This window comes from Dendropsophus ebraccatus, chromosome 12, assembly GCF_027789765.1.
Source record: "Dendropsophus ebraccatus isolate aDenEbr1 chromosome 12, aDenEbr1.pat, whole genome shotgun sequence".
Classification (NCBI taxonomy): domain Eukaryota; kingdom Metazoa; phylum Chordata; class Amphibia; order Anura; family Hylidae; genus Dendropsophus; species Dendropsophus ebraccatus.
This window is the reverse complement of record NC_091465.1, coordinates 71,510,752-71,654,930: the sequence shown is the minus strand read 5'-3', so window position 1 is coordinate 71,654,930 and position 144,179 is coordinate 71,510,752. Positions and strand designations below refer to the sequence as shown.

General features: G+C 41.9%; 1 protein-coding gene across 1 annotated transcript; it reads right to left on the bottom strand.

Moving 5' to 3' along the window:
• Window positions 1–44,283: 44,283 nt before the first annotated feature.
• Window positions 44,284–129,722, bottom strand: SYT3 (synaptotagmin 3). The gene is made up of 8 exons (XM_069947649.1): window positions 129,633–129,722; window positions 126,682–126,848; window positions 92,153–92,525; window positions 79,026–79,575; window positions 54,312–54,432; window positions 45,119–45,290; window positions 44,552–44,681; window positions 44,284–44,367 (listed from the first exon to the last, which is right to left on the bottom strand). The coding sequence occupies exons 2-8, from the start codon at window positions 126,824–126,826 to the stop codon at window positions 44,284–44,286; spliced, it is 1,575 nt and encodes a 524-aa protein (XP_069803750.1). The 5' UTR covers window positions 126,827–126,848; window positions 129,633–129,722.
• Window positions 129,723–144,179: the final 14,457 nt, after the last annotated feature.

Sequence of the window (144,179 nt, the reverse complement as noted above, 5' to 3'; positions counted from 1 at the left end):
CCATTCCTAATTCCATTTTTACTTGTAACCTGTCCACCCGCTTGACCTCCTGACTATGCGTTTGATCACTGATTTTGCACTGCGTTGTCCGTTTGGTTCTGACTTGAGTTGTTGATTCTTCCTTGTTTTTTTTGTCTGTCTGTCTAGTTTTGTGTTTCACTTATATAGCGTAGGGCACGTCTTTGTGGTCATCCGCGGCTGTGGGTGACCGGGGCAGTTGGCACGGCAGCACTGATTGGCTGATGGGGAGCGAGGGGAGCCAGGATCCTCTAAGCATGTGCTGCTTAGTAAATCTGGTGGGGTAATTTTGAGTGCGCTGGACTTAATAAAAGTCCCCCAGTGTCTTTAAACTTTCTATAAGAGATTTGTTTTACACACTCTTTGTGAGGATCTGAGTGTAGCAGTAGAGTTGCTATCAAAATATTAATAACAATATCAGCAGTAGAATAAGTAATAACAGTAATAGTAGTGATACTAGCAGTGGTTTTACATTTTTATTAGTAGTAACACCTGTAATTGTAGTTTTATCAATAGTATTGGTCGTAATAACCGTAGCAGTATAAATGGAAAAAATTGTGAAAGCCACAGCAATAGTAGTAGCAGTCGTAGCAGTAGTAATAGCGGGGCTAGGTGCACACACAGTAATATAAATACGGCCATGAAAAAAAGAATTAGGACTGATTTTCTTATATAATAACATGCCACACCTAGCTTGCTGCTTTTCATGTGTTTTTGACTTTCTTCTTGTTTTGGTTTAAAATACTGACTGAAATACTCACCAAAATCCTATGTGTGAACCCAGCCTTATTTAAAATTTATCAGAAAACAAGGGAAGAGTGGGGCTGTCTCTGGAAGAAAGTGGCCATGTTTTTGTAGCGCTGGATAACCCCTTTAACCATCCATATTCTCAAGTTTTCTCCTACCTTGCTTCTTTGACTTCCTGCTCACTGTAACCCCCTCGGAACTTCACAATCACTTGCCACAGTAATGTCCCATCTCGACCAGTGATTGGCATGAGCGTCCTATCACTTTTGAGAGGGGACCCGAAGTATGAGCAGCAGCTGTGGTGACCGGGGAATCCCACAGACAAAGCTGGGAATGTGGACAGGTAAGTACACCTTTATTATTTTACACCCTTAAAGCAACTTGTAAAATACGAAAAAATGCTAAAACTTTGCCTCATAATAGGTTCTGTAAGCGAGCGCTGATCTAGCAGATCAGCGCTCACTTACCCAGGATACCGGGCCATGTAATAGTCATCCGATCATGTAATAGTAAGGGACAGTGCCTACAACTCTTGACCTTCCAATAAAGTTCTCAGGATTTCCCGTAAGAGGTTATTTCCTCTAAACTATCATAAACAGCTCAAGGAAATATACTTCGACAGAACGTATGTTCAAGAAAATGGTTGTGTTGTTTGCCGCTTGGCAGTAATTAAATGTCTCTTATCTCCCAGATAAGAGGCGAGTTTAATGCAATTTATTTTATAGTGTTATCTACTTTGCCAAGACCTTGTTATAGCAGAAAAAGCTTCATGAACACCCTTTTGATTGCTTTATTGATTTGCACGTGACCCTGTTTCCTAATCTACATCTCAGCTGAAAAGACTGCTGATCTATAGTCTGTGTATCATTTTCTTCACCAAGCTCATTGCCAATACAAGGAGCATTCAAGAGCATTTATGTAGATCAGGGCTCCTCAGACTTAGCATTTGGGACCTTAGCGGAGAAGTATAACACCAGTATTTTGCTCCCGCTGACATACTGCTCTCCTCGCACAACATGGTTATCTACTGCTGCGTTATTACTGCTTCTGCTGCCCCTGGCTTTGCCCATAGGGTGCATGCCCATTCCCTTCCTACCTCTTGAAGGGCCAGAGCAGGCACAAACATCCTACCCTATTAGTCACCAGCTAGTCCAATGCCCGTTTGCCTGAGGAATAAGGTTCTAGTTTGCTAGAGACCTGTAATGCTGCTCATTGCTGTTCCGTTTCTGTGTTTGGCTAGGTTCACACAACGTCTTTTTTTGTCCGTTTGTTGGCCGTCTTTGTGGACGTCCATCATTTTGCGTTCCAATAACATCCGATATTTTGAAATAACGGACGTTATTTCAAAATAACATTCTGTTCTAAACCTTGTTATATGCTTGTGCCTGACCTCAGCTTGCTCTTAACTTCTGAACCTGTGTTGCCGACAAAGATCAGCTACAAATGTACTGTGCCAGCCTGGAGATTGGTCTGTACTTAAGGCCAGCTTTCCTTCATATCAGGGTCAATCCTACAGGTAGTGACCAAAACAGGAACGGCCTAAAGCCAAACTTGTTAGGTAGAGTCGGTCAACACAAGTCGGTCAATGGTTATTACACCCAATCATGTTGTGTTACTTGTCAAGGTCAACTACCAGGTCAAAAGAGGGACAAATAGACCTAATGTGTATACAGGCTAATCTTTTAGGTGCTACATTGTGGTTTTGGCTAGAGAAGACTGAATTTGCTAAAAGTTTGGGTTTGCACAAACCTGAATGATCTGCATTTGAATGCCACTGTCTGGAGAAGGTGGATGCAGCCCCAGGAATGCCATAGGCTATATCCATGTTTTCCCGGCAGTCCTCGGGCTGCACCCACCTTCTCCAGACAGCTGGATTAAAATGACAATTGTCTGAGTTAGTGGGAACCCGACCTTTCGAAACGTTCGATCATCTTTACTTTAGTTATGACAATACTAGCCCCAATTTTGCCTCATGAGTAGAGATGAGCGGACCGTCTGACTTTTGGTCCGACGGCATCTGCGCTCTCTCATCATGCCTTTGATCCCGGCTGCATACTTGCGCTCCAGCAACTATGCGGCCAGGATATTCCAGGGAATTCAACAGGGATTCCCTGGAATATCCTGGCCGCATATTCCCGTGAGCGCAAGAATGTGGCCGGGATCAAAGGCATGATGAGAGAGCGCCGATGCCGTCGGACCAAAAGTCAGACGGTCCGCTCATCTCTACTCATGAGCCTTAAAGGAGAAGTCCGGCCAGACCCATTTTTTTTTTAGCAAGTGCAAGGGATGGGGAGTATACTGGAGACTGGAGCTGCAGGATGAGTCCACCAGCACTGGAGCGGGGGAGGTAGGAGCATGTTATTTCTTTTATCTTCCCCCTCCCCAGCACTTGCTAAAAAAAATGGGTCTGATTTTAACGCCTCAATGTCGGCCACAGTGTCAATCATAGCCCACTAGCCACATAGCCCTTTATCAGACCATTTTGCTGCAAAATATATTTGTGTTTGTGAACAGAAGAATGTCTCCCTGGTCTGAATAAAAATACACAGAATTTTTTTTGTACTGATTCTGAGTAACCACACGTATTAAATATTCTGCTGGTGATCACTGAAACAGTGAACAAGCTTACTACCACACATGCCTCTAACAACTTAGCCTTAGTTCACATGAGTGATGAGGCTTGCATCTATATTGGAAATGACAATACTGTGTCGGACCCATTGCATGGTGGACATCAGCGGCGTCCAGCAGACCACTATTAACTTATAATGGAGTCTGTCAGGTTCCGTAGAGATGTCTGTCGTTTTGATGGAAAAAATATTGCAATTGTTTTCCTTTTAAATTTGATAGAATCTAGCATGGAGTTTTAGAATGAAGCTTCCAATATAGATAAAAAGACGCTGTTATAGATATAAGGACCCGGCTCAGATGTCCCCCCCTATGATGGAGTTTGACAGTTTTATTAAATCAGAAAACTATATGGAACCATAAGTAAAAAAAACACTCGTCAGAATCAAAATCACTACAGCAAGATCTGTGCGAGAGGGGAGCTGGGGGATTTCAGTTCTGAAGCTGACATTGTTAGGGTAGGGCTCTGTAACTTAGATCCATTGAAGTAAATGGAGCTTAATTGCAAATCCCACCTGAACTGGAGACAAGAGAGGTGCTGTCTCAGGAAGAAAGTGGTCATGTTTTTGTAGTGCTGGATAACCCCTTCAATTATTTAAGTCACAATCCAGGCGAGGCCTCCCCCCCCCCCCCCCCCCCCGATGTACGTTTCAGTGATGGGGAAAAGCTATTGCTTAAGGGTAAGTCGGGGTGAGGGCCACGCCTGGATCATGACTTCAACATCTCTGCTCTAGGTATTTTTCCATGCACTATTTGCATACTATACTTACTATATATACCCTATTTATGCACTATGCTACCTTAGCACATTGGCACTTGTGTATGACTTGTTTACATGTCTTCTCCTTTGAATATAGTTGCATAACATTTGTCATCAGCCTTTCTATACTCCAGGCTTGTTGGCCCCCTCATTTTCAGATTTCATCCTGAATCCCATGGATTTATGTACCTTATGTTATTTTAACCCCTTAAAGACAGAGCCAATTTTGATTTTTGCACTTCCGTTTTTTCACCTAGAAACCCTAATGAGCCCTTATTTTTTTGCTCTACTAATTGTACTTTGCAATGAGGGGCCGAATTTTTTCGTAAAGTACACTGCAAAACCATGAAAAAAAAAAATGTGTGGTGAAATTGAAAAAAAAAAAATTACATTCTGTTTATTAGTTTTTTTTGTTTTGTTTTTACGCCGTTCGCCCTGAAGTAAAACTGACTTGTTATATATGTTCCTCAAGTCGTAACAATTACAACGATATGTAACATGTATAACTTTTATATTATCTGATGGCTTGTAAAAAATTCAAACCAAATTCAAATTCGCTCCATTCCCATGCTTATAGCGCTTTGATCCTTTGGTCTATGTGCCTGTGTTAGGAGTCACTTTTTGCGCCATCATGTGTTCTTTCTATGGATACCTTGTTTACGCATATGCAACTTTTTGATCGCTTTTTATTACAATTTTTATATTTGAAAATAATTTTTTTCAGCCCTACTGCACCATCACCATCTCAGCTCTGCTGCACCATCACCGTCTCAGCTCTGCTACTTCACCATCATCAGGCATAAGCATTGCATGATGGGAAATGTAGTTTCCTATCTTGGATATAGACCATCTTTTAGAAAAACTTGTAACTCAGGAACGGCAGCAGCTGGAAAGATGGGAGACGGCTCAAAATACTCAGGGGGACTTGGCGAGTAAGACCAGCTAGGTTTGGAGGCATTTCATTTTTTTAGATCTAGGGGGGAATACCCCTTTAACATGACAATTGTCATTTGAAACAAAAAATGTATTTATTCGAAACTAATTAGCAAAGGAAACAGAAAGCTGACACAGGTAGCTAAGCTGATAATTTATAACAAATGCAATTAATAAATCATCCAGTTCATTCATCTTTTTATTCATTTTATTAAAACACATTGTTAATTTGTGGCATCTTGAGTTGCAGAGTACCTTCCTGTTTTTTTTTTTTTTTTTACTGGCACATCTTTTTTGTTTTACATTGCACATTGGACTGTTGGCAGGAACACTTCTGAAATCCTTGCCCTCCAAATAAGGAGAATTTTTCAACACTTTCATGCAGACTTAGGTCGGTCTGGGGAGCTGTTTCGGTCAGGCAGACTTAGGTCGGTCTGGGAAGCTGTTTCGGTCAGGCAGACTTAGGTCGGTCTGGGGAGCTTTTTCGGCCAGGCAGACTTAGGTCGGTCTGGGAGCTGTTTCGGTCAGGCAGACTTAGGTCGGTCTAGGGAGCTGTTTCGGTCAGGCAGACTTAGGTCGGTCTGGGGAGCTGTTTCGGTCAGGCGGACTTAGGTCGGTCTAGGGAGCTGTTTCGGTCAGGCGGACTTAGGTCGGTCTAGGGAGCTGTTTCGGTCAGGCAGACTTAGGTCGGTCTAGGGAGCTGTTTCGGTCAGGCAGACTTAGGTCGGTCTGGGGAGTTGTTTCGGTGAGGCAGACTTAGGTCGGTCTAGGGAGCTGTTTCGGTCAGGCAGACTTAGGTCGGTCTGGGGAGCTTTTTCGGCCAGGCAGACTTAGGTCGGTCTGGGAGCTGTTTCGGTGAGGCAGACTTAGGTCGGTCTAGGGAGCTGTTTCGGTCAGGCAGACTTAGGTCGGTCTAGGGAGCTGTTTCGGTCAGGCAGACTTAGGTCGTTCTGGGGAGCTGTTTCGGTCAGGCAGACTTAGGTCGGTCTAGGGAGCTGTTTCGGTCAGGCAGACTTAGGTCGGTCTGGGGAACTGTTTTGGTCAGGCAGACTTAGGTCGGTCTGGGGAGCTGTTTCGGTCAGGCAGACTTAGGTCGGTCTAGGGAGCTGTTTCGGTCAGGCAGACTTAGGTCGGTCTAGAGAGCTGTTTCGGTCAGGCAGACTTAGGTCGGTCTAGGGAGCTGTTTCGGTCAGGCAGACTTAGGTCGGTCTAGGGAGCTGTTTCGGTCAGGCAGACTTAGGTCGGTCTAGGGAGCTGTTTCGGTCAGGCAGACTTAGGTCGGTCTAGGGAGCTGTTTCGGTCAGGCAGACTTAGGTCGGTCTGGGGAGTTGTTTTGGTGAGGCAGACTTAGGTCGGTCTAGGGAGCTGTTTTGGTCAGGCAGACTTAGGTCGGTCTGGGGAGCTGTTTCAGTCAGGCAGACTTAGGTCGGTCTGGGGAGTTGTTTTGGTGAGGTAGACTTAAGTTGGTCTGGGGAGTTGTTTCGGTGAGGCAGACTTAGGTCGGTCTGGGGAGTTGTTTCGGCCAGGCAGACTTAGGTCGGTCTGGGGAACTGTTTCGGCACCGGATTTTTTACAAATGTGACATGAATAGGCTCTGGTATATTCCATTCTACAAACAACGCAACATGCTTTACTGACGCCGCTTCCCCTTCCGATTTGTTAAAAATTATCAGCTTAGCTACCTGTGTCAGCTACTGGTTTCCTTTGTAAATTAGTTTCAAATAAATAAATTTTTCGTTTCAAATGACTATTGTGTTACTTAATAAATATATAGAGCCGGGGTGACTTCTGACTGGTGTCATTCCACCATTTCCCTGAAAGGGGTCAGTGATTTGATCAAATCGCTGACTTTCTTCAGGGAAATGATGGAAGGACTCGGCCATTCCATCATTTCCCGGGATTTGATCAAATCACTAGTGATTTGATCAAATCCCTGATTCTATCAATTCACTGCAACATACACATATACCTATCCTAAGATAAAAATGTGGTGTCCCATCATGGGTGTTGCTGTTGGTTACACGCTTCACAAAAGTATGTATTTATCTGTGTAAGTGGTAATGTAGTAGTACCAGAGTTTTACCACTAGGTTATTATGTTTAACTGTATTTAGATATTGCACAGCTGTGGAAACTAAAGGGTTATTGTATTCTTATGTGTCACCTGGATCTATACACCAATGAGAGTTTTTTCTTCCTTTCTCCTGTCACCTTTCTCTTTACATCTCTCACACACACTCCTCACCCACTCACAGCACACCTTATTTGCGCTATAGGAAGAAAGTCACATGGGTAGAGGAAGTGTGGGGTCTTCTTACTCTGAATTCTGTAGAGAAAGGACGCAATCTAGGACGCTCCCTAATGCAGTCAAGTTGGGCCCTGGCTCCTGCCAGGTTCCCCAGTATCCAGTTAGTTGTGGTCTAGACGTTGAGCAGAGCACATGCACATGTGAGACCTAGATACAGTTTCCCTCAAGCAACACCTCTAAACACTATGCAGTGTTAAGTCGCTACTAGAGAGGACAAGTCAGGGGTCAATTCAACCCACGACGGGAACCAGAAGGAACAAAGTGCAAGACAGTATCCATAAAGAGAAAAGGAACTGATCTGGATAGAGAAAAGTTGCTAGAAGCCTAAGCACTCTATCTCGCATGCGCGGGTGTAAGCAAGGAACCCTCAGCATACCGCTCATCCCAGGTAACAAGGTTTGCGGCTTTTGTCACCCTCTAGGATGGGTCGCTCAACCCTGATGGGCAATAGGTAGTGCAAAGACCAAAGAGTCAAAACACGGGCACAAGTATCCTCTCTTGTTTCAAGTATTCTACTTATTCTGCCTCTCAAAGTTCGGGCAGAGCACAGTACTACTTGGGTTGGGACTCTTTCGACATCCTCCTCTCTACTTCTCTGAACTTTCTACTTCTCAGCACGCAATTCAGCCAGCACGGCTATATCTCTCAGCATAGATCTGCCTCTTCAAGTTTAAGCATACCATATAGAGACACAGCTGTATAACCTGCTTTCTATATCAAGTAAACAGATTCTATTTATTCTAAGGGGACTCTGTGGTTCTTCACTAAACACCTACACAGCAAATACACCTTCCTTGGGTTATCTCCCCTTTCTGTGGGTGGCAGTTCCAATAGTCCAGGTGGGTCACTGCTCCACTCCGGACCACCGTGATAATTTCCCAAGGGACCCCCAAACAGCAGGTTACTGTCCACAGGGGAAAAAGGTATAGCCAGTCCACTAAAATAAAAGCAGGTGTGCATACATACCTGTGTGCCCTTCCGGCACTGGCGTCACAACAACATAACACCCGGTTGAGCTGTGCCACCACAGCCACCACAGGAGTGGTGTCACACCTAACCATCTGGCAAGTGATCAGTCGTACCGCCTCCTAGGGACGAGCCACCACAATAAGAAGGGAAATACTAAAAGGGCAGACCAGATGGACGAAGTGGTCTTTTTCTGCCCACAGTCCTCTATGTCTCTATGTTTTTATGTCTATATCAAAAAACATCCTACACTCTCTTCTGGGTTCCGGTGCCAGTGGTTAGGGATTCCTCAATCCTATCGAACAAATAGCCAGGAATCACAGCACTCGTAATAGTTTGCAATTGGACAAACTTTAGTCATACAATGTTTCATACAACATGATCCAGCCAGACCAGTAATGAGATTGCGTATAGTAGAACACATATAAAGCTACTAGTGACTTTTCTGTCGGATCCCTGACCTTTGTCAGGCCTCTGTAGCTGTGTAGAATCAGTGACTGATTGTTATACGTATTATATGTCTGTTCTACTATACGCTATCTCATTACTGGTCTGTAATTAAGCTTGTTGAATTGCATACCAGTGCCATGATTCCTAGATACTGTAGAACCATGGTAGGTAAGTATGTGACAGACTATCACATCACAGCCTCTATTATTCACATTTTTGGATAGTATTATGATCCATTTCTCCAAATTTCATTTTCCAGTGTGCATTCATCCCATAAATACCGCATAAAGAACACCCCCTCTCTTTCTTATGCAGATCCTCATCCAGGTCTTAGAAATTTGAGCGATACTAATGAAAAATAAAAACTCCCGTAAATCTGCCTTGATATTGAGCTTTGATTAACTTGGCGGCTGATTCTCTTAATAAATCTGATGACGCCCGTGTGTCTTATGGGATTCTGTGTAGCCAGAAGACACTTAAAGTAATTTAGCAGAAGGCTGGTTCTTGACTCCTGAGATTAAACTTTGCAATGTCTTCGGCAGAATACACACACAGTTTAATGTTCGGAAGACACAATGCATGAGAGAAGCGCTACCATCTAGAAGTGTTACGTACCCAAAATATATCCGATCCATGATCAGTTTTAAAAATCTTATAACCTAAGCTTAAAGGAGTTGTGTCACAATGAAAACTAGGTCTATACTGAAGCATTATGTAAAATGAAGTATATTTCTAATGTACAAGCATTTCTTAAAATGTATTCTTTAAAAGCTATAGGGTCACTAATCCCCTCTTTGTTTGATAACCTGTTGCCCTTGGTTATGGCCCACCAGCCATCCACTAGGATGGGTCACTTATGCTTAGTTCAGCTGCTGTAGATGCTCTAGAATACACTGACGTCGAGACACGTGATGGTGTCCCTGCGGTGTTTTGGTTGATCTCCCTGAGGTCAACCAGCGTCCTTTTACATGCACTTACTAGGCATTGCTCCAACTAGCCAGAAACCTATTCCACACTGATGAGGGGCAAATACCCCGAAACAGCTGTCTGTGGATGGATACCTTGCTTGGGTGGTTTCTTTGATTGGAGACATTCCTTGGCCTGGTTGTTCCTTCCCAGAGGAAGGTCTGGATAGTTCACTGACGTCGAGACACATGATGGTGTCTCTGCAGTGTTCTTTTGCATAGTTCTGTTGCTGTCACCTGATTTGTCCAATTAGTACTGGCAGTTGGTTTTCACTTTACATTAAGCAAGTGGGGTTGTGGGAAAGTGTCTGGACTGTTGCATGGCAACACCAGGGTCACAGTTCAGAGAGGAAATCAGAAAACGAATAGATCATTCAGCAAGAGTTGCATGGACATCATTACCGATGTCCTTGCAGCCCTTACTTAAACAGTATACATTACCTGTCCATGCACCAGGGCTCTTCCTGCACTCTGCTTCTTCCTGATTCGGATGATAACCGCTCCGTGTAATAGGTCCCTTAGATTCTTCTTTCTACCCCCCCCCCCTAATGTTATTGTACTCCAGTATTGAGTAGAAAATGCAGCTGTATCCCCCTCCTCCCCCTCCTTTCTATCATTTATTTACTGTTTTGTACTAGATGGTATCTTAGGTGCCTGAGAAGGTCTATGACTATCTACAGAGAATACAGTGATACAGTAAATAGAGACCATTAGAAGATAGGGAGGATGTTTTTTTCTCTCATAACAAATTATTATTATTATTATTATTATTATTATTATTATTATTATTATTATTATTATTATTATTATTATTATTATTATCAATTATTATTGTCAAGTCCTAAACTGCAGCATGATCATTTTGTCCCTTCTTCACGCATCCCTGCCCTGCATCCAGGTATAGGACTGAACATTTGCATCAGGTAAAGGAAAGCCGAGCTATGGCTGTGGTCATATATAACATAGAAGCATATAATACTGCATATTATGTCAAGATTTTGAAAAACAAGTGAAAATATAGATTCTCTCCCGCTGTTTGTAAACTCTTATTTTTGCTCCTGTAGAATTGCAAATTGCAGGTAACAATAATACTCCTATAAAATCACAAGTCTAAACAATAATCAGTGCGTTTTGTTGCCTGGACAATACACCATATACAGCTTTCTTTTTACACGGAGCCCTGGAAACACTGTGTGGGCTGCATTACAACATCTGATATGGAATAGTTGAGAACCATTATCTACATAACAGTTACATTTATTTTTCCATTTATTTCTTAAAGGGGTATTCCCATCTCCTACACTTTTGTTATATGATGCAAAAGGAAAGAAAGTAAATTTGCAAATGGTTTGCTTTATCAAAATTGCATTCTTTTGAAGCTTGGCCCCTTCATGTCCCTGTAGTTTACATAAGTTTCCGACCACTGCTCTCTGGTGGCTGGGCTGAGACACCAGTTGTGTGGTCGGGACTAGAGATGTTCGAACAGGACCGAAGTTCAGGTTCGTACGAACCCGAACCATTGGCATTTGACTCCCGCTGCCTTCCCGTTTTGTGGGGAAGGTGGAGAGAGCCTGAGTACCACCTGGAAAACAGTGATACAGCCTATTACCTAGCCTGTATCCCTGTTTTACAGGCGGTAATCGGCTTGTCTCCACCTTCTCCATGGAACGAAAAGGCAGCAGGAGTCAAATGCCAATGGTTCGGGTTCGTACGAACCTGAACTTCGGTCCTGTTCGAACATCTCTAATCGGGACCTTTGGGAGCTGTGAGTATACTTTTTTTCCTCTTCACTGTCTCCTTCTGAGCTTACACACACCTCGAGACCTTGGACTGTCTCCGGAGACAGGTGTAACCTTCGCGGCAGACACAGCGATGCCGAGCTGATTCAGCTCAGCACTGCTGCATACCATCCTCGACCAGCCTGAGCCCTTTAAGGCCTCCACATACAAGATTGACAGTATAGTCTGGTGGACTTTGAGGTGCCATAATACAGTTCCATACAATACAGATAAGGCCTTAGAGAGGTTATCATAATTAGAGATGAGCGAACCGGACGAGGTTCGGGTTCGTATGAACCTGAACTCTCGTCTCCTGATTCCCGCTGTCTGCCCGCTACGTGGAGAGGGTTGATACAGCCTGAGGACCGCCTAGAAAACTGGGACACAGCCTATGGCTATGTAAGAAGTTTGACCCAATCTTCGTTGCTGAATTGCTATACGTCTGCCAAATTGGAAGGCTTCTGGGTATGACCTGCCCTTTTAACGTCCTGCCAAAGTATCTCAATAGGGTTCAAGTCAGAAGTATGAGTGGACCCATAGTCTGGTTTGATGGACATGGCCTCATATAATGAGGTTCTCTGTACTAATGGCTATGCTTTCCAGGGACAATACCTCTATACATCCATACAGACCCTATGGATGTTCAGTCAAGGAAATGAATTGCTCTGTACAAAATAAAGCCATAATGCAGTGTTAGGCCGGGTTCACACGCTGTATGACACTGTGTGTGCTATGGATAATGGACCTGGCCGTGTCACAAAACGTCTGGTGTCAGTGAAGTTCATCCCGACCGATACTGCAGTACCAGCCAAATGAACTTCATTTCTGTTGAATTGGGATGCGGGCGCATTACCGTGTACCCACATTTAAATTATCCATAGCACACAATAGAAAGTGCGTCCGGAGCCGCACTTTCCATTGTGTGAACTGTCAGTGTTGTGTGCCCGCTATTCATTGAATAGTGGCCGCAAAAAACTGACGTGTCAGTTTTTCCTGCGGCCGCTTGGAATCCTGGAAGGAGTGTATACTATGTGTATACACTCCACCCGGGATTCCCTCTGACTTCAATGCAATGTATCTTTTTTATCAATCATGGCCGTTGTTTGCAACAACTGCCTTGATTAATAGAAAAGATACGTTGTGGGAACCTAGCCTGAGACTACGTGATTTTTTTGACCATGTTATGGCCGTCTTTAAGGGTGGCCTTCATTTTAATGCCAATAAACAGCCATCATTTCAAAATAATGGCCATAATGGTCAAAAAAGACATAGTAAAAACGGTCAAAAAAAAGACATAGTGGGACCATAACCTAAAGACCTAAAGTGCCCAAATACTTTATTATTTTTTATTGCTATTGTATCTAAAGTCTTCTTGATTCCTTGAGTATCCTTATGAAGTCTTCTGCTCTACTATTTACCATTACATGAGAAGAACAGGAAACACATTGATTCCACCACAAATCTTCCATTACAGGTTTTAATCAATCTCCACCATAGAGGGCTTGAAGTCATTCCAGTGACCACTGGAGATTAAGCGAGGTAATACTACTGTATATTGCAGTCCTGCCTGAAGTTTGATTAATGGTTGCCCACAGTTGTGTCCGATCCATTCTACACTCTATATACATCTTTCTCTTCCCTGTTGTGTCTCTGCATTCATTTGCCTCGCACTGAACTCATTTTTGTAGGCTCCCCTCCTAGACTGCAGAATGCAGAGAACCAGTTTTGCTTTTGTTTTCAATCTGCTGGAAACATTATTACTAGATAATGGTCTATTACCCTGGTGACCCGCTGCGTCCAGGAGTGGCAATGCAGCTCTCCTGTGTGTAATGGAGTAAGGACGGAAAGGTAATGAACGAAGCTGATGGAGAGCAAAATCGGGAAGGTCATCTCAATGTTACTGCTGGTCTATTGTGAAGGGAACACAACTTAGAAGCAGTTAGAAAGAAAACATTTAGTTTAAAGATGTGAAGAAAGTTTCCGCCCATTATCAGACTTCAGCTTCCTCACATACAACCATCCATGTCATCTATGGTTTGATTTTTTTTTTATCATTAGTAAATAACATATTACACACAGTTAGGTTTTAACTATAAATATTTAGTTTAAAAAATTGTAGATGTGAAAATTGTCGTAGATCACGTAGGAAACCCTACCATCACATACATATGACCTTATAGGTCATATGGAAGGTAATACACAGAGATGTACATCTCCACTCTTTGTTAATGATCTCAATACTTTGGCTATTAGAGGTGTCCTCTATAGGAACCCTACCATCACATACATATGACCTTATAGGTCATATAGATTGTAATACACAGAGATGCCGGTCTCCATTCTTTTTTAGTAGCTCCATACTTGGCTAGTAAAGGTGTCCTCTGTGGAAACCCTGCCTTCACATCTGTATGGCCTTATTGGTCATATAGATGGTACACATAGAGATGCCAGTCTCCACTGCTTGTTAGTACTACCATACTGTCCTCTGTGGGAACCCCACCGTTATGTCAGTTTGCTCCTATAGCTTATATAGAATGAGGTTGTTTCTTTACTTTCACGCCTCACGTAACCGGTTACTACATATACAGATGGCTTTTATGTTCCTTCTACGTTTTTATCCTACACATAAACCGAGCAGCAGCAACATTACGGCTTCCCCCAAGTCCTTATACACAATAAATAAAATTGCTAATGAAGCAAATAAAAGGTTTCAGGCCGAGGGAGAAGACTATCTATTTTTGTCTAGTGCCATTTTCAGCCATTTATAAAGCTGTTGTAAAAAATGTATATTCTCCTGTAAGGCACAGAGGCATTTGAGCCAAATTGAATTACTTACTGTACTGCTTATTATGGGTAACTGCATCACAGTCTTGGTCACAAAATTTTCCTCGGGGCTGTCCATGTACCAGGGGAACATTTTGCAAGTGAAACTATTCTGCAGTTACGAGAAGCCAAATACCGGTCTAATTCATCATAGAATGGTCTCATTTGTGTTTCCTCTGTTTTTTTAAAAAGAAAATTATATATGTTTTGGACTGCATGATTGCTAAGCGGAGCAAAATAGTGCAGTCCAAAGGTACCATGTCATACACAACAGTAGAGGGAGGTAGTCTTAGTGTTTGCATGAGAAAGGGAGGTTAGGGCCAAATCCTAGTGAACATAGAGAGTGCAGTCCAGTAGCAGTTGAGAGGTACCTATAAGTAGGTGTTCAAATGTCCATTTTTAGTGGATGTGGGGCAAAGAGATCATTTCAAGGTATTAGAGTTCAATCTACTGAACGACGTACTATAGAGTATGTGTATGTGGTGGTAGGTGGGTGGTTGGTTGTGGTCAAGTTTAATTAAGTAAAAGTGTAATCCACTTGATCGATCATTCGGCAGACAGTTATCTTCCCCGTCCTCCCGGCACAGGTGAATGTTTCTATGTTCTCTATGGGGAGGGGTATGCGGAGGTTGGGCAAAAACTCTATGTTAGTCCATTGTATGGCTATGTTCACACTAAGTTTAAAAAAAAAAAAAAGAAAAAAAAAAGAAAAGGCGTTCGTTACCGCATTTTAGTTGATGTCAGTGGAATGCATTAAATTCAATGGAATGATGGCCACCGAATGCACCCAGTGTATTAAATAACGGACGTTATTTGTGCAGATGTCAAATGAATGTTCATGACAATTATTTGCGGACGTTTTTTTTTTTTTTTTTTTTACACCATCCTTTCACCATCTTTACTATTAAATTGAATGGACCTTCAAAAAATAACCACACACAAAAGGGCCTGAGCCTGAATAATGTGCCAACAGTTATGATTGGAGTCCAAAATGTGAAATGACTGACGTCATTTGAAATTCCAAATGATGGACATGGAGGTAAGGCCAAGTAAACAGAGATATTTTAGTGTGATCCAGTGGCAGACATATCCAGAGAAGAAAGTGTGTGCTGGTGGGGAGGTTGCATGAATAAGTCCTAGTGAACAGATATAATACAGGGCAGGGGCAGAGGTAGCACTAAAAAGGTCCATTGTTATTAGGCATGGTGGGAAGGAGGTAAGCCAGAAAGAATATAGATATGTTGGACAAAGTAGTCTTATTGTGTCGGCCACCAACTAAACTCAAGTCAAGGTAAAGGCAGATGTATTCAAGTCGTAAAGTTAGTGCTAAGAAGATCTGTGATGGGGAACATGTGACCAGAGATGGTGCAACCCATAAATATCCGTAATGCTCAATAACAAATAGAAGAGAGCAGCAAGCTGAAGTTTATGTATACCTCTTATTTATATATTTTTACCTAAAGTGTTGTATATGAAGCTTAAAGTGCACTTTTAATATTTTTTCCCTTGCCAGAATATGCTTTTAAGAGAGAATATGGATGCACCAATTGCTTTTTAAGCACCTACTTTCCCAGGTATGATGCAATAAGTCATGGCAGAAGGGGCCGATAGACACTAAGAGAATTTTATCTGCAAACTGGATGAGTTTGCAGCTATATGGGATAGATAGATAGATAGATAGATAGATAGATAGATAGATAGGAGATAGATAGATAGATAGATAGATAGATAGATAGATAGATAGATAGATAGGAGATAGATAGATAGATAGATAGATAGATAGATAGATAGGAGATAGATAGATAGATAGATAGATAGATAGATAGATAGGAGATAGATGATAGAAAGATAGATAATAGATAGATAGGAGATAGATAGATAGATAGATAGATAGATAGATAGATAGATAGATAGGAGATAGATAGATAGATAGATAGATAGATAGATAGATAGATAGAATATATATAGATAGATAGATGATAGACAATAACACAGCCTTTTACGCAGAAGGTGACACTGTTATTGCACTTCATTAAAAAGTTTCTTGTTTAGAGCACAATGATATGTGGTCACGCTCTCAAGTACCAGTGTCAGCCTGTGAATATATAGCACTAGAGAGAGTACATGGAAGACATTATTATTACACAATGTCAGCCGGCTCTCCAGTATAACCACTAGACTATAAATACACAATCCTGATCATTAATGCTGGGCTGTAGGGTCATACAGGAGTCAGCTCTGCAGCAAAGTCCTCTCTCTGTAGATTGCTCGCAGATGCTACTGCTGATTCCCAGACATTTTTGCAATTTTTAAAGGTCAAAAGACGGGGGGGGGGGAACTTCAATACTATTCAACATAGCCAGGAGGTCATTGTCAGAAGTGGCGTGCTTTCATTTAGCTATGGAGGTAGATTCTAGGATATACTGCATACAGTGGATAATTGTGAGTGTTTAGACCCCCCCCCATCAACCATTAGAACAAGCAGGGAGAAGCACGTAGCTGAGCGCTCTACTTCCCGGCCCTTTGCAATCTCCATCCGGCTGCACTAGACAGGGTGCGCAATAAGATTATGGAGTATATTTCCTGCAACTAGATCACAGCAAGTGAAGCGCCCCGCTCTATCTTCTTCTCTCCACTCGTTCTAATGATTGGTGGATGTCTGATCACTCAGAACCAACCATTATAGATAAGTGAACTTCTGGAGACATTTATGAAGCTTACAGTTACCCCTTCTCCCTGGCATACACCTGCTGTATTCCCTGCTCGCCTGTTTGGGTGGGAGAGGGGGGCCCGGGGGGACGTTAAGGCGGGGAGGAGGTTTGGCCTCCTTGTGCACCTCATTTATCATGATTTACACTTGCTCGCAATTCATGATTCAAATTTTATGGCCACAGGGTCGGGCGCACAGGTGGCCGGATTCACTAAGAGGCACACAGAAAAGGGTAGGAGTACACCTGTCTTTATAAATCCCCCCCCCTCATGTTTACTTTCTGTCACTTCTCCAAAAACGAACACTCAGCATTAGACTTGTGGTATCTGTGAAAGTTATTTACCATCCTAGGGCTGCCAGGAAAACATGCATACAGCCTATGGCCTATGGCTGTTCCATGTTTCCCAGGACTCCCTAGGGCGGCATCCAAGTTTTCAAGACGCAGGGAGTTAAATGCCAAGTGTTCGGCTTTAGTTGCCGAACCCAGACTTAAAATTAAGGTTCACTAATCACTGCCAAACCATTCAAAACTTTTGCCATATGTTTGTGACATGTCATAGGTTTTGTTAATTGACATGGACACTTTAGTAAGCTGGGAAAGAATTGTATGATGATGCCCATTTTTTACGTTTTTTTTTTATGTGCAATGCATTTTTTTAATTGTGCATCTGTTATTCTTACATAAAAATGTAAAAAGATTTTTTGTGTGACCTTTAAACTTTAACTGAATACACTTCCTATGGTAGACTGGCTTATTGACAACTCTCCCCTTCCAGCAGCACCCAGGACATTTACACCCCCAGACCTCCTCCTCTATGCCTCTGGCTATGTCTCTGCTCCTATGTTGCACAAAACAAGCAAAACTCAAGCTTTAGCTTGTAAATAGGTAAGAAAAAAAATCAAAGCGTTAAGTAGTATGTATAGTTTACATTGAAAACCATACATAAAAATACAAATGTAAGGAAAATATAGGTCTATGGGATGGGTCATGTGAAGGAGCAATAGCCCCTCTGAGATCTAGAGATATAGTATAGGATCATCCTCCTCTATGTGGTGTCATATGTCCTTGATTCTGGCTTCTCCGGCTGTACATATGTGAAGCGAGGGAAGTTTATTATCACCATTTCCTTCATTGATGTCATAATATATGTTCCTGTCTAAGCTGAGAAGAACAATTGGCTCTTCCATATGAAAAATATGCAGAATTTGTAATTGAATGGAGCAGGGGCCGTCGATCAGAAAGCGTCGCTCCGAGGGGCCCCCTCCATCGTCTGAGAGGCAGCTTTCAATCTTGTGCTCCCCGGCACAAATCTCCGCAACACATTTTAAATATTAATATTTGTTTTTCTAAAGAGGAGAAAGGAAATTGCCGCTTAGTAGCCGGGACGGAAATAAACATCAGATGGAAATTTCAATTTAACTGGTATTAGTCATGGCCTATGTGTGCTGGTCCTCTTTAATACTGTGCTGTGTAATAATATAGCAAAGGAAAAAATTATTTGAGAATTTTTAGATCAAACCAATAAGACTTCCAAAGCTACTAAAAGACAAGAGCAAATGGGATGAATAAATGTACAAAGCTAGGCATCTGAATATGGAGCTTTTAGAATCTTTGTTTTGGGCCCCTCTTGTTTATGAACGCCACTGGCCGCTTACGTTTCTCAGAATTACACATGCGTTCGAGAATGTTGGGTGGCAAATGATGGTTCTACATGATGGCCTTAAAAAAATGAAGGGTAAAAATGTCTCTCGGAAGTAACATAGAGAGGTCGATAATTTCACTAGGCATTCGAGGGCCTATGCCTAGGGCGGCAATGCTGGGGGAGGCAGCACCAACAAACATTTAAGTTTAAGGCCCCATTCACATGTCAGTTCACGTGTCAGTTTTTACTGTCAGGAAATCCTGATCAGGAGGCCTCAAATGGCAACCGGAAAGCATCAGGATTTCCTGACAGTAATCCGTTTTTACCTTCAGGAAACCATCAGGAAATGCCTTCAGGATTTCCTCATCAGGGAAAAAAAAAGTGTTTTCAATATGGTCTATTATGCCAACATACTTCACAAGTACCCACATAGCCCTTAGTGTACTGTGCTATCATCTCCCCCTCGTGTATCGTGCCACCGCATTCCCCTTGTGCATGCCAACATCTCCCCCTCATGTACTGTGCCACTTTGTTCCCCTTGTGTACCGTGCCCCCTTACCCCCTTGTGTACCGTGCCGCCATGTCCCTCTCATGTGCCGTGCCACCGTGTCCCCCTCATGTGCCGTGCCACCGTGTCCCCCTCATGTGCCGTGCCACCGTGTCCCCCTCATGTGCCGTGTCACTGTGTCCCCCTCATGTGCCGTGCCACCGTGTCCCCCCCATGTGCTGTGCCACCATGTCCCTCTCATGTGCTGTGTCACCGTCTCCCCCCCATGTGCCGTGCCACCATGTCCCCCTCATGTGCCGTGCCACCATGTCCCCCTCATGTTCCATGCCGCCGTGTCCCCCTCATGTGCCGTGTTCCCCTTCATATGCATGCCACCGTGTTTCCCTCATGCCATATGTCATGGCATTAGAGTATTAAAGAGTTAAAGGGTTATGGAAAACACTGTGTCACACCAGAGATTGTTAAAGTTCCTTTATTGAGTTTTCACCTTTTTTCAATCCTCTATGCTTCACATATGTACCGAGTTAGTTGTGCACCAAGACTTCTAGATTAAAGCGTAACTGTCATGTTTTTTTTTATTGCAGAAATCAGTAGTATAAGCGATTTTAAGAAACTCTGTAATAGGTTTCATCAGCCAAAAAAGCCTCTTTCTGTACTCAAGAAGCAATCTCCCAGCCTCCCCCCCTGACTTCTTATCTGTGCATTATCAGGCAAACATGTCTTCATTACAGAGAAGCCAGTGAAGACGGGTTCTGCTCTCTCCATTGTAAGCCTATGAAGGGGGGAGGGGCAAAGGGAGACAAGGGGGCAGGAAGAGGTGACATGAAGCTCAGCTGTTTGTAGACTCTCTGGGCACCTAAACCGCAGGATTCTGGGGTCAGAAAGGTCAGTGCTTATCTATGAACTTACTGAGAGAAGATTGCAGGGTTTTGTGCTTTGCAGGACTGCTCCGTGCTCAGTCATTCCTAACAGCCCCTCCCCTCTCCATAGCCACGTAATGGAGACAGAAATCCTGCTTCATTTGATGTGAGGGGGGAGGCTGGGAGATAGCTTTTTCAGTCCAGAAGGAAACTCTTTTAGTACATAAAACCTATTACAGAGTTTCTTAAAATTGCTTGTACTGTTGATATTTAATGTTTTCAGAAAAATGGCCCTGAAATGACAGTTACGCTTTAAGTCTGGGGCTACTCAATGACTTTGGTTGCACAACAACAATTCTTATCCAAGTCGTGCAAACAAAATATTTTGTGCGACTTGCTGTCACTCAATTTTATTAAAGTTGGGACTTGACTGTTTATAATAAAGTCACAAAGAGGTTGCAAGCAAGTCACAGTGGCACGCAGCTTGTATTTAGGTCTATGGTAACAAAGTTGATTGAACTTGTCACCAAAATTCCATCAAGGACGATTTATGTCACTGTGGCAGTTCGACACCATTCACTAACATAAGGTGTGACCCTGTGTGATCTTTGCGTTGTCTGACCAAAGTCCCTAAAGGGCCTTTTATACGGGCTGATTATCGTGTGAAAAATTGTGAACTCAAATTTAAGTGATTAGCTTCTGGTGTAAAGAGGACAACGATCAAACGACAAACGAAAATTTGTTGGTATGTCGTTGATCGCATCTTTTGAGCTGATCATCGTTAAGCGTTCTCAAGTCTTTCAAGTCTTTCAAGAGGGAGGCGGGTCTAAGCCCTGTTAAGCTAGCCTCCCTTTGTCAGATGACTCAGGTTGCTCAGCTCTGATTGGCTGAGCAAGATGTAAGCCATCTTACAGTTTTACAGAGTCAGTTAGCCATCAATGGAGACAAAGTGCATCATGGGAAACCCCAAACCAGGAAGCAAAGAAAAAATGAAGACACTAACTGGAGCTTCAGGGACCTGCAAACGGCGGGAAATTCAAACAGAGGCAACCTCAGATGGGATGGTAAATGTAAAAACTATGTTTATGATTGATTGATTTTTTTTTATCAGCTCTGGAGTACCCCTTTAAGCGATTTATCTGTGCACGTAAAAGGACCCTAAAGGACTGTCATTCAGTCCTGAACTACATAACACTATAAATCCTTACCATGTGCCAAGAACAGCCAGTTCTGATCCCATCCGTCCCTGATTAAACTCTTCATTGCCTGTCCAGTACCTGCCACGTCCACCTCCAAATAATAGGAGTTTATATGATATAGATAGTTTTTACTATGAAGATAAGACTCTTTTTATAGGACACCATATGTCAGAACCGAAGTTTCAGCCCTGTTAAAGACATGTAATTATGAGCCAGGGATAAATGCTGGCACTGTATTATTATATCTTATATCTGTTAGTATACTAAGAAGAGAAGCAGATGGAGGGAGGAAAAATTATATATCAAGGGATAAGAGAATGCACCGAAAATATCATATGCATAGCATGGTTTAGGATCAGCACTGTGTAGGGAATTGATACATTGGTCCAAATACATTCAAATTAGTATTTTAATTTACAAATAAGTTAATATATTCATTCATTTTACACATATAGGGGGAGATTTACCAAACATGGTGTAAAGTGAAACTGGCTCAGTTGCCCCTAGAAACCAATCAGATTCCACCTTTCATTCCTCACAGACTCTTTGAAAAATGAAAGGTGGAATCTGATTGGTTGCTAGGGGCAACTGAGCCAGTTTCACTATACACCATGTTTGATAAATCTTCCCTATAGTGAATACATTAACGTTGGTCAAGATGGCTTTCATTTGCCAGTGTCGTGTTAGAGAACAAAACAAATGATTACAAATTGTCATTGTGCCAATATTTTTTTATATATAATACTTACTTTTTGGACAATCTGTTTCCAAACTGTTGGCACTGTTAGGGTATATGCACACTACGAAAGTTGCGCAGATTCCGCAAGGAATTAAAGAGGAAAGTTTTCTGCTTGAAATTCGTTGCCTATTCAGCTCTGGCAGAATTGGAGCAGAATCTGAGCAGAATACGAGCGGAATTAAAGCAGAATTCAAGCCCCATTGACTTCTATAGGATTTTTCTAGCTGATTCCGCCCAAAGAACTGACATGTCATTTCTTCTGGTGGAATGCAGATCCTCTACGGATTTTCTGGGCAGAAAATTTTGCTGTGTGCACTAATGCACCAAAAGCCAATAGAATCCTATGGCAGCCAAGACTGCTCATTTTTTACTGGCGGAATTTCGAGCAGATTGTGCGCGCATTTTGACGCTTAAACCCCTCGAAATTCCTCGAGAATTGCTCAGTGAGAATATACCCTTAGAAAGCCGGTAGCACAAGGAGACACATAATACCTTTCATATATCCAGCTGTGCTTTTGTATGCTAGAAACATGCATTCCCAAGCCCCTAAACTGCTGAGGGCTTTAACGCCTCCTTACTTTTCCTCTCATCCCCATAACTGCCTGGGGCTTGGCTTCCAGATGACTGACAATGAAGCAGGAATAGCGATGGGAGGGGGACCAAGGAGACATTAAAGCCTTCAAAACTTTACACAGGAGAATAAAATATTTTTTTTCTACATTATGGAAGCACAGACAGATATATGAAAGGGACCATGTGTCTCATTGACCTAACAGCTACTTAACAGTGTCAGCAGTTTGGGACGTGAATGACAGCTGATCGATTTACTTTCAGATGCTTTTTTAACTTGTTCTTCATTACTGCTCGGTGGTGTAACGTTGATCAGATGTCTCTCCCATCTGTGTTTCATAGACGCATTAGCTTGGTAATCCAACTGATAGTTTCAAACAGAACATTTATTAGGTTTGCTACAACCCGTTTTGCGATCTTTCTGATCACTTCATCAGGGAAGATGCCTGATGAAGCAATCAAAGAGTTTCACACTCTAAAAAAATCCCACATTGGTTCAAGTGAAGTCGGTGTTTTCCTTCCGTGATCCTGGGCCCCTTCCAGTATTGCATTTTCCTAATGTTGTGCCTGCCTAGCACAACATCCATTGCCTGTTGGGATTCGCCTATGAGAGATGTTAGATTGTGCAGTAGAATGGTATTGGAGTAGTATATACCTTTAATACTGTACTTTATATTAGGGTCTGTTCACACGGAGAAAAAAAGGTGGAATTCTACGCGGAGCACCTGCCCCGGATTCCACTCAGAATCCCGTCTGCCTCAGTGAGTCAATGCGATGCCTCGCGCAATATGTCAATTCTTTGAGCGGAAAGCAGCGAAGGGTGGAGGCGTGGAAGGCATCGCATTAACACACAGAGGGAGGTGAAATTCCAAGCAGAGTCTGGGTGCTCCTGTTTTACTCAGTGTGAACAGACCCGTAGGCTCTGTTCCCACTGCGTGAGACACCGGCCGTTCTGGTGTCACTGCAATACCGTCCGGATGATCTTCACTTCTAATGAATTGGGATGCGGGCGCATCCGTGAACGCCCGCATCCCAATTCGCCCCTGCACACAATGTGTATACACTCCATCAGGGATTCCATAAAGGGGAGCACTACGTAAGTTCCGTAGTAATTACGGCTGTTGTTGCAAATCAGCAATTATTATTACGAAACTTACGTAGTTTGAACATAGCCTTAAAGTGTAAAATATTCTTCCCTATTTTAGTAATACTATGATGGTAATGTACTACACCATGTGCTCAAGTTTTCTGGAATGCACAAGGCTCATTTTGCTCAAAAAGTTCTAGACATAGTATTTCCATCAGTCTTTTTTCAACCAAAACCAGGAGTGGAACTGACAGGACAAAATTAAAATGAAAAGATTTGCACAGTCTCTGTTTTTAAGTCACTGGTTTTGGTTGAAAAAGGACTGACCAAAAGACTGATGGAAATACTATGTGTGAACATACCCTAAAGCTGGTTGGACCTCCCATAGTCCAACAGATGTATTATAAATTTGGTATGAATTATAGCACAATTGTACGCCAGCTCCTTACTTTCATAGATTTTGGTGGCCGGGCAGTCAAAGAAGGGCCAAATTGTGCTCCACCTTCAGATATACAGTAACCTGAGATGGAGACTGGCTGGTGGGAACAGTCTGCAACGTGTGAACACGACCTTAGTAAAGTGCACTGATACGTAAATTTTTTTGTGGTTATTAGAGTTGAGCGAGTAGGGTAATATTCGACTTTCGAGAAGTTGAATCGAATAGGCAGCAAGATTTGACTATACGAACGAATATTCGATTCCATTATAGTCTATGGGAAAAAAATTGTCGCCACTTGGAAATCCAAATTCGACCACTTGGAGGTCACCAAGTCCCCCATGAAACCTCCCTAAACGATGCCAACACCTCTGGCATGACACTGGGACATTAGGGGGAGCATGCCTGGGTGCACCCAACACCCCAAAATCGCAGTATAATGCCACTCTCCGCAGTTGCGAAGGAAAAATATTTGCGAATGCTTTACGAATGTTTACAGCAATACTGACACATTTCGTTCATATTTCTTGCGCAGCGTTACATACATGATTCCAAGGTGCGTCTGTAGAGTGTCATGTTATTCGTGCGTATCACGCATTACACTGTACAAACGCCTTTATTGGGCTACTGGAACAATATGTATCACGTGCCTTTTTCTGGGCTACTGGAACAATATGTATAACGTGCCCTTAGTGGGCTACACCAGGGACACTATAAGTCACTTGTACACACAGGGTACTGGAATGAATACAGCTGCTGCTGCTGTTATCATCTATTTCTTGGATTCAGAGATGACTTTTTCGCTGTATCTTAGCCCTGAAAAGGACTTTTGGGTTCAGTAGTAATGCTGCCTAACCAAAACGCTACTAAAACCTATCTCTCCCTGCTCCAAGATCTTTCCCTGACTAGGTTGAAAGTTCATCTGCAGTCGAGAAGCGGGAGCCACGTACTTAAGATTCGAGGTCATGTGGTTCAGCCATCCAATGAGGGTAGACGCCGTTTTCGCGCTGCGTGCGTACTCCCAGGGTCCCTCACGGCCTCCCTGCATGGTCATTGGATTTAAAAAAGCGGCAACTGCGATAGGAGGGCTTTCGAATGTTTCCCGTGTATTCGCCACACTATTCTATTGAATTCAAATCTTTCGAATACCGCAACATTCGATCGAATACCATCTCGATCGAATCGTATGCGCTCATCTCTAGTGGTTATACTAGGATCCACCAGCAGCATTACCCTACTTGTTGACAGTTTCCATAAGAGGCATAAGAGATTTTTTATTTTTCTCTACACTGAACAAGGATATAGGTAACAGGAGAACAGGGAGCTTTGTATGTGCACAGTAGCCCTATCGAGTTTAATAGAAAACCGCTGTACATCATTTATGCTTGTCGCCCTTTCCCCCCTTCTTTCATCCCTTCCTAACATTTTGTTTCTTATATAAATAAAAGGAGTTGAAAATGGTGTTTCCTTTGAAACATTCACCCCAAGGCATCCCGGAGTGTTTGCTGGAGGTTCCTGTAATGCAATGGGTAACATAAAGTTATAATTTGCTGCCTGCAGTCAAATGTCATCTCGGCTGTCACAGCTCTCTTGTCACAAACATCCAGCTACGGCTCTGCCCGTGACAGTAAACTGCACGGACCGGCTCTCATTACAACAGTTCCTGGACTTTCTTTCAGGTCTATTTTTGTACCTTTTGGCAATGGAAGCCGATATAGATTTCTCAACATTAAAATAGCAACATTCAAATGTTGTGAAATGATAAAAATCACAGGATCGATAGACACGTTAATATGATATGATGGAAACAGGAAACAGAATATTTAATAAGAGTGTCGAGCCAACCTGTCAAACTGTTAGGGTTCGGCAACGTTCTCTGAACCCGAACACTTGGCACAGTATCTTGGTGTATTTAGGATTCATGTGGCCCCATAGCAAAAAAAAAAAAAAAAAAAAAACAACTCAGTGATGTGGCCAAAAAATAAAATCTCTTGTGGCCAGAGGTAGAATCACAAGACTGACTGGCAGAGCAGAGAGCCACTGGCTGCTTGCTCTGTCAGTCCACTGTATTTAACTATAAGGGCCCATTAGGAGCAGGTGCAGGAGCAGACTACTTTCTGCTTAAACCTTTATGTACTGCGGTGTGTAAGTGACCCAAAGTTCACTTACATGCTGCAACAACAACAAAAAAAAGCAATAGCTTTAGTAAGAAGAAAAATTACTGCACAATGTATGGAGAGGGGAGACAACTAGTCAAATGGGCAGGGAGTTGCCTGTGACTAGTCACCACTCTCTGTCTGTCAGCACGCAGTGTGGGGATGATTGACAGGAAGAAAGGCCCATTAGTGGCAGAGAGCTGCACAGTAGCTCCTTACTATACACAGTAGCTCTATACTATTAATCTGGGAACCATATCAGCACAATCATACTGATTGGTTCCCTTTATGGGTTCTCCATGGTGGTGCCCATTTTCCAAGGTACCATCATAAATCAAAGTAACATTTATAATTCAACAGAAGGCAAGAAAGCCATTACATTAGGAAAAACCTAAAATGTTCACCTATGGGATACGTCCCTGAGATTAAACAGTTTTATATGGGGAAAAAATTAATAAATAAATATGTCATCTATAATAAAAATTAAAAAAAAAAAGCTAAATGACCTAAATAATGTTACAAATCCACTATGATTCAATGCATTACTTACCATTAGAGATGTGTGAATCATTTAAAAATTTAAACTTAATGAATCTATACACACCTGTCCGTGCTTCACCAGTGTCCTCTTCTGTGTCTTCATCCGCCTCCAGCCTTCCCAGGCAATCACTGACTGACGGACAGCGCCACAGCAAGTGATTGGCTGAGTGGGTTGTCAGTCACTCTCCACTCTACTTAGCCAATCACTGACTGAGAAAAGACAGCACTGCGGGCAGTGATTGGCTGAGAGGGCTGTCACTCCCCACTCTACTTAGCCAATCACTGACTGAGAAGAGACAGCACTGCGGGCAGTGATTGGCTGAGAGGGCTGTCACTGCCAAAATTGCAAGGTTATTTCTGTTGTCCCAGGTGGCCGGTGTCTTTCTCACATCTGTCTGAATATTGGCCAGTATGTAACACATACAATGAAGACAACACACTGTATTTCACATCTTAATTTTATTACTTTTTTTGTGGTTTTCTATTGTTTGGTATGGCTTTACAGTCGATGACTGCTCAGAAATGAACATTTTCTCACACACTATAAACAGACAAATGTTTTTTTGTTTTTTTTTTCCAACAAAGTACACACGTGCATTTGGTTTAGATTTATTTTTCATGGTTCAATTTTGTATGAGTCAGCTTTATTTTGTTTTATAATTTTTTTTACCCTCTTATTAACAAAAAATAAATTGGGCAGCCCCCATAAGTAGCAGATCTGTTCCTCTTGCAATTTTTTTTAGAGCATGCTATGAAGTCCATGCAATCCTCTGTGAATCCAATTGATGTAGAGAAATTTGGAGGAAAAGTGCTAGCACCCAAAGAAAGGCCACCCAAGAGGAACGCATCATAGGGCGAAGCTCTTTTTTTTATACTCGTTGCTAATAGACAAAACTGAAAGTACATTGTTATGGGCTATACCTCATACAAAGAGAATCTCATCATGAAATTTAAAATTTCACATTTTATTTTTTTGTTCATATTCAGATGATATGAAATGTTTACATGACCTTTCACATCCCCCCACTTTCAGCATAAAGACTTTGCTTCCTTATCTTCATTTTTAAAATGAATCTCCATCTTTTATCAATATATCATTTATAGATCCTAAATTCTGTGTGAACCCATTTCTTAAAGGAGAAGTCTGACTATTTGAAAATATTGACAGCCGGTAGGGGCAGGGGGAACATAATAAACAACCACTACTTACCTCTCCCGGTGTCCCTAAAACGCTGGGTGACAGGTGCCGGGTCCCCACCAGAGGCACCCCCCCCCCAAGTTACGATGTCATCTAGCTGATTGATTGCCCCATCAGCCAGTCAGTGACTGTAGCTGTTTCCTGCTTCAGTTACTGACTGGCTGAGTGGGCGATCAGTCAGGTTGTGGCATTGTAGCCGAAGCAGATCCCGTAGCCTGGTGAGAGTCCCAGAGCGCCAAGCCAGTGAGGCACAGGGAGAGGTAAGTAATGATTGTTTATTATCCCTCCACTTGCCGGCTGTTGAATTTTTTTTAAATGGCTTTAATACAACTTTATAGCAGTCAGCACTACATTTTGTTTATACAGAACTCCAAATATTTTGCATAAATGTAGATTTTATCCACAGGATAGGTAATAAGTAGAAATGAGCAAATATCCTGAGATTCGTTGTGGGTCCGATTCGGCAAATCTGACAATCATATTAATTTCAGACAAGGATTCAGGTGTGCCTCCATTACTCTGTGATTGCCCATGCAATGTATGCACAGAAGCCCCTGCTCCTGTATAGTACACTAAGTGGTAGAACTGGAAGAAGAGTCGCACCCAGTAAATATAGACTAGAAGCTATAATGCATACAGCATTACTACTTCCCTACAGACTGCCCAGTGCACAAGAACATGGACAATATAAATCTAAAATAAATCACAAGAACGTTCCTCACCCAACAAACTGGAATCTTTTGGAAAATGCGGACCCAATCTGACTTGTACTGAATATTTTTGCTCACCTCCAAGGATAAGTATTGGAGGGGTCTTACTGTTGGGACCCCAATGGATCGTGAGAACAGGAGTTTCTTATGGAATGGAGCCATGGTCTAGCATCTGTACTGCTGTTGCATTCACTCTTTGTCAGAGTAATGGAGATAGATGAGTAGAATTCTTAGATATTTTTGGCATTCCCATGCTTGACCACCACATCATTAACACAGGGAGGACAAGGGACCCCTGTTCTTGTGAGCAAAGGGAAGTCCCAGTGGTCAGACCCTTCACCAATCAGATATATATTACATATCCTGTGGATTGATAAGTTTTAAAATTGGGATAATCCCTTTAAAATATAACATACTAGCTACCTGCACCCCCCAGAAGAGGTTAGGTGCTCACCACATTCTAGACAGTATGTGGTAAGCGTCCAGGCTGTCTAAAGGCAGCTAGTATTTTACCATTTGGTAAAGTAGATTTGGAGCACAGCTCTGGCCATTGTAAAGAAATAATATTGTTTGGCACATCATTTTGTACCTTGTATCTTGACTAAAAAAACGAAATTGTGTTAAAGGGTGGACACTCACTTTAAGTTTCTTTCAAGTATACAAATGGATTGGGGAATTGTTAGTTCTTACGTGAAGTGATGGGTAAAAGTCACTTAAAATCCAAACATCTGGAAGTGGCCAACAAGTCAGAATTAATGAAGACATCAAGATGATTGAAATCGACAAATGGATATTGCACACCCTCCGTTAAGCTATGGTAACATTAAGACATGATTGAGAAATATACCTTGTAGGACTGAAGATGTATCAAAACAAGAACAGAGTTAGGTACAGACTATACACCGGTCACCGTTACAAACATGGATGGATTTGCCATATCCAATTTTTCTCCTGTATGACCATGTGTACTCCCTCATCTTTCTTGAATACATGTAAATATAGGTTTTCGGGAATATATATCTCTTGTTACTGTAGTATTATAGTTGAAATAATATCTGTTTCTCCCAATAAAATCTTAAGAATACATTTATCTTCAAAGCCATTAGGCACAATGTTGATTAGTAGGCCACGACGTTTAGGAAAAGGCCTAGTGGCATTCAGCTGGCATTAATTTTAGTAAAAGAATAAGGTTTTTAATCAAATCTATAGGTCAGTATACCATATCTTCTATACAAACCATAACCGTGCACTGGAAAACAATCATTAGAACCCTTGGATCCACGTCAGGGCTGGAAGACAAACCCTTTGTACAGTCGTGATCAATACCGGAAACAGAAGACCACTGACCATATTCTGAAGTCTCGTTCACCATAATACCAATGGTAAACTTACATGGATGGAAAAAGCCATCAAATACCACTCAACTTGGCATTGGCGTCAGCCTCACACACACAGATTTTACATTATTACATAAATCAATAGAAAGACAGTCGACAAAAGTGCTTACATCTCATGGCAAGAGTCTTAGAAGTTCTCTTGGTGTCCATGGTCCAACAACTGTTTACCAAAACAACCGGTCTCACGATGGTAAATTAAATGAGTGTGGTACACAACGGTCTTCATGAAGCTTCTTTTTTTTGTTCCTTTTCAACAGAGGTTCTACGTGATTGGTGGTTTTCTCAAAGAATGAGGCAAGCGTTGTTGTCACCAAGCTGATAGCTGTAAAATGAGTCGAAAGACCATAGCGGCATTGCTTTGGAAGTCACCCAGGGAGCAAAATGACGCTGACAGGTGAGGCTTTTCCTTTACATGCAGATCACTCGGACTTAATGTTACTTAGCAGCTGCTTCATCGTAAAGATTCAGCGCCATACTGTTCGTCTCTTCTTTATCACCCATGCTCTGTTCAGTGCATTGCTGGAGTTTGAAATGAGGAGTGTCAAGTCAGGCAGCATTGATTATCCCCATCCATAGTGGAAAGGCCTGTATCAGTTCACCATGGTTGGGTGTAGATTCATCCAAAATGTACATGATTACTCTATGGCTTTAAGTAAATCTACATCTCTTTACAGCCTTGTCTTCCTTTCAGCCTTCTTAAGAATCCGGTGCCCTCCTCATTAAAAAGGTGAGATGAAGAGGAAACAGAGCAAGGCCTGCAGCTCAAATACCTGAAAGTAAAACAAAATCAGTTAGAATTATGCATATAGGAAGTCAAATTCAAGATGCATCAACTGACCACTGTACCTAAGGTCTCATTATTTTGTCCGCTCCGTGAAAAACAGTCTGCTGATTGCATCCATTTGGATGCGCTGGGTTGGGGTAGGGTTGGGGGTAGAGGGAGCGGTAACAGGAGCTGGGGAGACGAAAGCGGTGACAGGAGTGTGGGGAGAGGTGGGAGTGGTGACAGGAGTGGGAGATGGGAGCGGTGACAGGAGCGGGGGGAAAGACAGGAGTGAGTGACAGGAGCATGGAAAATGCAAACAGGTTACAGGAGATGGGGAGAGACAGTAGTGTGTAATAGAAGCAGGAGAGACGGGAGCGGTGACTGGAGCTGGGAAGACGGGAGCAGTGACAGAAGAGGGGGGAGATGGGAGCGGGTGACAGGAGTGGGGAAAAGACAGGAGCGGGGAAGAGGGGAGCGGGTGACAGGAGCGGAGGAAATGGGTGACAAGAGAGGGGAAGATGGGAGTGGGTAACAGGAGCTGGGAAGACGGAAGCGGTGACAGGAGCAGAGGAGATGGGAGCGGGTAACAGGAGTGGGAGAGAGACAGGAGCGGGGAAGATGGGAGCTGGTGAAAGGAGCGGAGGAAATGGGAATGGGTGACAAGAGAGGCGGAGATGGGAGTGGGTGACGGGAGCGGGTGACGGGAGAGGGGAGAGGCATCTGTACCTCCATTCCACACTATGAACTGTGCTATTTTTTCATGGCAAGGATGACGGCACGGATGGTATGAATGCACACAAAAGATTTAATGGGCCCTAAAATCTGTGATCACGGACAATATTACGGGACGTGTCAATAAGGCCTAGGCTTGTAGTGTAAACTAAGTTTACATTGTCTAAAAAAAATAGGCAGTTTTACCTCTACCAGTGTTTCCTAAAAAACATTTAGTTATGAAATACGGATTAAAGTGAAGCAAGAAAAGGGTTGGAGAACAGAATCATGAGACCTCAGATCAAAAGGGCCTAATGGACCTACAATAAAAGGAATGCTAAATGTAGAAAATGCTCTTAAAAAGAAATAAAAAGTCATACATTTCACCCTATCCTTACTTTTTAAACCTTCCATCAAAGCTCATACAAGAATGAAAACTGTGAAAATTAAGTTTCTATTATGTTTCTTCCTCCCACTTTCTGGAAGTAAACCCAACTGTACCCGACCCCTCAACCGATCAGACTAACCCACACCCTATTAGGAAAACTCAGCCTCTTTTAGCTGTCTGTGATTAGAGGTATCGTCGAGTGAACCTGTCAAACTGTTAGGGCTCGGCATTGTCCTCCAAATCTGAATGACATGGCTTCAGAAGTTGGATGCTGCCCTAGGGAGTGTTGGAAAACTTGGAATAAACCATAGTATGTATCCATGTTTTCCTGGCAGCCTTAGGGCTTCATCCAACTTCTGAAGCCCTTAGAAATCAAATGCCAGGTGCTAAGATTTGGAGAACAATAACGACCCCGAACAGATTGACAGGTCTACTCAATACTAATCAGGGGGAATCATTACCTGTATTCTATGCAAAGGTTAAAGGGATATACCCTTCTGGGGCACTTACAGCAGACACTTATATACACAGGATATGCCACTAGTGTCACCTAGATGTGGGTTTTACCTCTGGGACCCACACCTATTTTCAGATAGAAGGTTTCCCAGTCCTCTATGTCTATTCACTGAGGTGATCGGGAAGCTTTAATATATATATATATATATATATATATATATATATATATATATATGCCTTGGAAAATCCAAATCCACTCATAAACCAAAGCAAATTTCCCCATAAGAAATCAAAGAAATGCTGACAATTGGTTCCACACTCCAAAAATAATGATTTATTATCCTAAATAACATGTAGAACAGATGAAACAAACATTCAGAAACAGCAGAATATGTGATAGTATAAGTTACTGTACAGTAATGGAGAGGATAGGAAACACAAGGGCGGACAGAGACTGCAGGGAGCATGAAGGAATGAGCAGGACAGATGTGGCCACATACATGCAGCGCTCTCTGTCCGGGGAGAGAGGGGTTACAGCTATGGAGAGATTACCTCCACCGTCCTGTCCCCTGATGTAAGCCCCAGCCTGAAGTGGATCTGCTATGATTTGGGAGGTGAGGAGACTTCCTGGGTCAGAGTACAGTGCTGTAGACCCCGCTATGCAGACCATGTCCCTCCTCCACTCACGCTCCCACCGAGTACAAGCAAAGCCAATGCTCTTAAACAAAGTCTCAGTTTTGAAAAACTGTGAGCTCTTAAACCAAAACGCTCTTAAACCAAGTTACTCTTAAACCAAGGTACCACTGTATATAGCTATATTTATGGTAATTTTCCCATCTTACACAATTCTGTTGGATTTTAACTGGAGCACTTTAACATAAAGGTCAAACAAAAACCAAAATTTTTATGACAATGGTGAAGATTTACTATTTCCATTGCAGCAGTTTCTACTACACATTTTTATTTATTTATTTTTGCAAATAATCCATGGTCTTCCTTTAAATCCTATAGATTTATTATTGAAGCCTACACAAAAAAGTTAGTCCCCCCCCCCCCCAATCCTAAAGTGCTAATGAGTCTATGCTTCACTCTGTGTGCTGCCATTTGTTACTCCATATAGGACTGTACTTGATCCATGTAGCTCCGCTATAGAGCACTAGATAAACGTAGCTCTGTATACTCTGTATACATAGTGGAGTATGTTATGTTTTTTTCTTTCACATTTGTACTTGAGAGGCTGTGCGTAGCCATAACATGGTGGTTGGGCACAAGCTCTTTATCTCCCTATAATATTGGGGTCAGACACCCAAACAGCGACTGTAATTTTAAAGAGACATTTCAATCCCTGAAATAATCTTCTTCCTCCGCACTCCAGGTTTGTCTCCCTTATATTACATAATGTAAGTCTTCTATATGTAAGCTTTACAGGCATTTGCGCTATGGTTACCGTAGCAACCAGAGCGAGTTCATCATCAACGGGATAATGACAAAGTATTTGTAAATCGTCTTCTGCAGATAAATGTCTCTTGTGTTTCGGTACATTCATCTTCATAGATTGTGTTTAGAGACGGATGGATTATTCTTTATCACTAGGTTTGTCTAATGTTTCATAATACGGATTTAGCATTAATAAATCTCAATGAATAAGATTTGTGGTGAGAATCCTCCAAGGGTGCTCAGGTCTGTTCAGGTTCATTTCAAGTGATATTCTAGCAAAATTGAATATTCCAGAAAAAAAGGGGACACGGTCACTTAAAAAAAAAATTTGACATGTCATAGTGAGATGTCATAAGTTTCGATAAGTATACAGGCCTTAACCGATTGGTAGCGTGAACTGGAAAAAAAGCGTGCCAAGCATGCACATTGGGGTACTCGATCAAGCGCAGGGGAGGGTCATACTTACTACTCCAGTCTTCTATCTTCTATTTTCACTATCACCGGCGATTGTGGAGATAGTGAAGATAAATAGAAGAATGAACCGGTAACTATAGTTCCCCCACCAACACAGCATAGGGGGCCAGACTGTCACTTTGTAAGGTTTCAGGTTAACCCTGAAGGGAAGGGTGGGTACCTAGTGAAATGCTTGAGTCCCCCATTGTTTTCAATGAGATTTGTTACTTGAGTTGAGCACTTGAGCATTTTCTTGCTCACTCAGCACTAGTGTTTTCTCCAGTCTCTGTGCCCGAGATGATTATGCAATATAAATCTATGCAGCCCATCTTAGTTGTGTGCACTGACAGCGGGAAAAGATGCACCCAGGTGCATTGTTCACTCCCTGCTCATTCTAGATATCTGTCGGGGTCTGAACACTCAGAGGCAAACCAATCAAAACTAGGACATACCAGAATTTATTTATTTTTTAAGTGAGAGGTAAACTTTAGGCTAGTTATGAAGATTTGAGTAAAGTTGGACAGTCACATGGAATTTTTAAAGTCCATATTATCCAAAGGATCTTTTATATCAATCAAAAAGCTGCCATGGTAAATCTACTAGTACAGTCTGCCTCAGGCAGGTTGTAGAGAGTACAATACAATAGCATTGCACTTAAATGTCCCCTAGGCAGACTTAAAACGTCTACAAAATAAAACAATTGTAAAGTATAAAAGTTCCTCCCCTAATAAAAGTTCAAATCATCCCCCTTTTCACAAATTTTTAGATAAAAATGTGAACAAAATGGTATACGTATTTGGTATTGTCATGTGCAGAGTCACCCAATTTATAAAAATAAAATGTTACACATCTCGCATGGTGAAAAAACAAAACAAAAAAACGCCAGGATTGCAAACTTTTGGACATGTAAAATACCAGCTAAAAATTGAAGAAAACAAACAGTCCCATCTACCTTACTATGGAACTGATAAAAACTGCACACAAAAAAATATCAAACTGCTCTGTAGAGATAATATGGCATCTTTTTTTTTTTAACCCAAAAATAAACATATAATAAAAATTATATAAATTGGGTATCACTTCAATCATCCTGACCTGCAGAATAAAGATAGGAATTTTAGCTCACCATTAGAGATGAGCGAACTGGGTTCGAGTCCATCCGAACCCGAACGATCAGCATTTGATTAGCGGTGGCTGCTGAAGTTGGATAAAGCCCTAAGGTTATGTGGAAATCATGGATACAGTCATTGGCTGTATGCATGTTTTCCAGACAACCTTAGAGCTTTATCCAAGTTCAGCAGCCCCAGCTAATCAAATACCAAACGTTCGGGTTCGGATTGACTCGAACCCAAACCCGGTTCGCTCATCTCTACTCACTATTATTTAGTTTCTTCCTGTTTCACAGAATATAATGAACAATGTCTTTTACAAGTGCTAAAGGTCTCATAAAAAAACAAATCATTATAATGCATGCTCAAGTCCAATCCTTCGGCATTTGATTACCAGTGGCTAAAGAAGTTAGATGCAGCCCCAGGGAGTCTGGATAATAGGCATTATCCAGGTTTTTCCAGACTTCCTAGGCCTGCATCCAACTTCTTCAGCCACTGGTAATCAAATAACGAATGATCGACACAAGCATGCTTGAGTTGCGCTCTTCTCTATTAAATCAATGGACTGTCCATGTAATTTAGGGCTGGTCTCCAAGACTAAGGGACTTTCTTTTAGTACTTTTCTCTTTGGCTAATAAATAAGGGCCCTGAACAGAGAAACCTTGTCCTAATAGTGCATATGCATTTTCTTTCTCCAAAGTGGCATAATTCCTTTAAGTTACAGTTAGACTGCAGAGCTGAATTCACAGTTCTGCATGCCTCAGAGTTTCAATCTCCTAACATTAATTGCTTAATATCTGTCAAACAGAACATGCATCATTCTTATACTAGGCTTTGGGGAAGAATGGGGAACTTTCACCACCCACAAGTTATAGGAACTTAATTTTCTGGATAGAAATTCAACATTTTACAGGAAAGAGTGTATTTATGAAACAAACAAGAAATTCAATGATCTTCATTCGCTGCGCAGGATCAAAGGCGTATGTTTCTTTGATAACGTTTGTAATTGTTGTCAAGCAAATATTTCACTTTGTTTTAAAAGTTAACGGAAAAAAAATAATCCAGGAGCGAAACCTCAAATTACTACAGGAAGATCAAAACCCCAAGCAAATCCAGCCGAGCAATACGTGCAATAGCGAACGCTTAGAATTCAACACTAAAATTGAGTTCCTAGGTAGATCCTCTAGTAAGTGTCTGGCTGGTCACATACATCTGTGGGTTTGACACATATTGGGGGAGATTTATCAAACTGGTGTAAAGTGAAACTGGCTCAGTTGCCCCTAGCAACCAATCAGAGTCCACCTTTCATTTTTCCAAAGAGTCTGTGAGGAATGAAAGGTGGAATCTGATTGGTTGCTAGGGGCAACTGAGACAGTTTCACTTTACACCATGTTTGATAAATCTCCCCCATTGTACCTACAAATGGACTGTACATGAGCTGTATATTAGAGCTACACGTATGAAAACAATGGCAGATTCTAAGTATGTTATGCCTTCTGAATTATTACTAATAAAACAAGTGATAATAAATCAACAAAATGTTTTGCCATTCAACACCCTTCATTTTATGGTAAAATAAAGGGTGTCTTAATAAGTACTATTGTTCCAGCAAAAAACAATCCCTCATATGGATCTGTATTTGGAAAAATAAAAATATTATGGCTCTTAGAGGGTTAGGAGTTACAAACATGCCACAAATCACTGGCAGGGGAAAAAGTTAAAGGAGTTCTCCAATAAAAACTTACTTGTCCCCTATGCACATCTTAGGGACATGTAGGAGATCTTGAGGGGGGGGGTTCAACCTCTCTGCCCCTTGGCAATCTCTAAATCGGCCTCCGACTCCTTTGTTTTGAGTAGAGATGCAGGTCCGGTACATGACCCGTGGCTCTATTCATTCTCTATGGGGCCACCTGAAAGAGCTGTATTCGGCCCTCTCTGACAGCTCCATAGAGAATGAATGACATGTAAGTTTTAATTGAAGAACCCCTTTAAGGCCAAACATAGGTTGGTCTTCAAGGGAATCAAATCATCCCACCTTTAAAAGTTGTGGATTTGTTTTTTGACTATAGGAACACATATGCAACAAAATAATCCGACTAACCAAACGACTGCTTCTTCCGCTCCCTATAATCCCTATTACAGGAAAACTAATCTGATTCCACTCGCCGCCAGGTTTCTACCTTCTTTAATAGACAATTATCCCGGCTGTATTTTGTATTCTCAGTAGTAGCACTCATATATAACATTATATACAGATAGATGACAAGTGAAAAGTAAATACTGTATGAAGCTGGAGATTTACGCTCGGCGGCCGGGCTGGGATGGTTCTTGTCTTTATTCATACATGAGAACTAATCAAGGTATTTACAGCTGCAGAATTTGTAATTAGCGCTGCTCATTACAGTCCACAGACAGCGCCATTAATAAAGCATTGAGCAGAGTCCTGGAAGCATCACTGTGTTACAGGAGAAGAAAAAAACAACTCTATAAGCAGCGATACACATTGTAGAGGTGTCACCGAACACTTGATGAATGTACTCTGGGTGTAGTAGGATCTAAAACCATGACACCTGATTTCTCAATGCATCTATAGTTGTATTGCATGAGAGTAAAGGGTTAGTTACTGCAGATAAGCAATTTTCCAAAAATTTGGTGTTAATCCAATTTGCAATGGTGCCTCTACACCCCAATTCTGATAGTTATCCCCGTCCAACCCCCATCCTCCCTATACACAGACAAGTCTGGCATGGCCGAACTTTCTTATGTCCTCCATGGGGAGGGAAAGGTTAAATCGCTGCCAGAAAGCTTTATCTCTCCAAGAACAATGGGGTCTAGCGGTGATTTTCCATCACGTCCTGCCACTATCTCCATCAACATCATCTGTCGGCCAAACCCAACAAGAGTGGCAGGTGCGGCTGACTGAAGCATTGGATGTATGGGGACCTTTAGAATTGGCCATCGGATTAGATTTGGTCTGAAACAAACGTGGTAAATTTGCCCTGAAAACATAATAGAACGTGAAGGACAAAGCAGGAGATGTGCGACTCTGTAGTAGTAGGAGTATCAGTACAGAATAGAACGTGATGGACAAGGTAAGAGATGTGCAGCTGTGGAGAGACAGTAATAGTAGTAGTAGTACAGGATAGGGCCATGTTTACATGGCAACATGTCGTAAGACACTGGCCGTTCTGTGACCTGGCCGGGTCACAGAACGGCAGGTGCAGTACCGGCCAGATGACCTTCATTTCTGATGAATTGGGGTACGGGCGCATCCGTGTGCGCCCGCATCCCAATTCGCCGCTGCGCACAATTGAGCGTACGGCCGGAGCCGCGCACTCCATTGAGTGCACTGACAGGTTCTTTGCAACCGCTATTCAATGAATAGCGGCGGCAGAAAACTGAAATGTCAGTTTTTTGTGCGGCCGGATGGAATCCTGGCCGAAGAGTAGACTATGTTTATGCGCTACGGCCGGAATTCCATTCATTCGCATTAAAGGAAAAGCAACATATGTTTTGCATAAATCACAGCCGTTGTTGCAAATTGCACATAAGTTGTGTGAACATGGCCTAGATTATGATGGACAAGGTAGAAGATATGCGGCTGTGTAGGGGTGGTAGTACTAGTAGTAGTAGTAGTAGTAGTAGTAATGGTGGTAGTAGTTGTAATAGTAGCACAGTATGATTATATGGACAAGGCAGGAGATGTGCGGCTGTGTAGGGGTGGTAGTTCTAGTAGTAGTAGAAGTAATGGTGGTAGTAGTTGTAGAAGTAGTACAGTATAAACATATTGATGGACAAGGCAGGAGATGTGGAGCTGTGTAGGGGTAGTAGTAGTAGTAGTAGTAGTATAGTATGGGATATGATGGATGAGGCAGGAGATGTGCGGCTGTGTAGGGGTAGTAGTAGTAGTAGTAGTAGTAGTAGTAGTAGTAGTAGTAGTAGTAGTAATACAGTATGGGACATGATGGATGAGGCAGGAGATGTGCGGCTGTGTAGTAGTAGTAGTAGTAGTAGTAGTAGTAGTAATACAGTATGGGACATGATGGATGAGGCAGGAGATGTGCGGCTGTGTAGTGGTAGTAGTAGTAGGAGTAGGAGTAGTAATACAGTATAAGTATATTGATGGACAAGGCAGGAGATGTGCGGCTGTGTAGTAGTAGTAGTAGGAGTAGTAATACAGTATGGGACATGATGGATGAGGCAGGAGATGTGCGGCTGTGTAGGGTAGTAGTAGTAGTAGTAGTAGTAGTAGTACAGAATGGGACATGATGGATGAGGCAAGAAATGTGCGGCTGTGTAGTGGTAGTAGTAGTAGTAGTAGTAGTAGTAGTAGTAATACAGTATAAGTATATTGATGGACAAGGCAGGAGATGTGCGGCTGTGTAGGGTAGTAGTAGTAGTAGTAGTAGAAGTAGTACAGAATGGGACATGATGGATGAGGCAAGAAATGTGCGGCTGTGTAGTGGTAGTAGTAGTAGTAGTAATACAGTATAAGTATATTGATGGACAAGGCAGGAGATGTGCGGCTGTGTAGTAGTAGTAGTAATAATAGTAGTAGGAGTAGTAATACAGTATGGGACATGATGGATGAGGCAGGAGATATGCGGCTGTGTAGGGTAGTAGTAGTAGTAGTAGGAGTAGTAATACAGTATGGGACATGATGGATAAGGCAGGAAATGTGCGGCTGTGTAGGGGTAGTAGTAGTAGTAGTAGTAGTAGTAGTAGTAGTAGTAGGAGTAGGAGTAGTAGTACAGAATGGGACATGATGGATGAGGCAGGAGATATGCGGCTGTGTAGGGTAGTAGTAGTAGTAGTAGTAGTAGGAGTAGTAATACAGTATGGGACATGATGGATGAGGCAGGAAATGTGCGGCTGTGTAGTAGTATTGATAGTAGTAGTAGTAGTAGTAGTAGAATAAATATATTGATGGACAAGGCAGGACATGTGTGGCAGTGTAGGGGTAGTAGTAGGAGTAGTAGTACAGTATGGGATATGATGGGTGAGGCAGTAGATGTGTAGGGGTAGTAGTAGGAGTAGTCTGATCAATTAGACCCCGACCGATTAAAACTTTTGACATGTGATAGCACCCATGTTAAGTCCCACCCAAGAAATGTTTACAGGCCACCTGAAACTCCCTCAAATTCCCACCCCTCTACTGTCCAGCTAATGGGACTGACCAAACAAAATAAGGACTGTTGGCAAGTTTACACCCACCAATTTTTGAGCCTGTTATGCTAACATAAATCTGAGGGCACAACAGGAGTTAATTTTTTTTTACTGCTGCATATAGGATTGCCTTTTATTGCAGTTTTTATACAGCTAATAATACAGTAAATAGGAGCACAATAAATGTATACACTGAGCGCCACCTATTGGTGGCTGGAGACAACAAGAATTTTTTCATGTATCCCTCTAATGGTTTGAAAAACAACAGGGAATTTTGAGCTGTGTGGTGAAAAATAACCCTTTTAGGCTATTTCTCCACTTTATTTCTCCAGCTCCGGGGCTCTTTGACTTCTGTGCACAACTCCGCCCCCCCCCCCTCCCCCCGGCCGTGCCACCTATTTTCTTATCTATGAGTGATGGTGGGTATCTTTATGTAATGAATGGGAAGGGGGAGGATGGGAGCTTTGCTTCTTTATTTGAATCCAGTACCTCTCGCTCTAAGAGAAATCAATGTTTCCAATCCAATTCATTAAATTAGACCTTTAGCAATTTATTTTGATCTATTGAACTGTAAAGGTTGAATTAAGTCCTGCAGTGTAAAGTACAATGACTGCATCAAGATACATTATATGGTCCGGCTCCTGGCCAGATAATAGTATAAGGGACCTTGCTGGTGGCATTCAAAGCTGAGCTGTTTTAAAGGAACAGAGAATTCGAGAATTCACTATATGAATTAATGTAAACCAGACTGCTCGTTCATCGTTCCCCAGCTATAACAGTAAGAGCTGCGCTGTCCCTTTAATAGGAGTTTCACCAGTAAATACAAGTCCAGGTATTCTCCAAACCTGTCATACATACTGTTACCTATGGTGTCTAAATAAGACCACGGGCATGGCTTAAAGAGGCACTTAAAGGGGGTGGAATTATATTTTTTCCTTTTCAGATCAGAACTAGTATCAGAAAGTTATATAGACTTGCAATTTAATTCTATTAAAAAATCTTAAGTGTTCCAGTACTTGTCAGCTGCTGTATGTCCTGCAGGAAGTGGGATATTTTTTCCAGTGCTCTCTGCTGCCACCTCTGTCTGTGTCAGGAACGGTCCAGAGCAGTAGCAAGTTTCCACAGAAAACCTCTCCTGCTCTAGACTGGGAAGAATACACCACTTCCTGCAGGACATACAGCAGCTAACAAGTACTGGTAAACTTGAGATTTTTAAATAGAAGTAAATGACAAATCTATATAACTTTCTGACACCAGTTGATTTGGACAGAAGAAAAAATTACCAGAGTACCCCTTTATGGCCCACTATTGTTTTTCAAATATTGGCTAGTATGTCCTTGGGCCCATTCTGGCAGCAAACTTAGGGTGCAACAAAAATCTCCGCACTCCCTGGCATTTTCTTTGCCAATGAGAATATTAGTACTATATTGTGAAAATGTTTTTACGCTGAGTTTAATATTTCAGCATAAAGCTTTTCTTTCCGCTAATAAGACTTCAAGCTTTTACCTGCAGGCAGTATACAGTAATCTTTGCCGCTGGTAATATGGCTTCCCAAGACACAGCATATTATATCAGACCTTAATGAATTGACTGTACAATAGCGGACAATTTCCACAGCTTGAAACTCATTTACAACACATTCAATCACAGTAATAGATCAAGGCTGTGTAATCAAGGTGTGCAAAGACAAATGAATGTTTCAGCTCTCTAACCCTGGATAACAACTGCCCAGTCAATCCTTGTCCCAGTAAGGGTACCTAATATACTGTGTCAGGCTAGACAAATGTGAGGCGTAATTGCTCCCACCATCTAAATATTTGGTGTGAATTGACATTTACTCGTCATGTTCTCGCTATAATTAAGGGGGTATTCGGCTCATCCCTTAAAGGGGTATTCCACTCAGCTAAAATACATGTTGAATCACCCCCCTCCTGGAGATTAACAATTCATTTCATACATGTCATTACCTTTTCAATCTCCTTCCCCCAGTTCTTAACCTGCTGCTTTGTGCTGAAGACACATAAAACTGTGTGTGAGCTGTTCTCTCTATCTTCGCCTCTTCTCTTTTCCCTTCTGAGATGGCTCATGTAAACAGCCTTCCTGGCCGACTGTCTCTGCACTCCGTAATGCCAGGAGGGTTAATCATAGTGAGGTCATCATTAACTTGACATTAGATTAACCCTCCGGGCATCAAAGAGTGCAGAATCTGCCAGGGGCTGTTTACATGAGCCGTCTCAGAGGGGAGGGAGAGGAGATGGAGAGAACAGCTTACATACAATTTCCTATGTCTTCAGCAGAAAGCAGCAGCTCGGAACTGGGGGAAGGAAACTGTTGAATTCCTGAGTGGAATACCCCTTTAAGGAAACATTTTAAATTTAAAATTTTCATTGTTTTTAGATTTTAGCATTGTTTCCTGGTAAGTTTTTAATGCAGCCATTCTGAGGTACAGGGTATTCCACTTAGGAATTCAACTAACAATTTGTTCCATATTTGTTGGTATGGAGCAAACAAATTTTGGTCCAATTTGATCCAAAAATTCAGAATCTAAAATATTCAGGATTTGTTTTAGCCAAATATACTGCTCCTATATTTATGGCCCTATACTGTGTGATGATAGTACAGCACTATAAATGGCAGATGGAGGGAGAAGAGGTTACTAATGCCTTGGCTTTGTAAGGTGCTATGTGAGCATAAAGAAGCCTTCATCTACTTTTCATGCACAATGCATATTCCTAGGTGGCATGCATGCACACAGCCTAGAGTTAGTCTATTTCTATCTTCCCCTTTTTTGCGCATAGCACATGCTAAACCCCACACCCATTTCATGTGTTGCCCCTTGCTGTCTCTGATATTAGAGACAGATTTCCCCTAGCAACTGGCAGTGACCAGCTTATTGCAGAAAATGGAGACACATTGGTGGACATTTACTATTGAATCTAAAACATGGGATTTTTCTACAGAGTAAGCCTGCATTTGTTTGTGTGATTTTTTTAATATTGCAAAAATGAAATTTTTTTTTGTAAATCTTTGAATGGACCCATTTTAGAAAAAGTCCCTTTTATTTTCATATTAAAGGGGCACTGTGGAGAATTTCTTTTTCTAATCAACTGATGTTAGAAAGTTATATAGATTTGTAAATTACTTCTATTTGAAAATTTCAAACTTTTTACGTACTTGTCAATTGCTCTATGTCCTGCAGGAAGTTGTAAGGTTTGTTTTAATCCAAAACAATGTTCTGCTGCCATCTCTGCTCATGACGGGAACTGTCCAAAGTAGGAGTGGTTTTATGGGGATGGTGGCAGCAGAGAGCACCATGTCAGACAGGAAAGAATACACCAGTTCCTGCAGGACATATAGCAGCTGGAAGTACTGGAAGACTTTTTTAAAATTTTTAAATACATTTTTTAAATAAAAGTAATTTAGAAATCTGACACCAGTTGTTTTAAAAACATTTTTTCTCTGTTGTACCCCTTCCATTGCCTAAGATGTTTCTTTTAATGATAAAATGATAGCTAATTCAATCTTTATATGTTAAAAAAAAAATCCCATATAAATAAGTCACACCCCTTGAAAAAAAACAAAAAACATCTCTATGCACTTTTACTGGAAAGATAATATATACTTACAGCACTCCTGATCTGCTTCTCTCTTCCTAGATAGTAGAATCAACTAGTCAGAATGTGTATTGTCCACTATTATACTTGGCTTCTCCCGAGGTGGGGATTTTGTCACAAAACTGGTCAATGCTTTCTCCTAAAAAGCAAAAAATAAAATGAAATAACTAAAAATAAAAAGTCACAAATTTGAAATACATCCGTATTCATTTTTTTGTCCTTATTTTTATATTGTGGCAACATAGCCTTAGACAGCAGCAATAATGGCTAGCTTTCCAAATACATTGGGCATTGTAGTCATAATCCACTGCACATGTGTTTACCTCAACGAGTTGGTGCCAGTGTTCAATTGGTTTTCTGGGATTTGCCAGCATCTCATTCCAATGTTCTCTTCCTGGCATGTCCGCGTCACCGCCCACACGACACATTCCGATAACCTCATTGTGACCTATACTGTACAAATGCAATGAAAAAAGGAGATTACACTTCACTTACGTGACTACGGCAAATAGACAACTGTTTTTGGGAAAGTTACTTTTTTGGGAAAGTTATACAGGGAAAAGAACAATATAATCCTTGTTAAAATAATTCAATCTAAGCAGATTTTTTCATTGCAAACTAGTAAAAGGCTCCATGTGTAACACGAGGAGTCCTGACCTGACCGCAGGTCTGGTTACCAAGCGTCCAAGTCTCCATATAACCACAATATTTAATTATAAAAATTCTTGTTTCCTGCTGTCACCTCTTACTGTATACAGATCAATACATCTGAGTATAATACTGAATGCATATGGAGCGAGCGCCCCCTAGTGGGGGCCAATAAACTCTCTGGGAAACAAAGGATCAGACAAAAGTAGTCTACTTTTGACAAGAAATGGCCAAATCCTTACCAATCATAATCCATAACTGCAATGGTGAGGCTCACGTGGTCCATGTTTTCATTGGGAATGTCAAACACAAGCGCCTCATTATAGGTTGGGTTCAAAGTATTCTTCTTTATAGACGTTTTTCGCTTTTTCAGCCTCCGGCCCTCGCAGATGAGAGACGCTTTTACATATGGATCTTTAAGACAAAGAGCACAAACAAGAAAGCTCACAATAAATCACCACGTGAGTTGAAGGTCAATGATATTAAGAATCTCTTTTCTTAAATGTAAGAGGCCTGACAGATGGAGCCCCGAGGTATTGACCACTTCAGAATATATATCAGCAAATTGATTTGAAAGATTCAAAATGTATAAGTTAGTGACAGGGCCAAAACTAATGGCATATTGGCGTAAGTGAAGAAGAAGCGGAGAAGGAAAGGCATTGCTTAGACATATATCAACATTGCATTAAGATTCTTCAAATAAGTGGCCAATACAATCCTCTTAGGAGACCTTCATCTGAGGGATGGCTCTAACCCTTGACCCTCTGTCCATCTTTGGTTCTGTGATGTTCCTATTATGTGACTGATCAATGTATATGCAGGTATCCTACAACTTCTTATAGTGTTCCAAAGGCTTCTTACTCCTTATAAGAATCTACTCCATATAACATCCCATGATTTAAAGATGATTGTATATTTAAAGTTAATTTACCATGAGGTACATTCGCTTTAAGACTTGCCAATGGATAGAATGGCGCCGATGCCGTGGTTCTTTTTTTGAACCATGGTCCGGTTCCCATGTACGAAGCTCTTCTATTCACAGGTACTGGGCCAGGGGTGAAGCAGTGGAGGTGGACCAGTCCGCCCCTAGTGGAAGGAAAACCCTAGCCCCTCTATGATGCTGCTCCATTGATTCTAAAGGAGCCGTGTCACAGAAGAGCGGGGTGTTCCTCCCAGTGGAGGCAGGCTGGCCCGCCTCCAGAGCTTTACCCCTGGCCCAGTACCTGTGAATAGAAGAGCTTTGTACATGGGAACCGGACCATGGTTCAAAAAAAGGACCATGGCGCTGGCCTCCCGGAACTGGCGCCATTCCATCCATGGGCAAGTCTTAAAGTGTCACTATTGTTTTTTTTTTTTTGTTTTTTTTTGCAAAAATCAATAATACAGACGATTTTTAAGAAACTTTGTAATTGGGTTTATTAAGCAAATATGGCATTATTTGCATTCAAAAAGACTTTCACCAGACACCCCCCCCCCCCCTCTTCTCTTTCATCCACTGCTCACTATCAGGAAATCTTGACTCTTTTACATCAGTCGAGGAAGATAAGTCGGCAGCAGAGAGCAGAAAACAAAGGATTACACAGGGGGACCTGTGTGAAAGCCAGTATTCAGAGGTCAGAGAGGTCAGTGCTGACTTTAGAGGAGATAGCTCAGTGTTGTAGCTATAAATTAACTCTTTGTTGTCCTGTTTTGGTGCCTCATCTACCTCATTTCCTCCCCTCTCCATAAGAAAACTATGAAGACAGGGGGGAGAGATTCAAACTGCAAAAATGCATAAAAATGCATTTTTCGGCTAATAAACCCAATTACAAAGTTTCTTAAAATCGCCAGTACTATTGATTTCTGAAAAAAATTGAAACGACAGTGACACTTTAAAGCGAATGTACTGCTGGTACTATGTACTATGGGTTAAAGGGGTTTCATATTGATTTCCTGTTCTTAATCTGGCCAAACATTTTACGATCATTCACCCACCAGTGTTTTCTCTCCGATCTCCCCGTATGCTTACCCAAATTAGCATGTATACTAAACAGGGAGAGGAAAGGAAGCTGCTGCCAGATTCCACTGGCAGAAGCTTAAATCTTAGTAAGAAAAGGGACTGGGCACAATGAAATTAAATATGCCCGGCTGTCCCTCACATGTGCCATCTAGGGAGAGTCAAAAGGCTGTATTTTCAGTAGATGGATAGATAATCATACTGAAACTGGTGAATTCAGTCAGCTTTACAGGGGATTTTTTCAATTTTGGGGTCTGGATGAGCAGAAAGAAGAACTCGGTTAATCACTTCTCTTGTCTTTTCTTGGTACCGCAAATACCTGCGCCCAACGATTGGTTGAGTTTCGAGAACTGGACTAGGAAATGCTGATCAATGATAACCAGACCCAGGGGAATGGTAGGTAAGTATTGTTTATTTTTAATTCTGAAGTCAGCCCAAATCCTTAAAGGAAACCTGTTACCATGAAAAGGCTATCTTATCTATCAGCATTATACTATAGAGATTGATATATATCTTTGGTTTAACTTGTCATTTATTGATCGATCTACTGAACTCCTGTGCTGTAAAATGATGTTGATGGAGTAGATACCATTTTTATGGTGACAGGTCCCCTTTAAGAAATGTTATTGCAGTGCTGGAAAACCTAACTATGCCTATGCAGGAACTGAATGTTCTTAGCACATGTCGTGGAATGGAACTTACCGGCTTTGGACTTCCTGCTTTATTATAAGGCTAGGTTCATACTGCGTTTTTGCTGTTCATTTAAAATATCCATTTTAGGGAGGAAAAACAGGTGCAAAAAATGGATGCAGTTGTATGCCATCCTTCAGGATTCATTTTCTATTGATTTACATTGCTAAACGAAAGGGTACATTTAAAAAAAAAATTACCATACAAAAAAATATGCTTTTATTTATGTATGTTTAACCCCTTTGTGCTGCAGCTAGTTTGGGCCTTAATGACCAGGCTAATTTTTCAAAATCTGACCTGTCTCACTTTATGCTCTCATAGCTCAGTGATGCTTTAACGTATGCTAGCGATTCTGAGATTGTTTTTTCGTGACATATGGCACTTTATGTTAGTGGCAAAATTTGGTCACTACTTTGTGTGTTTTTTGTGAAAAACATCAAAATATCATGAAAAATTTAAAAATTTGCATTTTATGAACTTTGAAATTCTCTGCTTCTAAAAAAAGAAAGTCGTAGCACATAAATTAGTTACTAAGTCACATTACCAATATGTCTTCTTTATTCTGGCATAATTTGGTAAACATATTTTACTTTTTTAGGGTGTTATGGGGCTTAGAAATTTATCAGCAAATTATCACATTTTCGTGAAACTGATTTTTTTAGGGACCAGTTCTTTTTTTAAATGGATTTAGAAGTCTGGTATCCTGAAAACCCCCATAAGTGACCCCATTTTGGAAACTACACACCTTAAAGAATTAATCTAGGGGTATAATGAGCATTTTAACCCTACAGGGGCTGGAGGAAAGTATTCACAATTAGGCAGTAAAAAAATTGAAAATTTAAATTTTCCAATAATATATACGTTTAGATTAAAGTTTCTCATTTTCAAAAGGAATATGAGACAAAAAGCACCCCAAAATTTGTAATGCAGGTTCTCTTGAGTACAACGGTACCCCATATGTGGGCGTAAACCACTGTATGGGCACACAGCAGGGCTCAGAAGGAAGGGAGCGCCAATTAGCTTTTCCAATGCAGATTTTGCTGAAGAAGTTTCTGAGCGCCAGGTGCGTTTGCAGAGCCCCTGTAGTGTCAGCAGAGAGAAAACCCCCCATAAGTCACCCCATTTTGGAAAGTACACCCCTCAAAGAATTCATCTTGGTGTGTGGTGACCATTTTGACCCCACAGGTATTACAGGAAAGTATTCAAAAGAAGACAGTAAAAATGAAAAACTTGAATTCTTCCAATAATATGTTCGTTTAGTTTGAAATTTCTCAATTTCACGAGGAACAAGAGGAAAAAAGTACCCCAAAATTTGTAACGCAGGTTCTCCTGAGTACAATGGTACCCCATATGTGGGCATAAACCACTGCATGGGCACACAGGAGGGCTCAGAAGGGAAGGAGCGCCAATTAGCTTTTTCAATGCAGATTTTGCTGCAGAAGTTTCCGAGCGCCAGGTGCGTTTGCAGAGCCCCTGTAATGTCTGCAGAATAGAACCCCCCCAAAAGTCACTCCATTTTGGAAAGTGCACCCCTCAAAGTATTCATCTTGGTGTGTGGTGACCATTTTGACCCCACAGGTATTAGAGGAAAGTATTCAAAAGTAGACAGTAAAAATGAAAAACTCAAATTTTTCCAATATTATGTTCTTTTAGTTTGAAATTTCTCAATTTCACGAGGAACAAGAGGAAAAAAGTACCACAAAATTTGTAACGCAGGTTCTCCTGAGTACAATGGTACCTCATATGTGGGCATAAACCACTGCATGGGCACACAGGAGGGCTCAAAAGGGAAGGAGCGCCAATTAGCTTTTTCAATGCAGATTTTGCTGAAGAAGTTTCTGAGCGCCAGGTGCGTTTGCAGCGCCCCTGTAGTGCTAGCGGAGTAAAATCTCGCCATAAGTCACTCCATTTTGGAAAGTGCACCCCTCATAGAATTTATTTTGGGGTGTGGTGAGCATTTTGACCCCACAGGTATTTGAGGAAAGTATTCAAAAGTAGACAGTAAAAATGAAAAACTCGAATTTTTCCAATAATATGTTCCTTTAGTTTGAAATTTCTCAATTTCACGAGGAACAGGAGAGAAATGTCACCCCAATATATGTAACACAGGTTCTCCTGAGTAGAACGGTACCCCATATGTGGGCATAAACCACTGCATGGGCACACAGCCGGGCTCAGAAGGGAAGGAGCGCCAATTAGCATTTTCAGTGCAGATTTTTCTGTAGAAGTTTCTGAGCGCCAGGTGCGTTTGCTGAGCCCCTGTAGTGTCAGCAGAATAGATTCCCCCCAAAAGTCACCACATCTTGGAAAGAGCACCCCTCAAAGAATTCATCTTGGGGTGTGGTGACCATTTTTACCCCACAGGTATTAGAGGAAAGTATTCAAAATTGGCCAGTAAAAATGAAAAACTCGAATTTTTCCAATAATATGTTGGTTTAGTTTGAAATTTCTCAATTTGACGAGGAACAGGAGAGAAAACGTACCCCAAAATCTGTAACGCAGGTTCTCCTGAGTACAACGGTACCCCATATGTGGGCATAAACCACTGTATGGGCACACAGCAGGGCTCAGAAGGGAAGGAGCGCCGATTTACAGGAGCAAAACCGCAGCTAGTAATGGTTATTAGAATAGCGCAGTTACTAAAATAAGATAAAAAAAATGAGATTACAGGTAATGTGGGGTGGTTACGGGCAACCAGGGGTGGTTATGGGCAACCTGAGGTGGTTACAGGTAATCTGGGGTGGTTACGGACAACATGGGGTGGTCACGGGCAACCTGCTGTGATTACGGCAACCTGGGGTGGTTACAGGCAACGTGGGGTGGTTACAGGCAACGCGGGGTGGTTACGGGCAATGTGTGGTGGTTATGGGCAACGTGTGGTGGTCACGGGCAACCTGCTGTGGTTACGGCAACGTGGGGTGGTTACAGGCAACGTGGGGTGGTTACAGGCAACGTGGGCTGGTTACAGGCAACGTGGGCTGGTTACAGGCAACGTGGGCTGGTAACGGGCAACGTGGGCTGGTTACGGGCAACCTGCTGTGCTTACAGACAATCTGGGGTGGATACGGGCAACGTGGGGTGGTTACGGGCAACCTGCAATGCTTACAGACAATCTGGGGTGGTTACAGGCAACGTTGGCTGGTTACGGGCAACCTGCAGTGCTTACAGACAATCTGAGGTGGATACGGGCAACGTGGGGTGGTTACGCGCAACCTGCAGTGCTTACTGACAATCTGGGGTGGTTACGGGCAACGTGGGGTGGTTACGGGCAATGTGGGGTGGTTACGGATAAACTGAAGTTCTTATAGGTAATCTGGGGTGGGTACCTGTAATCTGACATGGGCACCGCAATCTGGAGGGGGTCATTGGCAATTTGGGGTGGTCAGAGGCAAGGTGCGGTGGTCAGAGGCGACGTGCGGTGGTCAGAGGCGACGTGCGGTGGTCAGAGGCATTGTGGCGTGGTCAGAGGCATTGTGGCGTGGTCAGAGGCATCGTGGCGTGGTCAGAGGCATTGTGGCGTGGTCAGAGGCAACGCGCAGTGGTTACGTGCAATCTGGGGGGGTTACATGTAATCTGGCATGATTACGGGGAACCTGGGGGGGTTATGTGCAACCTGGAAGGGTTACAGACAATCTGGGATTGTTACTGATAAACTGAAGTGCTTATAGGTAATCTGGGGTGGGTACATGTAATTTGGGGTGGTTACGGGCAATCTGGAGGGGGTCACTGGCAATTTGGGGTGGTTACGGGCAACGTGCGGTGGTTACGGGCAACGTGCGGTGGTTACGGGCAACGTGCGGTGGTTACGGACAACGTGCGGTGGTTACGGGCAACGTGCGGTGGTTACGGACAACGTGCGGTGGTTACGGGCAACGTGCGGTGGTTACGGACAACGTGCGGTGGTTACGGGCAACGTGCGGTGGTTACGGGTAATCTGGGGAGGGGTTAGGGGTAATTTGGGAGTAAACTGCAATTATTACTATAATAAAAAGTGTGTGTTTTATTTTTTTGTATGTTTGTCACTTTTTGTACTTTACATATTCATTTTCACTGTATTACTATGATTACTGTGATATTTTCTATCTCAGTAATCATAGTTCAGTGACAGAGACCAAATTGGTCTCTGTCACCTTAAATTTTCAGAGTTGGCTGGTTGTGAAGCGCATGCGCACTTCATAACCAGCCAGGACGTCGAGGAGGAAGGAGCTCCGTCGATCCGGTGAGTATATGGGGAAGGGGGGGGTGACTGGGGGACGGGGGTGACAGGGGGGGTGGGGGGCGACTTGGGGGGTGGGGGGACATCACTTTTTATCCCCTGTCACCAATCATTCATGGTGACAGGGGATAAAAAGTGCCGGGAGCACATGGCACAAGCGATCAGCGGTATATAGTATATACCGCTGATCGCTTGTACCGGGACCCCACAGGGGGGTCCCCGATGACTGCCCCATGCTCTCCGCTACCTCCGGTGGCGGAGAGCATGGGGCTTTCATTCATTTTAACCTTTTAATCGCTGTGAACCGACGTTAGTCGGTTCACAGCGATAGCGGCGGCCATCTTGGAAATGATGGCCGCCGGGGGAGGGGGGTTAGTTATCGGGGCACTAGGGGGGGCTGATCTGAGGTCTGGGGGATACTTATTTCATCTCCCCCCGCCGTAGATTCACGGCGGGGGGAGATGAAAGGTGGCGGCGGCACCGGTACTCTCATTTACCGACGGTCGCCGCTATAACGTTAATAGCGGCGATCGTCGGTAAGGGGGGGGGCCGGGACGGACCTCACACACTGCCCCAACCCCTCAGCTACCTCCGGTAGCCGGGGGGATGGGGTGGGGGCCGTCCCGGCCCCGCAGCCTTATTCTCTGCCATCGCCGTAAAAAGCTGATGGCAGCAGAATAAGGCCCATTAGTGACCGCCGTAGAAAGCCGTATCGGCGGTCACTAAGGGGTTAAGAGAAGTCCGGTGCTGCAATGTTTTTTTTTTAAAAAAACAAGGAGGTGGGAACATAATAACCACCACTACTCACCTGTCCCCATGCCTGTCCAGTCGCGGGGCTCTGGGAACCTCTTGTTACCCGACGTCATGACCCAGCTGATTGACAGCCCGCTCAGCAAGTCAGTGACTGGGGCAGAACGCTGCTCCAGTCACTGATTGGCTAAGTGGGCTGTCCATCAACTGGGGCATGACGTCGGGTGAGAAGAAGTTCCCAGAGCCCCACGGCTAGACAGGCACGGGGAAAAATCCCTTCCTGGGGGTCTGGAAGGCGGTGGGGCGGCACTTCACGGGTACGGATAGAGGTAAGTAGTGCTGCCGCTGTTAGCTGACAGTTTTTTTAAATTACTGGACTTCCCCTTTAAATTGAATATTCAAAAATGGATACCGTGAAACAGGAGACAAAATAGCAGTGTGAGTGTAGCCTAAGGGTACTATTACACGGAACGATAATCGTCTGAATCAGCCCGATTCAGCCGATTATCGCTCCGTGTAATAAAGACAATGATCAGCCGATGATCATTGTCATCGGTTAATCGTTGATATAGGTTAGAACCTATAATTGTCGGGCGCCGACCGTGCACCACTATGTGTAATAGCGGTGCGCGGCCGGCGACTGAGGATCTGCATTACCTATCCACGCTCCAGGGCTGCTGCTGCGGTCCGCTTCTCCCCGGGTCCCGCACGCTCTAGCTTCAGCTAACAGGCCATTCAGCCAATCAAAGGCCGGGACCACGGCGGCCTGAGATTGGCTGAGTGGCCTGTCAGCTGACAGGCCGCTCTGAAGCTAGAGTGCGCGGGATTCGGGGAGAAGCGGACCGCAGGAGCAGCCCTGGAGTGTAGATAGGTAAAGTATATAGTTTAAGCAAGGGCTACAAGGACGTCGGTAACGATGTCCTTGCAGCCCTTGTTACACGATTATCGCGCCGTGTAATAGGCCCAGTAAACGAGCGCCAATCTAGCAGATCGGCGCTTGTTTACAGTTGTTATCGGGTCCCTATCATCCTGTCTAATAGTACCCTAAGGCTGAACTTTGAATGTAGGGAGGAGATTAGATGGAACATAATATAAAGACATGTAAGGGATGTTGTAATTGCTGATGTATAGCCAATACTGCTATAGACAATCCTTGGTTGAATGCCACCACGATGTCTAGGAGCGCCATTCTCAGTTTTGGCCTAGTATATAAATTACAAAGGAAACTTTTTATCTTCCATGTTTGAGAACTCTTTTGAATCTAATCACAAGGCGGATATGCGCTACCAATCCTCAAACCTTTTCTTCCCTTACCCCTCCTGGTGTTTCCAATAAGACAAAAGCTGGAAGAACACGAAGAACACAGTTTCGCCAGTTTCAGATCATGATTAATATGAGCAAAATTCCAATCTTTAAATCTGTTGTTTTGACTTCAGACGCAGTAGCAATACCAAAGTGATGAAAATCAATTATTAATCACAGGCAGCTTCATTTCTACGAGAGGGTTCAGAAATGTTCTGTCTACTTCCTCTGTCGTCGCTCTAGTGCTGATTGTTTAGGTCATGAAATATTTAGTATAGGTTAGTAAAAATAATCTACAGCGTACCGCAAGTTTCATTCTGTTGCATAACTGTAATGTTAAAACCAACTTTACTTAAAGGGAACCCTTCATCAGCTTCTCAAACCACAAGCCATCAGGGTGGTCCCCACTAGCCCCGACCCACTAGCGGGGAGAAGCCACTATGTGTAGAACTTATGACTAAACATGAGCGCAGTAATTCACCTGAGAAGCCGGTCAGATCCATTGCCTTTAGATTGGTTGCTTTGATGATGGTGACAGTAAGGCGGCCTGCAGTTGGGAGGTAACACAGCGAAAAGTTGATTTCACCCAAGTCGGCTTTCTCCTTGAAAGGCAAAAAAGACAATGAAATGTTTCCTGGTTTTATAGCAAGAGGGAAAGTTCAGCAAAAACATTCTGTAATGAAATCAGTTAAAGGAAAACTAGAACACAAGGTATACACACTTCACTAGATGTTTGCACATCTCCATCAATGTCCTAAAGGAACAGGATGTACTAAAGGTGGCCATACACATTCAATAACTGATGGCTAAACGATCATTCAGCCATCAGTTATCTCTCCCGACCAGCTCCTGTCTTCCCCATACACAAGTGTTCGGCAAGGTCGAGCATTCCTGTGTTATCTATGTGAAGGGGAGGAGTAGACCACAGCAAGACAGCTCTAGTTCCCATACGTCTTAAACTTGGATTGGCCATACCCACCACTTGTGGTCGGTGATTTTCCATAATATCCAACGCCTATCACCACTATCATCTGTCATTGGATGGTCGAAAGAGCCTTATACACCTTAGATCCACGTCATTCTGAGGTGTATGGTGCTCTCCTGACTATGAACCGAAGATGATGTCAGTGGTGATAGGGGTCGGACGTAATGGAAAATCACCGCCTGTCCACAAGAGGTGTGGAAGGCCAATCAATATCAAAGGTGCATGGGTAACTTAAGGATGAGGCTATAGTATATATCACAATTACTATATGAATTTATCAAAACCACTAGGCATCAGGCCCAGTGGCCAAATGGATAAGACATTGGCCTCTAGTGCTGGGGATTGTGAGTTCAAGTCTTGCCTTGGTCACTCAAAATTAAAGCCGCTCGAAAGTCCTAATATGTTTCTCATGGATGATATTCTGAACATTTAGCTTCTGAGTCATATTCCAACAGATGTGGTTAGTACATCTACAGTAAGTGAATGAAAACCTGGTATCCTGAGATTATAATAATATAGGAGCGGACTAGATGGACCAGTGATTTTATTTCCGACAATCATCTATGTTTCTACTTTTTCTGTAATTTATTTGCACTTTATCAGTAATTGTCCACTTTCTCGGGCTAACTGTGAGTTGCTAAGCATTTGTACTATGTACCAATGAAATGTAGTTAAAGTAAAGAAAATGTACAAGGCAATCACTGTATGTGGTAATGGGGATGTGTAAGGTCACTCTAAATCCATCTTTCCAGGGTTCTTTACAATTGAGAGAAAAACTATTAAAACCATTAAAATGAAAGTTTCTTAAAAACTGGAGGCTTCTTTTATGGTTGAGTATTTTATTAAAGGTGTTATCCAGCCCTACAAAAACATGGCCAGAGACAGCACCGCTCTTGTCTCAAGCTCAGGTATAGTTTGCAATTAAGCTCCATTTACTTAGATGGAACTAAGTTGCAAAACCCCCACCCAAATTGGAGACTATGTGGGGCTGTCTCTGGAAAAAAGTGGCCATGTTTTTGTAGTGCTGGATAACCCCTTTAATACAGGGTTACTGACTGCTGACAAGGTATAAAAAAGATGCAATCTAATGGCCCCCATACACCTTAGAAGCAGAACAGATGACCTCACTTGGTGGGACCAGCCTTCAACTGCCAGTCCTTTTTTGTTTTTGGGGTAGCTAAGCAGTCACCGGCGGAAGCTTATGTCCCATCTTGCCATGCTCAACACATGAACGTTGACAGTGCCGTCCCATGGCCCCCGTTCCCTGACTGTGCACGCCTGCGGGGTTGGTAGCCACTGACTGGCACGGTGTGGACTAAGTGTAGGGACCCATGTGTATCAGATACCTGCACGATGGTACATGGGGCAGTATGGCTTGATCAATTCATACACAAAATTCTGATGTGTTTTTTATTTAGCCTAGCGGCACTAGTATCAGCCATAGGTGTGAGGTGCAGCGCTCTATTTCTTCCCTGAACCGCATTTTGTTTCTCTCTTTTCTCCGTGTTTTGCACTCCTCCTGGTGAGACCCACATGACCGCAATTAGCAGTAGACACCTGAGTGCACATGGTTTTAATCCCTCCTGTCTTTTCCCATTCTGTCTGCAGCAGCTATGGTGAGCGCAATACCTCATCCAGACTTGTGCTGTTTGGGGGCGACCTTCTCCGCCGGCGGTGCAGGCCGGGTTCTGGTGGGGTGTTTTTGGGTCTGGTCCTGTGGCATGGGGGTCGCAGGGCCGTCCCATGGCCCCCGCTCCCTGACTGTGCGCGCCTGCGGGGTTGGTAGCCACTGACTGGCACGGTGTGGACTTAGTGTAGGGACCTATGTGTATCAGATACCTGCACGATGGTATATGGGGCAGTATGGCTTGATCAATTCATACACAAAATTCTGATGTGTTTTTTTATTTAGCCTAGGGGCACTAGTATCAGCCATAGGTGTGAGGTGCAGCGCTCTTTTTCTTCCCTGAACCGCATGAACGTTGACAACATTCCACAGTATGGACACTTTAAGTTTTATAAATTAGAGAACCTTTAGTCAACCCAAAGGATAGTATTCCCAGTTACACGTAAACATGTTTTCTTGGAGAAGTTTGTTTTAGTAAGGAATAAGCCATTGACAGATATTTGTTGGCTGGAAGAATTATTCAACATTTGAAATCCAACATGTCTGATCCTTATCTCCCCTAATGGCAGACTTCAGGAAACTGCTGGGCTGCCCCCATAGACTGATCCTTTAAGAGCATCCACTGACAGATGATATCAGTGGTGATAGGGGTTGGATATGATGAAAAATCAACACACACCCGCAAATGGTGGGTATGGCCAATCTACTGTAAGTCTAAGGCATATGGGAACTAGAGACTGTCTTGCTGCAGATTAGTCCTTCCCTCCACATAGACAACACAGGAATGATGATGACAATGACACTTGTGTATGGGGAAACCACAAGCTGGTCGGGAGAGATAACTGATGGCCGAATGATCATTCAGCGGTCACTTATTGAAGGTGTATGGCCACATTTAGTATGTCAGTTCCTCTAGGACATTGATAGAGATAACTTAATTTCAATGTGCATGACCATGTCTTCTGTATAATGACAGGCCCAACATCAACCTGTGAGATCTGGAAAAATACACAAAGATTGTGGAGAGTCCAATTTCCATTGGAGAACTCTCTCCACTATATATCTCAATGTCATTAACCATATTACCAGTGGCCACAACAAGCCTAACAAGTCCAACTGTTACTGGTCCAACTATTAGAATACTGGAAGTTTTGCTGAGTGGACCTTCTCCAAGGCCAACCATTAACTCCAAGGCACCAGTCATTGCTCTGGGTGCTTGCATTGTTAGTTTTTGCCAGTTTAGTAAACCAGCTAGTCATTCCTTGGCACGAAAGATTCCCTGTTTGTAGGAGAACATACATTAAACGGTTTTGTTTTCCCTGTCTGTTTCCCGTATCTGTAGCCAGTGTTCCTGTCTGCGTTCAACCATGTCCCAATTCCAACCTGATAAATATGTATGGCTTGTCACAGCCAGCGATCTGTGGCGCTACAAATCCATTTGTGATGTGAAACAAAAACCGCAGAACAGACTAGTCTCACTAGACACGAGCTCACAACCAGACGTCAGCACATGAAAAGCTGCACAATCCCACAAAATACATCCAGAAATACTGATGTGCACACAGTCCCCCAGGATACTCAGGAGGAATCTTGCCAGCCAATTGTCTTATAATGAAATCGCCTATCAATTCTACTTTATAGATGTATTATGGGGCGGGGAGGAGGCAGGGAGCAGAAATCCCAGTTTACAGATATATTTTACGCTATGAATGCCAAGAAGATGCAACCTATTAACTGTAGCAAAAAAGAGCAGAGAGATGGGGATATGGTAAAAAAGACGTCCAAAACCTCAGCCACCACTGGCAGGTTGTGACGACGGTATATGGCACCTTCCTGACTCTCCTCAGACAGATGGTGTTGGTGGAGACAAGAGTCGGGTGTGCTGGATTTTTGCCACCCAACGCTTTTGTTTTGGTAGGGATAAGAGGGCACTAGAGCATTCAGGCTGCGGCTTGTTCATCCCCTTCTCATAGGGACACATGGTCATGCTGAACGCTCATGTGGACGGAGAGAGGAATAACTGAGGGTTGAATTATGGTCTGACAATTACAGAGAATAAAGGGCCACCTTCTGTGAAGAGATAAGAGAAGGAAGAGTATACAAAGTCCGAGCTAGTTATCAAGATCTACCCAGAAACATGTATAAACAAAGAACTAAAGAGCAAGAGACCCCTCTTAAATACCAGCCATGCCCTGGCCTAAAGGAGTCAAACTCCAACTTCACTCACTTCTTGTAGTGTGAGAGGATAACATCTAGTCCAGTGTCTCTCAGCATCTGAAAGCTTTGTGGACCTTGGGCCATGTTTGGACACTTTTACACTACTGGTGGTGGAATCTCATCATTTCAGGTACCCCAAACATCTTATAGACTAACCCAGAACACCTTCAGACTATCACAGATTAACTTTGAGCCACACATATCAACTTTGCTGCAAACTCTGTGCCTCAGCTGATTCTCTATCGTTTGCAAAGTTGCCTGGTGACATGCACTACTGTGGACTGGTTCTTTTAGCTCCTGGTGACCCAGCAAAAACTGCACTACTGAAATCCCAAGGATTCTACAAAAACATTGGCCATGGTAGCGTTTCCATTATTATTAAGTAGCCCTTATTATTATGCAGCTCTTTAACCTTTTTTTTTGTGGAGACCCCAGGGTGGCGCAAAGACCTCATCATTGACTCCAAAGCAACGGCTGTCCCTCACCCTTACACCTGTGTCTGTCTTTCACGATGCCCTGGTGCCACAAAAGGACAGACAGGTGTTGTATTTGTTTTCCTCTTTCCTTGACCCTTGGTCCATCCTCCCACTTTGTTGCTAACATTATAGTTCCTCTTGAGATGGAGTCCTGTACAGGGTCTTGACAGTCAGCAACCAAGAGGATGACACCAACCAGCATCGGGCCTTCTCACATGGCTGCACTCTACAGTTTGTACCCTCTTGACAATTGCTATATATTGCAATACAAGCGAGTATACACTCTCAATAAATGTAAATAAATGAAATGCTGTATTTTGGCAATGTTAAAGTCTCACTGTCGTTATCACTTTCAAAATCTAAATCAACAGTAGATGTGATATAAAGCAAGTTTGAAATTCACAATTATTATTTTTTTAGTTATCATGGAAAACACTGCACTTCCTGTTTTTGAACTTTTTTTTCTCAAAGAACAGGAAACAGTCAGAAAACAGGAAGAGAAGTATATCCCAGACCATCTGAGCGCTCACATAGAAGGCAGTCACGTGACTTATGGACACACTGAGCGGTGACTCTCTGTACTGTCCGGAATTCCTGTGTTTAGTCTATTTTTTTTTTTAACCAGCACAAGTCAGAAAATCTGCCTTCAGGAGACTGGACCTGGATTTCTGGTAAGTACAGCTTTGTTTTACAGCATGATAACAAAAAAAAAATAAAATAATGAATGTATACTGCAAACTTTGCTGTTGATTTAGATTTTGAAAATTATAATGACAGTGACACTTTAATTTTTATCCATTTTCAAACCCTTCTACAATATGTGGCAAGCCTGGACCCATCTGCGTGCAAGACAAGCTGTAGCAGACTGCATCATTTTCTACTTCACAGCTACATTGAGAAGGATGTAAAATTTAAGAAAAAATATATATATATTGAACCCCTTAAAGTGGCCATACATGTTTTCATTTTGAGGCTCATCTAGACCATGAAACATTATTATTATTATTATTATTATTATTATTATTATTATTTTTACAAAGCAATGTCTGTGTACTTACATTTTGTTTGAAACCATGTAGGTTATTGGCTGCATGTGGCCCAAAATCCATCCGCCAATCACCACACAAGGTTGCAGGCAAACTCAAGCGATGATTGGCTGCCACATTTTGGCTGCATGTGGCTACCAGCCCAGGTAGTTTCACCATTATAATTTTTCTCCCTTATGATTCACCTAAATAACTGCATAATAAAACCTCATCAAAACCCCATAGGTATGAGCGTTAGGGATGAGCGAACTTTTGAAAAGTTCGGTTCGTTTCAATCCGGCGAACTTTTGTGAAATTCAGATTCGTACAAATCAAACCTAAAACAAACCTTGCTACAACGGTTGAATAATTGCAGCTACAATAGTGGAAGTCTGATAGGGTATAGTCTCGTTTACTTAGAGTTCCTATTACAATGAAAAAAGTGGAAAAAATCAAAGTGCTAAATAGTGAAAAAAATTAGCCAAGGTGTAAATGACTGGACCCAGCCCAATATGGTTGAGAACAGTCTGTTTGAGGAGAAGTTGGAGGCGGCAGTACCTGATTGCACCCAGGCCAGTATGGTTGAGAACAGACAATTGACAGAGGAGTAGTAGGAGGAGGAGGATGTTCAGCCTTGGAGTGGTGGCCTGGGAATCCTCGCTGATGATGTTGTTCAGCGCACTTTCCAGAACACAGACGAGTGGGATGATGTCGTTGATCCCATAGTCATGCCTGCTCACAAACAGAGTCGCGTCCTCAAAAGGGATCAACAATTGGCAGGAAATGTTCAAAGAAACCTGTGCACTATGAGGTTTATCACATGTGCCATACAAGGTGTATGACTCAGCCCTCTCTGCAGCACTGCAGAGACAATGTTCCTCCCACCGTTAGTTGATGTGGGGTCAGCCATTCATATCTACTCACTGATGGTCTGGAGGAGCTCATGCCCACTGTGGCTCTGGTTACCCAGGCTCACAAAATGGAGGACATCCAGAGAGTGCCGGGCCTGACATCGTTGGTAAGACACCGGGGCAGGTTGGTAAGACACCGGGGCAGGTTGGATGGTTTCAAGCTGGTTGAGGCAGAACTTGTGCAGAACTGGACCCCTAAAGCACCGGGGAGGTGACAGTGGCAAGAATGCGCTAACTTTCTGATGATCTTCTGGGGGAATGTTGACCAATGGGCAGTAACAGACATGTACTGCCCTTGCCCATAATTAAAGGACCAGACATCAGCACTGGGGTGCACGGTCTTGGACACCAAGAATCCCAATGAGTCGCCAACATTTTTCTTCACAACTGTGCAGTGATGGGACAGCTGATGGGACTTTTTTTTTTTGCTGGGACAATGATGGGACTTTTTTGGACTTTTTTTTTAAAAAATGTTGTTGCGGCTAAATGGGGTTCTCCTATTTTTTTAACCTTTATTGTAAAGATAGGAACTGAGATTTTCACTTAATAAAGTAGATCAGCTTGAACACTGAAGTTGCTTTCATGTGTCTGTCACATTACATTTTTGATTAGGCAGCACCCAGGTATATCTGAGGAGACTAATTTAAGGTCTCACCCTAACAGGGGTGACGTCACACATCTTGACATTCACAGAAAACCAGGATACAAGAGATTATAGGAGTAATAATCCCTTGTATCCTGGTCTATTCTGTGATTTTATTTGTTATTGTTACTCCCGTAGGTGTCATATAATAATAATGGGGATATTAATATCCATTGATTCATCACTCACTGATGCAGCTTTGCTTGTCTGCACGTATTATTACAAATGAGCTTTTCTATCGTTTTCCTTCTCGTCCACATTTGCACTTTCCACATACTCTTGAGTTGATGTGACATATCACAATAGTCATCCAGATCTTCCTAGTTCACGTACAGAATGCTTTTTTTACCAGTAGAAAAAGTGAGCTGAGGACAGGTAACTGTAGCCTCAGGATCCGCCAGCGCTGCCATCCCTAATAATCACCCGTCATCTGCTACGTCCTATGGCTGATAACTCAATATAAGGGAACATTACGTCTTATGGCACTGCTTTTTTTTGGTTCTGCACTCCTAGCAACAGACAGGAAGATGTTTCAAGAGAAGCAGTACAATAGTCTAACATAATAGGCACCTGGGCTCCGTGATATATTATATATGACTTGGTATAAATATTTCAGCATGCACTAACCTTAGGTAGAAGGAAAGATTGAAGGTAAAGCGTCTAAGGCTAAATGAATGGGCGGCCGGTGATCTGCACACGTTTTACTGTGAGGATCTTGAAGACGGATACTATTGTATAGAGTGACATTAGGATCTTGTTATATTGCCCAGTATTTATATACCAATGCCGCTGTGGGGAGAACAGACTCACTTCAGCCGCTGCTGATTTGTATGCAAGCGCATTTCAAGACAAAGCGCATTGGAGACCAAATAATAGAGGTCAAGCAGATGTTACCTTATGTAAGAGCTCAGGACTCCAGTGACGCATTGCAATAGTGAGGCTATCAGGAGAGCATCTGTGTGTTTAAAATTATTACTGTTTCTAACCAAACACAGCAATCACTGAGCTCAGGGAGATCAGTAAAAAAAAATCCAATGAAGTATTCACTCAAGAGTCTCCATTAATACAGTGTCCCCTATAAATTTAAATATGCAAAAAAGGGGTCTGTGGAGCCTCAGTTGCGAGTCTCAAACCACGGGAATAGCCAGATATCCCTCCAGGGAAGGAAAGCCCTGTTGCCAAGGGGTGCCTCCCAGTGGGGAGATCACCAAACCACTATGATACGTAACCCCTTAAGTCCCACTTGGTTATGAATATTGGAACAGTAATAGGGAAGTACCTTTTTTGCATATTTACATTTATAGGGGGCAATGTATCAATGGAGACTCTTGAGCGAATACTCCATTGGATTTTTTTCACTGATCTCCCTGAGCTCAGTGATTGTTGTGTTTTGTTGGTCTACTTTTCATTGCCCCCTTTAGCCAGAATCCTGCTCCACGCGGACTTCACAATGCTCGCAACTTTGATTTTGCCGCAAAAGGGGCCACCCTGGTATTTCCATATTTATGTTCCAATACTCACAACCGAGTGGGACTTAAGGGGCTACATATCAGGGTGGTTTGGTGATCTCCCCACTGGGAGGTACCCATTGGCAACAGGTTTTCCTTCCCTGGAGGAATATCTGGTTATTCCTGTGTTTTGAGACTCACAACTGAGGCTGCACGGACCTCTTTTTTTGCATAATACTGTTTCTACACAGCAGTCCTTGGAGGTCCTATAGCTCTGCCCCTTTGTTGGGGGCTCCTCATACCAGGTTTTAATACTGATGTATACTGCAACATGTTCCCACTAAGCACACTGACTTTAATGGACCAAATCTACTTTTATAGTGGATAAGTACGGTTATTAAATTCTATAAACATGGCTCTGACTAAAGCAAAAGAATAAAAAATGATTATAAAAATAAAATAAATTATACTCTCCCTATCAGTTCCTTGCTTCTCCTGGTTAAGTACTTTCTGGGTCTCTATACTGTCAGTTCCCTCTTGTAACAGACATGTTACCGCTGCAGCCAATCATTGGCTGTATTGGGTCACTATTGTAGCTAGTGATTGGCTGCAGAAATCCTTTTTCCCATAAGGACCAGGAAGTATAGAAAGGACATGGAAGGCATCAGAATGGGTGCAATGTGTTATTGGTAAGGAGAGTATCAGTATTGGTCGCTACTACTTTGGGTCTTTTTAAAGTGAGGTATTGTAGCTGTCACTTTGACTAAGATACTATGGCTGGCAGTGATATGAGGCCTTGCACTTGCAGTCATGGCTTGCACTTTTATGGCTTGCGCTGTCGTGTTCAAGGTCATTAGTTATTTTAAGTATCGTACATCTGCCACCACTAGGGAGGCTAAATGCACATGGGTTGATGCTACTTACATTGTATCTAGTAGGGAACTCCCCCTGAACCTAGTACTGGGCTCCCCCAGTAACAGCAGGCAACACAGCGAGGGTCCTTTTATATCACAGACCATAGCAGTCACTGATTTCTGTCCTTTTTATGTTTTCCTTCTCTTCTTCACTTATCTCAGACATGGCCATGTGGGAAATCATCAATATATATATATATATATATATATATATATATATATATGCATCAAATACAGGCAAAGTGCTAAAATATTAAACACTTCCCTAACAAACCAGAGCAGCAATGTGCGGCAGTACAATAAGCAGCCGTACCAGGAGGCGCCATCTCCTCTTTATAATTGTAAGATATGTGTATTTTTCTTGTCTTTTGTCTTTGGAATGATGATTCGAAGTGGCAGGCCTCCCCAAGCGGGATAACGCAGCCGCGTACCAATGCCGACGCTCCCTAAGTGGCTTCCAGGATAAAAAGTTTTCTTCCTCCGCCAAAAACTGGCAGCATACTAATAAGCCGCACTGTAACTGAGCATTTTGCGACTATTTTCCTCCAGTACAAGTATTCCCATCGAGTAGGAGGGTGAAAGAGAACAGAAATGGTATAAGTATTTATTTACGCTATAAATTCTTCCACTAACTATTCAAAGAAGAGTAGAGGATATAGTAAACTCAGGTCCTCATTCCATCTATGCAGTATATTCTACGCTTGTATGTACCTGCCTATATACTAAAATTTTAAGGGATTGTCTAGTTTAGAAAACGCATTTTAAAATATTGTTGCAAAAGGTAAATGGGAGCCCAAACCTATTCATGACCCTCACCAATTGCCCTATTAATCTGTGTAATAGTGTCTCCCTTTTCACCTGAGGTGCAGCAGCAGGGAGATCAACACTCACGTGTTCCCTGCAGTGTCACCACAGATGAAAATTGACAAAATTAATTGACATGGGGGGGGGGGGGCAGCAAGTTCCACAACAATACAAAATTTATATCCAACAGAATCAGTTTTGTATTGAATTTTACTACTTTTGTATGGCAGGAAAAAAAGGGGGTGGGGCATCTTGTTTGTTGGCAAATCAGCTGTAGTTGTGATTTGGTTTTTTATGACTTTTTGACTGCATTTAAAAAAATAAAAATTGACCAATGCACAAAAAACATTCATTCTGGATTCCTCCCCCCCCAGTGTTAACCATATGGGATAAATAATGCATTTATATAACACATTATGGTGATGCCAGGTTAGTGTAATTTTTTATAAAATTTTTCACACGTTAAAGATTTTTTAAAATTATTTTAGCTACATTGTATAACATTTTTTTATTACCTTAAAAAAAATCACATAAGGCCTGTGATCTTGTGATGGTTGATATAATACACTGCAGTAGTTTCCTATTGTAACATAAGCTTTTATAGCATCCCATGGCACATTTTATTTGTGTAACTGGGCCATAATACGATTACAAAGAGACCCCTCTCTCTGTGTATACATGCTTACATGCTGACAATGGCATCCAAGCGATTAAATAGGTAGAATCTGGCCTATGTACGATATAGGGGCACAGGGGACCTAACTAGAGATGAGCAAACCTGGAGCATGCTCGAGTCGATCTGAACCCGAACGTTTGGCATTTGATTAGCGGTGGCTGCTGAAGTTGGATAAAGCCCTAAGGCTATGTGGAAATCATGAATATAGCCATTGGCTGTATCCATGTTTTCCAGACAACCTTAGAGCTTTATCCAAGTTCAGCAGCCCCAGCTAATCAAATACCGAACGTTCGGGTTCGGATCGACTAGAACCCGAACCCGGTTTGCTCATCTCTAGACCTAACTACTATTTGTGCTGAAGCAAGATGCCTAAAATGTGAGAGAATTTATGGCCAAGAGAAGGGCACTTAAATGACCTATCCTAAGGTCAGCCCTGCATATATAATGCAGATGGTACAAAAAAACAAGAAGGGCAACAGCAACCTATAGGTGCAAGTGCTTACCATACATACTCCCCAGATATACACACAATAAAAACCTGCTCTATAGATATTAGAAAAAAATTAGGATCTTAGTAGAGATGAGCGAACCAGGAGCATGCTCGAGTCCATCCGAACCCGAACTTTCGGCATTTGATTAGAGGTGGCTGCTGAAGTTGGATAAAGCCCTAAGGCTATGTGGAAAACATGGATATAGTCATTGGCTGTATCCATGTTTTCCAGACAACCTTAGAGCTTTATCCAAGTTAAGCAGCCCCCGCTAATCAAATGCCGAAAGTTCAGGTTCGGATGGACTCGAGCATGCTCGAGGTTCGCTCATCTCTACTAAGATCCTAATTTTTTCTAATATCTATAGAGCAGGTTTTTATTGTGTGTATATCTGGGGAGTATGTATGGTAAGCACTTGCACCTATAGGTTGCTGTTTGCCCTTCTTGTCGCTCATCTCTAGATCTTAGGAAACTATTTGGTAAAATAGAGGATACCATGTTACCACGTTAAAGCGTCCTCAAAGACATGGTCCTACTTTAGCATTCCCACACTAGCAATGGCCTCTCCTGGGCTAACAATAAGCCTACAACTGGGAAAATAGGAGCCAAATAATTTCTTTTTATATCACCCTTGGGACATGGGTGGAGTGCAAGCCAACAGGAGGCAGCCACACCGCCCACATACAACACCCTTATGCCTCTGTTCACACTGTGTGGGTTGCACGCTACATGTGGCTGAATAGAGATGGTGCTGTCACAACTTCCACATCTATGTGTCCCCCCCCCTAGAAAAGCTCTATAATACAGCCTCCCCATCAAGACAAGAGTTTTATGTCAGCAAATAATTTAGCAGCTTTCCAATTTTGGAAGATTAAGAAGATTTGATTGACGCGCTTGAAAATCCTCCACACATCCCGTCTTGTGATTCACTGGGTGATTTCTAGACATAATGAGATGAAAATATTCCGAGTGCAAACAAATTAATTTGCACATCAATTACGGCAGGTAATTTATGTGCAATTTAAAATCTTTACGTTGGAGACTGCTCACAAAATGTAGTCACCTAACCATAAAGATGTAGGTGATGGGGGGGGGGGGGTGTAGACATATCGTAAAGCAGCATGTCCTATGTGTCTGTAGAAAACAAATATTTTGTTTCGAGGATGCTCATTTACATATCATGTGCATATCATTATACTAGATATGCTGTGTCGGTAAAGCCTGAAGTGACATGAAGAAGAAGAGTATATGTCACCTTGAAGTAACAGGCTTGGAGGAGCTCATCTCCCTTCATGTGACAAATAACAAAGAGTTTGTGATGCAAAACACCTTTAAACACTAAAATCTAAGAGAGAGAGCGAAAGCTTATGGTGTCTTATAAATCATATTTTATGCCTCAATGGCCTCAAATCAAGGCAATGAATGAGAGCCTTCCAATATTGGGAAAAAGAACAAAAAACAAACAAACAAACAAAAAAAAACAACAATAGTTCATTATGTAAAATAGCATTCAGTATATGTAAAGAGAATGTATCATTAGAAAAAAATGTATTTAAAGTGGAACATGGAGTGTTTGGTTATATTAATACTTTAGAATGGTGACAATGTGATTTTTGGGCTCTTACTGCTGAAAGTCCTCTCCATGGTGCACAGCTATTTCTATTTCTGGGAATGGGATCTGAATTATTTTCCAGCAGTACTCACACATGGACGTCCTTTCTTTTACTTCTCTGGCCAATCACAGGACAGTACCTACTTACAATCCCTACAATACTAGCACTGACGCAGGGGATGGCCTTCAGTACAGCATTATAGATGGTATGTGAGGGGAGATGGAGGTTTTTGATGCATTGGGTTTATAAGGTCCCATGTGAGCAAAAGGGAAAAAGAGTTTATCACAGCAAACAAGGGCTTACTTGACAAAGCAGCCCTGGTCTAAGCAATGAATTGCTAATTATGATAATGATGACTAAATAGTTGCAGAAAGGATCATGACATGGTGTATGGTGTGAATTGATTTAGATAATGAAGCTGACCAAAGGAAGTGGCGAGAGGGGATTACATTAAGTACTATAGACATGGTAAGAATAAAAGTATTTACTTGTCCATAACTTAATGGGTGGTAAGAGATAGGAGAAAAGCCTTGATTTACCTTTCAAGTACAGTGTGGATCCTTTGTAGGAGGCAGACAGACTCAAGATGCATGCACACATATTCCCAACTCTGCTATCTATCTATCTATCTATCTATCTCCTGTCTATTATCTATCTATCTATCTATCTATCTATCTATCTATCTATCTATCTATCTATCTATCTATCTATCTATTCTGTAGGGCCCGGTTACTACCAGTTCTTTAATACATTATTAAGGTAAGGCAGACAGGATCCTCACAGAGTGTGGGAAATCAATAATACATCTGTTGAAATTGTTCTTTTGGTGTTGTCAATGGGATTTATTAATGAACTATTCCTGAAACAGATGGACAGAGGTCAGAGGTCAGTAAAAGCCAGTGTGTGGCCAAGTTATTGACAGCAGATCGGCCCTTTGTACGTGACATAACATACATTACTGGGAAAACTGTCTGACCTAATTCATCGTGCCCTGACCTGATGGCTAGATCTATGGACCCGTAATTAGTATGTTCTGATTGTAAAATATTTTACTGCTGTAATAGACCCCATTGTGGTAAAACATTTGAAAGGTTTGTCCAATTTGAACAATCCTTTTAGGTTAGATTGGTCTCCTGATGATACATTGATCACAAGATGTCCTGCTGATGGGATCCCTACTGTAGACTGTCAAAATGGAAGTGTTTAGTCGCCCTGCAGTGACACCACAGGGGAAATGAAGGATTACAGGGTGCCCACTCAAAGCACTAAGCCGTCAGTGTAATACAGCCACCTCGGGTCCTCCAAAGTAAAAGATGCTCTTTGTAGATACTCTAGTTAATACATGAGGGTCCTGAATGTTCCCCCTTCAAATGCCTTCATAGGGTGTTTAAAAAATTGGCTTTTAAACAAGTCATCCCTCATTACCATGTAATACTGGATGTCTGGCATCAGGCATATATCAACTCACTTAAAATTTTCATATCTGTATACAGCTAAGATCAGATCCAATAGTCACATGTGTACCTGTAAGTCTACAATGTATTGTGTATGTCAAAGGGGTATACTGGAGACTCAAATAAATAAATAAATAAATAAATAAATAAAATGTTTTGCTAATACATTGTTTTAATAACTTTGTAACATCATTAATCAATATAAAAGTATATATTTTTTCTTTACATAGCCACTTCCCTTGACTGGTTGCAGTAGGAGGAGACACAGGCTCCTCTGCTGCCACCAATGTTCGTGTTGGGAACTGCAGGGTTGTCTAAGCCCTGCAGTTTCTGATCCCCTGCTCTGCCAGATAGGGAACTGCAAGGCTTAGAAAGCCCTGCAGTTGCCGACACAAAGGTTTATCTATTCTTTCTGCTGCCACTTAATGAAAGTGGCTATGTAAAGAAAAAAAAAAACATTTATTTTAATGACTAATTTAACATTATTAATGACTAATATAACATTATTAAAGCAATGTAATCGCAAATAAATAAATAATGGAATTTCTGGAGTAGCCCTTTAATTCTGATGCATTTAACTCTGCCCGCCTCTGAATGGTAAGTAAAGATGTTATTAGTCACCAGTCTCTGTATAGATCCCACAGTTTACAATCTATGATTCTACTTAACCAAGGTAATGATTTTTCTTTCACTGTTTAGATTTGCACGGGCCCTGAACATTGACTTAGTCTGTAAGTTGACACTGAAACTGCTACATATTGCTGAAAATAACACAATTCTAAACTTGTTGTGATTCGTCATGCTGTAAACTACTGTGTAAATCCTGAAGTGTCGTCATTTAGAAGTCCAGCGCCACCAGCCAGTCATAGTGAGAATGCTGCCTATGGAGGAGAGGTGCAAGTGACTGCAAGCAATGGGAAAAATTTGATGACCACTCTGCTCTAAAAGCAGTGGTCTGGCTGGTAATATATATATATATATATATATATATATATATATATATATATATATATATATATATATATATATATATTATATATACATATATATATATATATATATATATATATATATAGTGGTGCCTTGGATTACAAGCATAATTCGTTCCAGGACCGTGCTTGCAATCCAAATTCACTCTTAAACCAAAGCAAAACTTCCCATAAGAAATCACTGAAATGCAGACGATTGGTTCCTCAACCCAAAAGTAATGATTTTTTTAAAAATTCTGAATAACATGTAAAACAAATGAAACAAAGATTTAGAAAATGCTGGAGTATAGTGTGGAGTATAGTGTCTAGTACGAGCCCTTAACTTAATGAGAATAAGGCCCCATTCACACATCCGTGTCAGTTTTTACTGTCAGGAAATCCTGATCAGGAGGCCTTAAATGTCATCAGGAAAGTATCAGGATTTCCTGACAGTACAGTACAGTTATACAACTTTGTAATGTATGTTATGTCTGTGAATGGCCCCCTTCCCCGTGTCCCCCCACCCCCACCCGTGTACCCGGAAGAGTGGTGCGCTATACATACCTGTCACGTGCCGACACCCGTCTCCGATCTTCAGCGGATGACGTCTTCTTCGAGCGGACGGCGAACAGCTCCGACTGTCCTGAATGCCGGCCGCCCTCTGCAGCGTCATCCGATGCTCAGCCGCGATTGGCTGAGCATAACTGTGCTCAGCCAATCGCGGCTGAGCACAGTTGTGACGCGGCGGAGGGGGGAACAAGCGGCAGTGACTCGGCCGTCCGTCCGAAGATGACTTTTGGCACAAGATGGCGAACGGCCCTCGACACGGATCAGGTAATGTATAATGCACCAACACTTCCGGGTACACGGGTGGGGGTGGTGGGACACGGGGAACGGGGCGATTCACAGACATAACATACATTACAAGGCTCGGTTCACACGTTGTAAGAGTGCGGCTGTATGTGCGGCTGTAATTGTGCGGCGGTATTTTTGATGGTTCGTGTGTATGCTGGGAAGTATAGGATATGCGGCTGCACAGTGCACACTATCTCTGAATCTACGGCCCTATCGTAAACGGACCCGTAAAAAATGAACAAGACCATTGTTTGCGGCTGAACATGCGGCCGAGGATTGACAGGCGGTCCGTACGGAGTACTTCAAAAATAGCCGGCAATGATGCCGAATGCCGATGCCTCTAATAGTTAATATATTAAATTAATCAAAGACATTTTATTTGTAATCAAGACACTTTCGTTGATCAATAATTTATTTCTAACGAATCCATCATTTTGCAATTAAATATACTGTTAAAAAAAATAGATATATAAATAAATGTATATTTATCTATATATTTATTTTTTGACAGTATATTGAATTGCACAATGATGGATTCGTTAGAATTAAATTATTGACCAACGAAACTGAATTTATTTCCAAGAAAATGTGTTTTATTCATTAAATATTAATTAGTACAGGAAGCTCTATAAGCCGTGAATTCATATGCCGGCAATAGAGCATTCTGTACTAATCATCACTTTACTTTAATGAAAACATCAAATGTTTCTTCTAATTATGTTATGACAATAATATTATTAGAAGAAACATTTAGAATTATATGTGCGCTCAGCTAAATGGCTGTTCGGCTGAGCGCACATATAATAAGCCGGTCCGCAGCACAGTGACTTCATTGTGCTGCGGACCAGCGAAGAGGACACATCGGGGTGAGTATAGAGCTCTCCCCACCCCCTCCCTGGCACTGCACCCCTCCCAGCAAGGAAGGGGGGGTCAGTTAACCCCTTCCTTGCTGGGATGGGTGCAGTCTGACATCAGTCTGGCCCCCCGGGGGTTAAGGGGGATGCAATACATCCTCCCTTAACCCCTTGGGGGTCAGACTGTAAGCAGCGATCTGTAAAGATGCTGCATACTGTAAGGAGCACAACACCGCTCACAATGATGGGTGTTGTGCTCCTGTTTGTGTTTTTTTTGTGTGTTTCTCCCTTTTTGTTTTTCAGATATCGGTATCCTGGGGATTACGTCGGATTCCATGGACTACGTCGATGACCAGCGGTTGTTCTTTGAATTTTTTAAATAAAATGGTCAATGAGGGGTGTGGGGGTGTTTTTATTTGAATAAAAAATTTTTTAAACTTGTGTCTTGTCTTTATTTCTTTACTTTTTAGACTTAGTAGTGGAAGCCGTCTAATAGACGGAATCCATTACTAAGTTGGGGCCTAGTGTTAGCCGGTATAAAATGGCTAACACTAACCCCCTATTATTACCCCAGTACCCAATGCCACCAGGGGTACTGGGAAGAGCCGGGTGCCAGTGGTCCCGGAGCGTCAAAATTGGCGCTCCTGGACCGGGCGGCAGCAGGCTGGTAAGATTTAGGCTGGGGAGGGCCTAAACCAATGGCTCTTCCCACCCTGGTGTTACCAGGCTGCTGTCGTTTGGTTTTTAACCCGGCTGGTTATAAAAATAGGGGGGACCCTATGCGTTTTTTTTTAATTATTTATTTATTTAAAAAAAAAAAACGCATAGGGTCCCCCCTATTTTTATAACCAGCCGGGTTAAAAACCAAACGACAGCAGCCTGGTAACACCAGGGTGGGAAGAGCCATTGGTTTAGGCCCTCCCCAGCCTAAATATTACCAGCCTGCTGCCGCCCGGTCCAGGAGCGCCAATTTTGACGCTCCGGGACCACTGGCACCCGGCTCTTCCCAGTACCCCTGGTGGCATTGGGTACTGGGGTAATAATAGGGGGTTAGTGTTAGCCATTTTATACCGGCTAACACTAGGCCCCAACTTAGTAATGGATTCCGTCTATTAGACGGCTTCCACTACTAAGTCTAAAAAGTAAAGAAATAAAGACAAGACACAAGTTTAAAAAAATTTTTATTCAAATAAAAACACCCCCACACCCCTCATTGACCATTTTATTTAAAAAATTCAAAGAACAACCGCTGGTCATCGACGTAGTCCATGGAATCCGACGTAATCCCCAGGATACCGATATCTGAAAAACAAAAAGGGAGAAACACACAAAAAAAACACAAACAGGAGCACAACACCCATCATTGTGAGCGGTGTTGTGCTCCTTACAGTATGCAGCATCTTTACAGATCGCTGCTTACAGTCTGGCCCCCAAGGGGTTAAGGGAGGATGTATTGCATCCCCCTTAACCCCTTGGGGGCCAGACTGATGTCAGACTGCACCCATCCCAGCAAGGAAGGGGTTAACTGACCCCCCTTCCTTGCTGGGAGGGGTGCAGTGCTGGGGAGGGGGTGGGGAGAGCTCTATACTCACCCCGATGTGTCCTCTTCGCTGGTCCGCAGCACAATGAAGTCACTGTACTGCGGACCGGCTCATTATATGTGCGCTGAGCCGATCAGCCAATCAGCTGAGCGCACATATAATTCTAAATGTTTCTTCTAATAATGTTATTGTCACAACATAATTAGAAGAAACATTTGATGTTTTGAGTAAAGTAAAGTGATGATTAGTACAGAATGCTCTATTGCCGGGAATATGAATTACCGGCTTATAGAGCTTCCTGTACTAATTAATATTTAATTAAGAAAACACATTTTCGTTTAAATAAATACAGTTTCTTTGTTCAATAATTTAATTCTAACGAATCCATCATTGTGCAATTCAATATACTGTCAAAAAATAAATATATATATAAATATACATTTATTTATATATATATATTTATTTTAACAGTATATTTAATTGCAAAATGATGGAATCGTTTACATTTAATTATTGAACAATAAAAGGGACTTTATTAGACAGAAAATGTGTTTTATTAATTCAATATATTAACCATGAGAGACATCGGCTATACTGCAGAGGATCGCAAACCCCGGTAATAGCAATTCATGTAAACTGTTTCCCTGCTTTCCCAGATGCATCCAGAGGTGTTTGCATCACTTTCTTAACATTTTATTTGTTATTTTTAGTTGAACCAGATTTCCAAGTAAATGACCGTATGTTTTGAGCCGCATGTCTATTTTTTCCCACGGCAGTAGTTTCACCCGCACATTTACAGCCGCATAAAAAATACAGCCGCACAGTTACAGCGTGTGAATCCAGCCCAAAGTTGTATAACTTTGTAATGTGTGTTATTCTGTGAATAATTTCTGAGCGTCGCACTACCCCTTTAATGTTTTTTTTTTTTACTTTTTATTTTATTTATTTAACCTCTTATTGACTGCCCATACACCTTTTCACGGTGGTTACTAATGGGCCTTATTCCGTCACATGCGTCTTTTTATGGCATGGCCGGAATAAGAATATGTCCCACTGTTCGCTGGCACCATGGGGGATCAGCTGTAAGTATGAAAGCTGATCTCCTGCTGTAACTGTCAAATTATGACCAGGTATTGGTAGTGTATACTTGATAGATAGATAGATAGATAGATAGATAGATAGATAGATAGATAGATAGATAGGAGATAGATAGATAGATAGATAGATAGATAGATAGATAGATAGATAGAAGATAGATAGATGATAGATAGATAGATAGATAGATAGATAGATAGATAGATGATAGATAGATAGATAGATAGATAGATAGATGATAGATAGATAGATAGATAGATAGATAGATAGATAGATAGATAGGAGATAGATAGATAGATAGATAGATAGATAGATAGATAGATAGGAGATGGATAGATAGATAGATAGATAGATAGATAGATAGATAGATAGATTGATAGATAGATGATAGATAGATAGATAGATAGATAGATGATAGATAGATAGATAGATAGATAGGAGATAGATAGATAGATAGATAGATAGATAGATAGATAGATACATAGGAGATAGATAGATAGATAGATAGATAGATAGATAGATAGATAGATAGATAGATACATAGGATATAGATAGATAGATAGATAGATAGATAGATAGATAGATAGATAGGAGATAGATAGATAGATAGATAGATAGATAGATAGATAGATAGATAATAGATAGATAGATAGATAGATAGATAGATAGATAGATAGATAGACTATTGTCTTCTGACATGTTGAGTTCCTAGGAGTTATAAACAGCCACATCCTATAGCTAGAGTCCATGATGTACCTACCTCCGTCAGTAGGGTTTGCTAATAAAAAACTATTAGAAAACAGAATAAATTCAAAGCAAAACTGTTGCATGGAGTGTTATGAAATCTTCTCTGGAAGAACATCATTAAATCCCCGGTAAGAGAATTATTCCCGCTGAGTTGCCCGTAGATAATTGATACATTATTTCAGAATAGAGAAATTCAATAGAATCTTGATGGATCCAACATCCCCTAACCCCCTGGGCTTTTCATCACAAATAAGTTGTAAGGGAAGAGGAACAACTACGGGGGAGGGGCCCCTGTGTTCCACATAGGACGTGAGGGAAATTAAGAGTGATGGAGGGTCTTGACTACAGTCCTGAATGATAGGAAAGCTTGAGGTGGCCATTCATGTCACCTGCGGCAGCCAGATATCCGAGACTAAGAGGTCGCCCACTGGTCCATACATAGGCGCCAGTATTACGATCGTACAATATGTCGGGGAGCCAAGAAAAATTGTGCTCTTGCATGTGCTCTAATACTCTGTCAATACATAGCAATAGTCAAACCCTGATCCAGGGCTCGTGTGCATGCTAATTCTTCCAGGTAGTCGGCTCCAAAGTCTTGTGCACTCATCTGGGCAGATAAACTCGCATGGTCAAACCCGAACGCTCAGCATTCAGTTCCCACTATCTGAATAAATTGGATGTTGTCCTAGGGCTTTCAGGAAAACATAGATACAGCCTGTGGCTTATGGCTATATCTGTCTTCCAGGACTCCCTAGGGTGACATCAGACTTCTCCAGTTGAATACCCAGCATTTTCTGAAGTTCGTTCATCACTAATTATCAGTAACACAATAATATGTATGCACTACATGTGCACATCCATTAATCCACAATAACATTGTACAAAGTCATGTACAGTATACTTCAACACTTGTTGCTAACCTAACCTATTCCATTGACTTACCATCAGGTCCATCAATGCATCTGTAATGGAGCCTCCAACGCTAATATGAACAGAACCCAACAAGTCTATAGGAATGTATGATTTTAACATACTTTTGGTCTTGGGGAAATAGGCCACCTTCAGAGCAGTCTGGCAGTGGCTAATAGACCCATATATAACATACTAAACGCTTCTCTGTATGGAGGGATCTGGAGAGATAGCTGTTTGGTGAAGAAACATTGGTCCAATGGCTATTGAAGGCATATAGGCATGTAGGCGAGAGGAGAGAACATACTTCCTTTATGCATTTCTATAAGCCTGGATATAAAAATATAAAAAAAATAGTACTACACAGAAATTTATAAAAATCATACCTCTTACAGGTGTGTAGTATTATTTTATACATGCTTATAGTAGAACATGAAGGATCTATATGAAGAACAAATAAAAAGAACAAAATATGGATAATTTAGGAGAATTAGATACCAGAGAACTATGTATTTAGTGAGCTGCGAGTGAGGGACTACTTTGTTTACAGTTCAGTGGAGGGATACAGGAGAAGAGATCTATGATAACTAGAGAGTTAGTAGGGGCCATGCAATCCTAAGAAGTATAGCTGTTTCCTGGTCACATGGTCACACTGGTCCACGCCCACAGAAAGTAAAGAGTCCAGAGCTACAGAGATATGAAATAATAGGCTAAAAATTATGAAAATTGCAGAGCAGCTATTTTCACATGGATAGTGTTAGAATAGCTGTGTATATTATTCCAGCCCCCCCTTATTTCGAGGGATAACCCCTTTAAGGAAGTACTGACCTCTACTGGAAATGCTTCTAGAGGATAAAGGAAAAGTCCTTTATTTTATTGATGGATCATGGCACAATTTTTTTTTTTTTTTGCCATAAAATGCAAAAGTAAAAACCTCTATATGCTTTCTTAGGAAACCGGATAAACATTTTTAATGCCAACACTACCTTGATGCTGAGCCTTTCTCTGTAGCGGGGCACTGCCTAGCTTTGAGCAATATCTTCTCCAGCAGGGTATATGTTGTACACATCTGCAGTTACACATAGCGGTAGCCTGATCACGGGATGCATGTACACAGCCGCCAGTATGACAGATCGCTGTGGCTTCCAATAAAGGTTATTTTGATTAGAGAATTGATTAGACTGCGGACGCTCAAGAGGATGGAGTTAATAAAGGTAGATAAGATTATTGGTTACCCCGACACTCAAGATCTTTGTGCTTTGCTTTTGAAAGAGCTCAAGGATCATCTATAGATGGAACAATTATTTTTTGAAAGGACATATTTGATGCAGAGGTATTATATTCTAACTACCTGGCACCCTATAGGAGCCTTATAAAGTCTGAGGGGCCACATCTAGCCTGAGGGGCCTCATATAGCCTGAGAGGCCTCATATATCTTCAGCCTCATATAACCTGAGGGGCCACATATTGCCTGAGGGGCGTCATAGAGATCGCCGCCCGGGCAGCCCATAGGGGATAGTGGCGGTCTGCTGCCACAAATGACTGCAACGATCAGCCAACATGAACGATATCGGCTGATTGTTGCCTTCTATTCCACGGGACGATATCGGGCGAATACGGCAGATATCGGCCAAATACAGCCGATAATCGTTCTGTGGAATAGGGCCTTAGAGGGCCTCATATATCCAGAGTAGCTTTTCACTAGTTTGTGTCTGGTAGTTTTTGATAGTAAATGCCATATCAGTGCCATGTTCCATATTTTTACCATAAAATCCTGCAATGCTATTGAAATGTAATATGGTATTCTTATTCTATATTCCATGTCTACATAATATAAGATGCACACTGCACATGCAGGACCTAATGCTTCAATCATTCTCTATAGGGACAACATCTTGAGGTGGAAATACCCCATAGATATTAAGGTTTTACCTCTTGGGATCATATTTTAAGTAATGTCTGGGGTTAGAAAAGGGATCAACATTTTATCCAGAAGCATTGAATATGCCTGGTATTGCCTCATTCACTTCAATGTGGGATGAGCTGTAGTACCAGACACAGCAACGGATAAGGTGTTGTATCAAGTAGAAGGGCAGGGACTATTTTTCTGAATCCTGCACAATAAGGCATTGTAATACCACAGTGATACATTCTTCCTCGCTCCTCCTCCCTGCCTGATATTCAGGGCTCGGCTTTCAGCGCAGAACCTTGTCTCCAGATTGTGCCTGGATGCAAATCCCCCTGGATGGCACCTCAACAGATAAGCCCGCCTCCTGGACACTTGCCCTTAAGTGAAAAACAAGGTTTTTATAAGTCGTCAGACGCCCTTCACTTATGACACCATTCATTTCCTATATTCTATCCAATACTGTCTACATCTAACTTAAAGGAACTGTCTACTTTAAACAACCCCTTTTTGTTAAACGGATCAAGTAGATTCTTAGTGATCACCTTCAATCCCAAGGGGAACTGAGCAAACGAACAGCAAAATTCCCATGCAGCATCCAGATCACCTGCTGCTTTCGCCATGACTCTACCCGGTTCAAGCTTAGCCGTACTTCCTGCCTTCTTTGACATGCAGGTAAAGCCTAGTGAGCCAATCTCTTGTGGAGGTGGGTCACCTCTATCACTAGTGATTGGATGAGCGAGTGTCAAAAAAGACCTTTAGCATGGATGCAATGAAGAATTGGGAAGGGTGAGTATAACCTTTTTTATGCTTTTACATTTTGTGGGACTGGAGAATCCCTTTATCAAAAAAGTATGTAAAAATAAAATAATAACAGAGGATATATAGAAATACTATAATACTATAGTTGTAGCAGAGCAGACCTAATTTTATGTAATTTTTTTTTTATACACAATTCCCTTCCCTGTTGTCATGGTTGCTCACGACCTATAAATAATACGACAGTCGATTCTCACATGACACCTATTAAAAAACTTACGGAACTGGCTTCCAAGATGTCTCTCCAGATGGGGGTTTCTTCTGTAGGATTTGAGAATTCCAGCAAGTTATCCAACACCACCTGTCCAATGAGGTCGTGTCGGGAGAATCTGTCAAAGTCATAGATGCTGAAGTGTAACTTTCGGTTCTGGAGCTCATTGAAGGGCACATTGAAATGGAATGTCTCATTAAAGATCGGGTTAAGAGTCTTGCGGTGAACTTTAGTCTGGAACTTTTTCTTTCGGTCAGGCAGTAGATACATCTTCACATACGGATCTGAAAACCCATTGGCATCCTTTGCTGGTAGGTCTAGAGCCTTCAATATCTTTACAACCAGTTGCTCTGTGTTGTAGGCGTAGCGTAGGATGAAGCTAATACGTCCACAGCTGGTGGCCTCCTGCTTCTTCATCTCTGCATCGGCTGACCGCTGCTTATATAACTCTGGTTTAATCTGACCAATACTGGTGGCCTGCTCCGGTTTTTCATCCACGTGACCTGAAAAGTCAGGACTGGACAACTGCTGCGTCATAGGCCTGGGCAGTGTGTTGTATCTAGAAGTCAAACACATGGCAAATATTACTTATTCTGTACTACTATGTCTTAGGCCGATTGTGAATGGAACGGTAAAATGCATGGTGGGCCACCGCTCCATTCACTCATAAAACAATTGACCTCCATTCTTGTGATTTTTGGGGGCCCCAGTGGTCAGCAAGATTGATCTCATCATTAACTATTATGTATTAGATCAAAGGGTCTACCCATCATGTACAGTATATATTTCATCATCTTGTTATATTTACAATTTAAAGGGGTATTCCCATCTCAACTTATATAGTTAAGCCTCTCCCGCCGCCGCACTGTAAATTAACGTTGCTGCAGCCTATGCCTGATGCTGCAGCAACGCTAATTTACGATCAAGAATGACACAGGCGCAGGAGCTGCGCCTGTGTCATCCGCGGCGGGTCCCAGCTATCAGTGATAGCCGGGGACCCGCCGCAACTCTCGTAGAGCCCCAATGGTAGCCATGGAAACCAGAAGCCTCGGGCTTCCGGTTTCCTGGAAGCTTATGATCCCATAAGCTGATGTCCTTGAGGAATCAATGACCCCAGGTCGTGAAAGGGTTATACTTGTATGACTCGTATTCTTGCAATAACATACATTTAGTAAACCTGCCTTCTTCTCCCGACATTTTTCCCTCCTATTGTTTACAGCTCATTGGTTAGGTCACCGACGACTGCTCTGCTCTAAAAGCATTAATCTGACTGCTGTGTATATACTGAAGCTATAATTTATTTGTATAAGACATAGTGTAAATACACTGTAATATATATACTATTTGTATGTACACACCAGCCAGACCACTGCTTATAGAGCAGAGCGGTGGTTGGTAACCTTGGCAATGATCTGTAAACAATGGGAGGGAAAGAGCATATCGGGAGAAGAAGGCGGGTTTACTAAATGAATGTAAGTCCTATAGGTATAACTATATAAATTGAGATGGGAATACCCATTTAATACTATGAGTGTTTTCCAGCAAATATGTTTAATCTTTTTCATATGCTCAAAAAAAAAATGCTACATACTAAAATCCTCACCTTGAAAATTCAGGTCAGGGCAATGACGTTTGGTCCATGATCATGTGACTGTAATAGCCTATCTCTGGTCACATGGGTGACGTGTCCTTCATTGAGACATCAATGTGTCGGCTGTTGCCGGAGACAATTAGGTTCATAGCTAATCATACATTTGTATACTGTATCATTACAGATGTGAATCAGTGTCTAGCCATGAGAGGAGGAGTCTACTTATTATAGAAAATGGTCAATAGCCCTGTGGTTTGCAAATGTTATTTTAATGATGCATGGGTCTCCAAACTGCGGCCCTCCAGTTGTTGCAATACTACATTTCCCATCATGCCTGGAGAGCCAAATCCAAAGCTTTAGCTGTCTATGCATTATGGGAATTGTGGTTTTGCATTAGCTGGAGGGCCGCAGTTTGGAGACCCATGATGAGTGCAACTTGATATGCTCCAGTCGTTCACCATTTGATTTCTGGTGGCAAAGAAGAGGGATGCAGCCCTAGGGAGTCCTGAAAAACATGGATACAGCCATAAGCCATAGGCTGAATCCATGTCCCCCGGTCTCCCTATGGCTCCCTTTTAGGATGGCCACCAAACGGAAAAGATGGCGTGTGAACATAGTGAACATAGACTATCTTTTTGAGGACAAAGGCGGCAGGCAACGATTTCCCATCACGCCCGATACCTATCTCCACTAACATTATCTGTCATTAGAGTCTCGATACACAAGCGTCGGGTTTGGCTGACAGAAGTATTAAGTGTATGGGGACCTTAACCTACAAATACAAATAATACAAATGATACAGACTTTATTGGACGCAGAAAATCGGTGGCAGACATTTCTGCAGGTGCTCTATGAATCTGAACGAGACTTATGATGTACATGTACAATAGTAGTGGGGCCCCTTGATCTCTAAAAGGGTTTGCCCCTTTATGCGTAAATTATATTTTCTTAATCCATACCGTAATAGGGAGAGTACTGGAATTTTTGGTATATAATTAGAAAAAAAGATCAATACGGAGCCGTGTTATTTTTTGATCACCGAGTGCCTGGTGTCTGCACCTCAACTCAATTTTAACCTAAGATTCCCAGACCAGGCAGCGGGGGCCGATAAGCGCAGGTGACAGCTGTGATCTGAACTAATCCGTCCTGACAGCATCTCCCCTCACAGTGACAGATAAGTGGGAAAATCTCAGAGGAAGAACTCCACGGCTCAATACCAGACTGTCAGATAAAAGGCCAGCATCGGTTTGCTGCCTTACCATGTTAAACGTGACTCATACCTGTGGTGCACGGACCCCCGGAACGCTAATAATAACAAACAATACGGCTGCCATTTATTATTTAATTGCAGGCAATTCGCATCTCACAGGGAGAGATTTGGGAATAGTTCAGAGGTAATTTGTTCAGATTCCACCGCTTGTTTTTATCTATGTAAATTTTATGGAGCAAAATCCACCAGGGCTAAAAATGAAAATTGATTTATTGCATTTTTTGAATAGCTAACAAGTGCTTGATTTAGTAAAGGAGAAATTTAATTGCACGTTTATATGCGCAGCGTGAAAGGCGGTGTCTGCAAGAAATTGTTTCCCGTTCGATAATAAAATATGAATGTTTTTTGTTAGAAAAGGTTACAATTGTTGGATAATATATATATTTTTTTTACTTTACATATAAGAATAAAAGAATAAAGGTTTTTGGTTGCTCATGGCTAGAGATGAGCGTGCTTGGATCCATCGGAACCTGCATGCAGCATTTGATTAGCGGTGTTTGGATGCAGCCCAAGGGAGTGTTATCTTGAATTGCATACCAGCAGAATAGTATACAACGTTCACCACAGCATTCAATGGACCCAAAATAGTTTACCAGTGACTACATGTTTTTTTTTTTTTTTGAACTGAGAAGTTCAATCAGCAATGCTTTTAAAGAAGTCCAGCGAGAATTTTTATTAAAATTTTGTATTGCCCCCCAAAAGTTATACAAATCACCAATATACATGTGTTATGGGAAATGCTTATAAAGTGCTTTTTTTCCTGCACTTACTACTGCATCAAGGCGTCACTTCCTGGATAACATGGTGATGTCACTTCCTGGATAACATGGTGATGTCACTTCCTGGATAACATGGTGATGTCACTTCCTGGATAACATGGTGATGTTACGACCCGACTCCCAGAGCTGTGCGGGCTGTGGCTGCTGGAGAGGATGATGGCAGGGGGACACTGAGGGACACAGGGCACTGGAGGGACCCTGAGCATCCCCTGCCATCATCCTCTCCAGCAGCCACAGCCTGCACAGCTCTGGGAGTCGGGTTCGTGACATTACCATTTTATCCAGAAAGTGAAGCCTTGATGCAGTAGTAAGTGCAGGGAAAAAGGCACTTTATGTGCATTTCCCATAAGTGTATATTGGCGATTTGTATAACTTTTGGGGGGCAATACAATACTTAAATAAAAATTTTCTCCAGACTTTTCCTTTAAGTCCCGCAAAGATTCTATATAAAGGATGGTCCGAGTTTCGGGTTCGTACGAAGGTTCGGACCATCCCTATTTTATATCACTAGTTGACTTAGGGCCCTATTCCACCGGACGATTATCGTTTGCATAATCGTTAACGATTAACGATCTCAAACGACCGCTTTTGCGAAAGGGCCCTATTCCACCGGACGATTATTGTTCAGATTATCGTTAAATCGATCGAATCTAAACGATAATCGTTCGGTTGAAATGCAGTTAACGATTAACGACCGAACGAGAAATCGTTGATCGCTTTATAAGACCTGGACCTATTTTTATCGTTGCTCATTCGCAAAATGTTCGCACTGAATAAGACGTCGTTCGGTCGTTCGCAATAGATACGAACGCAATGGCGAATAAATAGCGAAGAAAAAACGATCACAATTACGATCATAAGTAACGATTATCGTTTCATGGAAATGAGTGAACGTCTTCAGGTCTTTCGCAATAGCGGTCGTTTGAGATCGTTAGTCGTTAACGATTATGCAAACGATAATCGTCCGGTGGAATAGGGCCCTTAAACGTTCACTCATTTCCATGGAACGATAATCGTTACTTATGATCGTAATTGCGATAGTTTTTTCTTCGCTATTTATTCGCTATTGCGTTCGTATCTATTGCAAACAACCGAACGATGTCTTATTCAATGCGAACGATTTGCGAACGTTTTGTGAACGAGCAGCGATAAAAATAGGTCCAGGTCTTATAAAGCGATCAACGATTTCTCGTTCAGTCGTTATTCGTTAACTGCATTTCAACCGAACGATTATCGTTTAGATTCGAACGATTTAACGATAATCTGAACGATAATCGTCCGGTGGAATAGAGCCCTTAGCTTGGTTCAACAAACATGGTCTGGCTTTGGGCGTGTTCCTGATTCTGAGGCCAAGGATCTAGTTTCTGGGTTACATTTGTAAACATTTGTGGTTGTGTAATATATATAGAAGAAGTGGTGGCATAAGAAGGTATAAACTACATTCAAATAGATACTCTCTCTAGCATCCACTGACGTATTTAGTGAACACATTCAAAATCTAGGAACCAATGCCAATGGGACCTTGTGCGTGTAAAATTGTTTTATAGGTGGCCATTTAAGTAAGATTGTTATTCCAGTTAAAACAAACATTTGACCATACCCCGTTCAGGACATATTACTCATTGAGGAATTGGGAAACCTACTTATTTAACACCTTTATATATACTACTTGCTTAAAACATTGTCTCATTCAGGTCAATGGGGAATCTACTTGGTCTCGATATTTGTGAAAGTTACTCATTCAGGTCAATGGGGAATCTACTTGGTCTCGATATTTGTGAAAGTTACTCATTCGGTACATTGGGAGAACATGGTCATTTAAGACCCTGGTGCAACCTACAGTACCTGTTTAGGACATTTGTGTTACCTACTAGAGTTGAGCGAACCTGGAGCATGCTCGAGTCCATCCGAACCCGAACTTTCGGCATTTGATTAGCGGTGGCTGCTGAACTTGGATAAAGCCCTAAGGCTATGTGGAAAACATGGATATAGTCATTGGCTGTATCCATGTTTTCCAGACAACCTTAGAGCTTTATCCAAGTTCAGCAGCCCCAGCTAATCAAATGACGAAAGTTTGGGTTTGGATGGACTCGAACCCGAACATGGTTCGCTCATCTCTATTACCTACTTATTCAGGACATTGGAAATACCTACTAGTCTCACAATATTAGTGAAAATTACTCATTGATGATGTTACTATACTAAGACATTGGTGGCACCTAGTCATTCAGAATATTGGGGGAAATTATGTGTTCAGGATATTAGTTGAAATTACTAAGGCTTTTAAAGGAACATACTTAGGAGGTTGGTGGAATCAACTGGACATTGGTAGGACCCACTCATTCAAGACACTGGAATGGGAAATTCAAGACACTTGTCGGAAATTGTTTAAAGAAATGAATGGCACTTACCATTTTTGGACATTAAAAGAAACTTTCTATTTAAGACCTTGGTAGAACCAAGTTGTTCAGGACACTGGTGATATTGACACTCATTCAAGAAATTTGGGGGAACTTACTTGCTTAGCACACTAGAGGAAAATTCTCATTTCGGACATTGGTAGAACCTACTTCTTTAGGACACTAATAAAACCACTTTGTTCATGACATTGCTGGAATCCGATCATAATGGATACTAGAAGAACCTATTTTTTAGGATATCAGTTAACTCTATGCAAGACATTGGCAGAACTTACTATTTCAGAAGATTTTTGGGTTACCCCGTTCTACCAATTAACCCATATTAAGACATGGGAATACCCTTAAGGCTCATAAGATTTTGAAAAACTGGAAAGATCATAAAATCCTGAATGTGTGTTCCATAACTAGGCGTACAACTTTTCGACGATACTCTTATGATATTTAAACAGTAAGAGTTTCCTGATCTTATTTGTTTTCTTCCTAAGCTGGATGTATCAAGCATTTGTCCCAAAATGACTATTAATATTTCAGCTCATTATGTTCTTGCAGAAATGAAGACTTGACTGCCTGTCAACAGAAAATGTAATAAAAGACATTTGTATCTACTTGCTGGCAGTATTCACGGCTTGGAATGAACGCGTCGTAGTGGAGTGTGTTGCTAATCGGATTGTTTTCTAATTAAAAAGAACACCACTGTAGTAAAAGTGATATACTAGGACTATAATACTGATGACCTATCAGCACCCCACGCTGATCGAAGCTGCTGAAGACTCATCATTGTTTACTTGGCACAGTTCCATACATTTTATAGTGGCTGTGTTTGGTATAGCAACTTTCTTTGGTTGAGTACCATCCAGGTCGAAGTACCAGGAACAGACATCACAAAATGTACCAACCATGCATTGTAAATGACAATAAAGGACCTAAAGAAGCCCTCCATTATTAGAGAATAATGTTAGGTCCTTATGTATGCCTTCTATTTTAGCTAAGGTGACATGCATGGGTTTTTAGCCATGCTGACTCCTATTATCACACTAAAATAATTTTCTAATCTTGCCTCTGGCTTTGCTGGTAGATGGAGGGTCTAATCACTGCAGTTAACCTTATAAGATCAATCTAATCACCTGGCTGGACTCCTGGCTAAATCAAAAGTGGGTTGGTAACACTATGCGCAGTCATACGTTTTCTTATTAAAAGTAAACCTCAAAATTGAGGTGTTTAATGAAGATGTGAAATCTTCAGGCTATGTTTTCACATACCATATCTTTGTAGCATTTTCTTGGCAGTATTTTGTGTGAACAAAACCTCAGGGAAGGTGCATAACTACTATATATCCCAACTCCATAGGGATAGCAGCAACCGCAGCATAAAGATAGATCTGGGTAGAGAGAGGAGGGGTCTGTGAGCTTTGAGGAGGGGTCTGATACATGCAGTAGCGGATTATAATAGGTCCTTTTCAGACGATAGCCCGGAGCCTTGATCTCCTGGGGGGCCCCATGGCCACCCAAAAAGACTTGTGTAATGTTGTGTAATGTCTCCTGGCTACATTTCTGCCATGATGTGCAAAAAAAATCACTGCTTTTTTGGCCACAATTTTGCACCAATCAAGGCATCATGATATTATCTATCCTGTACTATGAACACCATGCTAGTGCTACCATAGTTACAGTGGGGTGGGGGGCCCAGGCTTGGTGAACAGCCCAGGGCCTATGGTAAAGGTAATCCACCCCTGGGGGTTGTTAGGACAGACCACTTCCTGAAATACATAAAGCCATGTATTTTTTCTGGTGGGTTGACTGCTGGTCACTAGCGTTGAGCAGACTTGCTAAACAGTTTGGTTTCGGCAACATTCTCCAAACCCAAACACTCAGCATTTGAATTTCGGCATCTGGAGAAGTTATATGCCGCCCTAGGGAGTCCTGGAAAACATGGATTCAGCCATAAGCTGTATGTATGTTTTCCAGGCAGGCCTAAGGTGGCACTCAACTTCTCCAGTCATTGGGAGTCAAATGCCAAACATTCAAGTTTTGAAAAGCGTTGCCAAACCCAAACAGATCGCCAAGTCCACTCAACACTACTAGTCACATGACATATTTACAGCAATAAAACGTGTGGATGCAGCTGTACCGGAAGGATACAGATGACACTGTAGGTCTAGCTTACCCTATTTTGTCTTCTATGTAATGTCCCTGGTCACTTGTGGTTTGTATTGTACTAGAGATGAGCGAACCTGGAGCATGCTCGAGTTGATCCGAACCCGAACTTTCAGCATTTGATTAGCGGTGGCTGCTGAACTTGGATAAAGCCCTAAGGCTATGTGGAAATCATGGATATAGTAATTGGCTGTATCCATGTTTTCCAGACAACCTTAGAGCTTTATCCAAGTTCAGCAGCCCCAGCTAATCAAATGCCGAACGTTCGGTTCGCTCATCTCTATATTGTACCCCTTGTTCCACTGGTGATAGTCCTATTGTTTTTCACTGGGCAGTTATATTTTTATATGAAAATGAACAAACTCTTATGTAAGATTAAATTTAGTGCAAGACTACCCAGGTAAGGAAGACAACTGAGTCACCCATGCCATTCTACCGAGCTAGCCATTTTAGAGATGCCATGAAATTATGGACACATGGGTACCTTTCAAAATTAGGTAAAATAATTAATGGGCTTTGCCTGGAATTGCACCGTATATTTTTTCAAGTGAATAGAGCTGAGCTGCAAAATTAGACATAGCCTATGGAAAAGTGTGAAACCCTTTCTGAGCAAACCCATTGAGACATGATCTGGTTGGGTTCATAGCTAAATTTGCTACAGTTTACCAGAGTTGGACAAGTCAACCACAGTATTAGGGGATCCGTTAAAGGGTCAATGTCATACCAGAATAATGGGCTTCTAAGGCACACAACAGAGCCACCAAAGTTTACTAGTAGTCAAACCCTTTTGGACATGACATATCCTATGTGCGCACAGAACTGTTTCCGCTGGTGAGCCTAAGGAGCCCCAGTCCCAATGCTGCTGCTTAGTGTCTTCTTCATAAGAACTGTGGGCTTGACAACCTTGAATTGATTAAAAACAAAGGCAATTGTCAATTTTCAAGCCATTAAGCTATTTGAATTTGATGGATGCCATAAAATGCATGTAGAATGAAAAATAGACAATAATATATTGGATAGTTTGAGTATTTGGGGGTATATGGATAAATGCATGCTCTGGGAACTAGAAATAGTTAAAGAGGAAGTCCCATGAAATTGAAAAACGTCAGGCAGGGGGTGTGAGAAAATAATAAACAAATAAACTTAAGTGTCCTCCATTGTGCCCGTCATCTTCAGCTGGAATCCAGGTATATCAGCTCTTCCTGCTGCAAAGTTACAGTCCGGCTGAACAATTGCCTGCTCAGCCAGTTAGTGACTTGGGCGGAGTCCCACCCCAGTCACTGATTGGTTGAGCGAGCAATCACTCATCCAGGTATGTGACGTTGCAGCTAAAAGAGCTGCAGAACACCTGCGGCTGTCAACAGCACCCGGGTGTGGCAGTGCACGAGGATAGGTAAGTTTACTGTGTTTAAAATTTTTCCGAACCCCCCTCCCTGCCTTTTTTCAATTTTGTGGGAATTCTCCTTAAACTAAAAGTAACGTTCTGAAATAACTACATCTCTGAGAGCAAACTACAAGACTACAGTAATTTATCTGTGGGACAGGCTTTCAGCTTCCAATGTCATTCCCAACCACACGTCACCTATGGGATCTGTATCCGCTTCAATATAAACTCTGCAATTGGCTTTTATCTGTAGCACGTTGTAACCCCATGTGGGTTCCTATTTGTATGTGTTCATTTGACTGACATGAAACTAATTATGTATGATATTACAGATTTGCATATTTAAACCCTTTAAGTACTCATGGGGCGCATCTCAATCCCATTGTTTAGTCTATCACTGTACTGTGTCTCAATGCAAATTACGTCTCCAGTGCCCTGGATCTGATGATGTCTAAATCCTGGCTCTGTTGATCATTCTTAAAGAATAAAGTCTATTAAGTTACACATTTTTAATATAATTTTTTCACATTTTCTGTCATGGTCTGCTTGATGTAACTATATGGGAACTTTTAGTATTTACCCACAAATTGTCCTGGTCAAGTGATGGACACACCCGTGCATAGCTCATTGGTGCTACAGTACAGATATCAAAGCTGTCGCCAATTTGAACATGACATGGTCACAGAAGATTTTCACTCAATAGGGTTCAGGGATGGGGATGTAGTGGTTAATACTAAATATACTCAGCTAGTTAGGGAGAGTTGCAGGGTAAAGTTACAGAGGAAAAAGTTACATAAATTTGCGCCTTCTGAAGAAAAGCTATGAGCATGTTCACACTTGTACGCATGGAATACCACTCCTCAGCTATTTCGTAATCTATTTAGTGACATGTCAATTATTGATGCATAACCTCATGAAGATTCCATGTAGAAACTGTGTAGAGTAGCCAGAAGATATAGTAAGTTCATTATTAGAGATGAGCAAACCTCGAGCCCGAACCTGGAAGTCTCAGCAGTTGATTACCAGCGGTTAAGGAAGTTGGATACAGCCCTAAGGCTACTAGCTATAGTCTGTATCCATATATTCCAGGACTCACTCGGGCTGCATCCAACTTTAAATGCCGAGACTTGCGGGTTTAGACAGACTCAAGCGTACTCGAGTTGTGCTTGTCTCTACTCATTTTGTGGTCCAAAACCGTGCCAAAACCTGCAACGTAAAAGTGACCATCTGCTTAAAAAAAGTTATGGAGTTCAACACATCCAATAGACATAATTGGACTGTGCTCATTCCTGGAGATCACACAGGGATCAGTCAGCCAGTGAACGACCATTTTCTTGTTCGTCTTCTGATGGCTGCTCCTTTTACATGGACGGATTGTGAGGCATAAGAATGTTGAATCCATTGTGTACTTAGGAGCTAATGTGTCTTTTCCTTGAAATAAACATAAAGTTTAGGGTTTCTGCTTCTTACTAAAGGGATTCAGATGGTCACACATAAAGACGGCAGCCAATAAGAGTGCGCTAGAAACAGCTTTTGTGGCGGACGTTCTTAGAGGAAAATAAAAAAATCATCGGGGGAGCCATAATAAGTATGAAACGGAAACATCTAAATAGAAGCATTTTCTAAAAATAATTGGAAATGAAAATGGTTATATTGTAACCTAATGGAGTAATATTACAGTCGAACAACCCTTTTCATAATAGTCCATTGAGAACATTGTGCCAGATTTCAAGTATTGGAGCCCATCCATTGTGGAAATCAGTGGTGGTCCAATATCAAGGATCTCACTGATACAATCTTTAATATAATAACAGGCTTTGATTGATTCGTTAATGGCATCTCAAGTGCATTGACTGAATAGTGAACGTCAGTCTATCAGCCAGCCACATGCCTGTAATAATAGTCTCTGTGCATCCAGCTCAGTGCGCTTACGTGTATAATTATATAAGATGTAGTCTTCCTTAGGAGAAGTTAATATTTTATGAAAACACACTGTGCAACAAAAGTTAACATTATTTTCAGGAGACGAACAAGGCTAATGAAAATTAATAAGAAGCAGCCAGTGGACAGATAATTATCCAGTCGTGGAATTACATCTAGCGCTTTATGCCAGAGAAGTCAATGAAACTCTTCAAATTAAGAGAGACTTTCAAAAGTCTCCCAGAGGTCTAGTAATAAAAGTGCTGTACATTTCATTTTATATGTGTGCGGTAAACTTTAAACAGTGCCAAAGTGAGAGAGCAGTCAAAGACCTACTAAGAAAACAAGAGGCGGTGTGCAGAGAGGAATTCTACACTGGAAGAGGTAGCGTAACCCAAACCAGATGAAAAGAAATTGGAAGAGTGGATGGCTAACACAAACATGAAAGGATTTCAGATAAGAGGGGTAAACTAAATTAGGAAAATGTACAGTGTACAGTATATAAATAATACATTTACAATTAAAGATTTGGGTTAAGTACAAAGTGCTTGTCCAAAAGAATGTAGGGATAAAATTGCTACTTAGAGGGAAATACGGTAAAAAGCAGTGCAAAGCATATGGTTGTCTTCTGTATAAGAACAGGGACCCCTGTCAAAATGACAAGACTCCCTGCTCTCAACATAGTTTCCATGGTGCTCTATGTGCCATGGAAACTATGTACTGAGCAAGAGGTATCTGCTATATACTTTTTGTTCAGTGTATACAGTAGACAGTGATGCATAGCTACTGTAGAGGAGCAGGAATGCCTGTCAAAATGACAGGAGTACGTGTTCCTCTTGAGAGGTGTTGTTAATATAGAGGCCAGGCCTGGACTGGCATCTTTCTGTGCAGCCTCTAGTGACTTTTTAGTGTTCTCTAGAGGTCTCGAAGGAGAACCCTGCAGCACTCTAGTAATCATTAGTCATTAGAGACTGCACAGGAATACACTAATTTGGGAACAAGGAGCAGTGAGTATGTTCACAACAGGTCTCTAAGGCTGAATAGCCATAAAAATAACAATTATTGAATGCATGCTATACTATGGAGATACTCCTTGCTAGTCAATCAAAAAGTAGACGGAAGTAATGTGGTACTCAACAACTATATAAAAAATCCAAAATGTTTATTACATATGAACAGGGGTCCTCAGGCGTGGACAAGTAAAAGCACGCTAGTCATGTGTAAAACAGCTGTTGCCCGTTCACTTGCCACCACCTGATGATGCTGTTCACATGTTATAAACATTTTTTTTTTATAGTTTTGGTGAGTGCCATGTTACTTCCTTTTACTGATGTTTGATTGCCTATGTGGAGCATGTGAATTACATTGAGCCCCATTGATAGCATGGATGTTTGGGCTACTTAGTTTACTAGACATTTGCAGCTCAACTAGTGACAAGGAACTCTGTTTGTATGTAGACTCCCTGCTAGTCACATTATTTGCTGGTGAAGAAAACAATGTCTCATATACCATACGATGTGAAGTATAAAGCCTATGGGGGTTCTAAGGACTATTCATAAGACAAATTTGTCAATCTTCCAAAGTGCAAAGCCCCTTGGAAAATGTAGTAGAATTCTTACCTGGTAGTCGGAGCAATATTAGCCACTTGCTGGTGTGACTGTGCATAAGGCATCTGAGATTCCTTGGCCACACCTTGGCTGTCAACTGGTATGTCAGGAGATGTCTGACTTATTTTAATGTTGGCTTCTGGATAAGAGTCCATGTCTAAATAAGAACGCTCCGGCATCTCCTGTCCAAGCTCTACGCGATCCACCAATAAGTCTCCATAGTGGGCATGGTGGAGGTGGCCATGGTGTCCATGATCCTTCTTCTGGGTTGAACCTTTGTCCCTCCATGGAATCCAACATAGCTTCCAAGAGACAAAGAGCAAGACTCCAAGCAAAACTATTCCGCAAAAGGTGACAATGACCGATAGAAGACTGACAGAGACATCTAGAAGAGAAGGTTAATAGGTGTTAGCAGGATCATGTACATCAATTGTTTCTATCAGATATATAATGGTCTTGGACATTACAGCATCTCATATGTGACGTAGTAAACCTTGTGGTCCGTTATACAAAATGTATTGTTTGGAGAGCTAGTAAGTTATAAATTGAAATATTATTCATGTAATCTAATTCACACCTATAGCAGCTAGAACATGACTCCTTGTGGTAGCGTACATCAAGCTATTCTGCTTCCAATACATTTGGCATGAAGTTCCTCATCCTAGTGAACAAGCTTTATTGATCGTGCCACAAATCACATAGTACAAATCTCATTCCAAGGCTTCCAGCTGCATTTAACTTAGCCAAGTCTCTCTGTTGCTGTGTGTGAACACATCACATAAATCTGACTACAAATTGCAATTAATGAGCCAGTAAAGAGTCAGATACTATGTGTTATATGGGTTGTGATCCTTTAAAACAGGGAAGTAACTACAATGGGTACCATGTTGTCTAAAGAGGGCCCAAAAAGTCCCTTGGCCCTATATAAGGATGGTACTATAAGCCGGGCTTCATTGATGGGGGATCAGTCACAGAATTTGCTTTGAAGTCCAGCAGTTATTAGGTTACCCCTTGGCTTCAAAAGGTGGAACCCTTCTTGAATATGGAACATCTATACATAGATATTGAATCCAAAAGTCTCACATTACTTATACTGGATCACTTGGATAATTTACATACAATCTACAACTATATAATGAATGGTTCAAACAAAATTCTATCTGTAGTGACACCAAGAAGGACTCATTGTGGTCTTTTTCACAGGCCCCTTGCTTGTCCTTGATTGGTTGGCTCGGCAGTCCTCCATTACCACACTGAAGACAATGCACGGCCCTATATCACTAGCTGACGGCCTCCTTTGAGATGAAGCGACGCTATCGGAAAGCAAAACTACTATATAAATAAAACAAAGGAATAACAGTACAGCGAAAATGTAAATTCTTCTCATCTTGAGTCAATATTAACATTTATGAAGCTCATAAAAATCTATCATTACTTTTCATTTAAAAGTCATTCTTCAAACAGAGCGCTGAGTCTCCCGGCTGAAAACTATTGTCTTTATGTGAATGGAATATTAAAGCCTGTTTTACCAGGAGCTCCTGAACTTCTCACGTACCCCAGTAGAGAATACAAAAAGGATCTTATCCTACCGAAAACACGTCCACGCTCGATTTGAGCAAACTTTGAGCACATTCGAGTTCATCCAAACGTGAGTGTGTGCCATTTGATTACCCGTGGCTGCTGAAGCTGGATGGGAGCACTGGAAAACACGGAAACAGCCTTAGGCCATAGGCTGTATCCATGTTTTCAAGGACTCCCTAGGGCTGTATCCAACTTCAGCAACCACCTATAATTAATGAACCATGAGCATGCATGAAGTTTTCTCAACTCTACTTCAGGCTTTAAGTGGCCATACACCTTCAACAGCTGTTGGCAAAACCTTAAAGGGGTAGTGTGGAGGTAAAAAATTATTTACAGAATAACACACATTACAAAGTTATACAACTTTGTAATGTATGTTATGTCTGTGAATCGCCCCCTTCCCGTGACCCACCACCCCCGCCTGTGTTCCCGGAAGTGTGTGGTGCATTATACATTACCTGATCCGTGTTGAGGGCCGTCCGCCATTTTGTGCCAAACGTCATCGGACGGACGGCCGAATCCTTGCCGTCGTCCCCCCTCTGCCGCGTCACAAGTGTGCTCAGCCGCGATTGTTATGCTCAGCCAATGGCGCCGGAGCATCGGATGATGCTGCAGAGGGCGGCCGGCATTCGGAACAGTTGGAGCTGTTCGCCGGACGGCCGAAGAAGACGTCACTGACTGAAGATCGGAAACGGGTGTCGGCACGTGACAGGTACTGTATAGCGCACCACACTTCCGGGGACACGGGGAAGGGGGCCATTCACAGACATAACATACATTACAAAGTTGTATAACTTTGTAATGTGTGTTATTCTGTGAATAATTATTTACCGCCGCACTACCCCTTTAATTCAACCATCTTTCCAACTTACCCCATACACGTAAACATTAAAGTAGGGCCAGACTCCCCTTGTGGTGGCTTATCTTCAAGAGACCAAAGAATTGGGCAGTTGAATTTCAACATGACTGATCCTTCTCTCCCCTACCATCATCTGTTCTGGGAAAGTTAGAAATTCCTCAAGCACATTAGACAGTCAGCTGGTTCCAGTGATGTATCATGGAGAAGGATGTTCTCAGGATCTGTTGCTTCAGGGGTGTTAGGAGTGCAAGATCTAAAAAAATGATTGTCCCTACCCCAATCGGGGCCAACACAAAGCATGCATCGCTGCTCCCAGTATGGCAAGTGTAAAGTGAACTGTAGTGAGTAGCAATGCCTAGACCTAGACTAGCATGCTCGAGTCCGATCATTAGACATTTAAATACCGGTGGCTGATAAGGTTGGATGCAGCTATAGGAAGTCCGGCTGTATCCATGTTCTGCATCCAACTTCTTCAGCTTATTAAAATACCAAAGGTTCAGACTCGAGTGGTGCTCATCTACTTGTGCATCACCACTCATTTTACATTCACCAGGTTAGTTAGCGTTCCAGGCTCAGGCAACCCATACTATGCCACTGACCTCTCCCGCAAAAATCTACAAAGTACAGACGCCTTCTGTCTAATGTTCATATCTCCGCCATAGATTCTGACAAATTGACTGGAAAAAATGGTGCAGGATCATGAGTACGGATGGTGTGACATAAAGAGGGGACAGTCCTACAAAATGGAGAAATGTATCTAGTTGTTTTCCTATGAGTGAGTGCTTAGGGAAGATGTGGCGTCTAAATCTAAATGCTGTACTCCACTGCATATGGTGGAGAAATCAATGTAAGGATCAGAGGAAGTGTTTGCTGTGAGTGATAACCTATTGATTACAAACAGACTGCACAGACAACAGGCAGCGGGGGTAACAATGCATTGGAAGCATGGCCCAGGGGACGCTTATGAGTGGCCATCTGGAAGTAAGAGAATCATCACCCTTTAATATGCACAAGGAACACACTTCTGTGGAGAATGATTGTTTCTCTGTCTCCGGAGAATTTACAAGTGATAGTGAGAAAAAGTACTTTAGGTAATTGTTTTAGCTATCTATAAACAGTGCAGCTTCGGAGAGCTCTTTACGCGATATCCGGCTTAATTGTGAGTATAAATCATTGATTGATTTCCCTGCCTTAATTTTAGAACTGGGTAAAATGCAGGGACTGTGGACATCAGATTGGATAATTGCAATGTCTAATGGTTTCTTTACACAGACTGAGATGGGGCCGTGAAGGGATGTAAGCAAGCGCCGATCAGCGAGATCAGCACTTGTTTGCAGTGCCCCTAGAAGGCACGATCAATCGCGCGGCAAGGTCGTATGAACGATCCCTGGATCAACCGGTGAGCGGGCATTTTCTCGCTTAGTGGCTGATTGCTGACACTTTTACATGGCCCCATCATTTCTAGCAATACTCTTTGCCAATAATCGGCCCGTATAAAAGGGCCTTAAGGGCCTTTACAAGTTGTAATCATCAGCCTTCCATGGCTGCAAACGAGCACCGATCACCAAGATTGGTATTCGTTTGCATTGCCTTTAGAAGCCATGATTAACTCAGATGGGCTGCCCAAATGATCACTGCATCGTTCGTATGGTCATTTAAATGTATTGCTATTGGCTGTAAACCCCCGGTTTACACAGTGAGATGTGCACTCAGATGCACTATGCAATCAGCTGACGATCTGGCGTTTTCCCACTCCTCGGCTGATCTCTGACACTTTTACACAGGCTGATTATCGACCTGTATGAAAGGGTCTTAGGGCTGTATTCCCATATGTCTCTGAAACCACACCCCTTGAATTCTCCAATAACCCTGTGATGTTGGCTGTAATCACGGCAACACTGCACGGCCATTGGAGAACACAAAGTTCATGATTTAAGATGTATACATTTGCTTGCTTGTGGGAACATAGCCTAAAATAGAACTCCAGTGCCCAACCCCTTAAACCCTTAAAGGGTTGTCTAGTTTAGGAAATGTTAAGTTAAAAAAGGGGGTCTTCCTCATAAAGCAGCCAATGCAGAGGGGCTCTCCCAATGGGTGACCAAGCCAAACTGAGTTCAAAATTCTTCTTTGATGCATTGTTGGTATCTCTGGTGGCAAATAAAACTAATCAGTGGGCATTACCTATAATGCAAATGTTCTCTTTACCTGGAGCATCTTTTTAGAGTGATTATCAGGGTAAATTTATTGTTGGCCTAGCCTTATGAAAGGTCATCCATATTGGATTGATTGTTATGGTCTAATACTCAGCATCCCCACTGATGTTTACCAGAGATGCGCTGCTGACATACATAGTGAAACAAAGCTGGAAACAGACAGCTCCATCCTCTATGTAGTGGCCAAGATTGGTTACTGCAGCCCAACTTCTATTCACTTCAATAGGAGCTGAATTTCAGTAACTGTTCTTGCAGATGTTGTGGGTGATGGGAGACCCTCACAGATCTGATATCATTCTGATATCTTTCTTGAGGAAAACCCAACATTAAACCAAGTGGGGGAAGGGGCCATTAAGTCCAATCCCCTTGGCTCACCACTGCCGCCACACAAAAAGTGAAGATATCAGAGAATGAATTATCCCCCGATGTCTATAAAACTGCTTCAGGAGCTAGAGAAATCCTGCAGCCTTTTAAACATTTTCTTCCAGACATGTTCCACCTCCCACAATTGGCCCCGTCTGACAACCAGGAATCTCTCGGGAAAACGCTCTCATTAATGCTACATGTAGCTGAAAAATTAAGGTATAAATCAAAATAACATATTTTCCCCTTACCGCGGCTGGCACCTTTACAGCTGCACATGGAAATGTTACTACCTGCAGATTTTGCACCGTTAAATAATACATCTATGAGTTATAGTTTGATTGCCTATTCTTTACTGTCTCCGCTCTCCTGTGGTGGAGTTACCCGTTTCAGTCTATTACTCCATTGGTTCAGTAAGCTGGATCGTACTGACTACTAATCTTGAAGGAATAATGAAGCACGCCATTAGGCATTGTAAGGGTACGTGGGGGTTCTGTGCATTATATCAGGCTTTCACTGGTATTGGTAACATGACAAAAAGTGAACAAACCAAATACAAGATTGTAGTAGATCATACAAGTATCTTGTTTATGTTGCTTCAACATAATGTAGAGATGTAGTCACTAGAGATGAGTGAACCGGGTTCGGGTTCAAGTTGATCCGAACCGGAACGTTCGGTATTTGATTAGCGGTGGCTGCTGAACTTGGATAAAGCTCTAAGGTTGTCTGGAAAACATGGGTACAGCCAATGACTATATCCTTGTTTTCCACATAGCCTTAGGGCTTTATCTAACTTCAGCAGCCACCACTAATCAAATGCTGAAAGTTCAGGTTCGGATGGACTCGAGCATGCTCGAGGTTCGCTCATCTCTAGTAGTCACCATTCATATTACTCCCATTGGGGCTAACATTGGGGACAATTTTAAAAATGGATAAGTAACCCATTATACAGTATGTACTTAGTGAATGAATGAAATATATTTGGAGAAAACCCACATAAAACACAAGTAGATCATATGCTTGTAGATGTCATCCTTGGCCAGATTTGAGCCCAGGGCCTTAGCGCTGCAAGACAACAATGCTAACCGAGTCACCATGCCATCTAAGCAAGAAATCTACTTAAAGGGGCTATTCCAAGATGAAAAGCCATCACTTATTCACAGAATAGGTGATAACTAGCTGGTGGGAGTCCGACTGCTGGGATCTCAAACCATCATGAGAACTGAGGTCCCTTGTCTCCCAACTGAAAGACATGGCAGTGGCTTCCACTCTATTGGCTATCTATGGGACTTTAGAACATTTCTGGGCTACATATGAAAGGCCCAAAAAGAGTGACGTCATGCTCCTTTCACTCGAGGGATAATGGACATCTGACATCTTCTCATGATTGGTAAACATCTTAGTGTTGGAACAGCACCGAAGAGCTAGTAAACTTCTTCATGGGGGTTGTTATATTAAAGCCATTTTACCGGTATCGTTACACAATTGGTGTGCTGAAAGCAGTTGGACCGCACTTATAAGGCTGGGAAACACCACAACACTTTTTTTTCTGGTCTAAAGAGGCCCATCTATCACTGACCATGTGGCCTCCAAAGGCACTGAGAAGAGTCAGGAAGAAAGAATAACTGCTCAGCTGGTGTTGCTGCCATTTTATTCTAGCATCAGAGTAACAGCTGTCAGTGCTGCCTATCAGACATTGGTGTATCTTAGCCATATGCTTTCAATTTTCTGGCCTAGGCAACTCCTTAATAGGCCATCTATTTTAATAATGTGTACACACTGTAGAATTACAAATACCCCCTACAACTGAATCCAAGGGGTGGAGGTTCAGGGTATCTAGCTACTACTGGACTCACTGTCTTGGTGATCACTAGAGATGAGGGCAACCTGAGCCCGATCATTTGAAATTTTAGTAACAGTGACTGAAGAAGTTGGATGCAGCCCTAGGGAGTCCAGAGAAAAATGGATATAGCCTTTGGCTGTATCAATGTTTTCCAGGCAGCTTTAAGGCGGCATCTAACTTCTTCAGCCACCGGTATTCAATAGCTGAACTTGAGTCGCCTTCCTCTCTCGTGGTCACCATTTAACAACATATAAGCTTCAAACGGGTTTCTATTTGTTATACAATATACTCCCCCCCTCCCCCCCCCCCCCCCCCACACACACATTTTAAGCCCCTCCAACTGCATATAAAAACAATGCGGCTTCAGAATATCAAAGGAGGAAAAGGGCAGGAGTGTGAGAAGTCTTTTGTACCATTAGGACGAGCTTAGTTGGCAGCCAAACCAATGGACATGTTGGGGCACACTGGGCTTGGGAGGCTCATTGTGATGTGGCTAAACATGGCCTATGAAGCCAATAATGGGGTAAGTACTGCACCCACTGTGACTGTTGCCCCATACACACCTATAGCTAATCCGGTTACCTGTGATCTGGAAGGCTAGGGGCAAACATAATAGGACTACAAATACAGCAACACTGACAAGGAGTTCTTTTTGCCTATCTATCTCCATAAAATCGTACAAGACTACCTCATACTTTCCTGCCTCTGCTTTATGCCAAGTATTTTTTCGGAGAGCCAGAACAATGGTACAAGAATATATAAAGCCATCTCTCGGGGATTTCTTGAGTTCTTCCACCTTGTCTGAGATCATCGTGGATAGTTCATGACCCCTTTCTGCTTCCTGCACTTAAGACTGACCTATTCATCACCCTCCATCTTAACCACCATTCTTTCGGCCCCTGATGGATAGATTTCCATAGAAAGCTACAGTCACTGAGCACTATGGCTGGATATAGTGAAACCCAGCACAACTAGTGTCTTGTATTTTAAGAATACATTTCACTCCTAGAGGGATTCTCTTGTAGAAATGGCGGAGAATTACGAGCCATTACAAGAGCATGTGACTTAAAGGGCCATTAACAATAGGCATTAGCACTGTCTATTTAGCCAGCGATGGATATAGGGCTAATAGTGTTACATAGAATGTATAAATTCAGATTGGTAACGTATTTTACCGAATGTAGGTACAACCAATGGGTTATATGGGTTAACGGGGCTACAAAAACATGGCTGCTTTCTTTCGGAAATACCATCCCACCTATTCATAGGATGTCTCTAGTATTGCAGCTTGTCTTTTTTCTTTTTTTTCTTTCCTCTCTGTTATTTATTGATTAATTAATTTATCTGTCCATAGAGTCTCATGATGGTTTATTTTATGTCGGACAAGTTATTCATGGGGGGAAAATTAAACACACGCACATAAAAAACGTAATTGCACAATTTAATTTCCCCCCCATGTGTTAAAAATGACATGTTACCATTATCAATGGGTGGTATAGGAGACTTTTCGATCACTTTTTATTCCCTGTTTTTTGGGATGCAACATGACCAAAAAATTACAATTCTGCCATAGGGTATTTTTGTTAATTTCACCATGATAAATAACATTATAATTTAATAGTTTTGACATTTCTTTATTTTTATTTGTAATTTCAATGCTTTAATTTCGAACTAGAAAACAAAAGGAATTTGAATTTTTATGGGGGAGTTTTTGTATTTAACGTTTTTTTTTTTTTTTTTACTTTTTCTGTCACCGTCTCAAGTGTTCTGTGCAACACTTGTGTACTATGGTATACTGTCATTTATTATTTATTTATAGACAGGCCACCATAGTATTAGCATGGAAGCATTTAGAAAAATCCCTTGCTGCCCTGATAACCCCAAGGGGCAGCCTGGTAACAGGCCAAACAGGTACTGTACCCAGCATCTAGGGGGTCAATCAACGACATCAGAGCTATCACCAGCGCTGACCACTGACAGCAGCAGTTATTATGCAACACTTACAGAGTATGGGGCAGACTCAGCTCTTTAGCATCCTCTTTAAATCCCCACCTAAAATCCGACATACATATACTCACGGCAATGACTAGCTTCAATATATCTGAAAGTGGATTTTCCAAATCAAACATTCCCTTAAAGGGAACCTGCCACCATCAAAATGCTATATTATCTGTCGGCATCATGTTATAGAGCAGGCAGATCTGAGCAGATTGGTATATATGTTTGTAGAAAAATATTCTGTATAACTTACAAATTAAATCTCTGTCTATTCATAGATTTAAGTTATAGATTTAAGTCAATAAATGAAGGCTTATTCTGATTTTTTTCCCCACATAAATATATATCAATCTGCTCAGCTCTCCCTGCTGTATAACATGATGCTTATAGATTAGGTAGCATTTTCATTGTGATTGGTTCCCTTCAAGAACTTATAGCTCAAACATGATAAATCCAAGACATCTAGGAGTAGTGGTAGTGAATGCAGTAATAGTAGTGTACTGGGTGGCGCTTAGCATAGGATCTCTCACTATTCCAGATAATAATAATAATAATAATAATAATAATAATAATATAAACAAAAAATTATATCTAAAAAATACATATATGGAAGTCTTAATCCAATACATAAGAATATGAGATTGGAAGAAATGCCTCTGACACTTGGCTCCCTAGTGGCTTTTACTTCTTTGTATCTTGCATGACTGAGAAGGATCCTTGGTTTTCTGTATTTGTAATATATTTACATAATATCTTCTCAGTTGGAGATTAATGCTTCCAGCAGGGATGGCAGGCCTGTAAATTCATTATCTATATTATTACCATTTCACTATAAGTGTCACTATGAAAGGACGCCTTTGTGTGCATTGGGATAAGGTGTCTATTTCATCTCACATTTGCAGTGATAACTCTATTGAAGGCTAAATGTTTTGATCCGAGGAGAATAATGCATAAAAAAAAATAGATTACAAATTCTCAATTACTGGTTATTTGCTTATTCTTCAGTCTGGTAGTTCCACATGGCACAGTGCCAGTGCAGGTCCTGAAGGGAGGATCTCATGATAATTTAAAGGGAAATTGTAAGAGTATGTAAAAAAGATCATTCCTTAAAATGGGAAAAACACGTAAGCTTTCTTTCAGAAACAGTGCCACCCTTGTCCTCAGTTTATGTGTGGTATTGCAGTTTGGTGAAACTGAGATGTAATACCACATATTACTTAAAGATGATGTACCACCAGGTACATGGTCTTGAATTTAACACACTGAACGGCGCCGTCATGAGGAAGCCAGTGCCTTGGTCCGTTTTTTTGGAACCGTGGCCTGGTTTCCTTGTACTGCGCCATTCTATCCAGCGGTACCGAGCCGTGCTGAAGCACTGGAGGTCGGTCGTCTATGGAACTATGGAACTGGCGGAAAGGCGCGTGGCCGTGTGCGCGGACAGCCGACGGAATTAGGCAGAGTTTATCCGCGAGAATTCCGTAGTGTGAACCCACCCATAAATGGGAATCACACTTTGCAGCAGCTCTTTGTCCTATTTTTCCATAGTAAACAATCATTTAACTAGACAATACCTTTTCCCCTATGCTTATGTTTTAAATCATATTTGTGAATACTACATGCATGTATCCGTTAAGTTTTATACATGGCGTAGTTACATTTTTAAAAGATAAGTGCTCACAAAAAAATGCCCAGGTGTACTATGTCGGCATGCATAACTCTGCTATATCTAGCAGCAGATATCTGCACAGAGTGTTCACGGGGGATATGATAAGGGACGCTGTGTTGTTTACTGTATGAGCCCAGTGCATCATTAGGCAGAGACATCTTCAAAGAGATATAATTTATACCCCAAGAATACAAAGTTTTACAAACAATTTCACCACCAAGGAATCAGTGATTTATCACTCCCCGGAGGACACTGCAGAGAATGAACTCGGCTTCATCAGTACACCAGGCAGAACTCTATGGAACATTTCCCTTCCTTGTTTGTGGCACAACGTTACAGGCTGGAATACTGCAGATTTAATGTTCTATATAGGAATACTGTCTGTGGGATTGCAGTATCTGAACATCACACTAGGTACACTGTGTAAACTATAAGATGCAAAAGAAACAGCGGTCAGCTCACCATCTGTATATATCCCAGAAGAGGACATATCCCCAGGCTGTATTCACCCAATCAACGTAGATCCAATAAAAAGAGAATTCACAACTCCAAAAAATCTTCATAAAATCCAAAAATGTATTCCAAAAGCATATTAAAAAGTATAACAGATAAAAACACCACACCAACGCATTTCAGGGTCTGGGCCCATATTCAAAGCCATGAATATGGCGCTAGACCCCGAAATGCGTCGGATTGATGTTTTTAGCTGTTATACTTTTTTATATGCTTTTGGAACAAATTTTTGGATTTTATGAAGATTTTTTGGAGCTGTGAACTCTCTTCTTGTTGTAACTTTGTTTTTTTCTAATAATAACAGGGAGAGCAGTTTTTTTTTTATTTGTTGGAGTTTTTTTTTAATTATTTAATTTATTTATTTTCATTTGGGTACAGATATGATTTTAGGGGTTGGTTTACAACAGTCCCTTTTCTATCGTCTCCGTCTCCCTGAGAACAAAGGAGACAGCCGATATAACCCTTTATATTACCTATGTAAGTATGAGATATACATTATATAATGGAAACATCTCCTCTCCAAGCCTCCCCATCCCCAGACGCAAGCATAGCATTACTAATCGCATTATCACATCTATTAATTCAAGCGTACCATGAATTCTTATTTTGGAACCAATGATTCAAGAAAGTATTGATCCTTTTCTTAAAAATCAATATGATATTTCTATTAATGGCCTTGCGGCGTCAGCTTGTTTACAAAACCCTATTTTTATATTGTAACTATATTCCTGTGCAGTAGGATAAAAAAGAGAAAAAAAAACATCAAATTACATCAGAGCTAAAAAGAAAGTAACAATGCATAAAAATAGACGAAGCAGAAGAATACAAAACCTATAGAGGCCGATGCAATCTACATAATGTATCCATCTCCAGAGGCTCTGGAATATCTTGTCACTTCTCAGCCCACAATAATATTGTTTATATTCATTGTCCCTGTAACCTAAAGCTTTTGTTTTAATAATTTACACACGAAATGACGTCTGAGACAGCGCCAAAGGAAGGAGACTAAGTGCTTGGACTCGGGCACCTTGCATAATGCCATCTTATGGGCACAGCAGATATGAAATATTCAATAAACCTTACCATTGACTCCATTTAATTAGACATTGAGCAAAATATATATAAGAAATCGGATGTGACTGCTGGAAAGCAATGGATGGAACGAGCCAGGAGTGGGCTGAAATGGAGTAAAAGTGATCTATTCGATAAATGAATCAAAGCCTGGAGGGTTGTAAATTGTGGCCCATTGTTGATGAAATGTCATGGTAGGGAGAGATGAGCGGGGAGAAAAGATAATCTCAGGCTATGAGGGATGCCTCCAGTTCCATGTGGATAACCGTCACAATGGTCTCCCGTCTATGCGATGTTTGTCTCGATAAGTGTAGAGCATTGTGACAGCCCATGGCCTTGTCTTCTGCCGGGTTCAGCATTTTCCTCCTGACTGCCGCTGCTGCTCTCCTATTCTGCATTGCTATGCCAGGGTTCACGTGTACGCACAAACTTGTGGTCTCTTAAAGAGCTTTTAGCCAATGCCCAGGGGATCTGGATTGGATAGCGGGCCCTCCTTATTGTTGTTCCTGTGCTCTACTAAGGTGTTATATTTCTGCTACCTCTGTTACTGACCAAGCTTTTGCAACTTCCATTTGTATGCCCCCCCCCCGACCTTTGCCTGACTGCATGCCGTCTCCTATGACCCGTGATCCACCTTAATACCCATTCTGCCTGCTGACTTGATACCTTAAATAGTTTACGTCTACTCAGCTTCCCATCAGCAGTTGCTAATGGAGACTACTCTTCGAGTATCTACCTGAGGATTCCCTGTGAAGTTTAGACCCAGGGAAAAAGAACTCAAAATCTCCAAATGCTACTGCAAGGTTTACCCCCAAGTCAAACGTGTTAGCAACCCTATGCATTTACTTAAAGGAAACCAATCAGCCCCATTGGGCTGATATGGTTCCCTGGAGCATTGTATAAAGCTCCTGTGCAGCCTGCAACGCGTACCGGTAACGGCTGTAACAGAAGCTTTTTACCGGAGAAAATGAAGTTTTAATCCCTGGGGATAAAAACTTCATTTTCTCCAGTAAAAAGCTTCGGTATGTGCCATGAGCTGCTCAGGACCTTTATACAGTGCTCCAGGGAACCATATCAGCCCAATTGGGCTGATTGGTTCCCTTTATCCCACAAGTCTCATTACAAGGATAACAAAGTAGATGAACACAGCCCCCACCAGCCAAGAAGGCATTGGCATTTGTCTAGGTTTTCCTGGCCAGCTCTGGTTTTGTCCTCCGTAAAGAATCATGATCTCATATGGCCTCGGTAATCTACCAATAGGCGCTTTACTGAAATCATGGTGTCTCAAAAAGATTTTATAATGAAAAAGTCATCAGGGCAATAGTTTGTAAACGATAAAGACATCCTCTGTGGCATCTATGAGGGCATTTTCATGGAGGTCAACATCTAACTTCATTCTTGGAAATGGTGGGATGGATGGTCTAAGGTATTAAGGCCAACAGAAGGATGACAGTGAGAAAACACGACTTTCATGTACTGGGGTAGTAAACAGATCAAATATGTCAAAATTTTGGTATAGAAGATCATTCTCGGCACTCATCATCATGCTTCATAAATTTTTATTGTAGAAAAAAAAAATCCATAAAAATATACAACGGCATCAGGACGTTTCGGAGTCAAGCCTTCCTCAACTGTCTTGCCGGCGAGACGTCCTGTTGCCGTTGTATATTTTTATGGATTTTTTCTAAAATAAAAATGTATTAAGCATGATGGTGAGTGCCGAGAATGATCTTCTATAATCCTATTGGAATTTTTTCTTACTACGAGCACCACCCCAGACACAGAAGTGCCGTCTAAAAGACCTTTTTCTACAATTTTGATATAGACTTATGGTCTATAATTCCTTTGTAATAAAAGGGTATTCTCATCTATTCATCTACTTACATTGCTAAATTTGTAGCACTCGTCAAGTTAAAGGGGTAGTGCGGCGCTAAACAATTAATCACTAAATAACACACATTACAAAGTTATACAACTTTGTAATGTATTTTATGTTACTGAATGGCCCCCTTCCCCGTGTTCCCCTACCCACGCTAGACCCGGAAGTGTAGTGCTCTATACTCACCTGATTCATGTCGCCCCCGTCTGCCATCTTGGGACAATGATGTAATCTTTGGGAGGCTGGCCGAACCGCTCCGACCGTCCCTTGTGCGGGCCTCCCTCTGCCGCTTCATCAGCTGCTCAGCCGCGATTGGCTGAGCATAACTGTGCTCAGCCAATCGCGGCTGAGCAGCTGATGACGCCGCCGAGGGGGGGGGCGACATGAAGGAGGGCTGGTGGGGTCTGGCCGGCCTCCCGAAGATGACATCATTGTCACAAGATCGCGGACGGGGGTCGACAGGTGAGTATGGAGCACTACACTTCTGGGTCTAGCATGGGTGGGGGGGAAGGGGGCCATTCACTAACATAACATACATTACAAATTTGTATAACTTTGTAAGGTGTGTTATTTAGTGAATAATTGTTTAGCGCCGCACTACCACTTTAAATATTTTCCCAAATACATTCATTTAGCAAACTTGCCTATTTCTCGTGCTGATGGCTCCTTGTCTAAGTTACCGACCACCACTTTTCTCTAAAAGCAGTGGTCTGGCATATGTATATATAATTATAATGTAGATGTGTACAGATATATGGACACATTTATTAATCTGCACCCTTGCATAAAATCTTCTCCTTTTCCCCAGCAGACGGTAGTTGTAAGGGGTCTGTCTTGCACCTGATTTTTCATAGCATGGGTGGTGAGAGGTGGGGTTTGTGTGGAGGTCCCTTGAAGGGAAGGGGCAAGTTGTGGAGGGGCGGGGTTATAGTGGTGGGAAAAACAGTACATTCTGAGCATGCACCGCAAATACTACTGGGAAATGTAGTCCGTTAGTAGTGCAGGAGAAGAGGAAAATCAGGAGATAAGGACCAAGCAAGAAAAAAAAAAAAAAGATCAGAGGAGCGGGAACTTCTGTAAAACCCCATAAAGAGTGTCAGGGAGGAACATAGGTAAGAAACTTGCTTTGTTTTTTTTTGTTTTTTTCAAGGTAGCCCAGAGTTCCCCTTTAAGAAGGAGTCCATTATAAGGATGAGTCCTATCCTGCTGTACCATTCCCGTTATCTGTTCCTCTAAGGTATATTAATCCTCTCTTCCTCCCTCATTATCTTGTATATATGGTTATTTACCCACCCTATAAATCACGGTACACATAATGATGCCTCTCACCCATGCTATAAGGATATACTTGATCTGAGATGATAGCGATGAGTATTAATTACTGTAACTAGAACTAATTGGAATGATATGAGTGTGAGAAAGTGCTGGAGGAAAATAAAATATTCATTATAAATACTCAGTGCCTTTAATATAAACTACTTTAATTAAAAAAAGGATGAAAGCTGCTCTACATGTATGTCAACACATTCATATTAACTAAGCACAAGAGCGATAAAACCGCAAGTGCAGTTAAGCCTTATAGCAGTATTATTGGTGTCATAGGGTAATACTTTAAACAAGAATTAAATGAAACATCTGTGTAAAGAAGCTATAGCATTTTACAAACATAGACAGTATAACAAGATATGAATGCGCTGCTTTCTTAATCACGGCTGAATTTAACATCCCTATTGTTACTATGGGGCCCCGGATTACTAGGCATTAAAGATAGTAGAACCTTCATAAATTTGGGAGGTTTAAAAGAAAAAAAAAAAAAACTATTACATTTTATTTCAGTCAATTTCTGATTTGGATTCTTCTCTAAGAAGTTAAATGACGATGCGCAGTATCTTTATTTGCCTCTGTGGGCCATATAATTAACAGTGATACATGGCACATCACTGGTTACAGTTTTAGAGCAGGGACACCTGTCAAAATGACAGGTGCCCCTGTTCTATATTAAGTTTCTGTGATTCCTGTGCTACTGCAATATTGAGCACAAAGCTGCCTACTGTAGAGAAGTTCTAGAGAAGAAGAAATCAATTTATACTCACTGCTACCCACTTTAAACTTTTTCACCATTTTTTTAAGGGTGTGCATTAGAGATGAGCAAATTTGCCAAAGTTCGGCAAGTTATGAACCTGAACTATCGGCTTCTGATTCCCGCTGTCTGCAGCCTCCGTGAACAGGGTTGATACAGCCTTACGGACCGCCTAGAAAACTGGGATACAGCCTATGCCAATGTCTGTATCCCAGTTTTCCTGGCGATCCGTAAGGCTATATACACCCTGTTCACGGAGGCTGCAGACAGCGGGAATCAGAAGCTAATGACTGGTTGCCCTTTTTTTTGGAATTCACCATGATCAGCTAAAATCAGTGGGTATACAAGGCAGGAAGCGTTTGATTTCCCTGCAGCGTCACCACAGGAGACACGAAGCATTACACCTTCACAGGCTAAGGGATGCTCATAGTACTTTCTGAACAGTACTACCTGAGTCCCAAACTATTAACCAACAAAAAGGTTTTCTAAACAAGATTTAAAGCTAAAAAAAATCCATGAACCGCTTACTTTGAGATAAAAGAAGAATCGGTATAGATGCCCAAGAGAATTTATATTCACAGAAATCATCCAGACTTACTTTTTTCCCTTTTAAATTCTCTTCGAGTCAGTGCAATCTAGTATTCCATGCATGTACTGCATACACAGGTATTGGTGAATAATTTAAAATATTATGTTGTCTCATTTTTTATTCAGCTATTGATTCAATGGCCATAAAACATTTTGTGTCAGGAAATAGGCATAGCTCATGCATTCTCAGTGACAGTGAGTCCCGAGTTCCGTGTTCATCAATTTCCATCCTTACAATATGCTTTTTTCCCCCCTTTAACTCTAAACTGCTGAATTTGCTAACTTACCACTAATTGTAGTAGGAACATCTGATAGGATCTGCTGAAGAGGTCACAAAAGCAACTTGAGATGGTGATTCTTTTAAAAGTACTCAATTCAATATATTTGAAGGGGCTGTCCCATCATTAACCCTGACTGCTGTGACCCCTCTCAATTTCAAGTTAATCAAAAAGGAGCAAGTCACCAATTCCTTCTCTGTGGGAGATAGCAGAGATAGCTGAGTGCTGTGCTCTGTTCTAATGGGAGACCTTGGTCCCTGTTCTCAAGATTGTGGGAGGAGGGGCATAGTGTTGGGACAATCCCTTCAAATGGGTTGTTTGCTTTCCACTTTTTTTGTTAGAGGAATTCTCCAGCATTATGTGTTTCAGAACTATGAATCCCTCCCCCTGCCCAGCATAGAAAATTACAAGTGTTGAGCGAGCACTTAATTGCCCAAGTTCTCGATTCGCGAGTCGAGCTTTTTTCAGTAACAAAGCTTGTTGAAATCAATGGGAGACGCAAGCATTTAACCAGGTTCGCCCTACTCGGCAGAGAGAAGGGTGCCTGGTTAACCTGCTTTCTTTATTCGTCCCAATTTTTGTTTATTTGCCCCCTTAAAGGGATGTTTAAAACGTAACTGTCATTTAAATGTCATTTTTCTGTGAAGCGATTGTAAGGATCGCTAATAAGTTTTATTAAGCAAAAGAGTTCCCTTTTGTACCCAAAAAGCTGTTTTCCTACCTTCCCCCCTCACTTCAGAAAAAGTAGGAATTCTGTGTTCATTATAATCTATGGATTGGAGAAAAGCCGAGAGGGGTAAGTGAGCACATAGAGGAGAGAAGGCAGCTCTGCAAAACACATCATCCTGCAATCTTCTCTCACCAAGCTCTTAGATAAGCACTGACTTTTCTGACCTGTAAATACAGTGTTTTTGTGACCACAAAGACTGCTGGGCTGCTTGTCTCCTCTTCCTGCTCATTCATCCCCCTCAGCCCCTCCATAGCTTATAATGGACTTAGCAAACACGTCTTCACTTTGCTTCTCTGTAATGAAGATGGCTTTGCCTGGTAATAAACAGATAAGAAGTGTGGCAAAGGGGTGGGGGTCTGGAAAACAGCTTTTTGAGTACAGAAAGAGGCCTTTTTGCCTAATAACACCTATTACAGAGTTTCTTACACTTTAGCTTTGGCTGTCCAGGCATGATGGGAGTTGTAGTTTTGCAAAAGCTGGTGGGCCATGGTTCCCTACCCCTGGTCTAGTCTAAAATATAGACCCACATTTTTAGACTCCACTTTTCTGGAGAGAATAAAGACCAATATTTTCTATATAGACGTCACTGGTGCGATGTCTGCATTCCCATTACAGTCTATAGTGAGAATAAAGACCTGCATCATAGATTCACTACAAACCAGGTTTGAGGATCTGATTCACCAAGTCAAGGTTAATTTACAATGTTTCACTCATCTCTACTTACGTGATCCCCAAAATGAAAACGACCTGTATCCCGACACATTATATATCTCCCAGGTCTAGACTAACCGTTCTTCAATCTCAGTATTAAGATGTGTAAAATTCCCAGAGTGAAACTAATTTATAACATCAAATTTGAGCATGAGAACATTTTACAGCACACAAGTCAGGAGAGCCATCTGTCACCTAGAACAGACTATCCAGCAATATATATGGTAGAGATGCACCTCTGTGGGAAATAAAATACATCGAGAACATCTAGCATAGGAAGACAGAAGGCAAGTGGGCCCCTTGCAAATCCCACATGCTCGAAGACTTGGAGAAAGGTTATCGAAAAACAAAGCTGTGTGAAAATACCGAGCATCTTGACTAACAGGAAGAGAGACCAGTTTATTATAGACGAAATCTTAGAAACTAAATGTATTTCATTATTGTATTAATAAACAGTACAGCCATTGGTTCACCCCCATCTTGGGCAACATCTCCCTTCCTATTGTTGGGTCTACCTTCCACTTGGCAGGGTTGTTTCTTGATTCCAGGTGGCTAATGCTATAAAAAAAATTTAAGACTCCTCCTGTGTCTTAAAAACGTATCTCTGGCGCCAACATCCTACTCATGGGTTGGAATGATCTAGATTTCAAAAATGTCAAAAATTAAATATGATTTAGACTCGCGTCAGGTTTCTGGGTAATGCATCATGGGACATGTGGGACATATTATTTTAAAAGGGTTATCCAGCGCTACAAAAACATGGCCACTTTTGATCCAGAGACAGACCCACTCTTGTCTCCAGCTTGGGCGAGGTTTTGCTGCTCAGTTCCATTGAAGTGAATGGAGCTTAAAAGGGTTATCCAGTGCTACAAAAACATGGCCACTTTTCCCCCTCTCTTGTCTCCAGATTGGGTGGGGTTTGGAACTCAGTTCATGGAGCTTAATTGCAAACCAAACCTTAAATGGAGACAAGAGTAGGGGGAAAAGTGGCCAAGTTTTTGTAGCGCTGGATAACCCCTTTAATTGCAAACTGTACCTGAACTGGAGACAAGAGTCATGTTGTCTCTGAAAGAAAGTGGCCATGTTTTTGTAGCGTTGGATAACCCTTTTAAAGGGAATCTGTCACTAGGTTTATGCCACCTAAAAAGAAAGAGAGCATAAACTATATTTTTTATAGTTTATGTATTTATATATTTTTTCAATATTTTTATAGAATTAACAAAAAAAAAAAAAAACAATATACATAATAAACAGAAAGAAAAAACAGAAGGAGAGCATAAAATGTCTTCATTACAGATATCCAACCAGTTTGTCAACAAGAATCACTTAAAGAGAGAGATAGCATATCCTAAGACATATGTTATACAAAGTCAACATTTGAAGGGTTTGAGATAAGTTAATCCGCATTTCGTATAAAGTTGACTATCCATCCAGGATTTTCAAATAGAGTTAAATTTAGGAAGAGAGTTGTTCTGTAGATGATAGACTTTTTCATACATGCAGGTAGAGGTGAGGATGAGGCATATTATTAACACCATCAACTCCACCTGCATGTGTGAAATGTAATAATTTTGTTTAGCCATTCTCCTAATATGCAGGAGAATAGGATTCTTGTTGCACCTCTGCCCTACAGCTGCTGATTGACAGTTGCTGCTTATACACAGCATTGATAGATAACTGCCAATCAGCAGCTGGTGGGCGAAGTTTTCTGCTTCTCATGAATATCCAGGACAACTGGGCTCATGCACATAATGGAGAGGACTACTTATTTTCCATGTTATTCAGTAGGATATCTCTGGATCAGCTGCACAGAACAATGTAAGTGATACATCATTCTGTTCAGCTTCTCTAGTTCAGCGTCACTAGTTTATGTTACCCTGAGATAGCCGATTCTTTGCCACATATGTTTTCTTCTTCTTGGTTCTAGTTGTATAGATTTGATGGTATATAGACCCTCTGCACCCATATCGTGCCCAATACAATTACAATGCAGGCTAGGGTACAGGGCAGTGGGAATGCTGGTACTTCTCTCTAATGATATAGAACTCTACAGTATTACATAAGGTTGCATTACCCACTTCTCTCCTACTACTCTGGCTATGTTTCTTCTAGTCATGAATTAGGAGGTGCTATACAGAAAAGAAGCTATATAATATAAAACTGAGGCTATGTTCCCACTTGGGGAACATATTGGGGGAAGTTGGGCATTTAAAAAATGGGCGCTGATAACGATCATGATCATTATTAGCGGAAGTCTATATAACAAGATGGCCGCCCCCCTCCCCCAATGTGTTCCCAAAGTGGGAACATAGCCTAATGCTGTACAATTCATTTTCCAGAAGCCTCTTCCTTATCATTAAAGACAGAACAGGAAGTCTCAGCATTCAGCCTAGAGGTCAGAATGGAAACTGCAAGATTTCAGGTTTATTTTAAAATATAGGTAGTACAAAGAAGAATTAAAAAAAAAACACCCAAAAATTATTTAAAAATATGTTTAAGATATAAACTTGATTTCAACAATGGGCCATTTTCTGGTGATACATTCCCTTTAACTGCAGTCTATAGAGCAGCTTTTCTAATCTTATTCCACTCACATCATAGTCTTTAGGTAATATGATCTTTAATACAGCATTTCTGATGGTTGTTCTAGGAGCCCTGTAGATATTATTCTCACCTCAATCCAGCAGCACATTAAATCGATAAACCACCTTCCGAGCGTCTCTGCAATGTACCTGAGAGGCTTTGTTGGCCTTTCAACATAATTCTCTGTATACAGCTGTATAGGACTCCATGTACAATGTGACGCTAAATAAAACAGTATATTATTGAGACTTACTGTAGCTGCAACTTGTATGGTCAGACCAGGGGTATTTAGATTTAGCGTCTTGTCTGGGGCTTTAAAGGGGTTATTCAGGATTATAAAAACATCTATATACCATCGTGGACTGTCAGCAGGACATGATGGGAGTAGTAGTTTTAGGGAGATAATCTCACCTGTCCCGGATCCTGCTTTGGCCTTCCTAGTCCTCTTCTTCTTTCGTTCACGGTGATGGTCCTCGAGGTGAGGCTACTGGCAGGTGATTGGGGGAAATTGGGGGCAATGAGCTGTGGGGTGGTCAGAAGGTGGGTGCCGAGGTCCAGGGGGGGAGGGGGGCTGTCGTTGAGGTGGGGTGGGGGCGAATGGAGCGGCCGGCACTGAGAACAGGGGAGGGGTGCAAATGGGGGGGGGGCTGGATGCTGAGGTTCGGGAGGGGTGTGTGTGCTGAATGAAGGGTGAGGGGGCCAGGCAAGAGGCGCTAAGCTGAGGTCCAGGGCGCCAAAATCGGAGGTCGGGTGGCGCCAATGTGTGTGCATGGGGGGGGGGGGTGTCAGCTGGAGGCTGGGGGTGCCAGGGCAGACCAGGGACGGCAGCAGCAGGACGCCGGGGTACACCGGGGCGGCAGCACCAGGACCAGGCAGCAGGAGGCCAGGGGATCCGGGTGCAGGCCGGTGAGTTCTGGGGTAGAGGGGTACAGGCGGTTCTATAACAGGACAGGTTCTATAAAATCGGGATCTATTTTCCGGAACGGACACCCTTCAGGAAAAATCTGGAAAGGTGTCCATGACTAAAGCACTTCTATGGGTCCGGAAATCCGTTTGGATTTCCTGATAAGAAATCCGGGTGGTTTTTCTGGACATGTGAAGGGGGCCTAATAGGGAGCAATGAAAATGGACAATGCATGTACGAGTCTGATCGCTCAGTGTTTGATTACTGGAGGCTAAAGAAGTTGGATGCAGCCTTAGGCAGGAAAACATGGATACAATCTGAGGCTATGTTCTTACTTTGGAGACATGTTGGGGAACACGGCCGTTTTCCAGGACTCCCTCGGGCTGCATTCAATTTCTTCAGCCACAGGTATTCAAATACCAAACAATGGGACTTGCGCATGCTCCAGTTTCGCCCATCTCTATCCATTAGTGATTTACGGCGCTATGATGCAGCTCTGATAGAGACCCCCTAGGAATATACTGTATAAAGAACTTTCCATTTTCAGTAAATTCTGATACTGTAGGACCTAGAACTGCCCTCTTCTTCACTAGTGGCTCCCTCCCTTCTGTACAGTAGGTGGGGAAGTCAAGACGCAGACATCCAGCGACGTGTATTTAGCATAAAAAGGGATTATCAATACAAATCAAGGGATTATTGATACAAACCAAGGGATTATGACTGCTGCATTAGCATGTAACTGGCTTCATCTCCCATCATGAGCTGACCAGCTGAGCTCCTGGGTAGCACGTACTGATGCAGCCTGTCACTACCTATTACCGCTAACATCTATTAACATTTACAAGACATACATTTTTAACAGGGGCTGGCTAATTTGCTATAATAGCATTCCTGGTATGTCTTATTACTAACCCGGCACACCAATCCCCTCCCTCACATTGCTTAGGCTACAACGACATTTTGATGCCTGCAAAGCGCTGTAAGGTTGTGGCATAACCGCGACCTGCGCACAACCTCCATGTTTCATGACTAAAGGGGAAACACTTACAGGTGACTTGGAACAATCACAAGAATTATAACCATGTGGAACATTATCCTATAGGAAAACATTGGATTTTTATGCAAAATGTAGTAATCCTGTAATTTTACCATGACTCCATACACAATCATGGAGCGCTATCTTTAAAGGGGTTGTCCAACGAAAATCTTTTACATTCAAATCAACTGGTTTCAGAAAGTTATACAGATTTGTAATTTAATTCTATTTAAAAATCTCCAGTCTTCCAGTAGTTATCAGCTGCTGTATGTCCTGCAGGAAGTGGTGTATTCTTTCTAGTCAGACACAGTGCTCTCTGCTGCCACCTCTGTCCATGTCAGGAACTGTCCAGTCCAGAGCAAATCTGTCTTGGACAGAGGTTAGAGAGCTAGGTATGTTTTTTTTTTTTTTTTTTTTTTCCCCTATTCCCTGCCTTTACACCATTTATTTTATTACACCTGGGCAGGAATACTCCTTTAACAGGGTTATCCAGCCTTTAGAGATGGCCTATCCTCTGGCCATCAACACTAGACTGTATATGACGGCTGTATGAGCTCTGTAGCCTCTGCAATCTTTACTGTCGCTTATTTTTGCTCTTGCTGTACGTTTAGCAGTGGTGCAATGACCTGCAGTGTTATTCCATTCACTTGCAGCATGTACACTAAACATATAGAGGCTGAAACAGTAAACAGTGAAAAGACGTCAGTGCTCACACAGTCGTATCCTCTGATCGGTGTGGATGCCGGGAGTCGGACCCAACTGATTTAATATTGACGGTCCATCTTTAGGATAATCAGTGTACGTCCTGCTTAGGCCGTCGCTTAGTACTACAATTCCCGCAAGGCATTGTTGTCTCTCAGCTCTTTACCGAAGCCTTCCCAGCATGCCCTGCCCCTTCCGTAACAATCCTAAAAGTTCCTCAATTGGAGCGGAAAACATTTGCTGAACACAAAAAAAGTCTGCAGCACTGGCTGCATGCATTCTCTGTCTGCTCCTCTGCCTGTTGCATTACAAGGCAACATGGTGATGCTGGTTGTAGGGGGTGGTCAGATGTGGTGACATCACTCAGGGGGTGGGGCTTCAGTTCAGACTCAAGATTCATCCAAGCCTTGAGACTGCAGAGGGAGAAGTATCTTTAGACTGCAGAGGGGGATGTATCATCTTGGAAGAGAGGAGCTGAACACAATATCCTGAGAATCAAACAACTGCACAACTTCATGATGGGGTAATTCAAGCAAATATACAACTTGTGACAACTATATATATATATATATATATATATATATATATATATATATATTAGGGTGCTAGTTTAATTTGTATACAATCTTCTGATAATAGTGTACCCCTTTAAGGAAGCTTTCACAAGAATTGTGTTTTATAAAAATACACATACATGTTTTAGAAAATACTGTCCATCAGCCTGCAATAATACACTAGAGCGGCCTGGCTGATAGAACTACAAATACCAGATGATTCCATGTAATGTATGTCAGTCACTTGCCTGTATCCCAGCCATTACTGTGCAGCTCACCTTCCTCTGGTGGAGCTCCGACAGCTTCTTGATTTTGTATCTGGTAAATAATTCAGCGTCTTTAGACAGTGACTTTTCTCCACTCTATTTGTAACAAACAGGTTACATGCACGCTCTATTGATTTCTCTTCTCGGGCCGCAGGTCTCAGCTTTCTGCCAGATTCTACAACTACAATCTCTGTGCAAATGTCATCACTCGGAGAGCACTACATGAAGACTCGGAGGAGCGGCAGGTGTTTACTGGAAGGAATCGAGAGGTCACAAGTCTCTGCCAGCCAAATGTTGCCAAACAACTCTGTCAATGACTAGGAAAATGTTATTAAAGGAGGCCATGACTAACAACGAGGGATCAAACGGAGTCATCATAGACGCAAAAATACGGCTTTTACTGCAACCAAAATGCTAGGACTAACCTCAATGGAGCAGAGTCACCGAGCATGTATGGGGGAATAATAGACAACAGAAATAATATGACTCTATTAGGCTAGGGATGCGCAATGATTTGGCCACCAAAAGTCGTCATGTTGTCTTACAGTAATGAAGGGAGGGCGAAAACGAGAGCAGCATAGTGCAGCTCATACATGACAGGGTGGGTAGTGAGGGGTTAAGTATTGGGAGGGTTAAGTCTGGGGTTAGGGGGTGAAATTAGGGTCAGGGGAGGTATTAGCCAGGGAAGGGGTGTTACACAGTGCAGGGGGACCAATGGGAAAGGTGATAGGAGCGTGTGTGTGTGTAGGGTGGGTGGGTGGGTGTTAAAGTATGGGGGTACAAACAGGCTGGCAGGCCTGCCCGTCCTGTTGTGATTTACCCAGTGGGTGGTTGGCTAGTGGTAGGTTCATCGTTGCAGCAACCCGCGGTGGGGTGGTCACAGATGGCCCTGATTGCAGTGGTTCGGGGGCCCGTTAAAAGTCATGGAGAACGCCTGTTTTAGTATCTGGAATGTGGTTTGGATATGGTTGTGGTGGTTACCACTTAAGTGGTTATGCTGAGGTTTTATAGGATCCAGGGGACAGCAGTACATGATATATTTGGCAGCTCTAAGCCAGCATGGTGTGATTGGGGATGACTGGTTAGCATTTGTATTTCTTGGGTTGGGTTATCTATCACCTTCCATAGTTATGGGATACTATTACTATTGTTATAATGGTTTACAAATAATGTTTACATTTAACTGTTAAGTTACTATGGAAACAATGTTTACTGATTATTTTTCTACGGTATGTTTGTTATATAATAAAGAGGCTGTTGTGGCTGGTATTTTCCAATGTCGCTCATTGTGGTGTCCTATATTGAGCGGAGGGGATGGTTCATAGTGGGAGGTTTGCTAAAGGTTTGATCCCGTAATCTACCATACCCGGGACATGCTGCCAGTGCCAAAGTCGCAGCTTTTTGTCAATCACAAAACAACCCTATTAGGATGACTGTTGACTCGTGTTGAGCGAGCAAGTGCTTGATCAAGCATCAGGTTACTGCAAGACACATTCGATCTCTAGTGGTAGGCTGTCAAAACTGTTCTAATGTGTCTTGCAGTAACATATTTTTTCTTCTAATTTTTGTATGTTTCCTCCCTTCAAGGGATGTGTAAACAATATAAACAAAAATTAGAACAAAAATATGTAACACGTTACTGCAAGACACATTAGAATACCGTCAATATGCCATCAATTGACATCACACCGCCAGAGTTCTATTGTGTCTTGCAGTAACCTATCACATTTTTTCATTCAGTTTACACATCCCTCGAAAGTGAACCAGACACCCTCCACTCTATCGAGCAGGAAGCACCTCGTCAAATGCTTGAGTCTCCCATTGATTTTACAATGCACAATGCATGCCAGTATTCTGGGACATTTAGTTGAGTAAATCTCCCCCAATGTGCATGAAGATTTAAATAGCATTATAAATACAGTACATTATTTATCCTGTACTAATCCTAATTTATAACCTGTATTTATACTCTAGAGCTGCATTTGTAATTCTGCTTGATAAAAAGCCTAATGCATGTATACAGTAGAAAGAAAAATAAATATATTTAAAAAAGCAAATGCAGCACTCAAGAGGTAAATGAAGATGGCGCCAAGCGGTATACACCCAAGACCAATGGTGTGATGTAATATTCAAACGCAGAATAACCGCAGCACTCCAAGGGATGACTTCAAAACATTGTGTTTATTTCACCCAAGAAAAAACATAACGTTTCGCTCTCTCATTGAGAGCTTTCTCAAGCACTGCTTGAGAAAGTACTCACGGAGAGAGCGAAGCGTTGCAGTTTTTCTTGGGTGAAATAAACACGTTGTTTTGAAGTCATCCCTTGGAGTTCTGTGGTAATTCTGATTAATTCTGATTAATTCTGATTCTGATAGATAGATAGATAGATAGATAGATAGATAGATAGATAGAAGATACTGTAGATAGATAGAAGATACTGTAGATAGATAGAGAGACCCTTGCCTTACTGCTCAATATTCCATATTCCATATATCATGCTGTCTCATGTGTTAGACTTTATATCCATGCATTAACAAAAGTCTAAGAAAATTTCCAAAACTATCAATAGGACATTCTTCTCTGCTGCTATCATGTTTCTATAAACATACCCTTAATGGACTTGTTAGTTTTTTAAAACTATTTTTAAACAGTGAATCAATTTTATTAGTCTTCATTATAAAATATCTTACCATTCTACCATCTACCATTTTGTGCATATAGCCCCTATGTCTCTGTATGGTTACAGAAAACAAACAAGCCTTAAGTGCTGCATGATATCACAAAAATATTGTTCTCGTCCATCTGCTCCTGTTTTTGATGACCTATAGACGTTAAAAGTGGGAACAGATAGAAGGAACACATGGCTGCAGGACCAGACTACACACAAGGTTTGTTTGTAGTCTGTAACCATGGAGACACATAGGTCTGCACAGGAGCTGTGTACAGAGAATGGTAAATATTTTTTAAGACTTGTTTGATTTTATTTATATTTTTGTAATGGATCAGGAAAACTGTTTGCTCAAACATTCATACCTTTTGGTGTTTTAAAGTGTATCCATCGAAAAAAATGGTTGGTTTGGGTTTTAAACATGAGATAAAGGAGCTAAATAAGTGGTTTATGCGGCTCTTATCATGGAAAGTTTATGGAGCCGATTTATCATTTCTACATTATGAGAACATAGATGGAGATGACGGGTCAGTGAGTTAAGTTGCTCAGCATTGTAACTGGTATTACTCTTCCTGATAACACCAATTGTTATGAGTCAGCCAGAGATCTCAAGGGCAATACTGAGATGTGACAAACTGAATGGTATCTTCATTGCTGGCTTGTTTTATTATGTACCACCAGGGCATTGTGCGAGAGCAGAGATGACTGATATCTGGTATAATGCTGCAAACTGATACTGGAAGATATCACACAGCCCTAAGCTATAAAGAAGACGCCAACGTGATTCCCTCCCGTAAAACAAATGATACCTACTCGGATGTTTACTTATTTAGGATCTGTTCACATCTGCTTCCTGGGTTCTGTTATAGCAGGTGCAAACGTTTTGTGGGACTGTCTGGACTACTAAAAGAGGGGAGCAGATGGGTACGTGTAGGTAGGTAGGTGCCAATGGATTGATCTGGGAATTTGCACAACATACAAGAAAACCCTAATGCATTCTCTGAACTTAATGAGTTGTAACAAAGACTGCATTGATGAAGTCACTTCGGTGACGACACGCGTTGGGTCTTAGTCAGGACACTGGTCCTCATGGTCATAGGGTGATCAGACTATTATTGTTTTTGTGATCTGTGTATTTATCTGGCGTATTATGATAATTATAATCTTTTCTAGATTTTTTCTTTTTGGCACTTAAGCACTTTATAGGATAGCACTTTATATTTTTGTGACAGATTTGTTACACCAATTGAGGGTTTCATTTAATCACTTGTGATATTTGGGTTCTGTTATTACACGGTTGACAATATTATACTATATGAATTATGTGACGCTAGGTTATATTGCATTATAAGTTAAATTTTCCATATATGTTGGTTTGACCATGAGATGAGATAGTTTGTTCCAGTGTTTTCCTGAGTTAGTGAGAGGGCTATCATATCCTCTCACTCCTTGGACTGTTCATATACCTATATGGTTTTTTAATTGTTTTTAATCATGTCTGCCATGGTGTTTCTTTTTTGTTTTTGGTGTTTTTTGAAATCATGTATTAATAAAATTTGATTATATATTCTATTTTTGAGGTGTGCGCTGTTGTGGTGTTCAGCTTTTTTCTTCTTTTTGTGGTTTGTAACAAAGACTGGACAGAGGCTGAAAACAATGGGTAAAGACCAACGAAATGGGATTTTACGGGAAGGGAAGAAGCAGGGATAAGTAGAAGGAATGGCGCGTAGAAGGAGAGGATGTTCTCTTCTTTCAGAAGAAGACCACTAGAGTTAGGACAGCCATTTGAAGTGCATAACCCTACCTCACAGTCCAGGCTTTGTTGGAACAATCACGTGAAGTGAGGCGAGAATTTTTTGAATGGTTCACTGCCATTTTTGAGGCAATCTTGACAGTCTCTGGGATGAAGTTTAAATGTGCAGATTTGGGCTTTTACATTTTTGGTAACCCTACACCCCTTTTTATTTAATGCTTCTGGAGGTGAATATGGTTGTGGGTATGATGCAACTTTGGCGAATGGTGGAGGTCCCTTGTATCATTATGGTAGTTGCCCTAAATTATATGGACTATGGTATAACTGGTACTCTTTCGAACACCGGCAGGTCTCTGTCCAGGGAAGTCCCAAGAAAGAAAACCAAAATATCTGCAATCAATTCTGGTGACCCTGGAGAAAATGGAAAGTATTGTCCGACTGGTGACAAACTTTGTAGCTTCAAGTGCTCTATCCATCTACAATGTTTTGCTGAAATTAAGAGAATCTGTCAGCTGTAATTCACGTTCTAAACTGCTGACACTTTTAGATACTGTTAGGTCAAGGAGATACACTGTACTTATCATATATCCAGCTGTGCTTCCAGGTTGTATAACAATGCTTTTTATTTTCTGGTACAAAGAGTCAGAAGGCGTTCCTAAGCATCTGAAGTGCCGCAAACTACACCACCTCCTCCCTCCCCCTCCCATACCTGACCCTACTTTGGACACAATGTCAATCAAGCAGGGAGGGTGAAGAGAAGAAACATTAAAAGGGGTTATCAGATGCGGCGGCAATACATGACATTGTCCGACCATTTCAATTGGTACCAAGTGGTATTGTGTTGAATCTTTGAAAGGCACGTTGGGTGCCTTACAGTTACCTCAATCGTCGTCTCATTACAGGACTTCTTTGTCCCCTGATGCTCTCTGAAAGTACCTTTTTCTTGTTACTCTGTTTGTCTTAGTCTTTGGAAGCTGTGCGCGTACTCCCTGTATGATGGAGGTGTCTCTTGTCATATCTCCCCTGTATATCCTTTGTATTGTTGCTATTTACTATTGTGTCTTTTTTGACATTGTATTGTTAATTTTTCTTTTGTGAAAATCGAATAAAAATATTGGTTAAAAAAAAAAAAAAAAAAAAAAGTGGTTATCCAGTGCTACAAAAACATGGCCACTCCCCCCCCTCTCTTGTCTCCAGTTCAGGTGCGGTTTGCAATTAAGCTCCATTTCCTGCAAAGGAACTGAGTTTAAAACCACACCCAATCTGGAGACAAGAGAGGGGAAAAGTGGCCATGTTTTTGTAGCGCTGGATAACCCCTTTAAAGCTTAGAGCTTTTCAGGAACCTGGGAACGCCTCTTTGACTCTTAGTACCAGAGAAAAAAGTATTTTCTACATCTTGGAAGTTCAGCTGGACCTATAAAAGGTATCATGTGTCTCCTTGACCTAATAGCTATCTAACAGTCTCAGCAGTCTGGAATGTGAATTACAGATGACAGATTCTTTTTAAGAAGTTGAATGTAATGTTGAGTGGATACTTCATGGCATAGAAGATCATAGAAGATCAACACACACAAAACACACAGACAGTCATACAGTGTATGTACTTATTAGAATTGATTTACCAGACTCGAGATTTGCAACAGGTTCTGGATCAATAAAGAGAATTCTTTAATATTTGCTTATCTATATAAGACGGGGGAATCGATTCTCTGAGATCTGCAGACAATGCGGCTCCTCATGGTAAATCGATGACAGAGAACATTTGCTCATATCTATGTATTTTACTAAAGTTGGCAACATCTCTCCATGGTAACAGTGTAGGGTACAGTATGTGTACATAGTGTATGCGTGGACTTGTACAGACAAATAATGCTGGATACTTTACCAGACACTCAGCATTATTAACTGTGAACACAATATATATATGAGCGAACTTGCCAAAACGAAACCTGATTGATCAGCATTTGAATCCTGCCACATGGAGAAGGTGGATGCTCGAGGACTGCGTGGAAAACATGGATCCATATGGCTTTGGCTCGGTCACTCATCTCTACTCAAGGAACAGCAACAGGTCATGATGTAAGGATATCCCATACAAATAATACCTGTGTTACCTGACACACTAATTATAATGATATCATGTGTTAAATACTAAGGAGATCTTCAAATGCTGACCTGTTGGGGGGGGGGGGGGGGGACTGGGTGCTGGAGTTGAGGACCTCCTGAAATGAGATGGGAAGAGCAGTAATCCAGGCCTTTTCTGGCTTATTCAAGCAATGTTTTTTTTTCCTTTTTTCCTACTGGGGTTGTAAACTAGGGGTTTCATTTTTGGAGTTTTTTGGCTTCTGTTTGGTTACACCTAGAGATGAGCGAACCTCTAGCATGCTCGAGTCCATCCGAACCCGTACTTTCTGCATTTGATTATCGGTGGCTGCTGAAGTTGGATAAAGCCCTAAGGCTATGTGGAAAACATGGATATAGTCATTGGCTGTATCCATGTTTTCCAGACAACCTTAGAGCTTTATCCAAGTTCAGCAGCTGCCACTAATCAAATGCCGATCGTTCGGGTTCGGATGGACTCGAACCCGAACCCGGTTCGCTCATCTATAGTTACACCACATGAGCCTCAAACAGACAATCTAGATCCCGCAGTGTCTTATGCTATGCCGATTACAAATAGGAAGGGGGCGACAAATATTTTTTCTTGCAGTGTTTCTTTAACAAGAGAAAAAAATGTTATGTAATTTACAATTCTATAAAATTTTTCATTTTGACTTCATGTTGACATTTTTATCTTTCCTTCAGCAGTTAACCTCCTTAAATGCCAGGTCCCTCAGACTCCATTCTGCTGATTCGCCCGCACAAAGAAATGGTGATTGTGGAAATTAACCTGATTATTACTATTAATGAGCCCGGAGAGAAATCACAGGTTGGAGAGGCTGCTATCGTACGTGACATACTGTAGGTCAACATGTCATCTATTGACATATTACTCCACGTGTGGGCAGAAGACTACTGCAGGGACTGGCTGGAAAGATCAAGAAATCAGAAGGTAATTTACTCACATTCATGGTGAAATATCGCTCGGGAAGCAAAAAACAGCCTTTTTTTAAAATTGCTCCAAAATGTCACAATGTACAATTATTTTCTGAAAATGATGAAATCTCAGAACTTGGTTCTGCAGCTAAGAAAACTTTTTGACCTGACTGATAAATTCCTTATTGTACAAAAAAAGTTATGGAGAATAAAAGTCAATATGACCAATGCAAAACCTTCAATCCAGATCATGGTAACCAGAGAAGAAATCAAGCTATTCCACAAGGCTGAATATATTGTGGATCATGTACAGTATTCCATTAAAGAAACACTCCAAATTTCATGTGACTACTGCAGGCCCTGATGGGGTGATACTTTGTATTGCACAGACATTTTTAAGTGTACCTCCAGTGAAATTATAATCATCCAGCACCGTGCACCATAGTCATAGTAAATTTTGTCTAAATTGGTGCCGGAATAGGCTTCCGGGCACCAGTTGTACTCCCTCTCCCTCCTACTCTAAAACTCCCATCTTCAGTGAGAGACTCAGCACTATAGACTTGCATCGCCATAGACTTATATGGAGATGAGTCTTTAATTTATTTTTGCCTTCCAGAAACCCTCTGCTTAATAACTAAAGAGTAAAATTGTCGGAATTCCATGGCAGAGAATACTAGGAGTCTATGGGAGGCTTGCGCGCCTCCTCTCTCTGCGCTGAAGAATCTTCTTTAGGAAACCTCAAAGATGGTGTAGGGAGCCTTATAGGCAATGCAATGCTCTCTGGGAAAATTTGTTTTCCTTCAGAAAAAAAGATGTCTCTCCTGTGCCACCTATTGAAGGTAGTTACTTACAAAGGATAAAGAAGTAGTTCATCGCGGGATCTGTATTATGAATGGAGCTGGGGGTACTGCATGTGACCCATGGCTCTACTCATTCCCATGGAAGAAAGGAAAGAGTCAAGTATGCTGAAATAGCTCTGTACTCGGCTCTTTCTATCGGCTCAGTAGGAATGACTAGAGCCGTGGGTCACATGGTGTACCCGCGGCTCTATTCATAATACAGAAGTAGGGGGCCCGATATGGAGATCGTCAGGGGATACAAAGGTCGGACCTCCCATTATCTCCTACTAAAAGTTGATCTTTTTGGAATACCTCTTTCATAATAAGTAGAGATAAGTGAAATTTTAGCACGTTCAGGTTCGTCCACACCTGAATTCTCTGCATTTGAATACTGATGTCTAAAAAGTTAGGTGCAGCCATAGGCTGTAGTTACAGTATGTTTTCTAGGACTCCCTAGGGCTGTAACCAACTTCTTAAGCCATTGGTAATCAAATGCATAGAGTTTGTGCTTGGACGAAACCGAGCATGCTCCAGGTTTCCTCATCTCTAATAACAAGCAATAAAAGTCCCAAAAATTATTGTAAGTAACCAAAAGGCTATTATTAAGAAACTTCTCAAAAACTCCTTTAGCCTAAGTTCACACAGTGTAAAAAAAATCTGGGAAACTACGGCCAAAGTGGTCATTAAACACAACGGCTGTAGATTTCCAAATTCATTAAGTTCTACTGATTTCAATAGAACAATGGCCGTTGTTGTGCGCACAGTGCATCAACTGTGGCCGTTGTTTACTACGGCTGTATAAAACAATGAACATGAGTATTCTCTACGGCTGCAGTTCGTGTACAACGGCTGTAGAAAAACAGACTGTTCACACATTGTGTAGCCATCCCGCCGGTTGTAGTGTGAATGAAAGTCAATGGTTAATTGATTTTCATTCACACCCATATGGCCAGCAAACTTTTATGGCTGGAAAATAATGTTCCTATGGCTGATAATGCATTATTGGCCAGAGGAACACGTAATACAGCGCCCGTTATTTGACCCTGAAAAAACCGTTGTCTAAATTATGCAAAATAAAACATATTTCAATTGTACAAGCAATCATTTTTGAAAATCTCCTATTTATAAAGATATAGGGGGAGATTTATCAAACATGGAGTAAAGTGAAACTGGCTCAGTTGCCCCTAGCAACCAATCAGATTCCACCTTTCATTTTCCAAGGAGTCTGTGACTAATGAAAAGTGGAATCTGATTGGTTGCTAGGGGCAACTGAGCCAGTTTCACTTTACACCATGTTTGATAAATCTCCCCCATACACTTATCCCCCGTATGCCTGCATTGTTTTGATAATCTGTTGCTGTTGATTATGACGACCCACTGCGGAGGACCAGGCATGCTCTGTTCAACTGTAGTCTCCAGGAAGTACTGGCAATTGGTGTCCACTGAGCTTCCAAACAAGGGGAATCGTCGGAAAGTGTTTGTACCAGTGCATGGCAACAGCAGGGTCACAGTTTAGAGAGGAGTGTTCAGATTCATGGGGGAGAAGAACAGTACATAACAGTTACGTTTACTAAAAAAAAAAACAGCACATTTGTTCTCCTACCCATCTATATCCCTCAGGATGTGATATCTCAAGGTTAAGAAGAAACACTGGGCACCCCAATGTCCTATACAAGGGACTGGCAGGTTTTACTGCAGGCTTATCATTCAGGGAACATGCCACCTACTGTATATTAGCAATAAAAAAAATATCATACAACAGTAATAATACTAATGGGGCTTGTTTCGAGTTGGACTTATGGAAATACAGAAGTGTATAAAAATTACCTGAGTCTGTGTAGCGTGTCAGTCCAAGGTTTCGTTGTATGTCATAAAATTCCAGACATTTTTCATCTTGTTCGTTCTTATAGCAAAGTTCTTTCATCAACCTCACTGTGATGCTGCAAACATCCTCTTCATAGTCCCCGGACATCTCGTAATACCATCTCTCAACACTAGGGGCATAAAAGTTATTTTATAAATATTACCAGAACAAAAGAACAAAGAAATGTAAGAAAATAAACACCAATCAATGAATAGTACAAAATAGCAAAAGCTGCACAAAGATATATGTTCCCATATGGAAAAATCGTATGTGTATTTCCGTGGCAGATATCCGCAGAGCTATAGGTGATATGAAGCTACGTATCAGAAAACCAATACAGATGTACAGGGAAATCAGTCAGAACTGAATGTTGGACTTAAAATGAACAAAGATTTACTAAGACTACAGTAATGGCGGCTATTAGGGGCTGTCACGCTGTGTCTATTACTCATATAACAGCTGGACACAACAATAAAACATCACATAGTGGCTAAACTGTATAATAAGAATAACAAAGTGTATATTAGCAGAGAAAATATATTACTTTATACATTATGTGCTATGATCCATCTCTCCGGCAGATGACAGGCAGATCCTGGGAGCTGGCCTGCATATACAATAATGCTTTACCATGCCAACCATAATCTCCAGAGATCTCAGACTACAAAGCAAATCTTCTGGCTCTGCATATATCACATACTGAAGGGCTTACATGGGGGTTGCTGAGCGAGTTATCATTGACCCGGCCAGTGCTTATTATATTCATACTGATTTCTCCGGTTTGATGCCCAACAACAATTCATGTACTGTTCATCTAATGTGACTTCCAAAGAGTGCAGTGCCGGGGTGGCAGTCTTATGGGTGAAGTACTGAAGTACTGTCAAGCTTTGGATGCCAAGTATTAGCATGGTGAACTCAATGTCTAAAGATGGGCTAAAAAAGGAGGAAAACAAATAGCAGCACACTTTAGGGTAAGTACAATATGTTCACAGATAAGAGCCAGATATCCGTGATTCATCAGATCCAGGTGCCCTTCCTGGTGGAGCCTTCAGTGACCATGCAGCTGTGGTAGTGGCCAACGTGAAACGTATAGGATGGTATGCATCCTGAGGGTTATATGGACCATATTGTAGAAATATGTAGAAGACGGCACTTCCGTGGCGGTACACCCCTAAGCTGATGAAGGCCATGCTTGGCCGAAACGCGTCCTTGTACCATATGTGTGCTACACTACAATAAAGAAGCATAATTTACTTGGTGAGTGCCGGGCTCTTCCTAATATTTGAATATGGACCATATTGGCCCCCATCATCACTGCATGATCAAATGTATAGAAATGGTCAAGGGGTGTGCAGAAAGGTTAAGGGGTGCAGTGGAAGGAGACTAATTGCTCAGCAACCTAATAAACAGAGTATGGCCGTGTCCAGACAATGCTTTTCTGACAGCATTTGGGTATGTACTGTGCAACAGAATCTGAATCGGAAAACGTGTCCAGCGTCCCTTTGTTTTCAATGGAGGTGCATCCCATTAGATGGCACTTTTCCAGGTCAAGAACTGTGACAAAACAATTTTACTAAAAAACTTTAAAGGGCTCGCCTGTATTTTGTAAAAACTTGATTTATGAAGACCGGCGCACTCGTACGCCTGTCTTACATTAGGCCCCGTCCCCAAATGCTCCGATGGATTCACTAAGAGGCGCAAGTGTAGATTTCTGCCATGATTTATGCCTCCAAGTAGGTGTAAGTTATGTTTAAATCTGGGGGAGGAAACCATGCCTACTCCTTCCCTTGCTGTGTCCCCCCTGCCCACCCATGGGGTAAGTGGGGGAAACAGCAGGTGTATGGTAGGGAGAAGGGGTGAATCTGCATCTTCTCCCTGGCATTCACCAGTGATGCACACTTTGTAAATGTCCCCCTTTATGTTCAAAGAGACCCATGAAAGTAAACTGATCTCAGCCTGTCCTGCTCTGGTGCTCCATCGAATGAGCTGTAGACTGATCCCATAGTTATCATAAAGTGCTGGTATATCGCTAGAATATGCTATCACTTTACGACTGGTGAAGGTCCAGCCAGTGGGGGGAAACCTGAAAAAGAAGGGGTCTCAGGGTCCTACTCCACAGAGCAATAATCGGCCGAATTGGCCCAATTCAGCCGATTATCGCTCCGTGGAATAGAGACAATGATCAGCCGATGATCGTGTCATCGGCTGATCGTTTATTTAGGTTCAAAGCTAAAATCATCGGGCACCGACCGTGCATCGCTGTGCGGCGGGTGACCGACGATTTCACCATATTTTAGCTAAGCATATTGCAGGTCTTCTCCTGCGCTCCTTCTTCCTCCCGATCCCGTGCGCAGCAGCATCTTCAGTGCGGCCTGTCTTAGCTGACAAACCGCTCAGCCAATCACTGGCAAGGACTGCCGCCGCCAGTGATTGGCTGCGCAATCTGTCAGCTCAGACAGGCCGCACCGAAGCTGCTGCTGCGCGCGGGACCAGGAGGAAAAAGGAGCGCAGGAGAAGACCTGCAACATGTTTAGGTAAAGTATGGTGTTTAACCAAGGGCTGCAAAGACCTTGTTAACACTGTCGCTGCAGCCCTCGCTAAACGATAATCGGGCCGTGTAAAGCAGATCTAGCAAATCGGCGCTCATTTACATTATTGATCGGGCCCCCGCGGACGGTGGAATAGGACCCTTAGTCTTAATTCCCCACCACTCTACATGGATACAGTTCATTGTCATTCCCTGCAACGAATAGTGTTATGTGCTCTTCTCCTTTTACATTTCCCTCTATGCACACTCGTTTAACATGAGAAACATCTCAATAACAATGGATAGAACACAGGAGAATTTACGAGTAAATGAAACCATTGACAGATAAGCGTATCACACGCTCTTGTTTCATCCGCCATCTCTCACCTTTCATAAAGTTTCACATCATCTTCAGGCTTTCTTCTCGCAGGCGCACCGGTTCATTTGAACTGGGAAACATTGTCAAAGGCTTTATAGTCTTCTCATGTGATCCTGGCGACTTCCTCTTGGCTAGAATGTGGAGCTGGTTCATTGACTGATTGGTGTCCAAGATTTACATAGCCAAACCCGCCGTTCCCCGAAGAGTCAAGCTGTATGGAAGATAAAATGGAAATCTTGGTCTCGGGTGATCACAAATCCACATAAACAAAGCAGAAGGCATCGGGCGGGATGAGTGGTATCATTTTTGATAATACTTGGTGGGTTTCTAGCTCGTCATTTGTCAGTTTCAGATCAACACGATAAGATGGGGAATCAGTTCTGCACCTGTTCCTTATTCTTCTATTTAACTAGATGACATTTTCCTCTGTCAAAACTTTCATTCCACCATAGTAATAATTCATGTGGTGATTAGGATTGTCTTCCAATTCCAAATTGTTTTTGTCAGAAGGTTTGCACATAATTAGTTACTATATAAAGATCCTGCATAAATGATATCGCTGTGATTCAAAAGATTACAAAAAAAACCTCCTTACAGGGTAATTTCACCTTTGCATGAATTCTTGATCTAGATTCTAAAAAAAAATTAAACCGCTGTGAAAGTTGTTTGAACTTAAATGACTTATTGTTTTAAAGGGCTATCCTGGATTCAATTAAACTCATGGCCGATAATACAAGTTACATACGGAATGGCTGCGGTCAATCAGCTGGTGTTGAGCTTTTTTGAATCTGCTGCTTAGTCCATGATATTTGTCTGTAATCTGATATGATAATGAGGGCCGTTGTGCCATGGAGGTCGGCCTGACACAAGCCGGCCTGTCATTGTGCTGGGATCTTGAGCGCCATCATCAGAGCAGGTATCCACTGGAGACTAAGGCGCAATGACAGGCGGGGCTGTAAGAGAGACTGGAGGAAATATTTTTGAATTGCTTACGCCAGTCTTCAGTGCACAACAAAGCTGATGTGGTACCAATATATCCTGGAAACTATAGGCCTGTAGGTCTATCTATTTTGGGTAAAGTATTTGAGGGTTTTGTAAAAGATGCTATACTGGAGTATCCTAATTAAAATAATCTTATAACAAAGCACCAGTATGGGTTTATGACGGATCGGTCCTGTCAGACTAATCTGATCGGCTTCTATGAAGAGGAGGTCAGTTATAGACTGGACCTGGGGGGGGGCTGTGGACGTTGTGTTTCTGGACTTGTCATTTGATACTGTGGCGCATGAAAGGTTGGCCTATAAAATGAGGATGCTGGGACTAGAAGAAAACATATGCAAATGGATGAGTAACTGGCTGAGTGATAGAAAACAAAGGGTGGTCATCGATGGTGTATACTCAGATTGGGTTTTAGTTACTATTGGGGTACCACAGGGGTCAGTGTTGGGTCCACTTCTTTTTAATATGTTTATTAATGATCTTGTAGAGGGGCTACAGAGTAGAATCTCCATTTTTGCAGATGACACTAAACTGGGTAAAGTAATCAGTACAGAGGAGGATAATATATTACAGAGGGATTTGGAGAAGCTGGAGGCATTGCCAGGCAGCGGCTTCCAAGGCTAATAAAATCAGATGCTAAACATAAGAATAAGAACATAATTTTGCCTCTTTATAAATCACTGGTCAGATCACATATGGAATACTGTGTACAGTTTTCAAGGGGGCGGGGGGATGTATTTTACTCTCTGTGAAGGGGTATTTGGCATCAACCTCATAAGGGTTTTTGCCTTTCTCTGTCAACACAGTGGGGTTTCTGTGGGTTGAACTTGATGGACACTTGTCTTTTTTTCAACCTTATTAACTATGTTACTAACAATAGGTGAAGCAGCAGCATGTTTGCCGACCCACAGCTCCAGTCAAAACAAAGGAGTTGAGGATGCATTATACAGATTGTGGGGGCCCAGCAGTCAGATTACCATGATCTCACACTTACCCCCTAATTAGTGGATTTTCTAGACTGGATTTGAACCTTAAATTTATAAGATTAGTGCAAGTTTTAAGTTTGTTTCTAGATTGGTGACTCGGGAGCCGCGAAAAACATAGCTTCTTTGTTCTAGATACAGCTTCACTCATATCTTCAGTTTTTGTGGTTTTGCAGTTCAATATTCATTATAATTAGTGATGAGCGAATAGTGAAATATTCGAATATTCGATATTCGTACGAATATCCTCAGAATATTTGAATATTCAATCGAATATTTGATCCCATTAAAGTCTTTGGGAACAAGTATTCGATTATTGAAAAACATCTATTCGACCACGTGGAGGTAAAAAGGAAGCTGGGGGATTTGAATGCTTATCTAATATTTTTCGAATATTCGGCGAACTATTCGATAATAATCGATAGTTCGAATACCTAACTATTCGATCGAATATCTATTCGATCGAACAGTTTTCGCTCGTCACTAATTATAATGGTTGTTTTACTAAGATCCATGGCACGCAGGGGGTTCTTACATTAGGGACCTCTTCTATTGGCAGAGCATAGGGCCAATAATAAGTCCTGGCAGACTTACTGTCCTATTACATGGCCTGATCATCTTCTAGATTGGCACTTGTTTACTGAGCAATTACACAAGATGACTATAGAGCTGCAAGGGCTGCACTGGCATTCTTAGCAATGTCCATGCAGCCCTTGCCTTTAGTGAAAAACAATAAAGTATTTACTTATTTACTCTCTACACTCAGCCAGTGATTTGCCAAGCGGCCGGCCACCTGTGCAGAGAACGGAACAGAAGGGAGCAGAAGACAGATCTGCAGACATTATTAAAGGCCACCGAGGACACCAGGGAACGTGGTAAGGTAAGTTCTTCCCTTATTATTTTATACTACAATCATCAGCTAGGTGTAATAGCGATGAGCGCCTGACGCCTGATGATATTAGGCGGACGATTATCGCTTTGTGTAATAGACCCCTTCGCCTTACCTGGTCAGCCCTGGACTTGGACAAAAATTAAAGACAACATGGTGGTTCACTGGTTAGCATTGGGGTTTTTGGTTTTTGAATTACTTTACCACTATCTACATGGAGTTTGCGTAATTTTCTCATGGGGTTCCTCTCTCTCTCTCTCTCTATATATATATATATTGACCCAAATGAGTATATATATATATATATATATATATATACAAAAGGATCGCCCACAGCACTCCAATTCGTGATAAAGAAACAGTGTTTATTCAAACATAATAACCACTGTTTCTTTATCACGAATTGGAGTGCTGTGGGCGATCCTTTTGAATATTGTGAGAAGTCCTGGTCAAGACTACCTGCAGGCACCCTGGACTTTAAAATGGAGTAGTGCTGCTCAGAAATTTGAAAGCTTTATATATATATATATATATATATATATATATATATATATACATACATATATATATATATATATATATATATATATATACATATACACTACCGTTCAAAAGTTTGGGGTCACATTGAAATGTCCTTATTTTTTAAGGAAAAGCACTGTACTTTTCAATGAACATAACTTTAAACTATTCCTAACGTTAAAGAAATACACTCTATACATTGCTAATGTGGTAAATGACTACTCTAGCTGCAAATGTCTGGTTTTTGGTGCAATATCTACATAGGTGTATAGAGGCCCATTTCCAACAACTATCACTCCAGTGTTGTAATGGTACAATGTGTTTCCTCATTGGCTCAGAAGGCTAATTGATGATTAGAAAACCCTTGTGCAATCATGTTCACATATCTGAAAACTAAGCAAGATAAGCACATTAGAGTCTCTAGTTTGAGAAACAGACGCCTCACAGGTCCCCAACTGGCATCTTCATTAAATAGTACCCGCAAAACACCAGTGTCAACATCTACAGTGAAGAGGCGGTTGCGGGATTTTGGGCTTCAGGGCAGAGTGGCAAAGAAAAAGCCATATCTGAGACTGGCCAATAAAAGAAAAAGATTAAGAGGGGCAAAAGAACACAGACATTGGACAGAGGAAGACTGGAAAAAAGTGTTGTGGACGGATGAATCTAAGTTTGAGGTGTTTGGATCACAAAGAAGAACGTTTGTGAGATGCAGGACAAATGAAAAGATGCTGGAAGAATGCCTGACGCCATCTGTTAAGCATGGTGGAGGTAATGTAATGGTCTGGGGTTGGTTTGGTGCTGGTAAGGTGGGAGATTTGTACAGGGTAAAAGGGATTCTGAATAAGGAAGGCTATCACTCTGCACCGCCATGCCATACCCAGTGGACAGCGCTTGATTGGAGCCAATTTCATCCTACAACAGGACAATGACCCTAAACACACCTCCAAATTGTGCAAGAACTATTTACAGCAGAAGCAGCAGCTGGTATTCTATCATAGGTAATGGAGTGGCCAGCACAGTCACCAGATCACCACCCCATTGAGCTGTTGTGGGAGCAGCTTGACCGTATGGTACGCCAGAAGTGACCATCCAACCAATCCAACTTGTGGGAGCTGCTTCTAGAAGCGTGGAGGGCAATTTCTCCAGCTTACCTCAACAGACTAATAGCTAGAATGCCAAAGGTGTGCAATGCTGGAATTGCTGCAAAAGGAAGATTCTTTGACGAAAGCAAAGTGTGATGTAAGAACAATGTTATTTCACATACAAATCATTATTTCTAACCTTGTCAATATCTTGACTCTATTTTCTATTCATTTCACAACGTATGGTGGTGAAGAAGTGCGACTTTTCATGGAAAACACAAAATTGTTTGGGTGACCCCCAAACTTTTGAACGGTAGTGTATGTTTCAGAAATTAGATATCAAGCCCAGTGGGCATGGTGGTCTCTGTACACCTCTGCTGAATATGCTGGTGTCATGAAAGCCATAGGAAATAATTACCCTTATAAAGTATCCCCAGAGTAGTGATCCTTACACATTGGCGGCAAATGTTCCTTGGAATGTGAGTACAAAACTTCTAGTTCTCGGATATGTTTTGTAGCCTGCTAACTACAGCTGGAGCAGTCACTGGAGGCCGAAGCGTTCTCTTGCCGCTGGATAGGATTCCATTAAACCGCAGTTAATAAAGAAGCAGCTGAGGTTATAAAAAGCTTTTGTGGACAACATACAAATTGAAATGTCACTCTCCAGTCACCAAAGTGTAATCTGTTGTGAAATCACTTAGTGCCTCTTTCTCTATATTTATATTTCTTATCCTTAATGGTTTGTCTGGAGGTTGCTCTGTTAACAGGCGGCGAGGGGGGGGAAGCCTACAGGAAGATAAACGCGGGTCACGGCCCTCTTCCCTGTTGATTTAAATGACTAACGCGGCTCTGCAGGACTAGTAATAAGTGAAGCCTGTGACAATAGATCCTCTGTAATGCAAGGTCTCTTGGTTTCCATTGTTATACATAGAGCCAGGCAAAAAGAAAATCTGAAGCACACTGAGGCAGAGACATGATTTCAAGAGTAACTTTCCCAATGCAAAACAGCACCCCCCTCACACACACACACACACAGAAAGACATATAGAAAGCAAGAAGTCACACATTAGTGTCACAGTTCTCAGCAGCCAAAATGCATACTCACCCTTACCCCATTCAACACCCCTACCCCTTCCCCTCAATATCATTCTAGCACTGGGTCCTAGTGCACTTTGCATTCCTCTATCAATCCCTACTTTGTTGCACCTAAGGATGTATACCCTACTACATTTGCCTGAGCAGTAAGGTTCCTTTAGGTCTCATGCTATTTGATATTTATTGTGACTTGTGGACTCTGCCTGTCCTGACCTGATGTCCGTCTCCCATGTCTACACAAATTCAGTCAACTTAACAACTATTCCTGTGTAGATCCTTGTCCTCCTCACTGTATCCATGTCAGAAGATGTCAATTGTAAATATACTTTGGTTAGTGACCTAAAATTCTCTCTGCTCCTTGGTGTGACTCCATACTGTACCACAACGGCAAGGAGGATCCACATAAAGAACAAGCAGGCCTATTACAATTAGTCTGTAATATATAGCTTTCCATGTGAGATCATGTGACATCTCAGGCACCATATTGTCCACTAAAATAAATGATTACACTATGAAGCTTTGACAACAGCCAAAATTTAAAGGAGAAGTCCGGCCATTTTAAAATCTCACAGCAGGCAGGGGCAGGGGAAACATAACAATCCATCATTGATTACCTCTGTCCTTGCCCGTAACGTGCCGCATGACAGGCTCCGGGACACACACACCCTTCCCGAGTTCTGATGACATCATGCCTGTTCTGGCTGATGGACTGCACGCTCAGCCAATCAGTGACTGCATCGGTGTCCCGCACCAGTCACTGACCAGTCCATAAACCTGGTCATGACGTTGACTGTGCGGGGGTCCAGGAGCAGAGATCCAGTACTGGAGAGGCACAGAGAGAGGTCAGTTGGAGCAGTTGATGTTCCCCCCTGCCCCTGCAGTCTAAAAAAAGGTTCTCATGGACAGAATTCTCCTTTAATATCTCCTTAAATTCTCTTGTACAGCTACTAAGTAAACCTCTCTTCCACTATGGTTACAGATTACATACCGTGTTTGTTGTCTGATTCTGCAGTCATGGGTTAGTTTGTAGTCTGTAACCATGGAGACAAAGGTCTATAAAACAACTGGTGATTTTTAATCAACATTGTTTACAAATGGCTTTATTTTGTATTTTATATCCATGAGAGCTTTTCATACCATCACTCCGCTCATCCTTCTAGTTGTTCTATGGAGCAGTTGTTATATAGTTTAGATATTATAGTATATTGCATGCTATATATGAATTTTACATATAATTATTCAATATAATTTGCCCCCTCCATAATCCTCGGCATCCTTTTTCCAGTTCTATAATCAAGCCCTAAAATGAATATGCATAACAAACTACAGTATATCCCAAAAAGCACATGCTTGCCTTTCGGTCTCTCATTAGGCTAATTTCTCTCAGTAAAACAAGGCCATGTTGCCCGCATTATACACGGCCCAGTGACTGATAGGATTCAAATGAGCTGTGAGTTAAAAGCTTTAGATTTTATTAAAAGGTGCTAAATGCTAAAAGGCCGCCTTCTGATTCTCACTCAAGGACAATTACAGTTGACGGTACATAAAATTTTATAAATACAAAATAAAGTGTGGCTGGTGGATGATATGAGCAGCGTGTTCTCAGGTGTTGTCATTTATAAGGTAAGAATTGATGTTTAGCTGCTTCCTCCATTATTGGGAATATCAGCTTCGGTGACCCTGAATTACTATGTCAGTGAACAATTATTGGTTATGTGGCTGCGCTGCCAAGATCTAATGGCCCAATTTTTTGCTTGGTTTACTAACGTATGTTAATGTTGAGGAAGGGCATCTATATAACACAACATAGGGGGTGACCTATAGCACATGTTCAAACAGGGTTGTTTTAAGATTAAGGCTGATTATGTTCACACTACGTAAAAGTGTGGCCGTTGTTGCCATTGGCAACAACAGCTGTACTTTATGCGCCTGTGAACACTGACTATTGATCTATGGGATCCCAGCCGCAGTGTATACACATCATATACGTTCCGGCCAGGATCCTGTGCGGCGCCACAAATTGACATGTCATTCAATGAATTGCTGCCGTAGGAAACCCTGTCAGTTCACACAATGAAGCGAGTGGCTCCGCCCGCTTGCTTCATTGTGTGCTGTGGGAGGTTCTGATGATGCGCCCGCATCAGAACCCTGCGGCCGGAAAGATCATCCGGGATGATCTGCGCAGAGACCGCCGTTTTCACGTAATGTAAACATAGCCTAAAAGTGCTTTACTACCCGTCTTGATGCTCATTGGAGGAGATATCCATTACAGTCTCCGGGGCTTGTCACTTCCAATCATGTGGACTGAGCGTTGAGACAGGGGGTGAGGTGGACTACTGCTGCACGCTTCCCTTGGCTATATCTAATGATCGGAGAAGGTCTCAGCATCTTGATCCTCAAGGATCAACATTTTTGATATGTCTCTTCCAAATGTTGAAAGGATTGTTGTATAATGACAGTAACACTTAAAAGCAGTACTGGATTATAATAGGTCCATTAGGGGTGGTGGCTTAGCTCCTGGGGGGCCCATGGCCACCCAAACAGACTTATACTTTCAGTGTGTATTTTCTCCTGGTTATAATTCTGCCATAATTTGCAAAAATTTTGCTGCTTTTTTACTATAATTTAGCAAAAATCAGGTCAAACCTGCAGCCAGGAGAAAATTCAGTAACATTAGAGAACATACCAAAAGGACCTTAACATGTGACTATGATGTCACCACAGGTCCTTTACCAAATTCAAAATGGAAGTACTTTAGAAAATTAAAAGTGAGCACAGTTCTGCCTGATCATAAAACTTTACAGGTACATGGTAAATATGACATTATTATCTATCCCGTACTATGAGCCCCACATTACTGCTGCCATAGTTACAGTGCAATGGGGGGCAAAAGCTTGGTGAACAGCCTGGGGCCTATGGTAAAGTTAATGCGACCCTGCTTAAAAATATATTTTTTGTGTACATATTTTGTGTTTCCTTTCATTACATCAGGTACTGTAGATGACCTTTGCAGGAAATACAACTTCCTTTCACAGCTTACCATACAACAAAATAAATTAATATGGGATTCTCCAATAGGACAACTCTTGTCCATATTCCTAACTAGGACACTATAAAGAGGAGTCCCCATATTGGAGCCCCATTTAATCAACAGAGCAGGGTACAAGCTACACCTCTGGTTCCATTTACAATTTGACTGGTCGCAGCCTTCTCTGGCTGTTTGCCAAGGGCCTTGGCAATCTCTTTATTCACCTATGTCCTACTGTTGGGTTGACCTGTTACGTATTCCTATCTAATTTGCTTGTCACAAGTGCCACAAAAACCAGTGGCCAAGGGGGGACATTTATGAAGGCTGCGTCAGTGGGTGGGGGACAATAAGGCTGGAGGAGGTGTGGCCTCCTCCCGAGCCTAATTTACCATGATCTACGCCTGCTTGTACGTGTAAATCATAACAGAAATCAGGTGTGTGCCTGTTAGTGAATCTGGGTGAATGGGGATAGGCCTAATTTAAGACCAGCGTATAAGTAAGCCGGTCTTATTAAATGTCCCAAGTGTTTTTTTTTATGTATTTAACATACAAATGTAGCATAGCTAAATCAATCGACAACCCTTTCTCTCTGAACCAAAATGATGTGTTTCTATTCATATTTTTATATCCCATGTACAGATGAGTATATTGATTCCTCACAAATTAAATTTGATCTGAATTTCCACAAAATTCGATTAATCAAGCAAATTCGAGATTAATTTCTGACAAATCTCTAAAAAAAAGCGCTACTACTATCCCTACACAGCCATCCATCTCCTTCGTCATCCATCACCTTCCATATTATACACGGAACCTTACACCAAACAGATTAAACATTAAAGAAAAAAAATGAAACCTAGAAGACCCAGGAGACCTGTCATGAACAACGTTTTAGGGCAATTGGATGGCTTTCGACTTTGACCAAATTTATTTGAACTAAATCAAATTTGACGGCTGATTGTAATGAAACGGACCCAAAACTAATTTCAGGGAATTCAGTCATTTCTAATCAGGAGTATCATGACTGTTTATTATCAGAGCCGTACTGATAGACACTCCTCAACATTGAAATTGCAATAGCAAAAAGGAAAGGTCATGGAATTGACAGGCCTCTTAATGATATGCAAATGTTTTTTTTTTTTAATTTAAAAATGAGTATGAGCGCCACACATAGATAAATACACAATTACTCTTGGCATGCTATCGAAGGTATTGTATTTAAAGGGGTACTGCGGCACTTAAAAGCTTTTAATATAATGCTGCCCATATGAAAAACATAAAAAAAAATCTTACCCTTACCATGCTTCCCCGGTGCCCTCCTGTGGTATCTAACTGTAGCCACCACCACTTCCAAGATGGACTCAGTAATTGGCTGAGTGTGCTGTTATTGTGGAGACAACATTATCTCTGAAGTGGCAATGGCAGTGGTCAGCGGGGGACCCGGAGACGGCACAGGAAGACACTGAGGGAGCCTGGAGAGATAAGGATATGTTTTTTTATGTAAGGACAGCACTACATTTAATGTTTTTTAATGCCTACCTACCCCTTTAGTGGTTGTATGAGTAATGTTCTGCCACGCTTAATGTATGCAGATATGCTAGTCATCAAGTGTCATCAGCTCCTATTGCAATTGCTGACCAATGATGTCCCAGATGGGCCCCAGAGACAAGTCTGTAGACTTTGGAGGCCATGGTAGCATGTTTAGGCCGCACAGATTATTCATAGTAACACAAGTAACATGTGACCTGGTCTTATATGTTAAAAGTGGCCCCATATTTATATAAATGGTTGTATCACTAATTTCACGTCCAAATTGATGGTACTGTACCTGGAATGAGGACTAGAGGGATCCACATACTATACTGTATGTCACCACCTACCATAATCTTGGGATTAGGACCTGTGTGACATTCCCTACTTAATACTGACACTGTAGCACCAAGAAGGTCAAAGCCATAAGATTATGGTACGGAGTGGAACAACAGTGGAGGTCTATCCCCTTTAGCAACACGTCCTGCTTTTGTTTTGGACACAATAATAGCTGGAAATTGGTCTGGAAACCATGTAGACAACACCATGAAGAGGCCTTCACGAGGGAACATCACACCAGTCATACCCCTGGGTGCCAAGCACATTCAGCATGGCAAAAGTTTCCTCAGACAACCACCGCTGACCTCATGATAGCATGCCGAGGTGTTTGCCCTATTTCTACACATGACACTCACACTAAATAAATCGAGACACGAAGATGTCTATCAATCCTGTAATTTCCATAATTCCACTATTTTTCTTTTTCGGTGTTGCAACTTCAATGTGAAGTGTAACTGATATAGAGTAAGAAGTTCATGTATATTTCATTTTGTTCCGATCACCATATCCAATTTTTGCGCCATTTTTTTTTTAACAGATTAAACATTATATCATGTCTGTACCATTTCTAAAATTGGATTTTTAGCTACCTGCGGGCACAGTAAGACATAGCATTTGTTCCTTGTGAAACAGAGAACCCTTCGTAAAATTGGTTTCCTACCACTGACTGTCTTAAGCCGGAATAAGAAGTGCTGCACCTTAAAACGAAACCCAGCAATCTCTTTGCAATTAGCCTGTTTAAATGCTTTGGGTATTTTCACTGGGTATAAATCCAGTAATCTTCTCTCCACAGCAGCACAAATAAAGCTTGTCTCCCAAGTGTGAATAAGTAAAAATAAATATGTGAACCGACGGAAAGCTTAGTGAGAACATTTCCATTAGAAAGATAGACTTCTGCTGTCTCAGCTCGGGAAATGCAATTTTTTTTCAAGTTTTATTGAAAAAAAAAAAGAGGTTTCAATAATCCATTGATGGTTCTTAGACGGTTTTGCCCAAAAGGCATATGCTTCCTATGTGTGAAGTGAAATCTGTCAGTCTGAAATATATTAAAATATCCTTCACTATTATAGAAGAAATCGAGCGGAAAAGAAACAAATCAAAGGAAGTTCCATGCGATGAATTGTAAAAAGAACATGGACAATATAACTGAGCACATATGTTCCTTATTGTTAGAGGTCCACATGTAGAATATTAAATTAGGTGGTTAGGTACTGTAGATTAAGAATTATAATGTTGAATATGTCCGCCATGTTCATCCATGTGAATAAAAACAAAACAAAACTGAACTTCACACAAAACTTTTTGTTCTTGCCAATGTATGTAAAAACGGTAACAGATGGCAGTAAAGTCTGGACTGTTAAAAGGGTTTTTTCGGTATTGTATTATTGATGGGTTATATTTAGGGTGGTCCATCAACATTAGATCAATGAGGGTCTGACTCCAGACCCATCAGTTGACTCAAGCGTTAGACCACTACTGATCTGTAGTTGATGACCTACCCTAAGTATAGGCCATCAATAATACAGTACTGCAAAGCCCTTTTAAGGCTTGTGTGAGTGCAATGGCCTCTTCACAGTCCTGTATATTTAGTAGTAGCTGTTCCTGATTCTGTAGCTTACCACAGATCAGTCCCATGCAAGAGATTAGGAATGGGCCTCATGGAATACCAGGAACTGTGTCTGGTAAACATTAAAGGGGGTGCAGTACTCTCCCAAGGCTAGGGCAGGACTTAAGGCTCTATTACACAAAGCCATTATCGGCTGTATTTGGCCAATTAACGGCCATTACAGCCCATAATCGGTTTGTGTAATAAAAGGTAATGCTCAGCCTACTTGCACGATGTCGGCTGATGTTTGTCTTTTAATGTCTTTCACCATGTTGAAAGATAAACAACCATGATAACAACAATATGCTGCTGTCGCTCTGTGTAACAGGAGTGGCGGTCAATAGGAGCGGTGACAGCAGACCGCCGTTATCTTCTATGGGCAGCTTCCCGAGCGCCCACCGCCCACCCCCCATGCCTGCTCTTACCCGCTCGCTGTCGGTGCGTGTAATAGCACCGCCAACGGGCGGAGGAACAGCAAGCGCACGCTGACCTGACAGGTTGGCGCTCACTTGCTGTGAAGATCTGGCCGTGTAATAGGGGCTTTAGACTCCTATATTATGATACTCATGGTTTATATGAAAGTCCCAGGAGAGATAAGACAATTAGATTAGTTTAGAACTGATTTTGTTCCAAATATTGCAAAAATTTATATATTTTTTTTTTAAATTCCGTTTTTTTGGGATTAGTTGCAGGTGAATCAAGTAAAGGTATATAGTATTAAGTATATAATAAAGGGGAAGGGTCCCTGCTCCTGTACACTAAGTGGTGAGGGATACACTCAATGCCTTGCTGTTCATTTAACCTCTGGGTGCGTGTTAGGCCACCTAACCTATTGTGGACCTGCGATCACCAACTGCACTACAAATGTGCATCAGTAGTGTTCCAAGCTTATCAGACCACAACATAGAAAATAATGATCCGTGCCACAAATTTGGCTTTGTGCTTTTTTTGAGGAACTCATCACAGCCCTGTACACGCGTACATAAGTGTGAACAGGGCCACTGAAATGGTCCTATGATCTGTCCGCAATTGCAGGTCTGCAACACATGAATGGGGCCTAAGGCTACAATTCCATGTTCTTTTTTATGTTGTGGACCATATATTGTTACTGCAATTTTAAGTCTGCAATCTGCAAAAATGCATCCGCAATGCATCTGTATTAGTGATGAGCGAACATGCTCGTCCGAGCTTCGTACTCGATCAAGTATTAGGGTACTCGATGGTGTTCGTTACTCGGACGAGCATCTCGCGATACTCGAGGAAATCTCATCATCCATTTCCATCAAGTTTGCACTCTATTTCTCAGCCAATAAACATACAGGAGACTCTTTGGTACATCCTGCGATGACGTGGGACCCATATATGTCGATAGCAGCGATTGGTTCGCCAGATCAGATGACCCTGCCATATAAAACTCGGCGCCGGCAGTACTTGCTTCAGACAGTGTGTACAGTTGGTGCCCATACCAGAGAGTGAGGAACTGGTGGATGAGGACAAGGTGACTGACCCGAGCTGGGTGGATAAGCCTAGTGAAGACCGTGCTTCTGAGGGGGAGGCAAGTTCACCCTCAGGACCGGTTGGAAGAGGAAGAGGGGTGGGCAGAGGGAGAGGCAGGGGCAGAGCAAGTAGATCAGCAACTGTTTCACAGAGTCAAACTCCCATGGCCAGGGCTAGATGTTCCGAAGTCTGGAGGTTTTTTAAAGAAAGTGCGGATGACCGACGGACTGTAGTGTGCAACGTGTGCCACGCAAGGATCAGCAGGGGAGCCACCACTACCAGCCTAACCACTACCAGCTAAACACCCCACTCAGTGGAACCAAGTCCATTCAGTGACTGCTCCTTGCCCTGTGTCATGTGCTGGCTTTGTCAGTCCCCCCGCCCAGGCCCCCGGCACGAGTGCCTCCCACCCTACACACACCCCTTCACCTCCACTATGCTCCACACCCTCTAGCAAGGTGTTCAACTGTCCCTGCAGCAACTGTCCCTTGCCTCCATGTTGGCTACTGCTGGGCCTTTACTGGCATCCATGTTGACTACTGGTGTGCCTGCCCTTGCCTCGTTGTTGCTGGGCCTTAACTGGCATCCATGTAGACTACTGGTGTGCCTGCCCTTGCCTCGTTGTTGCTGGGCCTTAACTGGCATCCATGTAGACTACTGGTGTGCCTACCCTTGCCTCATTGTTGCTGAGCCTTAACTGGCATCCATGTAGACTACTGGTGTGCCTGCCCTTGCCTCGCTGTTGCTGGGCCTTAACTAGCATCCATGTAGACTACTGGTGTGCCTGCCCTTGCCTTGTTGTTCTCTGTGTCCTCACTGCCATGCTCTGACATCACACTACGTCTGCGGAGGAGCGGCACTGGTTGCCGGGGGCCTACCGATCTCGCCCCCGCCAACCAGCCAGCTGTTTTTTATTTTTTTTTACTCTTACTCGACTGTGTCAGGCCTAATTTTTGGGAGGTTCCACGCCTGCCTCATCTAAAGG

Bases quoted from the DNA above. Each gene is read 5' to 3' on its own strand.
- SYT3 (XM_069947649.1), bottom strand. From the start codon at position 126,826: ATGTCCGGGGACTATGAAGAGGATGTTTGCAGCATCACAGTGAGGTTG. The intron at 45,291-54,311 runs GTGAATTACTGC...TTTGTCTTAAAG, and splicing joins GGATCTGACCGGCTTCTCAG to ATCCATATGTAAAAGCGTCT. The intron at 44,368-44,551 runs GTAAACACATGT...TTTGCTTTTTAG, and splicing joins ACTGGCACCAACTCGTTGAG to GAGAAAGCATTGACCAGTTT.